Below are 121,896 nucleotides of genomic sequence, written 5' to 3'. Positions count from 1 at the left end.
ATACTCAAAAAGATGTTAACCAGTGTAGTGGAGAAGCACAAGACAATTCTTTGCACCTCATCTCCATCTTCAGACCACTGCCAGAGACTGCTTGCAAAGTCCTGCCTTTTTGCACAGAATGAAAGAGGGAACCTTTCCAGAAGCTCACAACAGTTGTGCACGCTTTCATTGCAGCTCAAAGCCAGGACCTCAAAGGGCAACACATTTAGCGGATAAACCAGAAAAAAAAAATTCACCTGGTTAGAGGCAACTTGCCCGTTTAGAACTTGACTCTAATTAGAATAAGGAGGGGGATAAAAGAGGAACAAAAGTAAGAGAATGAGGGGGAGGAAGAAGAGGAAGGGGAAGAAGAAGAAGAAAAAGAAGAGAAAGAAAATGAAGTTAAAGATGAAGTCAAAGAGAAGGAGGAGGAGAGGGAGAAAGAAAAGGAGGAAGGAAGGAAGAGAAAGAAAATGGGGACTATCTAATCACATGCCCTCAATCAGGCAGCTTTGAGACTGACATTGGCATTTTGTGTGTGTGAAAAACGTCAAGAACTTAGTAAAAATGTACCTTATATATGTATAACCACAAAAGATGTATCCAAAGTATATAAAGAAATTCTAACTATCAACAACAACAAATCTAATATAAAAATTCACCAAAGACATGAGCAAGCATTTCACAAGTTGGAAAACATAAAAAGCCAATTAAACAAACATAAAAAAGATTATCAAACTCATTAATAATCAGGAAAATGCAAAGTAACACTGTAGGCAGATAGGGTAGGAGGGTCCCCAGAGGAAAAGACCATATTTGGCTTCTCTTTTTCTGACATAAAAGAAACCATTTTGGCCTGAGCCATTTAGTGATCTAAGCCTGGCTGCAATGCTTGCCCTTGAAAAGGTCTCGGTAATTAATGATCTCAAGGGAACAAAGGAATTCAGGAACAGAGAAAAGACAGTCAAACAGTAGTGCAGTGATAAAGCAGAGTCCTAGTTCCTCCTCAAGGGATATATATAATAATGTATCTTTGAGTTCTGTAGGAACTAAGGCCCCACCTCCCACCCCGGGGAAGGATGGAATGATGAAGTTGACCCTCCTAACTTCAATCAACGAAAACTTGGACTCTGTCGACTTTTGCCCTAATTCTATGCTGAATTCTCCTCTGCTCCAGCTCCTTCATGACTATGCATTTACCCTTTGCTTAAAACTTCCCCAAGTTTTGGGAGATTGGGATTGACATATATACACCAATATGTATAAAATGGATAACTAATAAGAACTTTCTGTATAAAAAAGTAAATAAAATAAAATTCCAAAAAAAAAACCTTCCCCAATTTTGCTGTTAGGGGAGACACTGCTTTGGGAAAGACCTCGTTACTTTCCGCAAGTAATAATAAATCCTTCCTTCTCCCGATCGTTGGCTTGATTTTGTCTATTGTCTCAACACCCACCAAGAGGCAAACCCAGTTTCCGGCTAACAAACTCACAATGAAATATTTTTTACCCTTGTAAGAGGCAATCCCTTCAGCTATCCTGGATGGCCTGGTGTCTTCCTAGGTATTAGTGTTTGTGACATTGTGAACAGCCCCTTCTAGCCCCTTCTAGTGCTTAGAACAGTGAAGATGACTAAGATTCTACCTACGCTACATCTCATTGAAAATGAAAAGCCTCTGAAAGGCTAAAAGCAGGAAATAAGACATCCTTCAAGCAATGGTCTCCATCACATCTTGAGACAAGTGAGGGAAGATCCAACTGAGGATGTGGAGTTCTCTTAGAGCTCATGCTTGAGTTTTCCTTGTGATGAAGGCAAGAGGAGAGTTCCCCATGGTTTGGAAAATACCCAAGAGCTGCGGAGACAGTGAGGCATTATTCTGTTCAACACTTTATTGGGATGTTAAGAAGGGTTGACATGAATAAAGAAAGTCCAGTGTAAAAAAAAAAATAAAAAAGCAAAAAACCCCTCTATCTTTTAGCTCAAATCCAGCAGCAGAGGCCATCTCCTGGCCATTTACCATCCTGATTCCCAAATTGGGCAGTCGGTGGCGGTGTGGGCAAGCTCAACCTTTAGCAGCTTGAACAAAGCCTGAACTTGTCCTGTTTTGTCCTCAGCTTCTCACTTCACAGAGGCCTAGAGCGGAGTTTTACAGAATGTACTGTCTCTGAAAAAATGTGAGATATTTAAACAACGTAATTATCACAAATTAACAGAAGCGGTTCTAAACTCCACCCACTTCTTTTAGTTCTCTCCACCAAGAGGTTCATGAAACGATGTGGGGACCATATTTAGTTTATCCGCAAAGATGGTTTGTGCACCAAATCAGCTGTCGGCTGCATTAGTACAGATGAGAGTGGAATTTTTTCTTTTTCTTTTAATTTGAGTTTCTTAAAATAAATCCTCCTTTACTCTCAGTCGAGCCAGAGCAGTGGTTCTCAAACCATACTGTACATCAGAGTCACCTGGAAAGCTTGTTACAGCACAAAAGGCTATAGAGTTTCTGATTCAGCAGGACAGGGGTGGGGCCTGAGAACTTGCATTTCTAACAAAAATTTCCAGGTGAGGCTGACACTGCTGGTCCAGGGCCACCCTTTGGGAAGCACTGGCCCTTATCTCCTTTAGTTTCTCAAGCACTTGGCCTGTTTAAGGTTCATTCCAGAATGCTAAATTGCCTCTGCATCAAAATTACTTTAATTGCAAGGTGCTAAAAGTTTTAATAAGTGTCGAAGTTGCAAATAAATGAATATGTGAATAAAAGGTCTTGCTTTAATATGCAACTTTTGAATCAGTTCTCGCAGCAAGTAAGATCTCAGATCAATTTTCATAATGATTTTGTTAACTCTGCGATGGAGTTAATTCTTTTAGAACTCCCTTAACATATTAACAGAATTTCACATTCCAGTAGTATTTTTAGGGTCAATTTAGTTATCACTACCCTGAAGCAAAAAGTAAGCATTTGTGAACTTTAGGAATAAACCTATCTATAATTCAATGCTAATCCTAACAGCGTAAAGCTCTTTGATTAAATTAAAGGGTAGGGGAGTGAGATTGGAAGGGAAGGCAGCCGACACATGGTGGCTTAGCAGCCTACTAACACTTGCGGGCAACTGAAGCCTGCACTGTAGAACACCCACCTATGAGTTAACCCAGAGGAGTGAGGGATTTGGTATTTATATACCAATTCCACTAAACCCTCGGTGGAGGATTATTCCAGGGGACATTGATTCCATAGCACTTTAGCATGCCATGTGGATGGAAAAGCAGGCTCCAAATTTAAAAGAGCATTCTCATAGAGGTGTAGGCAGTTGGAATTCAGCTGCTGGACAGCACGTGAGCAGCTTTAAGTGGGGGCTCCCAGATTGAAAACCAGGTCTAACTGATGTCAAAGCCATTGCTTTCTGAGTCATTTCTTACTAATATGAATCTTCCCCAGGTGTTCAGTCCATGACTGAGTGAAATTTGGATTGAGATCACGTGGTCTTTTGGACTGGCACTTGCTTGCATCCTCTCCAGAGCAAGATAAGATTCTAAGAATTAACTGTAAATTTGGCCTTAATGTTCCTTGTTAAAGCCAAATGTTTATAATCGGCTGAGTTTCATATTGTGTAGACACCCTGCATTTACTGGATGTGTTAGGGAACCACGGACCAAAACCGCCTGCCTTGGCCAGGCATGATGATAAATGGCTTGCGTGAGTTGTCTCAACAGGAGGTCCTGATAAGGAACACAGTGCTGTTGCTGAACACAAACCAGGAGAATTTGAGAGGGGCCAAAAGGAAGGAGGAGACGTCAGCCCATAATATATTCTGCCAAACTCCCTTGCACTGGAAACCTTGCACTGGAATCCATCTTGGCTGAGAGATGCGAGCCAAGAAGGCAAGAGGAGAGTTAAGAAGGATGCTGAGTCAGATCAAATATGGGTACGAGCAAGATGACTGGCCAGAGACTATCTAGAAAGCTAACAAGATTATCATTATCATAAAATGAGACTGCGAGCCACGTGGCAGAGCAGTTCTCCTGGGTTCCCTTACCTTGTTGCTTTCCGCCTGGGCACCTCTTCCCAATAAAGTCTTTTGCTTTGTCAGTATGTGTGTCTCCTCAGACAATTCATTTCCAAGTGTTAGACAAGGGTCCACTCTCGGGCCCTGGAAGGGGTCCCCCTTCCAGTAACAGATGCCCCATTCATTTCATAAGCTCTTTTTCATATATGTGCATGATCCAAATATGGAATGAAAATGAGTGGGCAGCCCATTCCAGTACCTGTTAGGCAGCAAAGTCACATGCCCCGGGGAAGAAGCAGCCTTAGGCAGAACGGAGCCAAGAGCGGCTTTAGGCAAGTACTTCTCTAGGTTTTTAATTTTTACTCATTCTTCTGCCTTTTTCATGTGACAAACACCTAATCCCCTCCTGTTGCCTCCCCAACCCAACTTCTTGTGGCTTAGGTGTACTACCTGTTCTTTGGCAGACAGCTGAAAATAAAATTTCAAAGTCTAAGCATATGTTTGCTCTCTTAATGTACACAACAGACAACTAAATCTGAACTTTGGAAAAAGTCTATTAATAATTGACAAATAACAGAATTGTCAGGATGTAGAAAGTAACACAGGGAAAAAAAAGAAAAACATCCCAGGGTTCGCAACAGGAAAATGTTCACCCGGCTTGTTTGCATCAGTGATTATGAACAACATGCTAAATCCATACTTCCAAAGTCTATATTTGACTATTATAAATCTGGGGCAAATGATCAGGAAACCTTGGCTGATAATATTGCAGCATTTTCCAGGTAAGAATTTTTTAAAATCATATTTAAAAATTACACAAAGACATTCTATCAAAACAAGATCTTTCAGCTTTAATGTTGATGGTATGGAATTATTTGTCTAGATAGTATGCTTAGTAGAGAGGCGATATTCATAGGGCTGTGAGAAATGTTGGGCTTTAAACTTGTTTGAACATATTCCAAGCCTGGGAATCTTGAAAAAAGCTAACCCTAAGTTTCCTCACTTGGAATTATGTGGATACATACATTTTTATACACTTAACTCTGTATAAAAATGGTGATAAATTCTGATAACTCCATTTTCTTTTCCTCTGAGTATGACAGTGATGGTCTATTTTATGGTGTAGGAAACCATTAATATTAAACACAAGATAGCTGTCTTATCTGGTCAAACTAGATCGGATGGTTGCCTCAAATGTTCCCATCCTGCTGGCTTTCCATTATAATTCATTTCGATTACCATTGTCTAAATTTTCACCTTAGATTCCAGTTTGTCCATATAACATTACTCTTTCAACTTTGCTGTTTCATCTCTCCTTCAAAGTGCTTCATCTCTCTTCCCAAATTAGTTTTCCCTTGACTTTCATATTTCAAAGCCCAAGATGGTAGATGTCATGGTTTATGTTTTCTATTTGTAATAAAAACTAGAAACAAAATAACTTTAAAGGAGGAAAACCCTTTTTCTCTCAGCAATTAGGAAATGGTTTATTTGCTGGAGCAGGGGAGGCGAGCCCTCCATATACTATAGTCTTTGGGGCTCATTCATCTTATATTATAGCTTTTAATGAAGCCAGCAAATGTTGCGGGCACTCATGGAAGGTGAAAAATTAAAGAAAACAGGCAAAAAGTACCCAGGGGAAAGAATCTGCCTGCCTTCCTCATTTCTTCTTTAGCCTAGAGCAAAATCAATCAAAATCATTTTTCTATGTGTAAGTTAGGAGAAATGAAATCATTCTAACCAAGGTGGTTCCTGGCAAGCAGCACCGATTCATCTGCAAATCAGTGCAGGAGCCTGAGAGTGGGGTGAAAGGGGGTGCGGGGCTTCCCAAAACTCCTTCAAGCCTTGACTTTGTCTCAGATCTTTTCTGGGACACAAGTGAGATTTAATAAATGCTGGGGGAGCCATGGGAAGGGAAAAGTTGGCAAAGAGTGGAGCGGCTTAAAATTCTGCATGATTTTTTCCAACTGTTATGTAATATGTTGGGGTCCCTTCAACATGTTCTGCTCTTGAAAGATGCCCCTTCTTGGGCCCATCTCAACTCTGTTCACCAGGTGATGTGGTTTGCCTATTAGTAGTCTCCTGAAAGCAACACTTGAACCCAAATAGGTAATTTTAACCAAGGAAATTTCAGGGCCTTGACAGGATGATGGAGTTGGTGTCCCTCACCATTCCTCGGGGCACAATGCTCAGGTGACCACCTACTCCACTTATACACAGCCTTCCTCACCCTTTACCGCCCTTCACCCAATGCTAGCTGATTAATTACCTCACACATTAAGACTCTCAATGGGCTCGATTCAGTACTACATGCTGAGGATAGAGTAGTAAGCCAGATGAAGAAAGTTCTTGTCCACAGGAGCTTACATTCCAGTGGATGCACATTGACCTTGGGCCTCCATAGTGCTGGTGGGTTGAATTGATGCAAACTGGACCCAAAACAATTGGCCCACTGGAGGCCTTTAAGAAGAAGCAAAGGGGTCTAGCAAAGAAGACAGAACACCTCTTCAACCCTAGAAATTCTAGAAACCTGGTGAGACACAGAAGACTGTGGTGACTTCCAAGATGTGGACTGGAAAAGTACCTCACAACTTCTGTGAATTACATGGTTCTGCAGTGAGTATTCTCAGCTTACTCAGCCTAAGTACTGAGTAATTTAGGGTGAAGACACAGATAATGAGAATGAGGTTTCAATGCCACCTTCTCCATGAACCTTGATCATTCAATTTTGTTCAGCTTTAAAGAAGGGAAAAATGTATTAATCAACTTTCTCTGGAGGAGAGAGGATTATTATCAACCATCTGAGGAGTTTTTATTGCAGCACACATTGCCTATCTAACATCCCAGTTCTTCTTTTGCTGTGTAACTTGCTGGGTGACCTTTCAGTCCTCACCCTGTGTCATCAAGCTGACCACGTGGAACTAAAAATAGATGTTCTGCCGAGGTGGTGGTGGCTTTGGCTTGATGGGATGAAGGCAATCAGTCTGAAACCTCTCATTCTGATTCAAATGAAGATGGCAAAATAAACAAACTTCAGATAACCCCTTGTGACACAATGACAGAGTATTTTAAAGACAGTTATGACATTTATACCCCTCCCCATGCCACAAGTGTAGCAAATGGTCATTCACAATGACACCTTTTATCTCTGTACCCAGCTCTGACAACCACGATTTGGAGTTCTGGAGACACGGGCCACTTATGTGACCAAATGGTTGCTTGGAGATATTTCTGGCTAAGACTTGGGGCTCTAATACTACTGTGTCCACTCCCCCACATAAAAAAGGACAAATAAAGTCAAATAGATAGAACCACCCAGAAGAACAGTTTCCTATTGCAGTTATAACAGGAACAGAGAAAAAAGTCAGCTTGCTAGGTTTTGTGGGCCCTGACCTGATTGGAGTTAATTTTCAAAAGAACAGTACTTTGTTTCTCTTACACATTAACTCAGGGTATCTTTCTAAACCGTGATCTGCACATATTTTGTGGCTTCTTGTGAAATTATCATTGGTGGAATATAATTCTCTGATTTGGGTATTTAGAAGTCCTGTAATATTAGAAAAAGAAGCTCTCCTCGTCCCTCGCGGATCACTTAGCGACCCGGAAATTTGTGTGGTTTTCTTTCAAATAACAGATGGTAAAAGTGAAATCATTCCCTCTCTTTAATATTTGAGAAGCAATCTACACTTACCAGTGGCACTGTCAGTGTTCTTCTCATAGGTGTAAATGTCACAGAATCATTCAGCTCATTTGCACAACAGGTAAGTAAGCTGCTTTTTCTCTTGCATTATGAAAAGCAGCTAATTGTCTCTTGTTTTCTGAAGAGTCACATGCTAAGAGATCTCTATCCCAGCTCCACCCTCAGCTCCTTTTTCTCCTCCTCCTCCCTACATGCCTGTTTTTCTTCCCCCTCTTCCCTGCAAACCACTCCCCCTCCCCACTTGGGACCTCAAAGCTGTGGCTTCTTTATCCAGAGAAGTGTTGACAAGCATACACACACACACACACACACACACACACACACACACATACCATTTCAGGAGATTCACAGGCCTTCTGAAACTTAACTACACACGGAGCCTTTCCAAAAATGGCTTGACTATTTAAATATGTTTACCATGCTGTGTTTTCTTCAGGCTTAAATTCCTGCCCTCCTTCTTCCTTTACCAGGGTGCCTCAGAGGTTGATAATAATTCAGTTAAATTTTTTAAAGATCTCTCGATATTACAAATGAATGGTTAAAAGGTATGATTACAAATACTGTGGTATATTTTATATACATATATACACACATTCTGTAGGTTTATACATATATTTTATGTGTTTTTAATGCTTAGAATAATTAATGTGGAGAAATTAAGATGCAATATGATCATCTTACCGGACTTATTAATTCAGTGTGTTGAGTTGGTGGGATTCAATAACAGCACAGGACTTCAAAGTTGGGCGATGAACAGGTGTCTTCTGTCATCAGTGAACCTCCTCTTGAGGACTGTGCATATCACCTGATTTATGATAAATTAAAATCAAGGTCCCTGTTGGATGTGAAAATGTTGCAGGAAGGGGGACCCCTTCCAGGGCCCGAGAGTGGGCTCTTGTCTAACACTTGGAAAAGAATTGTCTGAGGAGACAATCATGCTAACAAAGCAAGAGACTTTATTGGGAAGGGGCGCCCGGACGGAGAGCAGCGGGGTAAAGGAAACCAGGAGGACTTTTCTGCCACGTGGCTCGCAGTCTTGGGTTTTATGGTGATGGAATTAGTTTCCGGGTTGTCTCTGGCCAATCATTCTGACTCAGGGTCCTTCCTGGTGGCGCACGCATCGCTCAGACAAGATGGATTCCAGTGAGGAGGATTCTGGAAAGTTGGTAAGACATATCACTGGAGTCTCCTCTCCTTTCGACTTTTCCTGAATTCTTCTGGTTTGTGGTGACTTGTTAGTTTCGCGTTCCTTACCAAGACCTCCTGTTTAATAAAACTCATGCAAGTGTTTACTATTGGGCCTGGCCAGGGCAGGCTGTTTCAGTCAGTGGTTTCCCTAAAAAAATGGATCCCAACTTTTGCCCCACTTATTTTAACTCAGGAAACCTATGAAAGAGGTTTATTATTCAGTTGACTCGATTCTTTTGTAAATCTTCATAACTTTTTCCAAAGTGGAGGTCCCATAAGAGCAGAGTCCAAGGTTATAGTCAGCTACTGTTTTATGTAAGACTGTGGAAAAACAATCACTTAAATTGGGGGATGGGATTGGGGGGGCTGGCAGAGCTATTGGAATTACTTGACAAGGTTAGTTGTAATTGCTCTTTGGAAAATTTCAAAATATGGAGGACTTTCTAGAGAACCTACATTTCCCACTCCATTGATCTCATCTAATTTGGCCTAGGAATTGCATTTTGTGCATCGGTTGACGGGCGTCTGTAATGCCATTCTCAAGGCGGGAAATAACGTGTGTGGGAAGCAAGAACAGTTATTTAAGTGACTGCGCCACCTCGTGGACAAGCCTAAAGCTACTGCCTGGAGATGGAAGGGTTTTGCCTTGCCTTAAAAAGGGGAACTGGATATTTGAAAATGTTCTTTCTGCCACACACACACACACACACACACACACACACACACACGGCTGATGCCCCGCAGCTCTGTGTGTATGCTTCATAAAAGCTTTCATTGTTTCCTCAGCTCTAAGTAAATATTAATGCCTTCCAAGGCCAGCGTGCCAACGGCTGCTATTAAATCTTTTTTCTCTCATTCTAATAATACACTTAGAGATGATTGGTAGTAAAAAACTCTCTTCAAGGCTTCTTCCTCTCCCCCATCAGAGTGGAGATCAAAGAATTATGCTGTGAGGGTCAGTCGAGAAGAAAAGACTTCCAGCAGCAGAGCATGTGGTGTGACAGAAAATCATGACAATTATGATGTTCAAAGGAATTGCAGAGAAATCACAGTTAAACTTCTTTATTATGCTTGCAAGTGCTGGATGTTTTTACTTTATTATGTGAGGAAGGGTTATATTACAGACCCTTAGCTATTCCTCAAGGCAACACGAAGACAGAATTTCTTCTTCTGCTACAGGAAGTAGGCTTCAATTAAGACTTGGGAGGTTCGATTTATTTTGGTGACTCCCTTACTAAATCACACTTCACTGTATTAATAAAAAAATCTTGATCTATCTGGAAGCAGAGTTAAATCTAGGTCCTGAAAGGTGAGTGCTAGTTAGGTATGTATGTGTGTGTACTCACATGTTTATTGCCTTAGTGCTCATTAGAAATGGGGCTGTATTTTTTTCAGTTTTAATCAGTTACTAATGAGGAGAAAATAATCCTGAACAAATAGGAGATACAAATTTTGCTGAGAGAAAAGAGAACTAGTTTTCCTGTAAAATTTACTAGTTTGATTCTTGGTTTGTTAGTAACTTTCATTGCTACACAAAAGTATAACAGAAAAAGTAATTTAAGATAATGTTCAGGGGTCAAAAATTCAAGCCAAAGACTCCAGTCTTTGCCAAATAACATTGTTGATGAAAATGCTCAATTAAACTAAAATAAAAACTTCCCTTATCATCATACTTCAATGGATGCTGAATTCAGATCAAGGATTTTGAAGAAACCACATCAAATTTTAAAAGTAGTTCCCTGAAGCTACTGTCTGTAAGAAAAAACAAAAACAAAAAACAAAACTGATGAAGTAGACATAGGATATCTTCTTAAACTCTAGTCTAACCTCCATGCCATTCTATACCATCTTGAAAATGGCTTGGAAGAAGTGAAATGAAAGCTATATTCACACAAAAACCTTTAAGTGAATGTTTATAGTGGCATTATTTATAATCACCCCAAGTTGAAAGATTCCGAATGTCTCTTATCTTGAGAATGGATAAACAAACTGTGCTACCTTCTTACAATGGAATACTAGTCATCAACCAAAGAGAACAATTATTGATGCATGCAGCAATATGGGTGAATCTCAGAAGCATTAGGCTAAGTGAAAGAAGCCAGACTCAAAAGTCCACACACTAGGGCTGACCTTTGAAAGTGGGTTTGAACTGAGCAGGTGCACTTATACACAGATTTTTTTTCACTGAATAGGTGCTACACGATCCATGAATCCTTGAATCCGTGAATGTGAAACTGGAGATCTGGAGGGTCCGACTGTAAAGTTATACCCAGATTTTCCACTGCGCAAAGGGCTGACCCTCGTCCCCCACCCCGCCCCCCGCCTTGTTCAAGGGTCGACTATATATAATCCCATTTGTATGATATTCTTGCAAAGTAAAACAATAGGGACAAAAAAAAAATGATCAGTGGTTGTTAGGGGACTGGATGGGGGAGAGTTTCACTACAAAAGGAAATGGGGCAAATTTTCAGGATGACTGAACTGTTCTAGATCTTGATTGTCTGGTTACACAACTTCATGCGTTTCTCAAAGGGCAAAAAACTGTACACTCAAATGGGTTAATTCTATAAAGTGTTAATTATACCTTACTAAGAACAATGGCTTGAGAAGTTTATTATTCATCTTATTGTTAACTTTCCATCTTAGCAACCATTAAAATTTACCGCATTTCCTTGAGCTTTGTAATGGACTTTGCTTGCTGGGAAAAATAGAAGAATATTTTCTCTTTCTAACTCAAATGTAATGTCAAAGCTTTGGTTATGCTTTTGAAATTCTAAAAAACTTTTTTTTTTTTTTTTTCAAAAATTCTAGGTGGAGGCTTTATCCACGAATGCTCCGGAACGTTGCTGAAATAGACCTGTCGACTTCTGTTTTAGGGCAGAGAGTCAGCATGCCAATCTGCGTTGGGGCTACTGCCATGCAGTGCATGGCTCACGTGGATGGGGAGCTTGCAACTGTGCGAGGTAGGAACAAGGTTCTCACTCAAAGGGATAGAAATGGGCTAACATTTAGCGACTCCCTTCTCTGTATGCATCAAGCAAACACTTCCCTGGATGTCTTTATACTCACAAAAGTGAAGCTCATTGACTGGCATCAGAATGCCTGTTCTTGCATGTCCTGCTCTTCTACCTTCTAGCTGTACGACTCTAGCAAGATACTCAGTTTTATCAGCTGTAAAATGGAGATAAAAATAGTACCTACCTCCTTGGGTTACTGTGAGGATTAACTGAGTTCATATATATGAAGTATCTAAAACAGTGCCTGGCACAGAGTAAGTAGTGGCTCAATGACTTTTAGTTGTATTATGAGTATCAATATCAATAACTCAAAATATCAAGGTCTGAGAAATGGCCTCACTCATGGTCACACAGCTAGGCAGTACAGAGATGGACTCAACTTCATGGCTACCTAATTTCAAAGCCCTTGCCACTTCCCCCAAACCACATGATTCTCACCATCAAAGAGCAAATTCAGTGACCTGGTTGGTTGTGTTTTCTGCCACGGTTTTGGACCATGATTCATTTACTGATAGGTTATATTCCCAGTAGAGCATTTCCAACTGCCTTAGGAGGGAATGATGAGAAATTCAAATATGATATGCAGACATTCCTAATTAAGGCTAATTTATTAACTTCCCAGTCCCCTAGCAACTATGAACGTTTGAAAGGATATGTGCAGTGATAAATCTCCCCACATTCTGCTTCAGAAACACATATAAAAGTTGGTAATGAAGTCTACCTGATTTTTTTTTTTTTTTTTTTTGATGCTGAGCAAGGCAGGAAATTCAGGACCAACGAGCAGGAACTAAATACTATTTTTAAACATTTTAATTTTAAGAATTAAGGATCTTGTGGATTCACTTCCCTCCTTGAAATGTCTTCCACAAAATACTGCCTAGACTGTCAGCAGGACACAGTGAGATTGTGCTAGAGAGACTTAGGTCAGAGTCTGGAGTCCCTTTAATTCTAGGACCACACACAGATAAGTGTGGCCCCAGCCATTTGTCTACAGTAATCCTGAAATATGGAGAAGAAGGGAAAAAAGGGAAATGTATCGGTCTATTTAAAGTTAGGATAAGAGAGGACTTTCCAAGAATGTTATAGACAACAACCAGTGAAACAAAAGCAAACAAATCAGCACACACACAAAAATGGAAATTTCCACGCTCTCAAATATCTATAAAAATTTAAAACAAATGGCCAACTAAAAAGAATTGAAAAATGAGACGGCAAAGAGTTAATGTCCTTCCTGTGTAAAGAGCTCTTTTATTTGAATAATAAAATAACATATAATCCAAAAATGGAGGAAAAGATGTAATTGAAAAACGACAAATAAGACATTAACACATGGAGGCATAAAAATAACAAATAAACGTATGAAAAGTATTCAATTTTTATCCCATCCATAATTGTCAAATATAAAATTATTGATAATTTTATTTTCTGAATATCAAATTATTATTTTAAGATTAGATAGGGTGATTAGGTTATATGCATGTTGAAAATGTGCATTTTCAAATACTAGTAGGAAGAGTGAAAAATAGAATAATCTTTTTAGAAAATAATTTGGCACTGTGTATCAAAGCTTTGAAAATATGAATTCCAAGTGATGCTATGAATTCTCTTCTAGGAATGCCAAGGAAATAATTATGATTTTGAAGAATGACATCTTTTCAGGGATTTTCATGCCTGTTATTTTTAATAAGAAAAAAGTCAGGAAAAACACTCGAATGTCCCATATTTGGAGATTGGTTGCAAAAAAATAATATGCATAAATATGGTATAAACATTTAAAAATCATATTATAGAAAGAGTTGAGTGGCATGGAAATATGTTACAACATAATAATTTTTAAAAAGCAGTTACAAACAATAATAAGGTCATATAATATATTTATTTTTGAAGACCAAGAATGTAGACCACATTTTACAAATTTTTATTTATGAGTGATGGGACTATTCCTGACTCTATAGTCTTCTTATTTTTGGTCCATATGTATACAATTTTTTTGGAATTATTTTGCAAGAAGAGACCAATAAAAGCTAAATTTAAAAGAAGAGAGAAAACTGGAGAAGGAACCATGGAGAGAGTGGAAGTGAACAAAAGGAAGTGAAGAAGGCAATAAGCAAAGCTCACTTGGTAAAACTCCCTGGAGCCTGTAAAGTATTTTTACATATATCATTTTATTTGCTATTTGACAGGTGTCACTGTCCCCATTTTATGGGCAAAGAGCTAGTTCCATAGAAAGCAGGTTTTCATAATTAAGTAATTGATAGGACTTATTCTCCAGATCACTTCTGATGGTTCCAAGGTCACTGCTCCTTACTTTTGCTGGGGGTGGGGTGGAAAGAAAAATGAGAAGAAAGTTTACTTAGAAACTATAATTTGACAGCCTAGGCAGGACTATTTTATCTAACATTATTTCCTTCTAGCACTAACCATGAAACATTATTAAATGCCTATTGGAGTCTTATCCCTTTAGATTTATTTATTTATAAAATGATTACCATGTTCCAGGCACTTTTCTAAGCACATTACAAGTATTAAAACATCACATCCTCTGAACAGCCCAAAGAAGTAGGTACTATTATTAAGCCCATTTTATACAGGAGAAACAGAGGCACACGGCAGATGCCCAGGGTCACACAGCTCATAAATGATAGAGATGGGATTCAGACCTAGGCAGTCTGGCTCCAGAGTCTGGGCTCTTAACTGCCTTGTGCTGCTTTTAATTTCCAGAAAATCCCATAAGTATCACAAGGGGAAGCCCATTTATCTGTAAATCACATTCCCTAAAAGTAATTAATTTGTCACTTAAGGTGCATGCAGAGCAGACCCCCCCGGGGGAGTGCAGGAGACTGAAATACTTGATAGACATTAGCATAAGGTAGAACAGGCAGAACAAAGAGGATGTGGTGACACTGAGGACACAGAGGAACTGGCAACGGAAGGTTATACACACCTAGCTTGGAGAAGCCAAGATCCTGAACACATTCCTGTCAGGGCAGTGACATGACTGTTTATGTGTCAGATTTGTGGTAGAATCATCCCTCAAGGATTTCAACATTCTTAAGGTTTTCTTCGACCTTCCAATTACTGTCTATGGATTGATGGTCTTTTTAATATTAAGATTAATCCCCCAAACAGGTGGTGATCAGCTCATAACAAAGAGTATTCCTTGGCTGGTACATTTTGGTGGTGGGATGGATAGGTTACTTGGAAGGAAAGAATGTGTGCCTGGAACAGATGCTATTGGTGCCCAGGATATATTCCCTTATTACTTCCCATTTCTATCAGAACCTGCAACTCTTTGCCTAACATTTTCTCTGGCAGCAGGAGCTGATGAATGGGGGTGGTGGTTGGAAGCAGGTGAGTGGAAGGGCATCCCTCTGGCTGGTGGATAAATACCTCAGCTCTCTCTGATCAGGGTAACTGAAGCATCTTCTAATCCCATCACTCAGGGTTTCCCTAATAAGACTGAGCCCCAGTTGCCTTCAGAAGTTACCTGCCCATTAGCACACCCTTCATTGGCTGCCTCCCATCCCTCTTTCACTTTCCTACTCCGTCAGCTCGCCCTGCCATCATTCTCAAATAAAAGACTCAGGCTCATAGCGTTGTCTCATTGTCAGCTTCTGGAAGAATGCAAACCAAGACAATGACTAACTGAATATTTGTACAGCCACAGGCAAATTTAAGGAAGAGTGGAGGAACCTACGTATTTGGTAGACACTGCTTTCTTTTCTCAAAACTCAGAAAATCAACATGGAATTATGCAGCTGATATTTGATTTACTCTATCATTTCCAAATATGGAAACTCTCTCAAGCTAGCCTGATCCTTGGGGAGACTGTGAGATCTATGGATGCTGTTGTGGAGGATTTTTTTCCCACCTTCCTAATTATCTGGACCCTAATCAAGTTTTCTTTTTTCCAGGGTCTTGGTCCCTAGCTAGAAGGAGAAATTGGGGCCACATTCAGAGGATATGGGTTAGTTAGACGCCATCTCTGGAGAAAGTGTTCCTGTTAGCCTGGTCAGTAAGAGTAGGTGAAATCAAATCCCCAGGGAATGGTCTGGCCTGAATAATTAGAATGAGCATCTAGAAAGTTCTGGAAGTTGCCACGGTACCACGGTCTTGCCTTCCCAGCTGGTTCTCTAGACTTCTTCACAGAGCCTTGCTTCAGGGGTCCTTTGGCCTTTCTCCTCACCACTGTAGGACACGTGCCTGTTTTGAACTAAGCCCAAGAACAGAGCTTTCTTCTTTACGTGACTGTGTGGTCGTAGAGTGACCAATGGAGCTACTCTTTCTTCATTTTCTAAATGGCAACGAGTATAGGGTTGCCAAATAAAATACAGGGAACTAGTTATAGTTGCATTTCAGATAAAAACCAAATCATTTGTAACTGGGTATCCTATGTTTATTTGCTACAGCCGGCAACCCTAGTTAAATAGAGATCTTACCTCTAGAGGCTCTTGTGAGGGTCACATGAGATAAATACTAGGAAAAGCTTCCCAAAATGGGGCTCAATTTTTATTTGCCCCTGAGATTCCAAGTCCCTAAAATATTTCTCTCCCATACATTAAAAACTCACTTTCATGCTCGCGCAGTGGTTGAGAATCTGCCTGCCAATGCAGGGGACACGGGTTCGAGCCCTGGTCTGGGAAGATCCCACATGCCGCGGAGGGACTACGCCCGTGAGCCACAATTACTGAGCCTGCGCGTCTGGAGCCTGTGCTCCGCAACAAGAGAGGCCGCGATAGTGAGAGGCCCGCGCGCCGCGATGAAGAGTGGCCCCCACTTGCCGCAACTAGAGAAAGCCCTCGCACAGAAACGAAGACCCAACACAGCCATAAATAAATAAATAAATAAATAAATAAATAAATAAATAAATAAATAAATAAAATTTTAAAAAACAAAACAAAAAAACTCATTCCATTTAAAAACAAAAAACAACAAAAAAAAAAAACCTCACTTTCAGAAACGTATACTCCGTTTATAATACTTTAGTGGGAGTAAAAAATTGCTCTTTTTACTTTGTTAAAGATGTTTTTGTTTTAAGCTTTATACAGGAACCTCAAAAAATGCCTTTAAGGGCCAGGCTGGTAATGTAAATGTCCAAGGAGGGATGAAGTTAAGAAAACAATAATGCAGGCTCAGTGGTGGAGAGGGTACCAAACCTAGATTGCAGGTTCCATTGAAGGAGGGCAGCCACACCTTGGCACTAGCTAACTGATGCCCCATGGGAGTGAGGATGAGGGGTGGTTGCCAAATCTTCAAAAATTTTAAGAGAAGCCAGAAATCTTGATTTTTATGTGCAATGTCCTGGTTTTTAAATGTTGGCAAATAAATCAAAATTCTTTAAAACACTGTTTGGAGCAACAATGTGTGGGCCAAGGCAAATACTTTTGTGGGCTACAACTGTCCCCTGGGCTGTCCAGCTGGGGCATCTGATTTATGTGGAAATTCACCACTAACTACTTTCACTCTCTAGGATTATGTTTCCTCACTGATAAAGTGAGCTGCTTACATGAGATCAGTGGTTCACTTCCGGTGTCCCAAGGAGGCTGGAGTTGTTTCCAAGGATCTCAAAGAAGTTAAGTGCGTCACTGAGCACGCAGCTACTTGTGTTGCTTGTTGGGACTGAAAAGAACAGCGCTTTAAAGAAAAAGTTCTGCTGCTAAGACCAAAACAAAGAGAATACACAAAAACATAAAACTCCCAACAGGAGTAGATGATCTTTACAATTTTTTTCAGCATATAAATAAATTGTTTTGTGCCCTTTTAAGATGTCATCAAATACAAAAAAAGGGACCAAAGTCAAGACCTGCCCCTCTTGACATTTCTGAAATCCCCCCTCTCTCCCTTACTTTCTACTCTATGCCAGCCCTGGAAGATATAGACTGTGGTGTGAGCATCCACCTACATTGGATTTTCATTTCTCAAAACTGCATTCTTGGGATAGAAGAGAACGATCAGATAATTACTGATCTCTAGATCTTGCTGAAAACAAATAGGTGTTTAATAAATGCTTACATAAATTTTAAAAGTGATACTTCAAAGTCTTGTGGAAAATGATGATAGCGAACATTTATTTAGCAATTAATGTGTGCCAGGCAATTTGAATTTATTAACTCAGCTATCCCTGACCACTGTCTTAAAATGTGTGAGCCCAAAGCCCTGAAGATCTTTCTCTGACTCCTGTGCATGTGGAAACTGAGGCTTGGAGAGATTAAATACCTTGCTTAAGGTTATTAATCACTTACACAATGCTGTCTATAATACCCTGGTCAGTTACTGATATTTCCAAATGTCATTAACTGCAGCAAGACCCCTAAGGCAAGCTGTATGCTATAGTCTTGGAATATTTACTATAAATGTTCTATGTTTTTACAGTTTTATCCTTTTAGTTTTGAGACTATGGAATAAGCCACAGAATATGAAACTTATTAGGAAATAAGAGCCTTGTGCAAAATTCAAGAGCATAAATAAAGGGGATTGAATGTTAAACAAATGAAAATTAAAACTCTCTTAAGATGGAAGGAAAATAACCAGAAAACACTCAGTGGAGAGCAGTTTGCTATGCATTGTTTTATGAATAAGAGATTTATTGCAGTGGATGATTTAGTCAACATTTTAATAATTGACCATTATTATAATATTTAAGCAGTCATATAAATGCCTCTACTTATAATGGCATATCGTTTGAAACTCTACTAGATTGTTTTTTGATTTTTTTTTTTTTTTAAAGATTTATTGATTGATTGATTGATTAATTGACTGATTGATTGCTATGTTGGGTCTTCGTTTCTGTGCTAGGGCTTTCTCTAGTTGCGGCAAGCGGGGGCCACTCTTCATCGCGATGCGCGGGCCTCTCACTATCGTGGCCTCTCTTGTTGCGGAGCACAGGCTCCAGACACGCAGGCTCAGTAGTTGTGGCTCACGGGCCTAGCTGCTCCGCGGCATGTGGGATCCTCCCAGACCAGGGCTCGAACCCGCGTCCCCTGCACTAGCAGGCAGACTCTCAACCACTGCGCCACCAGGGAAGCCCTGTTTTTTGATTTTTTAAGTTTTATCCTTCACATAAGCCTCAGGGATGAATACAGAATCATTTCTCCAAAATATTTAACATATTGAAGAAAATAGCAATAATAAACATAAATGCTAGTAGCACATAAGGGAGGTGGTCTCATTAGGTTAAATTTCCATCTTGCAAAATAAGTAGAACATTTCTGATTTCTCAGAGAACCAATTAACAAAATGCTTACTATAGCATTGAGGCTTTTAGGACATTATGGTGAAAATCTCTCTGGTTTTATGCCCAGTAGCTGTAATAAAATTTTATTTTGTTCTCCGTGGAGGTACACATTAGCTCTTTTGCTCCATTTAATCATGGGAAATCAAAAAGAAAGAGAAAAAAAGAGATTAAATATTTACTTATCCTTTTGCTTCTGACTTGTTATGTGGACAAATGCCACATGAGGGAGTGCTGGGACCTCAAATAGAGAAAGATTAAAACCCACCTAATGCATTCCAGGAATGCTCGGCATATTAGTAAATTCTTATTAAACTGTCAAAAAAAAAAAAAACAAAAAAAAGATTTAAAAAAGAAATTCCTGCCCCTGGATGCAATTAGAGGCTACCACACAGGATTTGATGGGTCATAAAACCATTAAATCTAAACACTTTCTTTTTGAGTCTAAAAAGCCAGAACATTCCAAAGTGAAGTTTTGGGACTCAGCTATGACTTGGCCACCTATTAAGGTGCAGGTGGAACAGATTGCAGAGTAACACAAAGACCCCAAAGAACTGAATTAGGGTGTAGGCAAGAGCTTTAGCTGTTGAATTTTCTGGATTTTCCGAGATTAAGTGATCAACCTTAACACTGAGTGAAAGACCATTCAGCAGGAAAAATTGTCATTTCCTTTGCTCCAGACTCAAACGACGTATTGTTGAAAGCTTTATTGATATATTTATGTGTTGTACTAGGTGATCAAGTAGATATACATTTCAGCATACCTACAAGGAAAATATCACCATTATTCTTAATTTTATCTAAATCCAGGAAAAACACCAGATTTGCTTTAAATGAAATTTTACTCTTTCTGAGGTGAGTGCTTTTTATGCACCAGGTGCTTGGACTTTACATCCCTATTATTAATCCTCGCAATAGACCTGTGAGGTCATTAGTATTTATCATTCTCCTCAGTTGACAGTGGAGGAGAAGGACACCTTTGGCCAATGTCTAGTGTTGGTCAGTGGTTAAGATGAGGTTTGTTGATCTGTTTCACTCCAGAGTTTGACCCAGTTATTTGTCTTCATCCATTATTTTATCACTTTTACTGAGAAGAAACAAAAGTACGGAGGAATAAAGGAGAAAGGATAGTTCACTAAAACTTTGTCCAAATAACATTAGTTAAACATTTGGAAGGGAATATCTCTTTGCATCATTGTAGTAAAAAAAATCAATTCATACCTTTTCTTGCTTTTATTTTCAAACTCTTTTATCTCAATTTTGTGTTCTGGACCTTCTTTTTCAATAATCAAAAGTCAGTGGACAGGCTCTTTCTGTACATACACTCACTCATGTTACATCTACATACACATGCATATATACATATAAATATATATTAATGATTATGGACATCTTATATATGCATATATATAAATGTATAATTCATATATAAAATTTTTCAAAAAGTGATAGATTCAGTGTTGAAATCACTTTACAATGAGACAAACTTCATTAATCCAAACCAGCTAATAAAAAATTAGACTCCAGCTATCTTAAAGACCAACATCAAGTGAAATAATTTCTAGTATTTTGCACCAGAATTTCAACTATTGATCAGCTTTCTCGAGAGCATGAGATTGCTTCTTCTCAAATTATTAGTGTGCCTGATGACATTAAAGATGTGACAGTGAGAAGTCAGGGGCTGACATATATATTCCAATACTGAGGTTGTTAAATTGAGAGAGGTTGATTGAAGTCACCACGTGCAAACCTGATACTCCTTGAAACCATCGCTAAAAGGCATCTCACTGTGGTGTCATCTCCATGCCATCAGCCAGTTATGACAGGACCTGATGACTCAATAAAATGACAGAATAATAACCTGGGAATCATTATAGTAAAGATAATGTTTTTGTCTATTGCAGAATTCTGCCCCAGAGATAAAGTAGGAGCAAGGAAGGGAGGGCTAAGGTGTCATTGGGCTAACTGTTCCTTGAAAATATTTCCATACAATGAAAAAGAGTTCTTGAGGTGTAGTGACATTATGACTGCTCAAGGTTACTGTTCCAAATTCAGACAATGAACCATCATGAAAACACTGGTTTCTTGGCCTTTTGGGGCAGTATTTAAATTGGTTAAATTTTCTAAATGGTACATGAACATTTGTGTGACCACTTCTAAGTATTTCACTCATAATTATAGTAGAAGTTTTGTTTTTCCCTTAGATGACTGACTTCAGAACATTCTTTTTCTGGGTAATCTCAATGATAACTTTAGACATTAAGACAATAATGTTAATTGTGTCTTTAACAAACCTGTGTAATAATAGTTCCTGTGCAAAGAAAGGCTGACCCACTCATTGGCTGGTAGGGTACACTGGTAGTATGAGAACACTTCAGTGTGTCAGACCCTGAGTTTAGAACCACACAACTGCTTGGTACTTTGTCATTGCATATTTTCCCCATTACATAACGACTTCCTGTGCAGAGGACAAAATGCATTTTCTCAACAAAATTTTCAGCACAGCTGTTTTGGTGACCAAGTTTTGCAGGAGCTTTTTAATCAAATGCACCTAAAAAAAACCCCTTTGGGCCCTTTCATCATATTACCCCCTTTCCTTTAAATACGTAATTTTGGAAGCTTAACTCACTTTTCCCATATAGGAGAGTTATTTTCAAAGAAATAATTTGTACCCAAAGTAGCACATTGCTTAGTTGCTCTGCTCTAATCTGAGTATATGATTTATCCCACATGAATTAATGTTCCAAATAACAGACATTGACTCCCATTGATAACTAATAGTTTACATTTTCTCTGTTGTTGTTTGTTTGTTTTTTTGTGGTAGTGAATAAACATCATTCTCAAATGTATTATAATTCTCTTCCTTGTCAAGCCTAGCATGATGAACTTTAGTTTTATTTGATGATTCAGCAGCTTATTTATATGTGTAAGGTTGTTGGTCCTGACATTAAACATTTGGAAGCTATTTTATATTGGTAAATTGTGCATTCTTAACTTTGAGAAACATCTCCTTCTTCTTCCTCATCTTCTGTCATTTTATTTTTATTCTGTTGCTTATTTTTGCCTTGAATTTGAAATCTAGGAAGCTAGGCAAATCCTGGATAAGCAAGGTTATAAAATATGTCTGATAATGGTTAAGTGTGCTGAGAGGTTGTTACTGTAATGCAATTTAGTTCCTTGACTTTAAATCTAGCAAAAGATGAATGCATAAGAAAATGTTGCAAAGGTACCTGTGCCCCTCTCCAGAGGGACAACAATGGAGAAGAAAGATTCAGCAGTATGTGGCTGGCAACTGACAAGACAGGAGCCAGCTGCTACCCCCCGCTAACACCACTGGTCAGTTTCTCCCTCCTGTTTCCTATAAGGTCCTATCACTACTCAGGCCATCAGATATATCCAATTAACTTGCATGAGTCCTTGTGAAAGAAGATATCTACTTCATTCTTCTTAAAGTATAGTCCATGAAACAAGCATCAGCATCACTCGGGAGCTTGTTAGAAATATAGAACCTAAGTCCTATCCCAGACCTACTGGGTCAGAATCTGAATTTTATCAACATCCCCATGTGATTCCTATGCATGTAGAAGCTTGAGAAGCACTGGACAAAGACTTGGAATGAAAGTTTCTGGTGGTTCCCAGCCAAAGGCATAACTTAAATCCTCAAAGATGAAACAGTTTTGGGTGTAGCATGAATACCATTTCCATCCGAAGATCCTCTAAGACCTTCTGAGAGCCTGCTGATTTCGTGATGACTGCCTGCAATGAGCAGGAACTGCAAAGCAGACTCTCAGATACACAAGAGAGACGTGTACAAAGCAGTTTTCAACTAAAGAACTGGGACAGGCAGACTTAGCATCCCCTAAAATTTAAGGCCAAATAGGTTTCCTGTCTTCTCTGCTTCACATCCAGATTACCTGGATTAGAAGTAAATGTTGTCATTAGGCTTGATGTAAAATGAAACCCTGGCAAAATTTAGAAATACAATTGCATTCCTTAGCCACAGGGAGGATTTTGCCAGCTCGTGCTGCTTTGCAAAGCTATTTACCTGTTCTAGCCCAGCCAAATCGCTAAACATCGGAGTTTAGCATTTGCATCAACCCCAGGGGTGGCTGCATTCATATCTAATATGAAGTGATGTAAACCTTGGTAGTTGATTACAGGTTTCATAGTGTAGGAAACTGAGTTATTTCTATTGAATGGTGGTCTGGGGAAGAAGAATTAACTTGATCTTATGCCAGATTATTGCAAACCCTGAAGCATTTCCCCAGCCTAGGGCATGTGATTTAATTCTAATAAGAAACTTCATTTGGACAGGTCTGAGGATAACTTTTATTCTGTTAAACACAATGCACCAACATTTTCCACTAGCCCATAGCTCACTTTGGGGTTGGGGGAGGGATTATAGCTGATGATAAACAATGATACTGATCTCATTATTTCCATATCATTATACTTGCAGTTGTATTGCAAATAAAAGAGGAGAGAAACCAAAAAGTGTAGGGAGAATTTGAAACCATTGCTTCTAGGTATTACTGCTTGATGGCTGGACTTAGCAAAAGCTGACAGCTGCATAGATTTACTACACACTTCTCTCCATGGAAATATGTAGGCAAATAAAGGGTAGGCATGAGGAGTGGGGAAATGCATGTTTTTGTTACACCTCCTAGATTATTTGCTTTTGTTTTGTCCCTGACTTTCCAAAAAGATATACACCCTCGGAATATATTAATGGAAATTATCAGCCCTAGCCCAGAATTCCTTGGCCTGGAGAAGTTTCCTCTCTCCCTTAAGTGCTTTCTTGCTTCGGGTAGTGAGAATTTGACTGTATATTTGCAAGGAGAAATGGGTGCCTTACGCATCAAAACCATTGCAGAGGAAAGCTGTGTGTTGAGAAGATTGTGAATAATGAGGAGAAATCCAGGTCCTCAGCAAAATTCTGAAAATTTAAAAAGCTATCTAGAACTTCTTTTCCCAAATAGTATTAGGCATTCTCTCACTTAACCCTTTACAATTGTTTAGCTTTAGAGTTTACCAGAAAACATCCACAAACATTGTCTCAGTGGACCATCTGACAATACTATGAAATGGGCAGGGCAGCAGCTGTGATTAGACAAACTTTGCAGATGAAATGTGCCTCATGGTTGGCAAGGCTGGGACTGTAGCCCAGGCCTTCTGACTCTCAATACATTGTATCTTGTCTTTCTGAGAGATAGATGTTATCACATAGGTCATTTATAGGGTTTATGTTTGATGTTTCAAGGTCCAAAACCTTACTAGTGTCTCTTTTAGTGGTGTGTGTGTGTGTGTGTGTGTGTGAGTGAGTGATATGCATTTTTTAATAGCAATGGCATAATGTATTACTGTTGCCTCTAAATAAAGAAGAAAAAGAAATGTCAAATATAAACAAAGTCTCAATATATCTAGAGCATTTAAAGTTTAGGTGTCTATCCTTGAAGATATATCTTAGAGATGATGAAACAAAGAAACAAAGAGCTTGTGGAAGTAAGGAAATTCATATGGGATCAATGTTTACTTAATGGTGTAGCCTCTTGGGTACGTTGTTTCTAGGATACCTTCACTATTATGAAAGCCAAGATTTTTAGACTTGGATAAATACTGGGGACCCTCATCATGGGCAAGAGCCAGGCCTTGCCTTTACAGTAATATCACCTCAGAAATGATATCCATTTTGCCAGGAGTTGGGAAAAGGAGAAATGCATTGGAGTTTTCTGTTGCTGCACCACATTTTAGGAATGGAGGTCTATGAAAGTTGACCCCTGCCCTTTGTAAAATGAAATCTGACAGTTGCTACTTTTGAGAGCAGGTGAGAGTTTCATTGTGGAAAATGAATAGGGAGAGAAAATGGACTTCAACAATTTTGTGCTTTTGACGCTAGACTAGGATAACTCGAAATAGAATTTCTCAACAAAATCTGACTATGCTAGGTAGTTTACAAAATTCAAAAGCTTGTAATTTTTGCCCCCCAAAGAACAATATGAGCTGGAAGGACACATGTTTATTTCTGAAGCCAAGGTGATATTTGAAACATTTAGCAACCAGTAGAGCAAAGACTTTGACCAATTGCAAGAGATGCTCAGGTGTTTTTCTCTAGTTCTCTAATGGTGGTCTGGACGTACCCAGCCCTGCCAGGCACCAGCCTTTAAATTGCTGTGTGGGTGTGTGGGGTTTGGGGAATCCAGAGACTCCTTAGTGAGAGAAAAGAGAGATGTCACATTGAAGGGACTCAGGAAGAGGGGTCATTTACTTCGGAGCCATGGTTATTTACAAACAGGAATGGAAGTATTTCAATATTTTAACAAGCTGAATTGTCATGCTGGTATGTACCAAAGGAATCTTAGATCTGTCCTTAGTGGAGGCAGGAAAATTTTCAACTGTCTCTGTGAGTGGTCCTTGCAAATCCCAGGCTCCCTTATCTCCTTCTAACATAAAACTGTGTTGAAAACAGTGGATGTAATTCATCAATGTTTTTTTCTTTTTTTAAACATGTTTATTGGAGTATAGTTGCTTTACAATGTTGTGTTAGTTTCTGCTGTATAACAAAGTGAATCAGCTATATGTATACATATATCCCCATATCCCCTCCCTCTGGCATCTCCCTCCCACCCTCCCTATCCCACCCCTATAGGTGGTCACAAAGCACCGAGCTGATGTCTCTGTGCTATGCAGCTTCCTCCCACTAGCTATCTGTTTTACCTTTTGGTAGTGTATATATGTCCATGTCACTCTCTCACTTCGTCCCAGCTTACCTTTCCCCCTCCCCATGTCCTCAAGTCCATTCTCTTCATCTGCATCTTTATTCCTATCCTGCCCTTAGGTTCTTCAGAACCTTTATTTTTTTAGATTCCATATATATGTGTTAGCATACGGTCTTTGTTTTTCTCTTTCTGACTTCACTCTGTATGACAGACTCTAGGTCCATCCACCTCGCTACAAATAACTCAATTTCATTTCTTTTTATGGCTGAGTAATATTCCATTGTATATATGTGCCACATCTTCTTTAACCATTCATCTGTTGATGGACACTTAGGTTGCTTCCATGTCCTGGCTATTGTAAATAGAGCTGCAATGAACATTGGGATACATGACTCTTTTTGAATTATGGTTTTCTCAGGGTATATGCCCAGTAGTGGGATTGCTGGGTCGTATAGTAGTTCCATTTTTAGTTTTTTAAGGAACCTCCATACTGTTCTCCATAGTGGCTGAAACAATTTACATTCCCACCAACAGTGCAAGAGGGTTCCCTTTTCTCCACACCCTCTCCAGCATTTATTGTTTGTAGATTTTTTGATGATGGCCATTCAGACTGGTGTGAGGTGATACCTCATTGTAGTTTTGATTTGCATTTCTCTAATGATTAGTGATGTTGAGCATCCTTTCATGTGTTTGTTGGCAATCTGTATATCTTATTTGGAGAAATGTCTATTTAGGTCTTCTGCCCTTTTTTGGTTTGGGTTTGTTTTTTTGATATTGAGCTGCATGAGCTGCTTGTAAATTTTGGAGAATAATCCTTTGTCAGTTGCTTCATTTGCAAATATTTTCTCCCATTCTGAGGGTTGTCTTGTTTATGGTTTCCTTTGCTGTGCAAAAGCTTTTACGTTTCATTAGGTCCCTTTTGTTTATTTTTGTTTTTATTTCTATTTCTCTTAGAGGTGGGTCAAAAAGGATCTTGCTGTGATGTATGTCATAGAGTGTTCTGCCTATGTTTTCCTCTAAGAGTTTTATAGTGTCTGACCTTACATTTAGGTCTTTAATCCATTTTGAGTTTATTTTTGTTTATGGTGTTAAGAAGTGTTCTAATTTCAGTTTTTTACATGTAGCTGCCCAGTTTTCCCAGCACCACTTATTGAAGAGGCTGTCTTTTCTCCATTGTATATTCTTGCCTCCTTTGTCAAAGATAAGGTAACCATATGTGCATGGGTTTATCTCTGAGCTTTCTATCCTGTTCCATTGATTTGTATTTCTGTTTTTGTGCCAGTACCATAATGTCTTGATTACTGTAGCTTTGTAGTATGGTCTGAAGTCAGGGAGCCTGATTCCTCCAGCTCTGTTTTTCTTTCTCAGGATTGCTTTGGCTATTTGGAGTAATGTTTTTCCTTATCACAGCAAATAATCACAAGCTAATGGGGATCATAGCACATTGGTAATATATGTTCCAAGAAACATGGAGCCATCTCAGTTTTGCTCCTGTTCTCTCTTGGGAGTAACATCTTAGCCTCAACTCATCATATGTCAACACAGACTCTGGTATTCCCCCTGCATCCAGGAGACTGTCTTGGAGTAAACCTGTTAATTTACCAAATATTTATTGAATGCCTATACCTGAAAACAATGGTAACTTAGAATTTGAGGGGACCCTGATTCAAAATTTCAGTCCTGTATGATTTAATCTTGGAAAATGAACCTCAAGCACCAATAACATCAGGAACCATTAGTATCAAAGCCAGAAGATGCAGGAACCAGATGGCACGGACTGGCCTTACCTTACTCCAGACATGCTTACCCAAGGGAAGTGGGCAAAATGCTTGTTAAGGCTGAAGCCTCCTGCTAGTTTGATAGTTTAAATAAAGTAAATATTATTGGTACATTGGTTTGTAGCATTTTAACAATCTGTGTGGAATGTCTGTAGATATTTCTTATGAATTCAAGGAGATCTGTTTGAGGATTTTTGATCCTTATTAGCAGAGCTGCTGTTGCCTGCATGACGCTTTTGCATAAACTACAAAAAGGTGCCTTATCATTTGCTAGTCCTCTTAGCTGGACCACTTTGTGCAGCCACAGTCTGTACCTGGAAACCAATGGCAGGCCTTACCCACTGGTTTCCAAATTTCCATGCTTTCACAGAACTCTGGCCATGGTATTGTCCCTCAGGCATATGGAAAACTGTGGGTGTTCCTTGGGTGTCATGGTCCTGAAGGATTGGGGGAGTACATTTATCCACATTTGATACCAGGGAAGTCTTCTGGGCATCTGGGAATTCTAGGAAAATCATTGCCCTGCGGGAGTGGTCAGACATGCTGGCTTCTTGTTCCACTCAGCTGCCCATCTCTCTGTGACCTTACTTAGGCCACATCCTCTTCAGGACACATTTTCTTTGTGGTAAATTGATGGTTAGGAGATTCTGATCCCAACAATCAGTGTCCTCTGGTGTTTGTTCCAAACAGCACTGGATGACCTAGAGCTATTTTCCATATTTACAACTCAATGAAAATAACACTATGGTTCAGGATGTTCATACATATTACTACTTATTATTACTTACTTAAAATGTGGTTTTTTTGGACAATATTTTGCAAATCATGAGTCCTTAAGAGAGAAAGTCTCAAAGGAACACTTGGAGGAAACGGATTAGTTACCCATAGATCATATAATCTCCAGCTGAAGTCTTCTTGATCTGACCTGTGACCTGAAAAATAGGGATGAAAAACACCTTCAATGACATAGGAAAAGTAGCATTTATCAAAAACAAAACCCACTTTATTACCAGGTGAACTTAGAGTTTTACTATCAAATGACAATGCTATTTAAATGTGAAAGTGTGGTCCAGGGACCGGCAGCATCAGTACCACCTGGAAGCTGGTTAGAAAGGCAAGTTCTTGGGCCCCATCTCAGAACGACTGAATCCGAAACTCTGGGGGTGTTTTTCACAACCTGTGTTTTCACAAATACTCCAGGGGATTTGGTTGCCTGCTAAAGTTCGAGAAGCATGAAAGCATTTTAACCTCTCAGAGTAGCTTTGTAAACAGCATGTCACTTGATTCTTATCATCACCCTGTAAGTGTCACTTGGATGACTTTTACTCACATTTGATATATGGCAGGGACACAGGTAGGTCGAACGACCCAGGGTCACACAGTCAGTTTTATATATTTACTATTTATCTCTTGGCATGTTTGGCATTTGGCATACAAACATTTTATCAGTTTCTCCTGCACTAAAGCTGACCCCAATTTGACTACCTTTTTTTGGAAAAAAGCCTATCACCCATGTTCTTTCAAGTTCTCTAAGACAATAAGTTACATGATTTTATCTAATTTTTCATTTATTTGCTCATTTTTTGATATCTTGTTTAAAAGATTGTGAGATAACTGATGTCTGTTTGAAATGTCTAACATATGAATTGTTTAAAATTTTAAAAGACAACGTAAATGGTAGATGCACCTTTAACAAAATCTTAAAAGATAAAATTTAAAAAGTTAAAAAGGAAGAAAGATTAAACTCTCCCACCTATCATTAACAATTAGTTGTTTAGGTTCATACACCAATAATCAGATTTGTACAAATCATGTTATATATGTTATTTTGGAGGCTTTTTGCTTTCTTTTTCTTTCTTTCTTTCTTCTTCTTCTGTTTTCTTTTTTCTTTTTTTTTTTTTTTGGCTGTGCCATGTGGATCTTAGTTCCCCAACCAGGGATTGAACCCGGGCCCCAGCAGTGAGAGCACAGAGTACTAACCACTGGACTGCCAGGGAATTCCCTGCTTTCTTAATATACCTTGAAAAACTGTCTATGTCTGTCAATGTCATTCTTTTGTTACTGTCATAGTCAGAAAAAGAAGAGGGGTGAAATGAAAGAGGGATTGTGAGAGAGAGAGATTGATTTAAGGAATTGGCTCATACAATTGTATAGACTGGTAAGTCCAAAATCTATGGCTGGCACGTTAGAGACCCCAGAAAGAGCTGAGCTGGTGTTGAGTCTGGAGACAGTCTGCTGACAGAATTCCCTCTTCCTCAAGAACAGTCAGTCTTTTTCTTAAGGCCTTCAACTTATTAGATGAGGCCCATTCACATTATGGAGAGTAATCTGCTTTACTTAAAGTCCACTGATTTAAATGCTAACCACCTTTAAAAAAATATCTTCACAGCAACATCTGGACATATTTGAGCAAATATCTGGGAACGATTGCTTAGCCAAGCTGACACATAAAATTAACCATCACAAAAATATTACTTTTCATGGGTGTGTATATTTCATTTTATTTATGAACTATAGGTTATCTAATCCCCTAAAGTTGGAGATTCAAGTTGCTCCCAATTTTTTTATCCTAATACATAGCACATCTTTGGCTATTTGAGTCATTTTTGTCTTCAAGATCAGTTCACAGAGTGTGGAAAGGAATGCATATTTCTTACTTTTAAAGACTTAACTTCTTATTTCCAAATTACCCTTGTAGATGGCTTTACCCCTGGAACCACAACTTGAAGACTTTGAAGTAGGTAAAATGCCAGACTGACCTTGATCTTCTCCTTTCTTCCTAAGCTTGCAGGTCACTGGGAACGGGCATGATGCTGAGCTCCTGGGCCACCTCCTCAATTGAAGAAGTGGCAGAAGCTGGTCCTGAGGCACTTCGCTGGCTGCAGCTGTACATCTACAAGGACCGTGAGGTTACCATGCAGCTGGTGCGGCGGGCTGAGTGGATGGGCTACAAGGCCATATTTGTGACGGTGGACACACCTTACCTGGGCAACCGCTTCGATGATGTGCATAACAGGTTCAAACTGCCACCCCAACTCAGGTAACCATGGGTCTCTGATCACTGGGTCCCTGAGCTGGTTTTCTAATTCTCTTTGCTCTTGTCATGATCCAGCTCCAAAGACTTTCTCCAGTTTCTACATGGGTGCCCTGGGGAATTAGATCTTCACAAAATGTTGGTCCCAAAGTATGATTGACTGGGATCTTGTCTAGGGATGATAAGGTCTGGGTTCTAGAGATGGTGCCATTGTCATATATCCACATAATCCTTAGCAAGTCACACCCCTTATATGGGTGTCACGTACTTGAGCTATAAAAACAGAGATAGGAATTGCCATATACTTGTAAAAGTCAAAAAAAATTATGTCTCAGAGTGCATTAAGGGCTTTGAGTAAGATGAATTGCCATATAGACAGAAGATATTTAATTTAACGTAAACAACAGCTTGTTATTGTGATCCTAATACCCTATTTTTTTGTCTGCTGAAATAAAAAAGCCCCCTTTTAATTTTATTTTTATTGTATTTGGAACAACTCTGGCAAGGAAGATTGAAGAAAGCTAAAAGAATGGAGACAAAAGAAGCCACACATTTGCTCCTTCATCTACTACTTCTTTCAGCAATATTCCTCTTTTGTTGTGGTTCACCCATGGATCAAGATTCATTAACTTATTCACTGATTCATTCATTCTTTCATCCATTTACTCATTCATTCATCTTAGTAAAAACAATGTATCTAGTAATCTAAAACTAAATTGTGAGCCCATCCATCAACAGGGAATTGTTGTCCTTTTCCCTGTAAAAGATTAGAATCATCTTGAGTTAAAACTAGAAACTCAATGGAGTTTACTGAGAAAGACCACCAACCTCCTTAAGTCACAGATCTCCCCTCTCCTTCATTTTTACCTTCCCTCAGTTCCCACCAAAGTCTGCCCTTATGTTTTTCATAGGGCTAAAACTATTTGACCAGGAACCCAAATCTTAGTTTTAATGGAGGATGTTTTGATGATGGGATTTCAAAGCATCCATCAGAGTACAGGAAATGAGGGATGCTTTCTTTGGAATCCTAGACCTCACTTCACACGGACTGTTGCTTATTTTGTCTACATATAAAGTTAATCCTTTTAAAAGATCCAAAATCTAAAAGATTCAAAATCAAATCAGCATTCCACATAAGGACAATAAAATTGCTGGAAGCCAGGAATTCCATATGTATTAGAGAATGGGATGTATCTCATCCATCACATAAGTCCATAGTCTTATGTAAGTGTCACATAACTGTCATATAACTCTGGTGTGTGTATACTTATTTAAGTATAAGCTACTGTGCATAAAATCTTGCTGTTAAACCATATGTAAATAAGCTGTGTGATGTTATCTCCGTGACGCTTCCAGGTAGGTTTAAGATATTATTTCTGTATGGGATACCGTCAATGGCCCAGTGACAAAGTGCTCACCCGGCAGCTGTCAATCACCCCGCTCCACGCATCTCAGACACTGAGTTGCCCAAACATCCTGTCTTTCTAAGAGAACAAAAACAAAAACAAACGTCCCTGACATATTCCTACTTCTTGCCAAATTCGTCAGAAAGTAGATGGTTTCAAATTTCCTTAATATGAAATCTGTATCACATTATATCTCTATTTTGGTTGCCTTCATTTTTAGACTTTCTAAAATAATTAGTTTCCCAGTATTTAGGCTTCTGACAGGAAGTGTTCCTCATTGTTTCGCTTTGGCCATTTAGAAAGGAATTTACCATTCCTTTTCCTCCTCCTCTTACCACTTCTACTAGCAACAACAACAATAAATAATACAGTAGGTTTTCTTTAAGCTTAGGAAAGAGTTTCTTGCTCTGGATAACAAAAAATGTTTCAGAGTGGTATCTGCTTAGATGGGGGATGACACGTGTTAATTCTGGCCGGTATCTCTTGCTCCTGGGTGCCAGGGCCATTTAGCCAGGAATGGGAAGGCTGCTTTGCTTTTTCCCCCTTTTTGCTCCCAGGCTCCTGCCCAGATGACATGAGGGACTGGGAGACAAAGGCCCTTTTCAGCTGTCGATGTGCACAGGAGTGGCCAAGGCTCCCCAGCTTGTCACATCTCCCGTCTGAAGATGATCAAATAATGAGCCACACATCCAGGCTACGGGGAACACAGGAAACACCCCTTGCTGGTGCCCTGGCCCCCAGAGCATACACTGGCCCTGTTTGTCCCCTTGGGCTTCGGGGGGGGCAGCACCCTGGGGCCCACATTCAGCAGTGAAGGCAGAGCACATGATGGGAGGCCCAGGCTTCCGCTGGAGGCCACATGCTACCAAAAAGCTCATCTGTTACAGCCTGATACGAAATCAGGTTTCTTTCCTCAACTGACCTGACTCATAGAAGGTGAAGCCGGGCTGTTCAGAATGAGGTTTGGCAGGCAAGGGAGGCAGGAAATCCAGAGGAGAATGAGTCTGTAAAGCGGCGGCTCCTTCCAACCCTCACGGCTTCCTCTGCCTGGAGGGGAGGGGGCGGGACCTGACTCCTGGCGTCTGGGACCAGCCAGAGTTCAGGACTTTGGTAATCTCTGCTTGGTCCATATGCAAAACACACGTATGTGTGCATTATAAGTGGCCCAGAGGTCCCCGAAACTCAGGGGGAGTAAAGCAAATTCTCATCTGCTCTCGGCAGAGGAGAGGATTGAAGCCAATTCACCAGACTGGTTCCTGAGGCTCTGAGGCAGGGACCTTCATCCATCTCCATGCCCCACAGAGGTGGCTCATTTACCCCGGGTTAAGATTTGGCTCTTCAGTGCAGCACCAAGGCAGTTAAAAGAAAAGAAATTTCCAATCATCAACTAAGATCAAGGTAAATCATAACACCCACCCTTTTGATGATTTGCCCAGGGACATGCTTCCTTATGCCCTGAAATGATGTATTCATCACAACAGCCAGAGCACAGCCCACAAAAAGAGATCAGACTTCACTATCTTCCCCGGTCTCTCTGGATAAAAGTGGCCAGTGAGTGTCCCCCTTGTTTCTCTGATCTCATTGCCCAGCACCCTCAACTTCATTAGCTCTTCCTAGAACCTCTGGCTTTCCTACTGTTCTTTCAACATGCCAAACACACCTGCCCCTTAGAGCCTCAGAATTGACTCTTCCCTCTGCCCGTAAAGTTCTTTCCCCAAATCAGTGCATGACTAACTTCACTTCCTTTACATTTTGACATCAGGGGTGACTCTACATGTCTTTATGTTGGGAAACAAAAATAAAAAATAAGCAGTAGAGATCAGAATAGAGACACAATATGTGTGGGGATCTTGGGTTGTGGAGGTGGAGGGGAGAAAAGGATTTGAAGGAGGACTTTGTACATGACCCAACAGCCTCTAAATTATTTGGTTAGGAAAACATTCACAGTATAATTCACAAAATATTAAACAGAATAATGACCTCCCAAAGATGTCCATGTTTTGATCCCTGGAACCTGTGAATATGTTATTAATACTTTACATGGCAAAATGGACTTTGCATGTGTGATTAAGTTAAAGACCTCAAGATGGGATAATTATTCTGGATTATCACAGTAATGAAAAGCATTCTTATAAGAGCAAAGCAGGAGGGTCAGAGTCAGAGAAGGAAATGCGATGACGAGAAGCAGAGATATGAGTGATAGCATCGGGAATCAGGGACTGTAGGTGGTTTCTAGAAGCTAGACAAGGAAAGGAAACGGATTCTCCCCTACAGCTTCTGGAAGGAAAACAGCCCTATCGACACCTTGAGTTTAGTCCAATGAGATACATTTTGGACTTCTGACCTCCAGAACTGTAATATAATAAATTTGTGTCACTTTAAAGCCTCTAGGTGTGTGTGTGTGTTATAGCAGCAACAGGAAACAACTACAATAGCACAGATCTGCCAATTTCCTCTACAAGGTATCTTCTCATTGAGGCCATGTTTACCATATTTAATCTTTCAAGTTAAGCATCTACCAGATCGCATTCCTCTTATTCTGCTCTTCTTTTTTCTTTATTTTGTATAGCACTTATATTCTAACATGCTCCATAAATTACTTATTATGTTCCTTGTTTAGTTTCTGTCTCCCTTGCTAGAATATCAACCCTAGGTGACCAGGCATTTTTGACAATTTTACTAAAACACTGGCACATAGTAGGTGCTAAATAAGTAATGTTGAATCAGTCAATAAAAATGTGCTAAATCATAAGAGATTTACCCAATAAAACAAGACGAGTAAGAAGTTGAACGAGGGTTTGGGCTCATACTTAAAATCCTTGCCCTGAACCTTTCTTCCAACTGCCCAAACACGTTGAAGAAGAAATTAGCAGGGCTACGTAATCAATAGAGATGTTTTCCTAACCACAGAATTAAACTCTAGTGTTCCATGCACCAATTTCTATAATGTATTATGAATGTCTCTCTCTCATATTGTGTTGATACCATGTGTTATACCATTTGTTATTTTATAGTTTGTTTCCCACAGTGGAGACATATGGCTTTATCTTTAATGTCACATTATCAATACTTATAATGCAAAATATTGTATATTTCTCAGTAATAGTCATCTTTATCAATGTTACAATTGGTTATTTAATAAAGTTAACTTTCTTTAGTAGTTGTTACCTTTTTATAATACTAACTTACTAAAAACTAAAATCATTTTAATATTAGATTAAAAAGCATATTTGGGGGCCATTCAAGGCACAATGAGTCTCTTACAAAGAAGAAATCCTATCCCTTGCCTTTGGGTCATTAAACAGATTGGGATTTGGAGAATTAAGTCCCAAGTAATCATGTTATTATTTTGATGTTGCCCTTTTCCTTCCTTATGAAATGGAGTACTTTGGTTATCAGAAGCCGCTTTAAGTGTTTTTCTGTGTATATGTCATAATTCTAATAAAAATAGCATTCATGGAGGTTTCCTTCAGAGCCATGGGTAAAACACTCCATCGTGGGTCTCTGTCAAGATATCTGAAAACTTTTTCTTGGCTTCTGGCTTTGAACAACGTTTTAGAGTAACAACAAGGCTTCATTGTGCCCTGAAATTTCTGTAAGGCAACATTCATTCAAGTGTTGATCTGCATTTCACCATCCAAGAATAACAACAGTTATTTATATAATTTTATCCATGTTTCTGTTTTTTCCTATCCATTTCACCCTTTCACCCCACCCCTGCTGAAACACTGTAGCTTGTTTGGGATGGGGGTGGGGTGCTATGCAGAGAATATACACATACAGATATTATTCTTATTTTTCCTCCCTTGTTTTCCTATGGGATAGACAGACTGGACCTTTTTCTTATTAACAATATTATTTAGAAGTTTAGCATTTAATATCACTTAATATAATTTCTAAGTAATGGATAGGTCTCCATAGTAAGGGTATGTTTATTGATCAGAAGGTTAGGTTAATTAAAGTTAGGATGACAACAGAAGGCCAAAGTCTGTGATAAAATGTACAACCCTAAGTGGTTTGATTTAAAAAAAAATCCCAAGTATTTCAGCTAAAATCCAAACCAAAACTCAGCAAATACATGGATACCAGTATGACTCTCATGGAGTTGGAATTTTCTGTGATATTTAATGGCCACCTGAGTCAATGAAATTACTAGACCAACTATTCAATCCTTATTGAGAAAACATTGCCAGTGGTTGAAAAGAGTTACTTGGGATGTGAATGTTCATGTCCTTATGATAATAGATGTCACCCAAGCTACACAACCAGCTCTTTTAGCTGAAAGCACACTAAAAGCATTAAACCTAATTTTGTATTGAAGTCTTATGATTCACTCTCTTTTTTTTTTTGGCTGCACAGCACAGCATGCGGGATCTTAGTTTCCCAACCAGGGATTGAACCCATGCCCCCTGCAGTGGAAGCATGGAGTCTTAACCGCGGGACCGCCAGGGAAGTCCTGAAGTCTTATGATTCTCTTACAAAAATTAAAAATACTGTGCCTATGTGCTTCTAAGTTTATATAAAAATTGTTATAGCCTTGGCTCCAAGATCCTTTCTATGTTCAGTGGCAGAGCCAGTGGAAGGGAATAAAAACCTATGACTAAGCGCGAGATACAGCTGTACTTTTATGCAAAGAAGACATTGGCTAGCATGGTAATTTATAATGCGCAGAAGAACAAGGTGAGTCCAGATTATTGTCATCATTCAAAGTCAGCCTTTTAGAGAAATGAAGTAGGTAATTGGATTTGGGTCTGTAGGGCAGGTAAGTCACATGGATGGTGCCATTGTGTATCCAGATGGCCATCAATCCAGTTAGTGGTCAGAGGTGCAGGCAGAAAAGACTTTATCCCTAGCTTGGAGAACTGCCAAAATCTAGTCAAGATATCAGGATATTAGACTAAGAGAAAAGACTTCAGGTATAGAGTAAGCCAGTAGCAGAGTCTTACAGGTGAATTAGAAAAATACTGTTCTAAGCTGGGTTAACAAAATTAGACATAGGAGAAGGCAGCAATTCAATGGGGTGTGTCTCAGTTTGGGTTCCTTTAGGAGAAGAGTGAGAGGCACTGTTTTAAGTACAAGCAGTGCTTTTGGAAGATGAAAGGAGTAGGGAAGAGGTGCAAGGGAGGGGAAGTAGTGAACAATGGGCATGTTTCCAAGACAGCTACAGCTATGGGCAACTAAAGTTTAACCCTGCTGGGAAACTCTGGGAGATCTTGTAGAATACTTCTCAGAGTTAGTCTGCCTATGCATGAAGGAGCTGGGGTATTTATATACCAACACCCTTGACAAGTTGTGTCCTCTGCGTAGATGGTGACTCAGGCTCCAAGAGCAAGAAAAAGTCATATGTATTAGTCAGGTTCTCCAGAGAAACAGAACCAATAGGATATCCATGTCTATATATCTGTATCTATATCTATAGAAAGATTTAGTATGAGGGATTGGCTCACACAATTATGGAGGCTAACAAATCCCACAATCTACTATCTACAAGCTGGAGGCCCAGGAAAGCCAGAGTAGTTCAAGTCCAAATCCGAAGACCTGAGAACCAAGGGAGCCAATGGTATAAGTCCCAGTCTGAGTGTGAAGGCCCAAGAACTGGGGGCCCATAGTGTAAGTCCTGGTCCAAGCCAGAAGGTTTGACAACCAATAGCTCCAATGTGCAAGAGCAGGAGATGATGGACGTCTCAGCTCAAACTGAGAGAATGAATTTGTCCTTCCTCCACCTTTTTGTTCTATTTGGGGCCTCAACAGATTGGAAGATGCCCACCCATATCTTTCCTCAATCTACTGATTTAAATGCTAATTTCACAGACACACCCAGAAATAATGTTCTACCCAGTTACCTAGGCATCCCTTAGCCCAGTCAAGCTGACAAAACTAACCATCACATCACAGGCAAAGTAAGGAAGGTCTTGATAATTGGAAAACTCATGTCTTGGTCAGGATTGTCTGGAAGATTGGGGAGTCTGAGTCAGTAGGCAGAGAGCCTCAGAGAAAGCAACTAAATGGTGGAGGGAAAAGCAAGACCTGACAACTCATTTGCTGGGAAACACTTCCCAATTCTCCCTATGCCCACCACCACCACCACCACGCTAATAGCAGGACAGGGAAAAGAGTCTACAGAGACAACAGACAGAAGTTGTTAACACATGTTACTGCAGTTCCAGTCTCCTCTAGAATTTTCCACAAGGACTTTGAAAGATTTCTGAAGTCAAATGCAATTGCCAGAATGCAATTGAGATCTGAGTGAAGAAAATGTAATTAGGAGTCAAGAGACCTAGTTTGAAACACAAATGCTGCCTTAGCTAGTTTTATACTTGGGGGCATCTCATTCTGCAGCTCTGGTTTTATTTTCTACATAAAATAGGAATTATAGAGTATCAATTTTATTTTCCAAAAGCTTTTAAAATTGTGGCTATATGAATGCCCTTTGTAAATTGTGATGCACCAAGCGAGTGTTCATCTTTATGATTAGTATGCATTGCTGGCTGAAAATAGCATCAAACTTATTGTTTATATTCATAAACTGGCTTAAAAAGGTAGAGATATTTAAACTTGGCCAAACATTTCTCCTTTAAACTGATTTATTTTTGTAAATAACCTAAGATGTAAAATAAACTTTAAGTGACCAATTAAGTCCACTTGATTGTCACATTTAGCCTGGAATCCTGCACCAAAACATGGAAAATGTAAATGCAATCAATCTGTAGATGGTTGAAGAGTGAACAGCCCATTGATTTGAAAAGGGAACACTTTTTTTTTTTTTTTGCATTGAATGAGTCATTGTAAAGATATCTTTAACTCTGGGAAATATCTCATTTTATGTAATTCTTTATTTCAGAATGAAAAATTTTGAAACCAATGATTTAGCATTTTCTCCCAAGGAAAATTTTGGAGACAACAGTGGACTTGCTGCATATGTGGCTAATGCAATAGACCCATCTATCAGCTGGGAGGATATTAAGTGGCTGAGAAAACTGACATCCCTGCCCATTGTTGCAAAGGGCATTTTGAGAGGTTTGTTTATTTCTCTACTTGAGTTCACCATGATTTTATGATTCTTTATGGATATGATCATAATACTTTTTCAGGGAAAATAATCAGGAAAAATGAGTATGGAAATAAAGACATCTTATCTCTCAATTCTCCCTTTTGGTGTTAGTGAGTAAATATTTCCTCCTTCTTAGGTAGTATTCTGAAGGAGAACAGGATTCTCATGAATTAAGAAGTTACCTTTTCTAAAGAATTGGGATGCCATTGCCTTATTTTGGAATTGTCATCAAATCACAGAGCTTGGCAAAATCTAGGTAGAAGGTCTTGAGTTCATTGCTTTGGTTGAAAGCTGCCAACAGCTGCTCTCAGACAACAAGAAGCCCCAAGGATGATATTATGACAGCCAGACCTGTTTAAAGAGGCTTTTCTATTTTTCTCCTGTTCCCTCCCAGTACCAATGACTAGAACTGACTTTTTGAGTGTGGTGAATCCCACATCACCTCCCTTTATAGAAAGGCTGACAAGAACGTTAAAATCCTCAAATATCAAGCCGTAGGTATTAAGGAACTTGACCACTTCCCCAGTATCCACATGTATGCAAATCCCACAGGGAGGTGCCAATGACTCTAATAATTTGGAGTGTAAATGTGTTCACCCACAAAAATGTTTTCTTGCCTTTGAAAACATTTCTTAAGTACTGTTATATGAATAACTGCCCAAAGCATATTATTTTAAATGGAAATGTTTAAGTAAGTGGATCTGGGATGAGAGATTCTATTAACTTATCTCAGGGTTAACAACAACATAGAATCAAAACTTTTTCATAGGCTTTACTTGAATATGTATGAGTTCCATAGCCCCTATTTATAAAATTCTGGGCATGCCCTCGACTTTATTTAATATTCTATACACAAAAATAAGCTAATACAAGTAAAAGAATGGGCCTAATGAAGCTTTTAAGTAGTGGAGATATGTTTAAATCCAGATCTGTTTTAATCTGTGATTTTAAAACAAAATTGTCACATTCTTTCCTGTTGACCATTGTCTTAGTTCAAAATTTCTGTGGATTATACTTCATTGAGCATATCCTGATATTACAGACACCTTTAAACAACAGTTTCATTGACCTTGCTTGCATCCATATTGTAGTCCATGATTGTTAGTGCTACTTCCTGTAGCTATATTCAACTGTAGGTACTAAAGTATTAACCTGAAGATCTGCCCCATTTATTCATTCATCCATTCAATTATTCACTCACGCATTCATTTCATAAACATTTATCATGCTTACTGTGTGCTAAAATAAAAAAAAATAAAATAATTTGAGGTCCTTGGCCAAAAGGACACCACATTCTTGTAGGAGATAGGCATAAAAACAAGAATTTGGGTGCAATAAGATGTTAGCAGGTGCTGAGATTGAAATCTATGCAGTATAAGGGTGAGGGTGAAAATAGGGTTTAGACAATTATAAAAGTGAGTTAGGGAAGGTTTCATTCCAGAATGAAAGGTGATCCTTGAGTTTTGCCATGATATCAGGTCAAAAGACTCTTTTTCAGACTTCAATCATGACAAAACACAGCAGTCACAAGTTAACAATGTTAAAACATATAAGCCATATTCGAGAATGTAGACTTTAAGATTGTTGAGGACCACTAAGAATATTGATCAGGGAAGCCACCTCATCAGATTAGCATCGTAGAAAAATCATGCTTTGTGTAATGGACCTTCTCAATGGAGGTGGCAAAACTGTGGTCAGGGAGGCTATTTAGGAAACTGCTGTTGCCCAGAAAAGAGAGGATTATGGCTGACCTACAGTAATGGCAGTGAGGAATCTGAGAGGGTGTAGTTATTTTACAAAATTAGTGCTGTTTCAAGTATTTAATTCACTCTCATCACAGAAGTGGCCCAGGGCAGTTGGCTTAAAAACACCAAGGTCATTTAATTTTTAACCAACTTTGCAATTTTGGATTCCCAGTATATATAATTTTCTACAACTTTGTCCTCTAGGATATGACATGAATCTATTGAATTAGACTTTACTATCATGTGTTATGTTGAAAAATACTTTGGCTTCTAGAACTTCATTCTGTGGTCATTTTACCAAGGACCACCACCACCACCACCATCACCTCTCTTTTTTCTTCTTATCCATATGTATTATTGACTTGCTTGTCATATTTTCATTATGTTTTGCACCCAGTAGACAGTCCAAATGTTTGTTAAGTAAAATCCTCAGGGAAAACTACATGAATGTCTATAATTAGAGAGAGCACAAAAGCAAGAGAAGGAGAGATAGGGCATTTGGCATTTGAAAGGAAATAACTTATCTATACATGTACAGTTTACATTGTCTAGCTTCTCTGTAACTATTTATTTCATTTATTTAACAAACAAGAATCATCACTATGACAACAGCTACATCAGGTGGTACACATGCCCACTCTGGGTGGAGGGAAGACAGGGGTGGCAAGGCCAGTTGTGGGAAATTCAGGTGTTAATATTTCACAGATCTTCATCCAGAAGTCACATGGACTGACTGAGAGTCACCTATCCTCTTTCATTTCCATTTTCCCAGAAAGACACAGATTATGTTTGTAGGAACATGAAATCATGGGCAACTGAGAAGATCTCAGTGAAACATCACCCCTTACCACCATTTTAAGAATTGCATTCTAATGACTGCAAATTGGACTGCAAGATGTAATCTCTTGCTGTGGTTAAACTCTGACTTTGGAAAACTAGCACAAACGCCAAACATGTACTTGAAGCAGGATTAGGTCTTTGCCAGAACTCACGCTAACAAATGGCATTTGAGCAGACATATGCTTTTTAGAGTTGTGTTATTTTTTAATTAAAAAAATTTAAAACTAGGCTGTCTCACTTCTGTAGTGGCTTTTGGTCTCTCAGAAACTTCTCTAACTCATTATTTTCCTATCTACAATTTTTAAAGACATTTTCAAAGAATATTCAGTGTTCCTGGATTGTGTTCAAAGCTGCTGCTATGGAGCTAGGATTTAGTTACTAAACTCCTGTTGAGATAGCACAGAGTCCTGGGTCAGAAACTCCAAGGGCTTGAGGGTAAATCTTGAGTACTTACATTTCACTTTGGTATTTTAGATTAAGTACGGAAATAATATGTCAATAAGATAGCAAATAGTGCTATTCACTATTGACTATTGTGTTTGTCGATCAATTAGTGTATTAACTGGCAAATCAACAAATGTGGAATGGCATACCAGTAAACTCTAGGGATTAATGAAAATATCAAAGATTCATCAACATTTTGCTAAAACCATTTTGACTCTCTCATTAAGGAAACATTTTTCTCTCTGGGTTAAAATAAAATGTAAAACTACGGACAAGATTTCATAAGCAAGTAGTGAAAGGGGCTCGTATCTGGTCCTAAATGATTACTTTCTGTTTTCCCTAGATATTCATGATCCTATCTTCTGAGCAAACCATTCTGTCATTTCTCCCTACATTCCCAGCACTGCCTGGAAGAACACAGAAAACCACTTGAAATGATAGAAGGCAACAAACTATGACTTAAGTAGCACTTACTTCAAAATGAAAGGCTCATAATAACCATAATCCTCGCTAGGATGAAAATTTATTATTATAAACAAAACTCAAACAAACTTGCCAAAAGTATCAAGCAAATGAATCTTCTTCTACCTACTCATCTTCTTAGTTAACACTCCCTGCACCATCAGATGAAAATAATAATAATAATAGTGCATATTCATCTGGGTGCTCAACATGTGTCAGGCACTTTCGAAGCATCCATTCAACTCCTTTAATCCACAAACCACTCTTATGTGAATCTTTATCCCCATTTTGTAATTTAGTACACTGACGCACAAGAAAAAGTTAAATAACTTGCCACTTACATGGCAAGCAAGTAGCAGATACAGGATTGAAATCTAAGTGGTCTTATTACTAAGCCTAAGGTGTAATCTCTTTTTCATACTGGTAGGATCAGTTTATTGACAGTATTCAATATCTCAAAACACAGGTTATAGCTACATGGTGGCAGGTATCTGCATATACATAGGAGGATTTCGTACATCTTCAATCACGGGGTTCATATATAGTTCATATATTTTGATTTTTTAACTTTTGATTTTATGTTTGGTATCATATACACAACTAGATAACCAGGGCAATTCCAAATACATTTTACATTGTTCATTAAGGTTACTTATGGTTATATCTAGACTTTTAGAAAAATACCACACTACATCTCTTTATCAGAGTAGTAAACTCATGCAAACATTAAAGCTGAGCTAGCCAATATGGCAGCCACTAGCCAAGTGTGGCCATTCAAGTTAATTAAAATTAAATAAAGGTAAAATTCCAGTTTCTCACTTACACTGCCACACTTCCATTACTCTATGGCTGCATGTGCTACTTTATGGAACCACACAGATCTGGAACATTTCTATCATCATAGCAAAGTTCTACTGGACTGCACTGTATTAAGGCTGTGTCTTTAGAGAACCGTTTTCCAAACATGTTTTAAATGATGGTATATTGGGCTTTTGGTTCAAAACACTCTTATCAAAACTAAGACCCCACTGAATTTAAAGTATAGAAGTCCAAAAATACATAACACTTATGACAACAAAGCAAAGGAAAATGAGAGGCACAAACAGCAGAGAAACCTCAAGAAATTTATGAAAGAAACAAAATGTAAGAGATCATGTTGACAGGAGGAAAATGAAAAGAAAACTGCCTCTGCAGGTAGTCTTGGTAGGAACCCTGAAGGCAGGAGCAAGTCATATCATGGGTTGCCTCAGGGGGCTCTGGGTGTCTATTGTGTAAGTGTGACAGAGATGGGGGATGAAAAGTGGAAACTGAAAAGCAAGGGGATTAATTGGAGTTCTGTTTGTGAAGCTCACGTACCAGCCAATAATCCTTTCCCCCTCATGCAATAATAGACAACTTGGCATAGTAGCTTGCTCCTTTTTAATGAAATAAATGGGTGCTGGGACAACCTATGGGTGGATGACCTTCACAACATGCCATGATACTGTCCTCATTCTGTCACTGAAGTTCACAGTCCAGTAGCCCCTCAGTTGACTTTCCTTGTCTTGTCCCACATGGAGTTCCAAGAATTTCTTCTCTAGGCAAAGACTTGGCAGGAATAAAATTGATTTGCAAAACAGCTCCAGAAGCCTATATTAGCTCCCTAGTCTTTCTTCTTTGTATATAAGTGAAAAATTTAGCATCACAAGGCATTTCAGAAACACCAAACCATAAAAGACCAAGGTAAATCTGCAGAAAAGCTGATCCCAGAGGAAAGAGATAAAGTAAGAAAAGAACTTTAAAAATTGCAAATGATAGAGAAGTTGAAAATATGCCTAAATAAGAAAAGTCTACCATGAAAAGAAAATCAGAATATAAAAAAGAGCTCCCAAATATTAAAAACATGATTTCTGGAATTAAAAATAAAATTATTGATTAACTGAAGAAGAGAGTCAAAGACATTTCCCAAAATGTAAAACAAAAAGACAAATAGAAAGAAAATATTATTAAATGAAGGAGAAGCTTGAAGACTCTTTAAAATGTCCAATATTCAACTGATAAGAGGAAGGGAAGAAATTATTAAAGAGAGACATTATCTGAATGCTGTAGACATAAATCAGTAGACACGAGAAAACAAGTTGCAGCATATTACATCTCATGAAATTTCAGGAGAAAATGTGTATAAGGAGAGAAAACAAACATAAAACAGGTAATTACAAAGTAATGGGAGTCAAACTGGCCTCAAATTTCTTGTCAACAACAATGGGCACTGGAAGACAATGGAGTCATGTTTTTTTTAGGTTCTAAGGAAAATAATTTTTCAACCTAGAATATTATACCTAATCCAATTATCATTCAAACAAAAGAGAAGGTATTCAAATGCTCTGTAAGTGTACCTCCCATGGATGCTTTTTCAGGAAGTTACAAAGGAATATACTATAAACAAATAAGAACACTTACCAAATGAAAGCATAAACTTGACTAGAAATAGACTCAACCTAGAGAAGTAGGAGAATTCCTATAGAATGAAGAGTAAAGCCTTGAGAGTAACCAGAGCAGGATAGAACAGGAAGGCAGAGGGCTCCAGAGGGTAGACTCCAGAGGGAAGACAAGAGGATTTAAACAGTTTAGATAGAATCATGGAGAGGTTCAAAAATTGAGAATACTCTAAAGTCTCGTGATAAATGGAGGGGGAAAAAAAGGAAAGGTAATTAGAAATCCAGGAAAAGAAAGCTGTGTGATAAAACATGTATGGTCCAAATATGAAGCAACATTAAAATATAAAATATTAATGACTAATGGAGTGAGGGGAAAAGTCATCTTTCAATCCTGAGGCTATAGGGTCTTTTCCTTATGAATGGCTCCGAAATTGCCAATGAGATGCCAACAAGATATAATGCATGCTTGGATTAAAACAGTTACATTGAAACATTGGATTTTATATTTAATAAAAAATAAATTTAGAATATCAATCATATATTTAGTATGTAACAAAATGCCTAACACAAGGTATGCTTACAAGTGGATAGATAGCATACAAAAACAGTTAGTTGGTAAACACTGGCAATTCATATATTAGATGACCTTTCATACTACAGTTGACCCCTGAACAACATAGGTTTGAACTGCTCAGTGGATTTTTGCAGTTGCAAGTACCACAGTACTGTGCTATCCCGGGTTGGTTGAATCTGTGGATGCGGAGCCACAGATGCAGAGGAACTGCATATGCGGAGGACCGACTGTAAGTTATAAGCGGATTTTTGACTGTGTGGAGGTCGGTGCCCCAACCCCTGCATTGTTGTTCAATGGTCAACTGTATTTTATTGAATTTTAGGGTTTGCCATAACATTCCTTATATAATTATGTATACTATATATTCCTTATAGTATATATATATAGTATAGTATATGTTCCATATATATAATAGTCCCTAATAGTGATAATAATAATAACAACATGATGACATGATGTCTTAGTTGGCTCAGGCTGCCAGAGAGACTGTTTAAAAAAAAGAAATTTATTTTCTCAAAATTTTGGAAGCTGGAAGTCTGAGATTAGGTTGCCAACATGGTTGGTTTCTGTGAAGGCTCTTCCCTTGAGTCGCAGATGGCCACCTTGCCACTGTGTACCAACATGACCTCTTCCCTGTGTGCACGGAGAGAGAGAAGAGCAAGCTCTCTGGTGTCTTTTACAAGGGCACAAATACCATCATGAGTGCCCTACCTTCTGGACCTCATCTAACCCTAATTACTTCTCAAAGTATTCATCTGCACATCCTATAAAATTGGGGGTTAAAGATTCAACATGTGATTTTTTTTTGAATTTTATTTTATGTATTTATTTTTATACAGCAGGTTTTTATTAGTTATCTGTTTTATACATATTAGTGTATATATGTCAATCCCAATCTCCCAATTCATCCCATCACCACCCCCACCCCTGCTGCCACTCTACCCCTTGGTGTCCATATGTTTGTTCTCTACATCTGTGTCTCTATTTCTGCCTTGCAAACCGGTTCATCTGCACCATTTTTCTAGACTCCACATATATGAGTTAATATACGATATTTGTTTTTATCTTTCTGACTTACTTCACTCAGTATGACAGTCTCTAGGTCCATCCACGTCTCTACAAATGATCCAATTTCGTTCCTTTTTATGGCTGAGTAATATTCCATTGTATATACGTACCACATCTTCTTTATCTACTTGTCTGTCAATGGGCATTTAGGTTGCTTCCATGACCTGGCTATTGTAAATAGTGCTGCAATGAACATTGGGGTGCATGTGGATTTTTGAATTATGGTTTTCTCTAGGTATATGCTCGGTAGAGGGATTGCTGCGTCATATGGTAATTCTATTTTTAGTTTTTTAAGGAACCTCCATACTGTTCTACATAGTGGTTATATCAATTTACATTCCCATGAACAGTGCAAGAGGGTTCCCTTCTCTCCACACCCTCTCCAGCATTTGTTGTTTGTAGATTTTCTGATGATGCCCATTCTAACTGGTGTGAGGTGATACCACATTGTACTTTTGATATGCATTTCTCTAATAATTAGTGATGTGCAGCACTTTTTAATGTGCTTCTTGGCCATCTGTAGGTCTTCTTTGGAGAAATGTCTATTTAGGTCTTCTGCCCATTTTTGGATTGGGTTGTTTGTTTTTTTAATATTGAGCTGCATGAAATGCTTGTATATTTTGGAGATTAATCTTTGTCCATTAATTTGTTTGCAAATATTTTCTCCCAATCTGAGGGTTGTCTTTTCACCTTGTTTATAGTTTCCTTTGCTGTGCAAAAACTTTTAGGTATCATTAGGTTCCATTTTTTTTTCTCTGTTTTTATTTCCATTACTCTAGGAGGTGGATCAAAAAAGATCTTGCTGTGATTTATGTCAAAGAGAGTTTTCCCTACGTTTTTCTCTAAGAGTTTTATAGTGTCTGGCCTTATATTTAGGTCTTTAATCAATTTTGAGTTTATTTTTGTGTATGGTGTTAGGGAATGTTCTAAGTTCATCCTTTTACATGTGGCTCTCCAGTTTTCCCAGCACCACTTATTGAAGAGACTGTCTTTTCTCCATTGTATATCCTTGCCTCCTTTGTCATACATTAGTTGACCATAGGTGCGTGGGTTTATCTCTGGGCTTTCCATCCTGTTCCATTGATCTATATTTCAGTTTTTGTGCCAGTACCGTATTGTCTTGATGACTGTAGCTTTGTAATTATTTTGGACTCAGGGAGTCTGATTCCTCCAACTCTGTTTTTTCCCCTCAAGATTGCTTTGACTATTTGGGGTCTTTTGTGTCTCCATACAAATTTTAAGAGATTTTGTTCTAGTTCTGTAAAAAATGCCATTGGTAATTTGAGAGGGATTTCATTGAATCTGTAGATTGCTTTGGGTAGTATAGTCATTTTCACAATATTGATTCTTCCAATCCAAGAACATGGTATATCTCCCGATCAGTTTTTTTTTTTTTTTAACATCTTTATTGGAGTATCATTGCTTTACAATGGTGTGTTAGTCTCTGCTTTATAACAAACTGAATCAGCTATACATAAACATATATCCCCACACCTCCTCCCTCTTGCATCTCCCTCCCACCCTCCCTATCCCACCTCTCTAGGGGGACAAAAAGCACCAAGTTGATGTCCCTGTGCTATGCAGCTGCTTCCCACTAGCTACTTATTTTACATTTGGTAGTGTATATATGTCCATGCCACTCTCTCACTTAGTCCCAGCTTACCCTTACCCCTCCCCATGTCCTCAAGTCCATTCTCTACATCTGAGTCTTTATTCTTGTCCTGCCCCTAGGTTCATCAGGAACAATTTTTTTTTTAGATTCCATATATATGTGTTAGCATATGGTATTTGTTTTTCTCTTTCTGACTTACTTCACTCAGTATGACAGAATCTATGTCCATCCACCTCACTACAAATAACTCATTTTCGTTTCCTTTTATGGCCGAGTAATATTCCATTGTATATATGTGCCACATCTTCTTTATCAATTCATCTGTTGATGGACACTTAGGTTGCTTCCATGTCCCGGCTATTGTAAATAGTGCTGCAATGAACATTGGGATACAAGACTCTTTTTGAATTATGGTTTTCTCAGGGTATATGCCCAGTAGTGGGATTGCTGAGTTGTATGGTAGTTCTATTTTTAGTTTCTTAAGGAACCTCCATACTGTTCTCCATAGTGGCTGTACCAATTTACATTCCCATCAACAGTGCAAGAGGGTTTCCTTTTCTCCACACCTCTCCAGAATTTATTGTTTGTAGATTTTTTGATGATGGCCATTCTAACCGGTGTGATGTGATACCTCATCGTAGTTTAGACTTGCATTTCTCTAATGATTAGTGATGTTGAGCATCCTTTCATACGCTTGTTGGCAATCTGTATATCTTCTTTGGAGAATGTCTATTTAGGTCTTCTGCCCATTTTTGGATTGGGTTGTTTGCTTTTTTTGATATTGAGCTGCATGAGCTGTTTGTATATTTTGGAGGTTAATCCTTTGTCAGTCACTTCCTTTTCAAATATTTTCTCCCATTCTGAGTTTTGTCTTTTCATCTTGTTTATGGTTTCCTTTGCTTTGCAAAGCTTTTAAGTTTCATTAGGTCCTATTTGGTTTTTTTTTTGTTTTTACTTCCATTACTCTAGGAGGTGGGTCAAAAAGCATCTTGCTGTGATGTATGTCATACAGTGTTCTGCCTATGTTTTCTTCTAAGAGTTTTATAGTGTCTGGTCTTAAATTTAGGTCTCTAATGCATTTTGAGTTTATTTTTGTGTACAGTGTTGTGGAGTGTTCTAATTTCATTCTTTTACATGTAGCTGTCCAGTTGTCCCAGCATCACTTATTGAAGACCTGTATCTTCTCCATTGTATATTCTTGCCTCCTATATCAAAGATAAGGTGACCATATGTGTGTGGGTTTACCTCTGGGCTTTATATTCTGTTCTACTGATCTATAGTTCTTTTTTTGTGCCAATACCATACTGTCTTGATTACTGTAGCTTTGTAGTATAGTCCGAAGTCCAGGAGCCTGATTCCTCCAGCTCCGTTTTTCTTTCTCAAGATTGCTTTGGCTCTTTGGGGTCTTTTGGGTTTGCATAAAAATTGTGAAATGTTTTGTTCTTGTTCTGTGAAAAATGCCATTGGTAGTTTGATAGGGATTTCATTGAATCTGTAGATTGCTTTGGATAGTATAGTATTTTCACAATATTGAGTCTTCGAATCCAAGAACATGGTATATCTCTCCATCTTTTTGTGTCATCTTTAATTTCTTTCATCAGTGTCTTACAGTTTTCTGCATACAGGTCTTTTGTCTCCTTAGGTAGGTTTATTCCTAGGTATTTTATTCTTTTTGTTGCAATGGTGAAATGGATTGTTTCCTTAATTTCTCTTTCTGATCTTTTGTTGTTAGTGTATAGGAATGCAAGAGATTTCTGTGCATTAATTTTGTATCCTGCAACTTTACCAAATTCATTGATTAGCTCTAGTAGTTTTCTGGTGGCATCTTTAGGATTATCTATGTATAGTATCATGTCATCTGCAAACAGTGACAGTTTTACTTTTTCTTTTCTGATGTGGATTACTTTTATTTCTTTTTCTTTTCTCATTGCCGTGGCTAGGACTTCCAGAACTATGTTGAATGATGGTGTTGAGAATGGACAACTTTGTCTTTTTTCTGATCTTAGAGGAAATGCTTTCAGTTCTTCACCATTGAGAATGATGTTTGCTGTGGGTTTGCCATACATGGCCTTTATTATGTTCAAGTAGGTTCCTTCTATGCGCACTTTCTGGAGAGTTTTTATCATAAATCGGTGTTGAATTTTGTCAGAAGCTTTTCTGCATCTATTGAGATGATCATATGGTTTTTATTCTTCAGTTTGTTAATATGGTGTATCACATTGTTTGATTTGCATATATTGAAGAATCCTTGCATTCCTGCAATAAATCCCACTTGATCATGATGTATGATCCTTTTAATGTATTGTTGGATTCTGTTTGCTGTTATTTTGTTGAGGATTTTTTCATCTATATTCATCAGTGATATTACTCTGTAATTTTCTTTTCTTGTATTATCTTTCTCTGGTTTTGGTGTCAGGGTGATTGTGGCCTCGTAGAATGAATTTGGGAGGGGTCCTCCCTCTGCAACTTTTTGGAAGAGTTTGAGAAGGCTGGGTGTTAACTCTTCTCTAAATTTTGAAAGAATTCACCTGTGAATCCATCTGGTCCTGGACTTCTGTTTGTTGGAAGATTTTTAATCACAGTTTCAATTTCATTACTTGTGATTGGTCTGTTCATATTTTCTGTTTCTTCCTGGTTCAGTCTTGGAAGGTTATATCCTTCTAAGAATTTGTCCATTTCTTCCAGGTTGTCCGTTTTATTGGCATAGAGTTGCTTGCAGTAGTCTCTTATGATGCTTTGTATTTCTGTGGTGTCGGTCGTAACTTCTTTTTCTAATTTTATTGATTTGAGTCCTCTCCCTCTTTTTCTTGCTGAGTCTTGTTAGAGGTTTATCAATTTTGTTTATCTTCTCAAAGAACGAGCTTTCAGTTTTATTGATCTTTGCTATTATTTTCTTTGTTTCTATTTCATTTATTTCTGCTCTGATCTTTGTGATTTCTTTCCTTCTAATAACTTTGGGTTTTGCTTGATCTTCTTTCTGTAGTTCCTTTAGCTGTAAAGTTTGATTGTTTATTTGAGATTTTTCTTGTTTCTTGAGGTAGGATTGTATTGCTATAAACTTCCCTCTTAGAACCACTTTTGCTGCACCCCATAGGTTTGAATCATCTTGTTTTCATTGTCATTTGTCTCTAGGTATTTTTTGATTTCCTCTTTGATTTCTTCAGTGATCCATTGGTTATTTAGTAATGTATTGTTTAACCTCCATGTGTTTGTGTTTTTTACGTTTTTTAACCTGTAATTTATTTCTAATCTCATAGCGTTGTGGTCGGAAAAGATGCTTGATATGATTTCAATTTTCTTAAATTTACCAAGGCTTGATTTATGACCCAAGATGTGATCTATCCTGGAGAATGTTCCATGTGCATTTGAGAAGAAATTGTATTTTGCAGTTTTCAGATGGTACGTCCTATAAATATCAATTAAATCTATCTGATATATTGTGTCATTTAAAGCTGTGTTTCCTTATTAATTTTATGTCTGAAAGATCTGTCCATTGGTGTAAGTGAGGTGTTAACGTCCCCCACTATTATTGTGTTACTGCTGATTTCCTCTTTTATAGTTGTTAGCAGTTGCCTTATGTAGTGTGGTGCTCCTATGTTGGGTGCATATATATTTATAATTGTTATAACTTCTTCTTGGATTGATCCCTTAATCATTATGTAGTGTCCTTCCCTGTCTCTTGTAACATTCTTTATTTTAAAGTCTATTTTATATGTTATGAGTATTGCTACTCCAGCTTTGTTTTGATTTCCATTTACATGGAATATCTTTTACCATCCTCTCACTTTCAGTCTGTATGTGTCCCTAGGTCTGAAGTGGGTCTTTTGTAGACAGCATATATATGTGTCTTGTTTTTGTATCCATTCAGCAAGCCTGTGTCTTTTGGTTGGAGCATTTAATCCATTCACTTTTAAGTAATTATCGATATGTATGTCCCTATTACCATTTTCGTAATTGTTTTGGGTTTGTTTTTGTAGGTCCTTTTCTTCTCCTGTGTTTCCCACTTAGAGAAGTTCCTTTAGCCTTTGTTGTAGAGCTGGGTTTGTGGTGCTGAATTCTCTTAGCTTTTGCTTGTCTGTAAAGCTTTTGATTTTTCTGTCGAATCGCAATGAGATCCTTGCTGGGTAGAGTAATGCAGGTTGTAGATTCTTCCCTTTCATCACTTTAAATATATTGTGCCACTTCCTTCTGGCTTGTAGAGTTTTTGCTGAGAAATCAGCTGTTAACCTTATGGGAGTTCCCTTGTATTTTGTTTGTCGTTTTTCACTTGTTGCCTTTAATAATTTTTCTTTGTCTTTAATTTTTGTCAATTTGATTACTATGTGTCTCAGTGTGTTTCTCCTTGTGTTTATCCTGCCTGGGACCCTCTACACCTCCTGGACTTGGGTGACTCTTTCCTTTCCCATGTTAGGGAAGTTGTCAACTACAATCTCTTCAAATATTTTCTTGGGTCCTTTCTCTCTCTCTTCTGCATCTTGGACCCCTATAATGTGAATGTTGGTTTGTTTAATGCTGTCCCAGAGGTCTCTTAGGCTGTCTTCATTTCTTTTCATTCTTTTTTCTTTATTCTGTTCTATGGCAGTGATTTCCACCATTCTGTCTTCCAGACCACTTATCCGTTCTTCTGCCTCAGTTATTCTGCTATTGATTCCTTCTAGTGTATTTTTCATTTCAGTTATTGTATTGCTCCTCTCTGTTTGTTTGTTCTTTAATTCTTCTAGGTCTTTGTTTTTTTTATTCTTCTAGGTCTTTGTTAAACATTTCTGGCATCTTCTGAATCTTTGCCTTCATTCTTTTTCCAAGGTTTTGGATCACCTTCACTATCATTATTCTCAATTCTTTTTCTGGAAGGTTGCCTATCTCCACTTCGTTTAGTTTTTTTTCTGGAGTTTTATCTTGTTCCTTCATGTGGTACACAGTCCTCTGCCTTTTCATTTTGTCTGTCTTTCTGTAAATGTGGTTTTTGTTCCACAGGCTGCAGGATTGTAGTTCTTCTTGCTTCTGCTGTCTGATCTCTAGTGGATGAGGCTATCTAAGTGGCTTGTGCCAGCTTCCTGATGGAAGGAACTGGTGGTGGGTTCAGCTGGGCATTGCTCTTGTGGGCAGAGCTCAATAAAACTTTAATCTGCTGGTCTGCTGATGGGTGGGGCTGAGTTCCCCCCCGTTGGTTGTTCGGTCTGAGATGACCCAGCACTGGAGCCTACAGGCCCTTTGGTGGGGTTAATGGTGGACTCTGGGAGGGCTCACACCACGGAGTACTTCCCAGTACTTCTGCTGCCAGTGTCCTTGTCCCCACGGTGAGCCACAGCCACCCCCCGCCTCTGCAGGAGACCCTCCAACACAAGTAGGTAGGTCTGGTTCAGTCTCCTATGGGGTCAGTGCTCCTTCCCCCTGTGTCCTGATGTGCACACTACTTTGTGTGTGCCCTCCAAGAGTAGAGTCTCTGTTTCCCCCAGACCTGTCAAAGTACTGCCATCAAATCACACTAGACTTCAAAGCCTGTTTCTCTGGGAATTCCTCCTCCCATGGTTGGGTAGCCTGACATGGGGCTCAGAACCTTCACTCCTGTGGGTGGACTTCTATGGTATAATTGTTTTTCTGTTTGTGAGTCAACCACCCAGAAGTTATGGGATTTGATTTTATTGTGATTGCACCCTTCCTACCATCTTGTTGTGGCTTCTCCTTTGTCCTTGCATGTGGGGTATCTTTTTTGGTGAGTTCCAGTGTCTTCCTGTCAATGATTGTTCAGCAGTTAGTTGTGATTCTGGTGCTCTCGCAAAGGGGAGTGAATGCACATCCTTCTACTCTGCTATCTTGGACCAATCTAGAACATGTGAATTTTTTTTTTTAACTTTTTTTTAATTTTATTTTTAAAAATTTATTTATTTATTTATTTATGGCTGTGTTGGGTCTTCGTTTCTGTGCTAGGGCTTTCTCTAGTTGTGGCAATCAGGGGCCACTCTTCATCGCGGTGCACGGGCCTCTCACTATCGTGGCCTCTCTTGTTGCGGAGCACAGGCTCCAGGCGCGCAGGCTCAGTAATTGTGGCTCACTGGCCCAGTTGCTCTGCGGCATGTGGGATCTTCCTGGACCAGGGCTCGAACCCGTGTCCCCTGCCTTGGCAGGTAGACTCTCAACCACTGCGCCACCAGGGAAGCCCGAATATGTGAATTTTTAAGGACACAAACATTCAGTCTATACCACATGGGTTTAACATTTCCATGTACTTATAATTTTAGAAGAAAAATATTTCTAACATTATTTTGAAAAATGGGAATATTTAAAAAGCAGTATTCCATGAAACACAGTTTGGAAGATGGTGATTTAGCATAAAACTTTCAAACAATCAGAATTATAAACTCTCTTGTGAATCTTTTTTTATTATTCTTGTCAGGTCTGCTCTTGATCTCCATTGCTGAATTTATAAATATATACAATGTTCTGTATCTATCTGCTTAAGTTTCCAAAACCTGATTTCACTATAACCTTGGGCTATCTTTGAGTGTTAAATTGGAGAACCAGTGTTATTTTCATAATTCTGTTAGAAAATGGTTTTTATTGGGAGACTTTTGAAAATAATAGTTAAAATATAAAGTATAAAAAAAGTTGGAAACCGATTTAAGGAAATGTTAATCTACTATTTAAAACTGTATTTTCAGAAACCAATATATTTTGAAGCATGATTAGAGGTTTAGCATGATTAGAAGCATGATTAGAGGTGTAGCATATAATTTTCATATTACATTTTTGTATATTTCAATGGGCAAAATACGTTTAATTATAGAACACTATTACTTAAAATAATTACTGAAGTTATATCTTTATATTAAGGAATGTTTTTGAAATAGACTTGTTCATCACCTGTTGTACTGAAAGTGCTTGCTACTTGTATGTTCTTTTATGTTATCCAAATTGTAGAGGAATAATTATATTAAATGATAAATAATATCTTGTTAATAAAAAAATTACTTAGCAAGAGTATTTAATTTTGAGGATAAATACATTTTAACTGCATGTCAATTTGCTATCTATTGATAATTTTATTTCATCATTAAATTGTTTTAAGTGTTAACCTTTTTTGGCCAAAGAAGCCATCACTATAATTCCAGATTTAACCCTTGGGCGTATTTCTGTGTTAAAATTTCCAAGCAAGATACGTATGTATGAGGTCAGGCTCCCTTTGACTGGGATGCTTTAGCCTCAAAACTCAAGCCTTTATTAAGTTGCTTTTTCCATACAATGGTTGTCTTTCTCTTTCTAGGTGATGATGCCAGGGAGGCAGTTAAACATGGTTTGGATGGGATCTTGGTGTCAAATCATGGGGGTCGACAGCTTGATGGGGTGCCAGCCACTGTGAGTTTTGGCAAATGCCTCAACTGGAATTCTCATTTCTATCCCACTTTTGGCTATCTCTATGACTGCCTTTCATTGTGTATATATTTTTGTGTGAACACTCAAGGTAAAATATGTATGAGTATAGGTAAGAACTCAGATTTTAAGTTTAGTGGCAAGTAACTACCTAAATTAGATAATTATTCAGTCTATTTAGTTGTAAACTTATAAAAGCCTGTGTTAAATACGCAGTCATTTGTGGGCAGGGATTATTCCTGTATTCATAAATATACCAACAGGTATATTATAAATTGGAGTATGAAAGAAAAGATTATGCCATGAGTTTCCTGAAGGTGGGGGTTGAAGAACTGCAGAGTGAGGGCAGGTGGGGAAAGGAAGTAGAAATCCTGTGGTCCAGGTAAGGAGATGTCTGCTGCAAACAAGCTACTCTGTTGGAGCTGTGAACTACCTTGGCTGCATATTGGAATCACCTGGGAAACTGTAAAGACTCCTAATTCCTAAGCTGCACCCTAGATCCATCCATCAGAATCTTGCAGGACCAGGGGAGGCAGAGGCACTAGTATTTTTGACAGCTACCCAGGAGATCCAATGTGAATCTATGTTTTGTATACACTGTACACACTGTGCTAGGCAAATCAGAGTCCAGAATCCAGATATAAAAGTAAACTAAACTGGCTGGAATGATGTGGGATGGAGTCAAAACTGTAAAGGAGAGCAATTAGCTCCAAAAAGGCAAAGAGCCAAGGAGCCCAAACAGCGGTAGATTTTAAGATCAAGGATTGGTGGGCCCAGAAATGGATCAAAAGTCATGGAGGCAGACACATATCTAGGGGTGGATTTCATGGATCCGTGATCTAGAATGGAGGCCAGGAGCTGTAGGTGGAGTGGACATGCTGTCCACTTGTGGGAACATGACCAAGATTCTTTTAGATGAGGCAATGGGATTGCAGTTGCCTTTCACCTCTGCTCTGTTCCCATGTGGACCCCTGTTTTACGAGTGTGAGTCTAAAAGTGGAATGGGAAAGAGTGAGATGTGTTTGGGGAATACCAAGGAATCCATTTCGTTTGCATTACCTGGTGGGAGTCGGGAGTCCTGGGAAATACACGTGCTCGGAGAGGTCTGGGATGAGGTCCTTTAATATTATGAGTCATTGAATATGCAATAGCAAAGCCCTGAGTTAGCAGCAATGAGTATCACAAATTGGACTGTGGCATTACAGGGGGCAAGAAGATCAATGAGGTGGCCCACATAATTATGAGAGCCAAGGAAAGAGAGAAGGGCCTGACCTGCTATGGAGCAGAAGGACTCAATAACCCCTCCAAATTTCAGCTTTTTCATCTTTTAAAGTTTAAAAATCAATTAGATTACTTCTTTGGTGCCTTTAAACTTTAGTGTTCTATAATCTCAATTATCGTAGGCAGAGTAAGCTAGCATCATGTAACAAAATTTAAATAAATATGTATCTACAAAATAATGTGGATGGACTTCCTAGGCCATCATTTCTGAGCTGGATCATCATATGCATTTCCCCCTTTTGTCAGAACCATTTAGTCATAGTTAATACGGGATGGCTTTAATTGGGATGAATATTTGAATTTATTCAAATAATTTAGTAAAGTAGTAGTGGATTACTGTTGCATTAAACTAGCAGGCTGATTTAGCTAAAGCCATGGATGCTGTGTAGGTTAGGGCAGATTTAATGATGACAGGGGACTATTGGGTATACGCATTTGCACTCAGACTTTTTCGTGAAGCACTAATGGGCTAATGATAGGAATGAATCAAGTCTTTGCATGCAGTCAATAATTAAAATTAAAATTAAAACAACTTCATAAAATTGAAAGTTGTCAGCTCTTTCCAATTCAGCATTACTTATAAAAACCCATCGTTTTAGGTGATATTAAACATTGCCTGCAGTGGAGAGTGAAGAGCTCCTTTGGGCAGGGAGAAGTTGGTCACAGTTCAAGGCTTTTCCGCTGATTTATGACTCTCTTTTGTATGAAGATGTAGACTTAGTGTGCAGGCCAAATTCAGTTTGTTTTCTAAAAATAAAATTTAAATCTACTGAAATCAAATCTAACTAGATTTTAAGGGAAAAATATCTAAATGGTGTGATTTATTTCCTTCTGGCTGAGGGGATATGGAAACTTATCTAAAAGGGCTTTGTGAGTTGTGGTCTCAGAGACTATTTTAAGAAAAACAATTATCTTCCTCTTCGCATGATGTGTGCATGAGATGAGATGCTTGCTTGAGTTTTGCCTCCGACTTTAGAGCAAATTTAAGGTGCATGACAATGAGAGGAATGTGAAACAGGATTGAGGTTATAGTGAAGGTGTTTTTCTCTCAGTGTGGTGGTTTTGAGGCGTGTGGCAAAAGGCCTGGAGGATGCTGTGGTGTAGAACTTTTCAGTAGATGCACAGAAGGACTTGTTGTCCTGTACATTCTGTGACATCATAAGTCAGAGTCAAAGAGGCAACATGATTTCACTGGCAGAGCATTGAAATGAACCCAGAGTTTTGGGTTCAAGTCCTTGGCTTGCCTCCTCTGAGGGGTGAGAGCTGAGTGAGCAAGTTGCTCAAACTTTTCAGCCTTAGCCTCTTCATAATGTTGTGTTGGTTGCAAAAATAAAACATCTGGATTATATGATTTCTACATTTCTATAAATCACAGAGTTTCTTTGTATGGAGAAATACTTATCACTAAGAGTCCTAGAACAGGAGTTTGACTTAGATCCATCTTAATGCAATGCTACCAAGAACCACTGCCAGACCCCTGCTACAGCAAAGAGTTTAAAAATAAGTTCATGTTAAGATCCTTACCCTGAAGGTAATAATGTGGCCAAGACTTGTCTTGGAGTAATTAGAGAATGATATGGCAGAATCAAATCGATTTCCAAAATCCACAGTACTGGAACATCTCAAACTGGGGTCTAAAGACAGATTCTCTGGAGTCTGAACCCTAGGAGAATTTTTTTTTCATTTTTTCATCTTTGTTTTGATGCTAACTGGACCCAAACTACCTTAAACTTAAATATATGACATTCTTTTCTAGTGAAAATTCTCAACTGTAAAACCTTTTCAGAAAATAAACTTTGGGTTGTTAAATCAGTGTTTCTAAAATTGAGTCCTTGGGCATATTCTATGAGATCTTTCATTTTTCCTTCTGAAAGGGGTTCATGAAATTCTACCTTTGAGAAACACTTGATATATCAGTTAGCTTTTGCTGTGTAACAAACCACTCTGAAATTTACTGGCTAAAATCCAACAGCCATTTATTCATGTCACAACTTTGTGTGTTGGCAATTTGAGCTGATGTCTACTGGGAGGTTTTTCTGGTCCTGGCTGGGCTCACTCATATGCGTATGTGGTCAATTGCTGGGTCTACTAGGGCAGACTAGTGTAGGATGACATCAGCAAGGATGACTCTGCATCGTCTCACATCTAGCACATTAGGTGGCCTGGTTTCCTAGAGAGCAAGTGGAAATATGCAAAACTTCTTGAGCGCTAGGCTTAGAACAGGCACACTGTCACTTCTCTCTTGTTCTATTGGTGAAAGCAGGTCACAAGCCTAGTTCAGATTCAAGGGGTGAGGAAACAGACTCTTCTGGCCCCATTTCTCCCTCTTGATGGGAGAAGCGGAAATGTCACATTGCAAGGAAATGGAGATAGGGAAGGAAATAGCTGTAGCCATTTTTACAGTTGCAAACAATCGCCAGACCTATATGGACCAGTGATTTTCTAAACGTGTTTAGTAGAACTCACACCCCCATCCCCAGCCAGGGCTGCCTGGTGAAGCGTGATGGGTAGAGAGTCAGAGGAGGACTTGTGGGCAGTGGCCTGGAATCTGTCTCCTTCACTGTTAACTAAAGCACCTCTGGCTTTATCTGCTTTTGTTTGTGCTCAACTGCTTTGGTTTGGAAATCAAACCAGTATAGGACTGGATGCTATAAGAAAGTAGAAAGATGGAAGCCCTCTGTGAGTGGAAGTTTTGTGGGACAGGGAGGACCTGGAAGTGCGTACCTTGAGCAGGAACAGGAAAGAGGGGGGTTCTTTGGGAGTCAGATCCCTGTGGGATTCATTTTGGATTCCTTAAACTGCCTGGCATAGTGCCTGGAATCTGCCAGGTAATCAATAAAGTGTTTGATAAATCAATGAATGGGATATATGTATATGTATAGCTGATTCACTTCATTATAAAGCAGAAAATAATACACCATTGTAAAGCAATTATACTCCAATAAAGATGTTAAAAAAAAATCAATGAATGGATGGATGAGTGAGTAGTAGTACATTGGAATCTTACCGTATTTTCCTGTAGATTAACTGTGCTGGAGATAAGCCTGAAATTAGTTGTCTAAAGAACCTTTAAGGAAAGAAAAGCTGAAATGAATCGTCTCTTAGATGTGTAGCAAGCTGAAAAAAAAGGAAACAGAACAGTCTTAAAATAGTGGATTTGCCTACTACATTTACTTATTTAATCTGTTCTGATCAGAATTATTCTGCATAATATATACACAGTAAAACTACAGCTCCAGAAAGAAGAAAGGGAGGATAGAAATGCTCAGCTATGGATAGAACATCCTTGTCCAAGGACACAAGAAACACCAATCTGGACTTCATTTTATAACCCAGGATTCACATTTTAAGTATCCTTATTAGTTTATTTTTTAGGCCAGTTTGGGCATTGGAAATATCCTAAACAGACTTGATTTGCGTGACTGTGAAAATGTGTATTGAACCCAAACTAGCTAATATTTTTCTTTGGTTTTGGTTTCAAATGGGGAAATATGCTTAATTATAGCTTGCATCATCACTTGGAAATTGTAGCATTTATATGTTGATGTAACTTGCCTGACTAAAAAGAGGACTATGTATAGGTAAAGGGACGTATGTAAATGGATCCAAAGCATGTTTGGCCAGGCAGAAAAGCCAAAAGGAAAAGGGGAAAATCACACTACCTGCCAAACGTTTTAGGGGCCCTGCTCCAACTGTTGCCTTCACTTCCTCCAAATCTGTAGTCAGGTTTGGTCTTCAACCTTTTACACAAAACTCTCTTTAAGTTGAGCCTCTAAAATTTTAGGGGAGAAGTGGGAAAGCTTTTGAGTGATTTCAGCACAATTATTTCTAGAAAAACTGCACTTGAATGTATGGACTTAATTTTATATTTAAATACTTGGGGATGAAAGTGGATAATTTCTACAGATTTTGATCTACAGGTCACCTTGAGGATTGTTTCCACCCTCAAGTGCAAAGATTCACATCAAAGTAGCCAATTGTGTCATTACTAGCTATTAAAAATATTGGCTATTAGCCAACTTTATGAGCTAGAAAACAAGATTCCAAACTCAGTGATTTAAATCAACAGTCTTTATTCCCATGAATCTTTGTGTCAACTGGGGGTCTGCTGATCTAGATTTGGTACTGGTTAGATGGCCGTGCTCCAAGTTTCAGGTCCAGCTGGGCTTGGATGGGACAGCTCTGCTTGCTGAATATTTTCTCTGGGTCTCAGCTAAAGGGGAAGCACTGCCCGGGGGATTCTCCTCTCATGCAAGGTGCAGGAGAAAATTGAAATGCATGAGGTCTCTTAAGGCCTATGCCCAGAAACGGCACTCTGCCACCTCTGATCAAGTGTCATTGACCAGAGTAGGTTGCAAGGCCAAGGCCACTGTCGAGGAGTGGCAAGTGCACTCTGTTTCTTTTAGTAGGAAAAACTGCCAAGTGGCCTTGGAAAAAGTGGGTTCAGAGTGGTGTGAAGAATTAAGAACAATAGTGCAATCTACCAGATTGACCTCAATGAGGATCTTATATTCTCTAGTGCTGATATAAGCCTATCATCAATTGCCAATCAAGATGAGGATCTTCAAGGTTCATGTGGTCATTTTCCTTAAAAGCAAGAAAAATGTTTTCAGGGAGAGTTCTCTAATGTATAGCTGGATGTTTGCTACATTATTATATATATTTGCTATATTATTGTACATATTCCTGTATTTTGGATGGGAAAATCAGAGACTAAGATTTTCTGTGACTGGTGGTGTCTGCATTTTTATATACCATTGCTTCTACCACAATCTGAGTATGAATTTTAACAACTGATTTTTCAATGAGTAAATAATGTTCAGAATAATTTATATGAGCAAGATAATTCATTTATATTTATGTGTTTAATGAAAAAACAGCTCTGTATCTTTATGATCATTACGTGCTTTTAAATTGTGTTTTTATATTTTTTGGATCATGATATTTGAACTTGAATACCAGGAATAGAATAAAACCCTTGGACTTTGATAGAAAAATAAGTCACTCAGTTCCAAATTTAGTCGGTTTTTTGTTACTAGCATTTGCACCTCTTTTATTTTAGGAGGGAATAGTTTTACTGTTGATTCTAAACCTAGCCTCTTTCACTCTAAGCCCTAGTCAGATGGTTGGTTGCCTGAGGAAGCTGAATTGGAGAACAATTCAGCATGCATAGTATCACTTTACTGACCTTTTCTCTACACAGATTGATGTTCTGCCAGAAATTGTGGAGGCTGTGGAAGGGAAGGTGGAAGTCTTCCTGGATGGGGGTGTACGGAAGGGGACCGACGTTCTGAAAGCTCTGGCCCTGGGAGCCAAGGCTGTGTTTGTGGGGAGACCGATCATTTGGGGCTTGGCTTCACAGGTAATGGGAGGACAAAGCAATAAATATATAAAACAGGATGACTCAACTGTGAAATAAATCTGTGAAACCATTCAGACTGACTTACTCAAAAGATCTGTGTCTTCTATTTGCTTAGGGAGAGAAAGGCGTTCAGGATGTCCTTGAGATACTGAAGGAAGAATTCTGGTTGGCCATGGCTCTGAGTGGTAAGACTTGGTGCTCTCATTTAAAACTTCTTTTCTTCTGGGTGTCTTTAGGCCAGGCTCCTTGGTGGAGAGAAGTGAATTTGAAGGGGAAGAGGATGGAATCATTTGGAGTGTAATTCAATTTAACGTTGGCTGCATACTCACAGCTCTAGTGCAGAGTGCCCTCTGGACGGAGAAACTCCACAGTGTGTGCTGTCTGTAGTGGTCACTTAGCATTTGACAGTCTTCTCAGGGATATTTTGGTGAGTCTTATTAGTACCTTAAGGGTGAACACTACATCGAACACTTCCTCCTCTCTTAACACATGAATGAGAAATCTAACTGGCTAGTCAACAGCTCCATCTGGATGTCTAAGGGGCATCTCAAAGTCTACCAGTCCAAAACTAAACTGCCAACTTTCCCCATTAAACCTGCTCTAACTGCCAACTCTCCAGTCTCAGTTCATGTTAATACTATTGTCTCAGTTGCTCAGATAAAAAATCTTAAGTCACTCTTGACTCCTTTTCTCTCTCATACCCTCACATTCACAGAGGTGCTTTCTGTAAAAGAGACCTACTCACCACCTCCTCTGCCACCAGCCTGTCTGGAGCCTTCATGATCTTTCTTCATCTTGGATATTGTGATGGTCTTCCTGTGTATCCTTCCCATCGTTGTTTCTCTTTCCTAGGGAATTTTGGGTCAGCCTGTCTATCGTTGCTTCCATCCCTGTCCCAGTCTATTCTGATCACAGCATCAGGACCATTCTTTTAAACATGAACTCAGGTCACATCACTCTTCTGATCAGAACCCTCCAATGGCTCTCAATTTATTCAGAGTAAATGCTGAAGTCTTTATGATGGTCTACGAGGTCTTATGTGGTTGACCTCTGTCACCTCTCTGACTTCAGCTCCTCCCACTCTCACTCTTGCTTATTCCACCCAGGCCACATTTGCCTCCTTGATTATCCTTGACCATGTCAGACATATTTCAGCCTTAGGGTTTTGGCCTTGGCCACACCTCCTACCTGGACGCTCTTTCCCCAGATATGTACATGGCTAACTCTCCCATGTCCTTCAAGTCACACTTACATCCTACTTTCTCACAGAGTCCCATCCAGACCACCATATTTAAAATGGCAATTTGTCCTCCACCCACTCAACTTCCAGTTTTTATCCCTGTTATTATTTCATTATTTTTCCATAACACCTAACACCTTCTATAGATAATCTATCACATAATTTATTTTTTAATTACACGTATTATGTATTTTCTGTTTCCTCTCTGGAAGTAAGAACCCAGAGGCAGGGATCTTTGTTATCTTTACTGCAGTATCCCCAGTGTCTAGAGCAGTGCATAGCACATAAATAATAAGTATTTGCTGAAGGAACGAACAAGTAAACAATCACTATTATTCCTAGTGACTGGATTTGACTCAGAATGGACCTCTAGATACAAAGAATCACCTTGAGTCAATTATCTCCTCCCCCACTTTTGAAAATAATGAGGGCTTCCTTTTCTGTGATTCGTATCCCTCAGATTGTCCCCACAGATAGAATTCTGGAGATCAGTAGTCTACACACTCCTGAGCTGAGGCTGTGTGGACACAGCATCAGTGAGAAGAACGCCATTCTCTGAATCCTCACTCTGCATTTTAATTTGCTACAGACATATCCTAAAAGAGAGCTTTCAGTCACTGCCTCTCTATTAAATGTGGCAGAAAAGAATATACTCTTTGTGTTAATAAAAATATGTGCCAGTCATTTTGTGTTAAGGACTGTTTAGGTAATAAAAATGGTCTCATGCCACATAAGATTTGGCAAGCCTACCTTGAATCATAAACCTTACATTTGTCAAGTTTTACATTCCTTGGGAAAACGATTACCTGCCTGATTATTATTGCATTCATTTCATATTAAATGTATGCGTTATTTTTTCAGGGTGCCAGAATGTGAAAGTCATCGACAAGACATTGGTGAGGAAAAATCTTTTGGCCGTTTCCAAGATCTGACAGTGCACAATATTTTCCCATCTGTATTATTATTATTATTTTTTTTTTTGGCGTGTATTACTTGACAAAGAGACACTGTGCAGAGGGTGACCACAGTCTGTAATTCCCCACTTCGATACAAAGGGTGTCGTTCTTCTCCAACAAAATAGAAATCCCTTGCTATTTTAAGTTCATTGCTTTTGACTTTTCAATGAGTGTCCTAGGAACCTTTTAGAAAGAAATGGACTTGCATCCTGGAAATATATTAACTGTTAAAAAGAAAACATTGAAAATGGATTTAGACAACGTCATCCCCTGGCAGCCTCACGTGCTACAAAACAAAAGATATCCTTGGGTGAAATTGGAGGTAGCTAGTGCAGAGGTAAAAAGATAATGATCTCCCTGTTTATTAACCTGCATTGTGTGTGGATATCCCTAAAACCGTGTTCTTAAAATCTAAGCGCAGGTTGAGAAGGCTGGATGTGCCTGGAGAAACAGGAGATTTGAATTCACAACACTAAGGAGATAGCATTTGAGAGAATTTGGATAAGTTGGTGGTAATTTGTGATTTTTCTAGATACTTTTTAACACCCTGGGCTATTCTACTTCTTTGAATGTAGATTTCCATTCACATCCTTAGTATCAGAATATATGTGAGTATTTTATGATATAGATTGCTTCTTATTCAGAGAGAAATAAAGCGTTTTTTGAAAAGAAGATATCTGGTCAATTTGTAACTGTGGAATTCAACAATTTTAATCTCTGAACCCGAGCTACCTCTCTGTTCCCTGTGAATACCCATTCATTCTATTATACCTCCTAGTTCCTCTTCTTTACTCGTTTGCTTCTTTCCACTCACAGTCACGTGCCGGGCCAGCTACATGCTTTGTGAGGGCCATGCCAAGTGAAGATGTGGACCCCCTGTTCAAAAAAGCAGGAAAAAGGCCTTTTCCTTTCTTTCAAGGTTTTTCTCTTAACCTGTCAAGGTCTCTTTTCTTTGCTATTTAATGTCATGTTTCCTTGGGGACGGGGATCCTCACGGGTGCCTGAACACCACCCTGTGATCTGTCCCAACTCCTCTGTGCCCAGGACCCTGCTGGGGGTGGATGGCGACACTGCCACTGGGCCGGTGGTTCAGCCAGCAGCCAAGGACTCATTCAGGAAACGTGGGGAGGTGGTGGCAGTGTGGTTGGGTGAGGAGTGGGTGGGATAATGTGTGATTCTAGACTCCCAGGCCCCAGCACGTGTTCCATGGTCCCGTCATCCTTTACTTATAAAACGCAAACTCAAAGATAAGATTATTAAGAATTTCAAGCCAACAACAGAACATTAAACTTACGCTTGAGACCTCCTTTGGAGCCTGGAGTCCTGTGTGACTGTATTGGCGGACTGTCCGGGAAGCCCTTGTCATGTGACTTTTACATTTATTCTCCAGCCAGGTATTTGACAGATTATAGGTAAACTTGGTAACCAAAGTGAGTCTGAAATTGTCTTTTCACCATCTCTCTGGTTGTTCATTTAGTGTGAAGTACTGAATGAAACAATTGAGAGAATCACTACCTTGAAATATGACCATGATATTATGTCTTCTTGTTTTATTATACTGTTTGATTATTCTCAGATCTCTCTCTTTGTCTCTCTCTCTGTGTCTGTCGCTTTCTCCTTTCTTCCCTCCTTCTCTCTTTTCCTTTAAATGCTAAGATATTTGTAAATACTATGATGGACACAAACATATATCTTTCTTTTTGAAATTATATCTAGGTCTGATAAACAAGAACCATTTAGCAACTTCCCTGGTGGTCCAGTGGTTAAGATTCCATGCTTTCACTGCAGGGGCCACGGGTTCGATCCCTGGTTGGGGAACTAAGATTCCACATGCTGCATGGCACTGTCAAAAATATAAAAAATAAAATAAAATAAAAATTTAAAAAATAAATAAAAAATAAAAGTTAAAAAAAGAATCATTTGATCTGATAAAAAGAAATTAAATTTTTCTCCAAATACTAAGAAAGAATATGACTGTCATATCACGTAATTGTTTTGTACTTTTCCAATTAATATTGATCAGTTAATAGGTCTATAATAAGCACTTCTTTGATCCCACCAACTGATTCAGAAGTGCCTTTGCTGTTTGCAAAGAATGTCCACTTTGGCTACATTATAGTTTGTGGCTGCTAAAATCTTGATAGCTTTCTCAGCAAATGGAGATCTTCACATGGCATTTTAAGTGAGTCTTATGAGAATGGTGATGAATGGTCTTAATTTGTGAATTTCTAGACTATTTTATGACCCCCAGATCCACACTACCTCCTTGAACGTAGATATCCATTTTTTCTTCAGAGTCATAATACAACTGAATGCTTCATGATGTGTGTTGTTTCCATAATCAGGAAGATATAAAGCTGTTTTTACATTGTTTTGAGAGTGTCTCCAGTCCAGTTGTAACAACGTTAAAACCAAATCTGTCTGATGTCTGAGACAAAAAGGGGGGCATGTTTGTTGCACATCCATTGCTGGGGATTTTCTCACTTGAACTTGAAAGAAGTTCTTTGAGGAAGACAACTGATTTTTCTGTTCCTGAGTTCCTTAAAATATGTTGAGGGAGGGGATAATAGAGAACAGATAGTTTAATATAGGCCAAGTCTGCTTTTCTTGTGCGTTTAATGTATATGGTGCCCTAAAGAAGTGCTTCTCAAACTGGAGAGTGTATTATAATCAGCTGGAGGGCTTGTTAAAACAGATTGCTGGGGCCACACTCATAGATTCTGATTCAGCAGGTCTGGGGTGTGGCCTGGGAATCTGCATTTTGAACATGCTCCCAGGTGAGGCTGATACCGCTCTTGTAGGCACACACTTTGAGAACCACCGGTCTCGTCTAGAGCAAGAAACATCAATTCCGATTTGCCAAGCAGATCATGTAATGAGCCAGCTGTTGCATATGGATGACACCCCACCTAAAAAGGCCACCTTTTCTTCAGCCAATTGATTCTTCTTGTTGAAATTTATTTCTTATAGAGGCACAAAGTACTTACAGTGTTTTGTGTTAAGTGCTCAAATTTGTCAGAGGTGTACATATTTTACGCATACACTCATGTGACCATCAGCACCCAGATCAAGATGTGGAACTTTTCCGTCATCCCCAAATGACCCCCTCTACAAGAAGTAAACTTATCTTAACTTCCATTGCCATTGGTTAGTTCTGGCTGTTCTTGAACTTCGTATGTGGGATCATACAGTATGTACTATTGTTTTTGTTTTGTATGTGAGGTCCATTCATGTTGTTGAGTCTATCAGTAATTAGTTCTGTTTATCCAATGCATGAACATGCCACAATTTATTGATTCATTCTCCTATTGTTACATGTTTGGGTTGTTTGCAGTTTTTTCTGCTGGAAGCTCATTCCCACTGATTTTAGCGAAAATGCACGTTCAGTGTTATTTTCTGATTTTTCAAGAAAAGCTAGATATCAACATTGTTATGTGAAGATTTTAAGGCTGGCAAATATTTAACAATCTAAACATGGAGCGGGTCATGTTAAACATGGGCATGGCCCATGTCTGGTGCGTGAGGCATGGGTTCTCAATTCTTGTAACATCTTGGCCTCACAGATCTTTCCCTCATGGCTAAAATCACTCTATGCCCCTACACAGAATCATGCCTGAGATATGTAGCAGTAATGGGTGCCTGCTAACAGAATTAATCAGAATCTCTTTTGTTTAAGCTTGCTTATATTCTGCTATGTGGAAGAATGTGGGTGCGAAATAAACTTCCTTGTCTCCACCACGCTTGGGGAGCCCAGAATCCCAGGCCTGTAGGAATAAATCAAGTAGTATGGATGCTTCTTAGCCTGCAGTTTGCAAACTGCATCTGTGTCATTGCTGTGTTATTCATTCGTTTATCTTGCTAAAACATTAACATTTGTGAAACAGCTTTAGAGGGCTGTGGTGGATTAGTATAGCATGAAAGGAAGTGGTGGCTTGTTCTCAAATAAGGAGAAAAGATCTTTCATTGTAAAATCCATAATTTATTTATTGTCTGATAAACTGTATTGCATATCCATTGCATAGCAACAAAATAAAGTTTGTCTGTTTAGGAAAGACTGAAGATTTCTTATAACATAAAGGTAGAGGATGCTTTCTGAACTCATATTTGCTTCAATGTGTGCTCTGTCACATGCCAGTTATAGAAGAACATCAGGATGAGAGTTTATTTTAGGTAATACAAATGTTAACACAAATGACAGAAGGGTATTATTATATGTTTGTGTGATGGGAAATCTTATCTATTTAAAAAGATGTAATTTCCTGTCCTTATCCAAATCTAACTTGAGCAATCAGTATCTTCTTTCCTCACTAATAGTTGTTTGGGGGAAATAAGAAAGTTTATTTTTATCCAATTATCTGTTTGTTTTTCTACTGATATTTTCCTGAATATCATTTTAGATAATGAACATAGGTTCAACTGAAAATTTTCCAGGATCTTCTGAAAACCAAGAATTGTGTTATCCTGAATAATGTCAATACAAAGGGCTGGAATTCGAGTGAGCAATAAATTTGATTTTGTTTGTTCATTTGATTCAGCCTCATTGGGGAAAAGACTCTGGCTCAGTTTCCTACCTGTGTCCTCTGGTTAGATCATCTATCTTTAAATCTGATTTGTTTTCCATTATAGTCAAACTCCTGAGTCTAACAATATGGGGATCTTCTTATTGATGGAGTAGTTTATAGCAATATACTTTTCATTATATATTAAAGCTTTATTACCAACTTCACTAAATGAAGTTGAAAGCCAACCCACCCCAAAGCACTGGGTTAGGATCCTGAAGATCTGAGTAACTAGCCATGTCAAACATTATTTAACCTTAGCACCCTCAGATTCTCAGCTGTGAAATGAGAACACAGCATGGTGAAATATGTGAGAATGTATCATGAATTATAAGTTGAGATTCAAAGTCTTATTCATAATAATTATTATCAGGAGAGATAGGTTCAAATACGTATTTTGTTTTTATATTACTTATATCAAAAATTTGACTTTTTGTGAAAATGTTAAGTATTTCAAGCAATTCAACAGAGTAAAAAAAAAAAAATCACATATTTTACCACATAGAGATAATTGTCATTTATATTAGATGAATACCATTTCAGACATTGCTATATATATATAATAAATAGCAGCTGGATACATAGATAGAAATGGTTTTGCTGAAATAGAACTACACAATAAATGTTACATTTAAGTAAAATATTCAATTTAGTGTTACTTGAATTTAGTAGAAGGGAAAGAGAAATTGAAGGAATTCTTAAAATTAAGGTAAATGATCGTCCAAAAAGAAATATAGCATATAAGTTCTTGTTCATTACATTTTGAAAGTTAATTAAAACTTAAGAGGTTGGAGTAATTTGTTATTTCTGGCATATACATATTTCAATTTCAGACAGTATCAATTAACTCATCACTTATAAAAAATGAAGAAATTAGCCTCTTACAACTAGTCTCTTTTCTTTTTTCTCCCTTTCTCTCCCAATTTTCTTAACATAACATTTGTCTACTATTAAAGTATAAAGCATCTTCCTCTGTAACAATAATTTCCAAAATTATTTAATATTAGTTTTCATTGAAATAGGTTTAGTACTTACAATAGTCTTCAGAGCTTCTCTATTCCCTGGTTCTTAACTTTGGTTTCATTGGTAAATTATATTTTCAAAATTAACTGTATTCCTTGAGTTTCTGCGTGTTTGAAAATTGGCCTGATGCTTTTATATTTGAATGGTAGCTGAGATGAGTATAATACTTTGGGGTCACACTTGCATTTGGCAGACATTTTGCATGGTCATCTGGCATCTGGCAAAATCCAGACTGGCGTGCTTTCCTCCCCTTGCTAGCACCACCCACCAAAAAAACAAAAACAAATACAAAAATCTGATGCCTGAAAAATGACTTGTTTCTCTCTGAATTTCAACACCTTCAGCTGAGGTAATGCTAAATGTCCCATGACTCACAATTTAAAAACAGGACTATGCTTAGCACATTGCTTTATTTTAATTTAAATATGAAAAAAGTCCCAAATTAACTAGCATATGTCTCGTATGAATTATTATATATTATTAACATTGTCCTCTATTTTCTACGTTAGCCTTACTAACAATGTTATAACAATAGTAACATCAGTGGTTATTATAAATCTTGGGACATTTGTTCTGTTAAAACAAACATTTAAAGATTCTTATTATCTAGACCAGCACTACCCCATGAATGTTTTGTGATGATGAAAATGTTGTATTTCTGTGCCATCTGATATAGTAGCCACTACTTACATATGGCTATTGGGCACTTGAAATATGCCCAGTATTGAATGCTTCACTTCATTTAATTCTAATTATTCTAAATTTAAGTAGTTGCATGTGGCCACTTGGTATAGTCCTGGGTAACCCAGATGTAGACATGCAGAACAGTCTTAGGCCAAGAAGAAACTTTATTTAATAGACTCAAGACCAACCTTGCTACATGGTTACCCTGGGCAAGTGACATAAAGTCTTTTCAATGTAGTCCAATTTAAAGAATAAAATGTTATAGCAGCTCTTATCTGTATTGTAGGCACTTTAATTACAGTAGTAAATGTAATAATGTTTGCAATTATTTGGAAGAAAAATACTATATTGATCTAAAGCAGCTTTGGTTTTTGTTTGTGTTTCTTGTTAATCTTTTCATTTATGGTTTACTAGGAAGATCCCAGAAATTTTGTCTGAAGTCTTGAGTTCATGGCTCAGACTAGCCATGGACTGAACACAACATCGTGAAAAAATAATCTTGAACATAAATTTTCATCCTTTAGGTGGAATAGTCATATCACTATTCAGTAGTATGTACTAATGAATAGTGATGCTCTTTTAAACTAAGAAATGATGCATGCATAAGCTATTATATAAATACTTGTAATAAAAATATTCGGCATGTAGTGTAATGAATGACATCTTGGAAATCTGAAAAGAATAAGCAAAGTTTGTTAGACAAAGTGAAATAATGTCCTTTTGAGTAGATAAAATCCTGTATCCTAAATAGCCAACTGGCACCAATAAGGAGCCTTTCTCTAAGGAACTTTGGCATGTCTTTGATCCAGGAGCACAGATTTCTTTACCAAATGAACACGTAGCATTGCCCAAGTCAAGAACACAGTTTTGGTTGAGATTTTCCTTTATTGTTGATACCATGTTATCTGGTTTTAATATTAATGAACACACCTCTCAGATTTTTAAAAAGTTTCTGAATAATAGTAGACAATAGTTTTGCCCTAAGTCAAGAATATATTTTTGGTTTGAATATTAGTTGTTATAACCATGCTATCTAGTTGAAATATTAAAGAGCAATATGACTCTAAATTTTTGGAGAATTTATGAATAACAGTAATTTAATATAATATGTGTTATGACATGAACATTTCTGTCTTAAGTAGTGATTTTTAAAAAAGAATCCACTAAAAAGTAGTCAGGAAGAAACTCTTTTAAACAATTCTTCAATAAACTAACTGAATAAAGTTAAAATTCACTGTTTCCAACACTCCCAATCATATAGCTATGAAAAAAAAAATGCAACAATGAAACAAACCAACAAAAATATTTGAAGATTGAGACTTTAGTAAACTGTTAATCTACCCAAAAAAAGAAAAAAATTAATTTATGCAACTGTTAAATATTCATGATTATGGGCATGGAAGTGTATATGAAAGGCAGAATCCATAAATTTGAAAATGCAATCATTGGATCAACTGGTGGTTTTGTCTACAAAACTGCATAAACAATTTGCCTACTTTCCACTAACTTGACCAGATGCTTTGTTGTCATGTAAACACAATCTAAATGAAATCCACAGATTTCCCCCCAAACCTTATTTTAGTTAAATGCTTCTTGGCTAATCTTATTCCAGGTCTGTTAACAATTTATCCAGATGATTTGATTGGCTTTCAACTATTTTGCCATTTCTTGCCCATCCTTTATTGGGCAGGCAAGTGATGGAGAAAATGATGCAAGGGCAAGCAAATAAACATAGAAAGAAAGGTGTTTGGAAAGCAAGACACTCCCCACAGTTGTTGGATCTTTCTCAGGAAGGGAGTGGTTAAGAGGGCACAGGAGGTTAATGCCCGAACTGCCTCCCCATCTGAGATGCTTCCTCCCAGGAGTTCAAGAAAGAAAAGCTCTTCCCCCTCTACCAAATACCCTCCCTGTTAACACTTGTACTTCCAAAGTTCTTCAAAGGCTTCAGGTACGTTAAAAAAAAAGTTAATTTGAAAAGATATATGATGACAATTAAAAATGTTCATCTGTAATAACTTTTATAAAAATTTCCATTTTTGTTGCTTATCCAAAACTTCCTGATGATGAAGGTTCATGTGGTCCTCCAAATTTTTTACCTTTCCCAATAGAAGGAAATGAGAGATGATAGATAAGACTCACATCTTGCAAGAATCCATCTTTTCCTATCCATTTCAGTTTATTTCATGGACTGCTGACCTTTTGGAGTTTTTGCCACTCATTCAGAAACAAAACATAAATTAGGTATTCTAAGTATTCCAATCCGGTGTAAGAGCCAAGGTGATTTCCTAGTCTAGATTCATTTTAGTTTTGCTTCCACCAAACGAAGGGTTAATAATGAAACTGAGAAATATCAGACCCTGTTGGAAAATGTTCATAATCAGCCCTTGTCTGCACTACTGAAGCAGCTCAGTAATGAATAATTACATTTGTCACCAGCTATCACATAGTAACACATCGGTTACTAAAACAATACACTGGTCTTTAAAAATTCTACCAGTTTCATGTGGAGAGTGCAAAGGAATAGGGGAGTGACACTTTTGTGGACATAGCCTCTAATTTCCTAGAGGATGCCTCAAAGCCATTAGATATTTCTCTGTGCATTGAGGTCATGCCAAGATGGATATTGGAGAAAGGTATGCCATCCAGATCTTTGGGCTCTGGACAGAGACCTCTTTCTGTCATGGCACACTGCTTCCTGCACTGCTGCTTGGTGCTTTCAATATCTCAGAGAGGGCAGAGTTCTATTATCATCAACTGTAATGTTTATCAGTCCTTTAGTATGTTAAGAGAAATGTAGTGTCAAGAACAACAGAAAGCCTCCCTCAACTGTGTTCCATCTACTCATGTAGCATTGCTTCCAGCTCTGGCCATTCTGAGTACACTCATGGGAGAGCACACAACACGGTAAAGATGTCTGGAAATCCAGTCATGCTCCTAGAATGTACCACAGTCTTAAAGTTGACAAGTGATGACTTTTACTTTCTTACAAGCTGTTAAGTAAATATATGGGTAAACTTACATCATCTTGTCCTAAGAACAAAACAAACACCATTAAGGGCAAATTATGAGGGCAGAGAGCTAGAAGCTGGATTGTCATGTCCATGAAGGCAAAGAATCTCTCCTGTTTTTTGCTGTATTACCAGCACCTTACATGAAAAATTGTAGTGATTCCATAAATATTTGTTAAATTAGTTGATGAAAATTTGTCAGGGATATTATAGAAAATTTTAAGAATCAACTCTAACATTCTATGCTTGGCATCAAAATATAGCAAATACTTAAAGCATTCCATTAAAAAAAAATTTAAATCACAATATCTGATGGAAAATTCTAAGAACACTGATTTTTAAAATTTTTATTTATTTTTTAATTTTTTAACATCTTTATTGGAGTATCATTGCTTTACAATGGTGTGTTAATCTCTGCTTTACAACAAAGTGAATCAGCTATACATATACATATACCCCCATATCTCTTCCCTCTTGCTTTTCCCTCCCACCCTAACTATCCCACCTCTCTAGGTGGTCACAAAGCACCGAGCTGATCTCCCTGTGCTATGTGGCTGCTTCCCACTAGCTATCTATTTTACATTTGGTAGTATATATAAGTCCATGTCATTCATCCTTTGTCAGTTGCTTCATTTGCAAATATTTTCTCCCATTCTGAGGGTTGTCTTGTTTATGGTTTCCTTTGCTGTGCAAAAGCTTTTAAGTTTCATTAGGTCCCTTTTGTTTATTTTTGTTTTTATTTCTATTTATCTTGGAGGTGGATCAAAAAGGATCTTGCTGTGATGTATGTCATAGAGTGTTCTGTCTATGTTTTCCTCTAAGAATTTTATAGTGTCTGGCCTTACATTTAGGTTTTTAATACATTTTGAGTTTATTTTTGTGTATGGTGTTAGGGAGTGTTCTAATTTCATTCTTTTACATGCAGCTGTCCAATATTCCCAGCACCGCTTATTGAAGAGGCTATCTTTTCTCCATTGTATATTCTTGCCTCCTTTATCAAAGATAAAGTGACCATATATGTGTGGGTTTATCTCTGGGCTTCCTATCCTGTTCCATTGATCTATATTTCTGTTTTTGGGCCAGTATCATACTGTCTTGATTACTGTAGCTTTGTAGTATAGTCTGAAGTCCAGGAGCCTGATTCCTCCAGCTCTGTTTTTATTTCTCAAGATTGCTTTGACAATTCAGGGTCTTTTGAGAACACTGACTTTACACATGAGTATTTTATGATCATAAATTGCTATTGTGAAATGGTTTGATTTTCAAAACAGAAATGAAAAGGGGAATTATTAAAGTATTAAGAAGTATAATTTTCTCATGGATAGATTTTGTCATATAAAAATTTCTTTTTTGTGAGTTACAAAGTTTATTTTAATATGATTAATTATAGAAACTATAAAATAGGCCTTGGTTATCAATATTTTTTAATTTTTATTTTATATTGGAGTATAGTTGATTAACAATTTTGTGTTCATTTCAGGTGTACAGCAAAGTGATTCGATTATACATATTTATTCTTTTTTGAATTCTTTTTTCATTTGGGGTATTACAGAATATTGAGCAGAGTTACCTGTGCTATACAGTAGGTCATTACTGGTTATCTATTTTAAATATAGCTGAGGAGGAACCAAGATGGTGGAGTAGAAGGATGTGCTCTCACTCCCTCTTGTGAGAACACCAGAATCACAACTAGCTGCTGGACAATCATTGACAGGAAGACACTGAAACCCACCAAAAAAGATACCCCACATCCAAAGACAAAGGAGAAGCCACAATGAGATGGTTGGAGGGGCAAAATCACAGTAAAATCAAATCCCATAACTGGTGGGTGGGTGACTCACAGACTGGTGAACACTTATACCACAGAAGTCCACCCACAGGAGTGAAGGTTCTGAGCCCCAAGTCAGGCTTCCCAATCTGGGGGTCCGGCAACGGGAGGAGGAATTCCTAGAGAATCAGATTTTGAAGCCTAGTGGGAATTGATTGCAGGACTTCGACAGGACTGGGAGAAACAGAGACTCCAATCTTGGAGGACACACACAAAGTAGTGTGTGCATCGGGACCCAGGGGAAGGAGCAGTGACCCCAGGGGAGACTGAACCAGACCTACCTGCTGTTGTTGGAGGGTCTCCTGCTGAGGCGGGGGTGGGGGGCTATGGCTCACTGTGGGGACAAGGACACTGGCAGCAGAATTTCTGGGAAGTACTCCTTGGTGTGAGCCATCCCAGAGTCTGTTGTTAGCCCAATCAAAGAGCCCAGGTAGGCTCCAGTGTTAGGTTGCCTCAGGCTAAACAACCAACAGGGAGGGAACCCAGCCCCACTCATCAACAGTCAAGTGGATTAAAGTTTAACTGAGCTCTGCCCACCAGACCACCAGTCAGCTCTACCCACCACCAGTCCCTCCCATCAAGCCTCTTAGATAGCCTCATCCACCAGAGGGCAGACAGCAGAAGAAAGAAGAACTACAATCCTGCAGCCTGTGGAACAAAAACCACATTCACAGAAAGACAGACAAGATGAAAAGGCAGAGGGCTATATACCAGATGAAGGAAAAAGATAAAACCCCAGAAAAACAACTAAATGAAGAGGAGATAGGCAACTTTCCAGAAAAAGAATTCAGAATAATGATAGTGAAGATGATCCAGGACCTCGGAAAAAGAATGGAGGCAAAGATCGAGAACATGTAAGAAATGTTTAACAAAGACCTAGAAGAATTAAAGAACAAACAAACAGAGATGAATAATACAATAACTGAAATGAAAACTACACTAGAAGGAATCAATAGCAGAATAACTGAAGCAGAAGAATGGATAAGTGACCTGGAAGACAGAATGGTGGAATTCACTGCTGCAGAACAGACTGAAAAAACAAGAATGAAAACAATTGAAGACAGCCTAAGAGACCTCTGGGACAACATTAAACGCAACAACATTCACATTATAGGGGTCCAAGCAGGAGAAGAGAGAGAGAAAGGACCCGAGAAAATATTTGAAGAGATTATAGTCAAAAACTTCCCTAACATGGTAAAGGAAATAGCCACCCAAGTCCAGGAAGCACAGCAAGTTCCAGGCAGGATAAACCCAAGGAGAAACATGTTGAGACACATAGTAATCAAATTGGCAAAAATTAAAGACAAAGAAAAATTATTGAAAGCAGCAAGGGAAAAATGAAAAATAACATACGAGGGAACTCCCATAAGGTTAAGAGCTGATTTCTCAGCAGAAACTCTACAAGCCAGAAGGGAGTGGCAGGATATACTTAAAGTGATGAAAGGGAAGAACCTACAACAAATATTACTCTACCCAGCAAGGATCTCATTCAGATTTGATGGGGAAATCAAAAGGTTTACAGGCAAGCAAAAGCTAAGAGAATTCAGCACCACCAAACCAGCTCTACAACAAATGCTAAAGGAATTTCTCTAAGTGGGAAACACAAGAGAAGAAAAGGAGCTACAAAAACAAACCCAAAACAATTAAGAAAATGGTCATAGGAACATACATATCGATAATTACCTTAAACGTGAATGGATTAAATGCTCCAACCAAAAGACACAGGCTTGCTGAATGGATACAAAAACAAGACACATATATATGCTGTCTACAAGAGACCCACTTCAAACCTAGGGACACATACAGACTGAAAGTGAAGGGATTAAAAAAGATATTCCATGCAAATGGAAATCGAAAGAAAGCTGGAGTAGCTATACTCATATCAGATAAAATAGATTTTAAAATAAAGTATATTACAAGAGACAAAGAAGGACACTACATAATGATTAAGGGATCAATCCAAGAAGAAGATATAACAATTATAAATATATATGCACCCAACATAGGAGCACCTTAATACATAAGGCAACTGCTAACAGCTATAAAAAAGGAAATCGACAGTAACACAATAATAGTGGGGGACTTTAACACCGCACTTACACCAATGGACAGATCATGTAAAATGAAAATAAATAAGGAAACAGAAGCTTTAAATGACACAATAGATCAGATAGATTTAATTGATATTTATAGGACATTCCATCCAAAAACAGCAGATTACACTTTCTTCTCAAGTGTGCAAGGAATATTCTCCAGGATAGATCACATCTTGGTTCACAAAACGAGCCTCAGTAAATTTAAGAAAATTGAAATCATATCAAGCATCTTTTCTGACCACAATGCTATGAGATTAGAAATGAATTACAGGGAAAAAAAAGTAAAAAACACAAACACACGGAGGTTAAGCAATACGTTAGTAAATAACCAAGAGATCACTGAAGAAATCAAAGAGGAAATCAAAAAGTACCTAGAGACAAATGACAATGAAAACAAGATGATCCAAAACCTATGGGATGCAGCAAAAGCAGTTCTAAGAGGGAAGTTTATAGCTATATAAGCCTACCTCAAGAAACAAGAAAAATTTCAAGTAAACAATCTAACCTTACACCTAAAGGAACTAGAGAAAGAAGAACAAACAAAACCCAAAGTTAGCAGAAAGAAAGAAATAATAAAGATCAGAGCAGGAATAAATGAAACAGAAACAAAGAAAACAATAACAAAGATCAATAAAACTAAAAGCTGGTTCTTTGAGAAGATAAACAAAATTGATAAACCATTAGCCAGACTCATCAAGAAAAAGAGGGAGAGGACTCAAATCAATAAAATTAGAAATGAGAAAGGAGAAGTTACAACAGACACCACAGAAATACAAAGCATCCTAAGAGACTACTACAAGCAACTCTATGCCAATAAAACGGACAACCTGGAAGAAATGGACAAATTCTTAGAAAAGTTTAACCTTCCAAAACTGAACCAGGAAGAAACAGAAAATATGAACAGACCAATCACAAGTAATGAAGTTGAAACTGTGATTAAAAATCTTCCAACAAACAGAAGTCCAGGACAGATGGCTTCACAGGTGAATTCTATCAAACATTTAGAGAAGAGCTATCACCCATCCTTCCCAAACTCTTCCAAAAAATTGCAGAGGAAGTAAGACTCCCAAACTCATTCTATGAGGCCACCATCACCCTGATACCAAAACCAGACAAAGATACTACAAAAAAAGAAAATTACAGACCACTATCACTGATGAATATAGATGCAAAAATCTTCAACAAAATACTAACAAATAGAGTCCAACAACACATTAAAAGAATCATACACCACGATCAAGTGGGATTTATCCCAGGGATGCAAGGATTCTTCAATATATGCAAATCAATCAACGTGATACACCATATTAACAAATTGAAGAGTAAAAAACATATGACCATCTCAATAGATGCAGAAAAAGCTTTTGACAAAATTCATCACCCATTTATGATAAAAGGTCTCCAGAAAGTGGGCATAGAGGGAACCTACCTCAACATAATAAAGGCCATATATGACAAACCCACAGCAAACATCATTCTCAAAGGTGAAAAACTGAAAGCATTTCCTCTAAGATCAGGAGCGAGACAAGGATGTCCACTCTCACCACTATTATTCAACATAGTTTTGGAAGTCCTAGCCATGGCAATCAGAGAAAAAAAGAAATAAAAGGAATCCAAATTGGAAAAGAAGAAGTAAAACTGTCCCTGGTTGCAGATGACATGATACTATACATAGAGAATCCTAAAAATGACACCAGAAAACTACTAGAGCTAATCAATGAATTTGGTAAAGTTGCAGGATACAAAATTAATGCACAGAAATCTCTTGCATTCCTATACACTAATGATGAAAAATCTGAAAGAGAATGTATGGAAACACTCCCATTTACCACTGCAACAAAAAGAATAAAATACCTAGGAATAAACCTACCTAAGGAGACAAAAGACCTGTATGCAGAAAACTATAAGACACTGATGAAAGAAATTAAAGAGGATACCAATGGATGGAGAGATATACCATGTTCTTGGAGTGGAAGAATGAATACTGTGAAAATGACTATACTACCAAAAGCAATCTACAGATTCAATGCAATCCCTATCAAATTACCAATGGCATTTTTTATGGAACTAGAACAAATCATCTTAAAATTTGTATGGAGAGACAAAAGACCCCGAATAGCCAAAGCAGTCTTGAGGGACGAAAACGGAGCTGGAGGAATGAGACTCCCTGACTTCAGACTATACTACAAAGCTACAGTAATCAAGACAATATGGTACTGGCACAAAAACAGAAACATAGATCAATGGAACAGGATAGAAAGCCCAGAGATAAACACACATTCCTATGGTCAACTAATCTATGACAAAGGAGGCAAGGATATACAATGGAGAAAAGACAGTCTGTTCAATAAGTGGTGCTGGGAAAACTGGACAGCTACATGGAAAAGAATGAAATTAGAGCACTCCCTAACACCATATACAAAAATAAACTCAAAATGGATTCGAGACCTAAATGTAAGACCGGACACTATAAAACTCTTAGAGGAAAACATAGGAAGAACACTCTCTGACATCAATCACAGCAAGATATTTTTTGATCCACCTCCTAGAGTAATGGAAATAAAAACAAAAATAAACAAGTGGGACCTAATGAAACTTCAAAGTTTTGCACAGCAAAGGAAGCCATAAACAAGACGAAAAGACAACCCTCAGAATAGGAGAAAATATTTACAAACAAATCAACGGACAAAGGATTAATCTCCAAAATATATACACAGCTCATGCAGCTCAATATTAAAGAAACAAACAACCTAATCCAAAAATGGGCAGAAGACCTAAATAGACATTTCTCCAAAGAAGACATACAGATGGGCGAGAAGCCCATGAAAAGCTGCTCAACATCACTAATTATTAGAGAAATGTAAATCAAAACTACAATGAAGTATCACCTCACACCCGTTAGAATGGGCATCATCAGAAAATCAACAAACAACAAATGCTGGAGAGAGTGTGGAGAAAAGGGAACCCTCTTACACTTTTGGTGGTAATGTAAATTGATACAGCCACTATGGAGAACAGTATGGAGGTTCCTTAAAAAACTAAAAATAGAATTACCATATGATCCAGCAATCCCACTACTGGGCATATACCCAGGGAAAACCATAATTCAAAAAGACACATGCACCCCAATGTTCATTGCAGCACTATTGACAATAGCCAGGTCGTGGAAGCAACCTAAATGCCCATCTACAGACGAATGGATAAAGAAGAAGTGGTACATATATACAATAGAATATTACTCAGCCATAAAAATGACCGAAATTGAGTCATTTTGTAGAGATGTGGATGGATCTAGAGACTGTCATACTGAGTGAAGTAAGTCAGAAAGAGAAAAACAAATATCATATATTAACGCATGTAGGTGGAACCTAGAAAAATGGTACAGATGAACTGGTTTGCAGGGCAGAAGTTGAGACACAGATGTAGAGAACAAACGTATGGACACCAAGGGGGGAAAACTGCCATGGGGTGGGGATGGTGGTGTGCTGAATTGGGCGATTGGGATTGACATGTATACACTAATGTGTATAAAATTGATGACTAATAAGAACCTGCAGTATAAACAAACAAAGAAACAAACAAACAAAAAAACAACTAATACTAAACTTTCATTGGGTTATTTGTATGGAAATATGTTAATATAAATGTTTCAGAGATTACATGGAATTTCTAAAAAATAAATAAATAAAAAATAAAAAGATCCTAAAATAAATAAATAAATAAATAAATAATATAACTGTGTTTACTTGTCAATCCCAAACTCCCAGTCTATCCCTCCCCCAACCCTTCCCCCTGTAACCATAAGTTTGTTCTCTAAGAATGTGAGTCTGTTTTTGTTTTGTAAGTTCATTTGTATCTTTTTTTTTTTTTTTAGATTCAGCATATAAGTGATATCGTATGATATTTGTCTTTGTCTGACTTACTTCACTTAGTACGATAATCTCCAGGTCCATCCATGTTGCTGCAAATGGCATTATTTCATTCCTTTTAATGGCTGAGTAATATTCCATGGTATATATGTACCACATCTTCTTTATCCATTCATCTGTCGATGGACATTTAGGTTGCTTCCATGTCTTGGCTATTTGTAAACAGCGCTGTTTCTTTGATTATGTTTTTGTAGCAAATAACTACCAAGTTGAGTAAGAGAAATTGTTGAAATGTCACCAAGTCATAGAATTTTAGAGTTGCTTGGAATAATTTAGACCATGTGGCCAAATCACATGTGTACTATGGGCAAGCCCTATGATCCACTCCCTGCATAATCGGTCTTGGCCACACAAGTTGGGTGTTGTGGGTATGCCACATCTCAATTACACAATAGTTCATCCCTAAAAATGGTAATTAATATTTCTTTAGCCTTTTTGAGAAAATTAATTTATGCTTAAGTGTCCTAAACAATGTCCCATTGAGATTTTATAGCTCATGACGCTTTGTTGGAAAGAAACACAATTTGAATTAAGTCAAGCAATAGGAGGGGTTTTTAAGTATCTCACTAAATCACAGGAAGCATTGAACTGCCAAGCCTCAGGAAGAATATGAATGCAGTTGGGACTTAGGAAACTTGGTTCCAGGGATTTAAAAGTTCCAAGGACTTGTTTTGCTTTTTTCTCCCTTTGGTTCTCCCAGAATGTTGGCTTTACTACTTTCTCACTGCAGATGGGCAACTTCATCTTGGTAGGTCACATGGCTACCGGCAGCCCCTTGGATTCACATCCCCTGGCTCTGCCACCAAGAATTCATGTTCCAGCTCCAGTTCAAGATTATCGGAAAACAGAATGCTAACTTGTGCACCCCTTGATCAACTGAACACAGTCAGGGAGAAAAGGTACAATATGAATATGGGGCTACTGTGAATCCTAAATATGGTAGTATGGAAAAGAGGGAAGGGAAAGAGTGCTGCTGCTTCCAGAGTAAGAAATTTTCAGGAATTTTGGTGGCTAACAAAACAATAGGTGTTCCCTGTAGAAAGAACAAATGCATTTGTTGTTGTTGTTGTTGTTACTATAAGTATACCCCATACATTTGGGACATACTTATCCTAAAAAATAATGTGTTCTTTATCTGATATTCAAATTTAACTTGGCATTCTATATTTGTTTTGTATGTGTGTGTGCTATTTTGTGGGCCTCCTTACAAATTAACTAATGTTTTCTGGAGATATTTTTACTAAAAAAGAAACTTAGGAAACGTATGAGTTCTTTGACCTTAATCTTATAACACCTGAAGGGTACAGCATCACTTGGCAACTGGGAAATTTGAAACTGGCCAGGGAATTGCCTTGAATCCCACTGTGAGTTGTGTCTTACTTTCTTTGCTTGACCACACATCAGTGATCCAGAAACATACTGTCAGTTTCAGACCACAGAATGTTTGATGGAAGTTTAACATGTTATTACAAGGCTAGTGTGTTCATTCTTGCAAATTTAACTTCTTGATTGCTTTATTATTTAAGTGCATAAATTAATCATAGTAATTTAAAGTTGTCTTGTGGTTTGATAAGACACATCTGCTTATTAATGTATCTCAAATCTTATATTAAAGAAATCTACTTACCTTTGTTAAATCAGGTATTTTCCATAAATACTTCGTGTATGTCTACAATTAATATAATATGGAACTAAAGTTCTATGGAATGCAATGTAAGAAATGCTAAAAATCCAACTTTTTCATCTTTAGTTTAGGAAACAGACCGAGAAGGTTATGACTTACCCAAGTCCAGTCAACTAATAGTGGCAGACCTGGAGATAATTGATAAAGTTTTAATAACAAAATAAATCAAACTTTAATGGTAAGAAATTAAAAAAAAAACTTGTTTAATGCAAATTCTTGTCAGAATACTCCTCATCCATTTAAATAGCATCTGTAGACTTCAGGTAATTATTACTTCAAAAAAGTATGAGCTTTGAAGTGGTGCAATTTTATTTTCCATATTGCATACTGAAGGAACTTTATGAAGCAAAAGAGGTACAGTGGTTCATCACGATCACCCAAGAGTAAAAGGAATTCACCACAGAGGAGCTGGAAATCAGCAGGCATCATGAAGCCCTTCAGCCAAAACCAATGTGTTGAAGTTGCTGTTCCTCCAAGGTGCTCTTCTCTAACATCCGTGGACACTGAGCCCATGGAAGTAGTCTGATGCCCCTTTGTACATTAATTATCTCTATCCTACAATTAGGAGCTGAGGGTACTTCAGTGTAGAGAACCAACAGTTGGCTATCCAGTATCCACCAAGTAATCTCTCAGAAACAAGAGAAATCAGCAATCTAATCTTATTTTTCTTGGGATAGTACTCATCCTACATACAGACAGGTGCACAGTTGTTTAAGGGATATGCTCTAGAAATAATTAAAACCATCAACGGAAAGAAAGAAGGAAGATGACATCTCCCAAAGCAACTTCAATAGGATGTAGGTTGAGTAAGGTATACCAGTGATAATTTGGTATAGCAGCCAAATAAAGTGACAATAAATCTCCTAATAGGAAAACAAATCATTATCCAGAGAACAAAAGTGGAAACTGAAGCTAAAAGTAGAGAGAAGCAACCAGAAGTCACCATGTATAGGGTGATTATATGCTCCTGTTTGCCCACAGCAGTCCCAGTTTTATATTCATTCTCCCAGTGTAAATGCCCCCATTTACTCCCAAATTCTCCCAATTTGCAGTATAAATTACATGGGCCACTCTGATGAAACAATATGGACTGTTGAAGGCACTTTGATGTGCCTTGACTAACCTGAAATTGTCTTGTACTGTTGAAAATTCTAAGTATGTACTTAAACAGATGAGGTATTGGTGGGGAAAATGCAGTGTTCCTGGAGAGGCCAGGGAGCAGAAAGAAAAGCTAGAACTCAGGAAGCAGCCTTTAACATGTAAATAGTCCTTTAAAACCAAAGAAAAATAATCGAGCAAATATGTCTGGTTGCTTGTGCCCAAGATCAAAATATAGAGTCACTTGTACACAAGATTTTACAGGCTATTGTTGTATAAGGGTATTTTCTTCTGTGATAAGACAAGAGTAACAAGTTTCTAATTGGAATTCTTTCTGACATTGCAATCCAATGTGCTTTGAAAAAGAGTTTCATAGAGAGGGATCAACATCTAATTGTCCCTTCTGCTACTTCAGACTGCTCAGTACTGGGAAGGGATGAGAGGGAGAAGAAATGCTTTTTTGCCTGCTCTAACTCATCTGGCCTCCCAAATGTCTCTGCTCATGTATGACAATCCATCGTTCCTGTCTACTGTCTAGTTTTTCCTGCAGAAGGTCATTGCCTTTGATTCTCTCCAATAGCTCTTCATCAGGTCTTATTCTGGTGAGGGCTGAAGCCAGGGAGAATACAGTTGTGCACTTGCCTCTGGCTCCCATTCTAGTCCTGGCAAGGCTGGACTCCAGGATGAAGATGGAGATGGGAATCCAGTCATGAATATCTGTTCCAGTCAGATTTCTTGCCAGGCGGGGATCTGGTCCTTATTGGAACACCTGAGTTCCTGCTCTTCTATCTTCCATCTCTATGGTTTTGTGGTTTAGACAATTATTTCCACTGTCAAGAATATCATCTTATCCTAGATGGCTGAACCTGGAAACCTACAGAACAGTGATGGTAGGAGATTTTGATCTGCAATTGTTATTTAACATTCAGAAATACAGTACATTCCCAAGTAGATTCTTCCAAGTATGGCTCTTGGAGTAATACTTCTTAAAAATGATCCTCATGTCCTAGAATTACCCAGCTAACTCATACATGTAGGGAACATTTCTACAGAGACAAGGACAGACCAAATGTTGGGTTTTTAATAAAACACTCTGGTAAGCAAAATCAAAAAGATAATATTGAACATCAACATCATTTATCCTATACCTATAAAAAACATGTTTTACTTATGTTTATTAGCCATTGGGGATTGATTCATCAATTGGCTCTTTGCTATCACACAGTCTCTTGTTCCTATTTACAACTCTCTTTCTACTTAGGTTTTTTTTGAGTGAGAGGCCCTGGAAAATTAAAAAAAAAAAAAATCCAGATTCTAAAGGGCTGATTTGTGGGAAATCTGGATTACAAGAAGATCAGCTCCATTCTGGGCTGTATGACAGGCACAGGTTTTATATTTTTATGTCTCAACATCAAGGACCTATTTGAAGTTGTCTTATTCAAAAGTGTTTTCCAACATCTCTCTCCAACACCTGCCCAGGTGACTAACAAAGCAACAGAAACAGATCAAAGCTGTGATTATTTTCCCTGTTCGTCACGCAATAAATGTCTCAGCTACCTGTCTGGCATTTAATATAAAAAGAAAACTTGCAACCATCATAACCATTGATATATGCCACCAATATTTTGAGCTATTAACACATTTGCCTGTTATGTCAAGGCATCTGAAAGTTTAAAACTTGGCAAAGTAGTGTTTTTCTTTTTCTTCTTCTATAATCCCAGGGTAAATATTAAGCAGACAGCATTTCTGCTTTGAGCATTAAAGAAAAAAAAAAAAAAAAAAAAAGACTGAATTTGAAAAGCCTACTAGTACACTTTGGGGATTTCGGAAAGTGTCCTTTGGCTGGAAGCTGAGTGGAGAAGCTGCCATTCTGTAGATGGGACAAGAGGGAAGCCGCATGGCCTCATTCATAACTTCACAGCTACTGCAAATATCAGCTGATGAATATTTATGTTATCCCTGGCTTAGACCCGAAAGACAAACAGGGGAAAAAAAAACGAAAGTTAGGAAAAGGTCGTCTGAACTCTGTGGGATTTTTTACCAGCACTTTCCATGCACGAGCAGTAGCCCTGAATGAAGTCATTCTGTTCAGGGGCCCGGCACAGGAAAACAGAGTCTGTTCATTAGCGCCCCGCACTTTGTTTGAACCTTGTCCATTCATAGGCTCCTGAAAGGGAAACGCTTTTCCTTAAATCAAACACACAGGATATAGAGCTACCTTATTATTCTTTTTTATTTATTTATTTTTTTGGGGTAAATTATTGCAAATTGCTCCTCATCGTATAGTAACTTCAATGGTTCAAAGAAAGAGCAGGTCAGAGACCAAGAGCTTTTAAACACAAAAACAGATAGTGCCAGGCCAGGTTAATATTTTATTGAGTTACAGTTTCAGAAAAATATCTGTAAGTATACATAAATGATAGAATTACGTAACTCTACTAATATCCTAGTAGAGAAAATTATTTTCTTACAATGTGCTAGAGGTTTTAGTTTTATTTCAGAAAAAATGCCCCTTGAGCCCCATTAAATAATAAATAATCAAATTAATCAATTGGAGTTGATTATTTAAATTCCGTCTCTCTCCTTTTAACTGTTTCTTTGCCCATCAGAGCCACCTTTATCCTCTGCTGCCATTTCTGCCATCTTTACCACTTTCGAGTTGACCACAGTTGTGGAAACAAGAAAAGGAAACTCACCAAGATGAGATAAGCTTTCCACCTGCTCATAATTCTATTATCAATTTTAATTAAGGAGAAGAAGCTCAAACATTTGGCTGAAGTCAAATTTGTGACCGCCTTGTGGATTTCAACAACAGATACATCCTGTGATTTTCTCACACTCACAGAAAGGCAGGTGACTTCAGTGGGGATATCCAGAAGTGCTTCACTGAGATGAGGATGGGGTACAAATGATTTATGAAGGAAGTGCTTCTAGGAGACATGGGGAAGTGACAGAGGGAAGACAAGATACAGAAGGGAAGATGCCAAGTAAGGGAAATTTTAGCCTCAGCTGTATCTTGCAAGGAGCTCTGGAACATAATTGTACCTGAATGTTTGTCCCAACTTGAGACAAGGGAATTGGGCTTTCATACTCCTGCATTAGTCAGAATATTAACTAAGGATTGCCTGCTAGTGGTGATGGGGTGTTTTGGGTGACCAACCATTTCAGCTTGCCTGGGACTGTCCTGCTTTTAGCACTGAAAATCCCACATCTTGGGAAACACTTCAGTATCCAGCAAACTGGGCTGGTTGGACACCGTTGGAAGATGCAAATTCCCAGGTACTTCTGGCTCTCGGGGCAGCAAAGTGGCTCCAGTAGTCCAAGGTCAGCCTTCTGAAGGAAGTCACAGGTGCAGACTGTAGGAATCAAGGCACACCAAAGCTTGTGGATGGGCACATAGACAGGACATAGGGAATTCAAGGGCCTCTGGATGGAGCTCAGCTGTGTCCCCTACAGCAGCCACTTCCTATAACCAGTTCTCTAAGGAATAACTAGGTGTTGGTAGAGATTATTTTAGATGTGAGATTGAGGACTGGAATTTCAAGTAAGGTATTTATTTCATCCTCCTTATAAAGCTCTTAGTTGTAGTGAGACTTCAGGGTTATGGCATGTAGGTTCAGCACTAGTGAAGACTTACAAGCAGATTTTATGAAGAGAGTACTAACACTTGAATGAAATCAGGTACCAACCCATGTGTTAGACATTAACAGAGGGAATTTGAACAAAATATCTGCAGATACCATGTGGGTAGGGAACAATAAGCAATTACCCTTTGTCAGTTAGTTTCCTTCAACATGTTGCTTCCAATGATGCTGTGACATCTAATTCTGAAAGTGCATCGCATGTACGAGGTGAAGACAAACTGAATATTCTCCAGCACTGCCCAAGATTGATGGAATCCTGTATTTCTTTTTATTTAACTTCTAAGAGTTAATAATGACTGCCCAAAAGTAATAGCAAATGATCTGAAAAATTCACTTTTTTCCTTTCTTGGGTTAAAAAATAAAAGTGAGAATTTTTTTCTTGTGTTCCTCTCTTGGTTTCTAAAAATAAAAAAGGGTGAGTGAGAAGTTGGTCGATTTACCAAGCATACCTTGGGCAGGTGTGTGCTTTTAACTCAGTGTGTTGTCAGTGACAATGGCCTCAAATTTCACACTTGGTTCTTTGCTTGTTTTTCTCCGCTTTTCAAGACCCTTATAAAGCAGTCCCACCCAGAGGATTTATTATAGGAGTGCTTCCCTCTGCCTGCAGCAATACCATATCCACATGAAAGCATGTCTTAGACAGTACACCTTGTATCACTGCTTAGGAGAAATGGGGATTCAAAGAAATATTTTCCAGTTAAATAGCTGAAAAAGTATCTCGCAGACTATTATAGGGGTATGTGAAGAAGAGCAATCTTCTTCCATTGCTCAGTTCATTGAGAAAACCATCGAAGTGCTGGCTTCTTTGTTATTCTTAAACTCTTTCTAAGTTGATATGTAAACACTGCTGTATAAAATAGGTAACCATCAAGGACCTACTGTGTAGCACAGGGAACTCTGCTCAATATTCTGTAATAACCTAAATGGGAAAATAATTTGAAAAAGAATAGATACATGTATATGTATAACTGAATCACTTTTGCTGTATAGCTGAAACTAACACAACATTGTTAATCAACTATGCTCCAATATATATATATATATATATATATAAAAAGTCAGCCAGGTTGCTGTTTGGTCTTAAGTTTCAACTATCATGGCCCCCTTCAAAATTATTACCTTTTGCTAAGTTACCACCACAATTAAACATCAGAATGCTCTTTGGATAATGGGGATAGAATGAGACCTAAAATAAAGAAGAGGGAAAAATCCAGGAAAACTAAGGGACTGCTATTTCTGAATTATTTATTATGAATATTTTGGGAAGGTAAAGACTGATGGTTGAGTATGGACAAATTCACTAAAACTGAGAACGATAAAACTATGACCAAGCTTTTTAAGCTATAGAGAAGTGAATTTATGGCATGCTAAAACAATAATGTTTATTGAAACTCTATACTAAAAAATGGTACAGATCAAAAATATGGCTAGGTTTGTGACATGTTAGCCCTCATTTTACTATTGGTTTTGAGGTTTGAGGGAGAGTTTACCGAAGCATTTACGCTACTGGTTAAATAATTTTATGTGTATTTTCAGACATATATGACCGATGTGAACTCAAGTGCATAATACAAATGAGGATTCTCGGTCACGACATATTGTGGGCACCAGATAAAGATTTGTTGGATTGAATGAACATTTTCTCTATGAATGATAAGCTTCTATGCAAAGAAATAGTAAAAGTAAATGTGCAAGACATTTGTGTTGCAGGAAATGCATAAAAATTAAGAGATTACTACCTATTTCTAAAATGAAATCTATCAGAAATCAGTCTGGTCACAGTCTACCTCCAAGTGCACAGAGTTTCAGAACTAGAAAGGGTTAGGCTGACTAATACACTTTGCTTTTTTATGCAACTGAGAATGTTCTATGAGAATTTGGTCGTCTAGCATAAGCCACACTAATGCCAAAATGTTTTCCCCACTTAAAGACAAATTAATGATATTATTTGGGGATGGAATTTTCTCTAGATTAGATTTGCTCCCTCTGTTTCCACTTAGCATCAGTTGGGTTACTTCAATTAGATATCTACAAATCAATTAAGGAGAAGTTTGTGTTTTTTTTACAGTTTTATTGAGTCTTTATATTTTCTAAGCGTATTTTTTCATGTGGTAAAACTTTAATTACATGATTATATAAAGTTATAGACTTGTACGCCTTTAGAGCTTTGCTGTGATTGTCTCCTCTTACTGCTTATATTCCCCAATCCACCTGGTTAATAGTCGTCAAATAGGTTAATGTTCCTGACCTCATAATGTTTTTCATTACTAACTATGCCTCCCTGGTTTGGACCCCTGCTTTGAGGCATTTGCCTTCCTCCCCTGTACTCCTCAGATTCCATGACAACTCTGATCCTACTGTGCCATCATTTCTGACTTAATGCATCTACATCCTCCCAAAGATGGTGACCTGTCTTAGGACAGGTCCTTTGTCTTTCTGTTGGCTACCATATCCCAAGTTTGTTTCTGGCACCTACGAGAAATAATTGTTATCAGATCTAAGAGAAATAATTGTTAAATAAATAAATTTTGTATAGCCCCAAAATCATGTAAGTGGACGAAACATCCAAAGAGCAGTGATCAAACCACTGATGAAGTGAATATTAGTTTGACAAAATGGCCTTCGATGTTGTGAGAGTTTTAGTGTTTTTTCTCCCTCCTCCCCTTCCTCCTTTGGTTGACCCTTACTTTTGGCAGCATAAATCCTATACAATAAATGTTCTGCCTATAGATGGCTACCTTTGAACTCTTCTCTTTGGGGCTGAGAAGTCACCTGGGTTGTAAGAACAAAAATACAACTCCAGGAAAGCTGATAAGATATAATCCGGAGCTTGAAAAGAAAGGGACAGCTTTCAGAACTATGTAGTGATTTCTTTGTATAATGTAAGCTACCAGAAAGAATTTCTGAAGGAAAAACATTCAGGTTAAAAGTGTAGTCAAAAATTGCATTAAATGCCAGTATAATCCACTCTCTATAATACATTTAGATCATTAAAAGTAGATGATGTAACTGTTCATGTTACACTAAAAACTTACCAATTCATATTCTATTATTTTTAAATGTAAGGTATTTTAGACAGGAGCCAGGATTAGTTTTTGTTTAGCAAGTGCTTTCTTTTAAGAATAAATTAATGAGTTTAAACAAATAATGTATGAGAGTAGAAAATACTTTTAATTCCATCTTTTTTTTTCAATATAAGTTACATATTAGACTAAGGTTAATTACTTTTTACATTTTTATTAAGGTATCATTTACATACAGTAGAATCCACTCTTTCTATTTTACAATTCTGAGAGTTTTGACAAATAAGTACAGTAGTGTAATCATCAGCTCAATCAATATATAAAATAGTTTCTTCACCCCCAAATTCCTCTATGCCCTTCGTAGTCACTCTCTCTTCCTACCCCAGCAACCACAGATATATTTTCTGGCCATAGAGTTTTCACTATTCCAGAATGCCACTAAATGAAATAATGCAGTAGGTAGTCCTTTGAGACTGGCTTATTTCACTTAACATAATGCATTTGAGATTCATACATGTTATTAGGTAAATCAGTACTTCCTTCATTGTTTTTCTCCCCCAGTGCTATCCCATGTTGTGAATAATTATGTAAGATTTTTCTTCTAGTATTTTTAAAAGACTTAATTTTCAGAGAACTTTTAGGTTCATACCAAAGTTAATAGGAAGGCACAGAGATATCCCATATACCCCATGCCCAACACATGCATAGCCTCCCCAACTATCAACATCACCACTAGAGTGGTTCATTTGTTATAACTGATGAACCTACACTGACACATCATAATCATCCAAAGTCCATAGTTTACATTTTGGTTCTCCCTTGGTGTTGTATAGTCTGTGGGCTTTGACAAATGTAGAATGACATATATCCATCACTATGGTACCATACAGAGTATTTTTACTGCCCTAAAAATCCTTTCTGCTCAGCTATTCATCCTCCCCACCTAATCCCTTGGCAACCACTGATCTTTTACTGTCGGCATAGTTTTTCCTTTTCCATAATGCCATATAGTTGGAATCACACAGTGTGTAGCCTTTTCAGATTGGCTCCTTTCACCTAGTAATGTACATTAAAGTTCTTCCATGTCTTTTGATGGCTTACTTGATCATTTCTTTTTACTACTAAGTAAAATCCAATTGTCTGGATGTACCCCAGTTTATTTATTCATTCACCTTCTGAACGACATTTTGGTTGCTTTCAAGTTTTGGCACTTAAGAATAAAGCTGCTATAAACTTCCATGTACAAGGTTTTGAGTGGACATAAGTTTTATCAACTTCTTTGTGTTAATACCAAGGAACATGATGGCTGTATCATATGGTAAGAATATGTTTATTGTCTTTTGTAAAAATCTGTTAAGATATCTTCCAAAATGGCTGTACCATTTTTCTTTCCCACCATCAATGAATGAGAATTCCTGTTGCTTCACATCTTTGTCAGCATATGGTGTCATCCGGGTTTCAGATTTTGACATTCTATTAGGTATGTAGTGGTATCTTGTTGTTTTAATTTGTTTTTCTGTGGTGACATATGGTGTGGACCATCTTTTCATATGCCTTTTGCCATATGTATTCTTCTTTGGTGAGGCATCTGTTAAGGTATTTGGCCCACTTTTTAATATAGTTGTTCATGTTCTTCTTATTTATTTATTTATTTGGTTGTTAATTTTCTTATAGTTGAATTTGAAGACTCTTTGTATATTTTGGATAAGAATTCTTTATCGGATGTGTCTTTTGCAAATATATTTTCCCAATCCATATCTTGTCTTCTCATTTTCTGGACATTGTCTTTTGGAAGTCAGATGTTTTTAATTTTAAGGAAGCCTAACTTAGTAATCACTTCTTCCATGGATTGTGCCTTTGATATTTTATCTAAAAAGTCATCACCATTCCCAAAGTCATTTAGATTTTTCTCTTATATTATCTTTTCAGAATTTCATAGCTCTGCTTTTTATATTTATGTCTGTGGTTCATTATGAGTTAATTTTTGTAAAGGATGTAAGAGTTGTTTCTAGATTTTTTAAAAAAAATTTAATATCGAAGTTCAGCATTGCTTTGCACCTTTGTCAAAGATCAGTCAACTATATTTGTGAGTCTACTTTTGGGCTTTCTATTTTGTTCCATTGATCTATTTCTCTGTTCTTTCACCAACACCATGCTGTCTTGATTATTGTTACTTTATAGTAATTTTGAAGTCTCGTAGTGTCAATCCTCCAACTTTGTTCTCCTTCAATATTATGTTGGCTATTCTGAGTCTTTTGCCTCTCCATATAGACTTTAGAATCAGTTTGTCAATATCTATAAAGTCAACTTGCTGGCATTTGGATTGCAATTGAATTAAATCTGTAGATCAAGTTTGGAAGAATGGACATTGTGACAATACGGAGTCTTCCTACCCATGAACATGGAATGCCTCCCCATTTATTCAGTTCTACTTTGATTTTGTTCATCAGAGTTTTATAATTTTCTTCATGTAGACTTGTACAAATTTTGTTATATTTTTACCTAAGTATTTCATTTTTGAGGTGCTAATGTAAATGGTATTGTGTTTTTAATTTCAAATTCTACTCTGATGGTATGTAGAAAAGTAGTTGACTTTTGTATATTAACCTTGTATGCTTCAGTCTTGCCATATTTGCTTATTAGTTCCAGAAGTTTTTTATTGATTCCTTAAGATTTTCTACATAGATGATCATTTCACCTACAAACAATGTTTTATTTCTTTTTTCCCAATCTGTATAGTTTTTTGTTTCCTTTTCTTATATTATTACGTTAGTTAGAACTCCCAGTATGATGTTGAAAATGAGTGGTGAGAGAGGACATCCTTAACTTGTTCCTGGCCATAGTGGAAAAGCTTTCTGCTTTATCACCATCAAGTATGATGTTAGCTGTAGGTTTTTGTAGATATTCTTTATCAAGTTGAGGAAGTTCCTCTCTATTCCTAGTTTACTGAGAGTTTTTTTTTTTTTTATCATAAAAGAGTGTTGGATTTTGTAAATGCTTTTCCTATATCTATTGATATGATGGTGTAGCTTTTCTTTTTTAGTCTGTTGATGTGATGTATTACACTAGATGATTATCAATGTTTAACTGGCCTTTCATACCTGGGATAAATTCTGGGTATGAAAGGTTAGTCTAACATTTGAAAATGTTTTATTTAGACTTATAATCCATATTTAGTTAATTTTTATATAAGGTGCTAGGTATGGGTTGAGGTTGCCCATGTTTTGTATAATTGTTTCAGCACAATTTGTTGAAAAGACTCGCATTTCTCCATTGAATTGTCTTTGCACCTTTGTAGAAAAATAATAGACTCAATGTGTGAGTTTACTTCTGGATTCTTTATTCTATTCGAGTTATATATGTATTAATTTGCCAATACCACACCAAGCTAATTATTTTTTAAAACTTGAAGATGTGAAAATGATTTTTCTTATAAACAGACAACCTGAGAGTCTTTTACACCCTTGGTGAATTCAGCTAAACTTTCTGAGGTCAGTTTCTGTACATATGGAATGAAGATTTGCATTAGTGGATTAGCAGAAATCCAAAGTCCTTTTTCTTCTTTCGCTTCTCTTCCCTTACTTTTCCTCCTTTTTCTCTTCTTCTTCTTTCCCCTTTTCCCTTCCTCTCTAGCCTTCTCATTCTTTCTCACCCCCTTTCTGTGCCCCTGTCTCTTCTTGTCTTCTTTTTCTCTCTCCTATGTTCTTTCCCTATCTGGTCAGTAGATGGTGCTGTGCTGCAACACATGTATTTGCTGATTTCCTAAAACTTGTAAATATCATATGATGTCATCTGTTAATTCTACGCCTTCACTTTGAGAACTGATTGCTAAATTGTTAATGGAAAAATGATGTTCACACTCCTCTGCCTTTGAGAAATGAAACCCCGGGCATGGATCAGATCATTTAAACTGGTCACTGGAAAAGTTGTCAGGAGATAAAAGCTTTTGATTAAGAAGAATATTTTTAAAAAAGCAGTAGTGGGTAGTGGCCCTGAAAACCCACAATATGGCTCAGCCTTGTGTGACATTTGAGTGGGTGTTTGTTTATCCAAGAGCAAAAATATGGATGGCCACTAAGAACATAGGATAGGAAGCCCCTTTGCTCAAAATAAAATCCCAAGGTTAATTTGTTTGTGAATCACAGAGCCAGCTGGCTGCCTTGGCCCAGCTATGACTTTTGTGGTGACAGCTGTTTCTACCAAGATTTGATGGGTGGGGGCAAGGGCAGAGCTGGTGGTTGCAAGATGGGATGGAAGTGGGAGATGGATTGAAAGAATGGACTATGTTTCTTTAGAAAGGAAATCCATGGGTTTCAGATATTCTAGATTGAACTCATATTGCCTCTAGCTGTACATAAGAAGAGGTGGGGGTGGATGGTCAGTTGTTACTTCAGGTCCCCTTAGGTTATGATTTAATGGTGGGTGTTTAATTTTCCAAAAGTTTAGCTAACTGTGAAGGTTTCCAGAAAAGGCACTGTATTTGCTTGCAAATAACCCAGCTTGTACTTCTCTGGCCCCACAACCCTGAGGGGCTATGGACTCTTGCGTGTTTCCTAAAGCCTGCTTTTCCAAAGGCCAAATAAAAGGCCCTTTTTGGGGCTGATGGCATCTTCCTGGAGTTTCCACATATAAACTGTAATAACTTACACCTTACAGTAGTTAATGGTTTCACAAAGCAATTTTACCCACATATGTAATTATCCCTTTTCTTAGAAAATAGAGGTTCGGATTAGGGCATTGGAGGCCCAAGCCAGAGAGATCGGTGAGGAAGAAATGTATTGGTTAATAATGACCTCTAACCTCATTTAGTTCTCCATTTGGGTGTTTCAGCTTAACAGAGCCAAAACTGAGCTTCTGATATCCATCCCCCATCTGCTTAATTTCCTGTCTTCTCTGTCTTGGTGAAATTTCAGTTCTCAGCTTCAAACTTTGGAGTCGCTCTTGACTCCCTCTTTCTTACCCTACACCTGATCTACAAGCAAAACCTGTTGACTCTACCTTTAAAGTATGTTCAGAATCTGCCTTCATCTCACCACCTCCCTTACTACATACACCCTGGCCTGACCCACCATCATCTCTTGTGTGAATTAGGACGTCAGTTTTCTAACAGGTTTCGCTGTTTCAACTCTTGTCCCTACTTCAGTGTAATCTCAGCACAGTAGCCATAGTGGGGCTATTAAAAGGCAAGTCAGACCTTTGCCTAGAACCCCCTCACCCATGGAGGAGGAGACCTTTTCCCAGACTCCATCACCCATCATCCATGCATGGCTCCCATCACCCATAGAGGAGGGGCAAACACCTTACAGTGACCTGCAAAGTGATGTGGCCCTTTCTAACCTCTGGGACCCTGTTTTGTGTCACTTACCCTCTCACTCACCCATTGCCTCCTGCCTGTTTCTCAAACCTGACAGGAATGCTCCTGCCTTGGGGTCTGTTCACTTCCTCTTTTCCTTGAAAACTCCTTGCCCAGATACCATTCTTAATCTCTTGTCCTTCAGATCTTTACTCAGTGTCACCTTCTCACTGTGGTCTTCCCTGGTAATGCTATTTAAAATTGAACTCCTCTATAACCACTTCCTATTCCTTTCCTGATTTAATTTTTTTCAACACTTATTAGAAACATATTACAATCTGTACTTACATATCATGCTTATCATCACCCCCTAATTTCCTAGAATATAAGCTCTATGAGGGCAGGGATCCTTATCTGTTCTATTCTCTACAGTATCCCCAAAGCCTAGACTAGTGTTGACACATAGGGGACCCTCAATAACTGTGACTAAAGGAATGAATGCATGAATGATGTTCTCCAACTCACTTCCATGGTCTCAGGCCCTGGCAGAACCACCAAAAGAAAGTACTACAGCTCGACTAGTTTCCTGGGATTGGAAGATTTCCTGGTTAGAAGGACTGGAGCATGGAAATCAATGCCCCACAATCACCTTGTGAAAAATACAGTTTCATGGTCTTACTCCTGGATACTCTGATTCAATAGGTCTGAGAATACATATTTTTATGTGTTCCCCAAGTGATTTTAATTCTTAAACAGATTTGGAAACTCACTGTCCTAGAGAACAGTTTCCCATTAATTCAACAAATCTTAATTGAGCATATTCTATATCCCAGAAATTATACCAGGGAGTGGCCCCAGGCTGACATCTGGTAGGAGAGATAGGAGTTTAAAATGATACTTGAAGTGTAATTAATGCTTTCCTGAGGCATTTATTATTTTCAGGGGTTGCAGAAGACAAAAGAAAGACACATGAGGAGTGGCCAGGGAAGAATTACCAGAGGAAATGACTCCTGGTGAAGAGAAGGTGAAAAGGTAGGTGAAGGGCAAGGATGCCGTGGACAAGAATACAGTTTGGCCTCTGAGTTCAAGGCAATTGAGGTTTCTGATACCTGTTTCTGATACCTGTTTAGATTATATCAGAGTCCAGAGCTGCACCTTACTCAGCAAAGGGGGCAAAGTTATGTGGCTTTCCATTTTTTCCAAGAAGTACCTACATTTCTTTTTATAGTCCTCTCTTCCAGGTATCTAGGATTCTAATTGTTTCTGAGATCATAAAAATATACTTCTGGCTTGCTTATATAGTTTTCTTTTTTAAAAGGTATAATAATGTCCTTCTTAATATGGAGTAACTGATGTTTTATGTTTTTAATTTATTTTTGGCTGTGTTGGGTCTTCATTTCTGTGCGAAGGCTTTCTCTAGTTGCGGCAAGGGGGAGCCACTCTTCATCGCGGTGCGCGGGCCTCTCACTATCACGGCCTCTCTTGTTGCAGAGCACAGGCTCCAGACGCGCAGGCTCAGTAGCTGTGGCTCACGGGCCCGGTTGCTCCGCGGCATGTGGGATCTTCCCAGACTAGAGCTCGAACCCTTGTCCCCTGCATTGGCAGGCAGATTCTCAACCACTGCGCCACCAAGGAAGCCCTAACTGATGATTTTTGATGTACTCTTTTCTGGAATGTTTGCACTGAAACAAAAGTGAGGCAGCCTTTAATAATAATAGCAACAACAACAAAAAATCAGGCAGGCTTTAGTGACAAGCCAGAAGGGAAATACTCTTTTGGACTTGACACTCCAATTTTCCTCAAGTCATGTTACCTGAGGAAGACCTTAAGATTGGTACTAGAATCGGTTTCCAGTGGTTTTCTGCCAATTCATCTCATCGCAATACAGGGGGAAATGGTAACCACTCTTGTCTCTTCCAAGCTTTGATATAGGCCTTGTACCAATGCCTTAATTTTTCTGTGCTGCAGTTACTCAAATTTGTATTATCATGTTTGTACTATCTTTTTCCCATTTATATTAACCAAGGTAAGTAGTGTTCGCTGCTGTGACAAATAAGCCCCTGGTCACCGTATCTTAACATACTAATTTTTAAATTTTTTACCCATCTCATAATCCAGTGTGGGCTGGAGTGGAGGTGGGCTGGTTGTCTGGACATAGGCCTCAGTTCCATACAGTCATTCAGGGACACACATTTTTTCATGATGAGTCTCTGCAAAGTGCAATCATGGCTTCAAAATCATCTTGATAACTTCTAGACAGCAAACAAGGAGAAGAGAGAGTGGAATAGGCACTCAACTTTAAGATGCCTTAAACCAAAGGTTGGCATCCTTTTTCTGTAAAGGGACAGATAGTACATATTTTAGGTTCTGGGAGACACATATCCCCTATTACAACTACTCAATTCTGCTGTTACAATGTGAAAACAGCCATAGACAGTATGTAAATGAATGGAGGTGGCTGAGTTCCAAAGACAGGTGGCAAGCCAAATTTGGCCTGTAAGCTATAGTTTGCTGACCCCTACATTCCACCAAAAGGGATGTCTTCCCTTCACATTCCATTGGCAAGAACCAGTCCCATGTATTTTGTTTGTGTGCCCAGGAAGAGGAAACACTTTGATGAGCAACTAGACAGTCTCTGACAGATCACATATCAGGGGTGGAGTGCTCATTGGTTTTTTGAGACAGTGGACACACTGCTGTCTAGTCCTGACTTCATCAAGGTCAATTATGTTCCTTTGTAAAACATCACCTCACAAGTTCTAGGTGGGGATACTTTGCTTAAGCTTGTTCTGGGAGGTCCTACATTGATCAGGTGGGAAGCTTTCCTTCCAGGTAAAGATAAGTACTCTCCCAACCAGACGACTGAAGTAGCACATGCTCCCCGGACATGATAAGTGGTCATTATTGGATGGCAAGGATAAGGACTGCTCTGTGTAACTCAGTTTTCAAACATCAACTGGGATCTGAAGCTCTTCTGTCAATTGATTTCCTTCCTTCTCTCCTTCCAAAGTCCCCAGAGATGGGTGAAAATCTTGCCCTGCAAGTGTGCACCCAAAGATCTAATTATACCAGCAGCAGCTCAGTTTGTGGTATAGTATTTGTTTCTTTGTGCCCCCCCAAATCCTCTCCTTTAATTTACTGTGGAATCAGAAACAGCAGGTTCTTTCAACAGCTCTGTGAATTAAACAGAGCAAACATTTAGCTAAAAATAAATTTAGGGATGGCTTCCTATATAGGAGTTACAAACAATCTCACAATCCCAGGCCTTAAACCTCGTACTCTATGTTTGGATGATAGATTTAGTGCAGTAATGGCTCCAATTCTCTGCTCCTCCCTTTGCATCAGGGCTGGCCTTATGACTTGTTTTGGTCAACAGAATGTGGTGGAGACCTGTGTGCTCCACATTCTCTCAAAACTCTGCTGCTGCCATCTACAAAAGTCTGAGACAGGCAGGTGGAGGGTGGAAGAGAACATGAAGCAGAGAACAGCTGTCCTAGCTGAGGCCTTCCCAGAGTAGCCGGCCTGCCAGTGCCTCCAGATGCTTAAAAGAGCCCAGCCCAGAAGAAGGGTATTTGCCAAGGTAATAAAGCTAGAGCTTGATTGAGCAGGACTCAATGGCACATCTTCAGATTTGTAGTCCAGCATCTTACCACAGCTTGCAAAAATAGAGGCAATTCCTATGATCTCAGAATTTCCTGTGCATATCCCCTTTTTGGCTTTTATCACATTGAAATCTTTACTAAAGTGTAGATCTGAAGGCCATATTGTTATTAGTTGATGAACTTGCACACATTACTTAACCTTTTGGCCTTAGTCTCCCCCAAAATACCGCTAACAGCATCACTCAGGTATCCAGAAAAATACCTCTAGTTCACCCTATGTGAGATTTCCCACTTCAGATAAGTTGCAGAAGTCTTTTCATTTCACATCAATAATATCTCACATTTATCCCACTGATATCAGCCAGTTTTAAGCTTCCATTACCTCTCAAAGGTCTAGAGTGATAACTTAAATGTGTACCTGTTTCCTTGGGGCTCCTCAAATCCGTCCTGCATCTAAATTCGGTAGGTACTTTATAAAGCTCAGTTCAGCCAGGCATTGTCTAGCTTAAGACCCTCTGGCTCCTCACCGCTTCTCTAAGTACAAAAGCCTGAAAATGACTGCAGACACCTTTGTCACTTTTGCTTTAGGGAAACCCCACATCCACCTTTGCTTGGGATTGTCTCACTTTAAGTCTCTTGCCTTAGTGCTCAGTTCAGTTTAGCATTTGTCCTGCCCTTTTTCACTCTCAAAATTGAACCAGTTTGGATGGTAAACTACATGATCATCCTTTGCACCTTTAACTGTTTTCTTTTTGTGGACTTTCTCACGGTCTGAAAGTCCCGATCTATTTCATTGAACGACTAATGCATGACATTTTCCTCAATGCCTGTGCATCTCTCTTGTAAGATTTAAGTGAAAATGAAAGGTGTGTGTTTGCATGTGGAGAGAGGGGCAGGAGAGGTGTTCACCAGAAAGCAGGGAACAATTTTCAACTTTGACCCCACTGAGAAAGACAGGACACTACCTTCTTTCTTATTTAAACTCTGTGAATGTTCCGATGTGTGCCGTTTTCACCCCACATTACTCCTATTGTTGTTAGATGTAAAGAAAGGCTTTGCGGTTCTTGGCCAAAGGAAGATTGGCAATTTTCTCACTTCTTCTGGGGGTTGAAAAAGGAGACAAATTTATAGAAGTGGTGGGAAAGGAAAACCGGTCCTGGGCCCTCTTGTGCGGCAGGTGCAGGCTTGCTCTGCAAATTCACCTGAGAGATTTGCACTAACATGAACCCTGTTTCTCATCCCTGGAGAGACAGATCTGCTTGAACATCTGTCTCAACGAGCATGAAGAGCACCCAAGGAGAAGAGTCTCAGGACCCTGAGACATTAGAACCCTGACCATCTCTCCCCAAGTATGCTTGTTGTTACACGTGTGCTTGTGCATGTATTAATAACCCCCCAATTTCTTCAGCAATATTAGAGATCATGGAAGGCTAACTATGTTTTATCATTATACAAAACATAGAATGCATTCCCAGTTCCAAATAACTGAGTAGTGTCTATTCAAGCACTGGGGTGAGGGAACTTCAGGCAAAGATGTGACGGTCTCCAAGAGAAGTCTATTTTTGCAGAGGAGGTGGTACACCCCCATCCCCTACAGTTAAACTGGAGACATTTAAAAATTACTACTATAGGATGTATTACCAGGAAAAATCAGAATCATACCTGGCATTGGAGGTCATCCTAGATTAGAAAATTGAGATCCAATGTAAGAAAACTAAAAATAAATAAGTTGTGGTCATTATCTGATAAGAAATCCCTGCTTTTTCCTACTCTTGGCATCTTTTCTTTCTTTCTTTCTTTCTTTCTTCGTTCTTTCTTTCTCTTTCTCTCTCACTCCCTCTCTCTGTCTCTTTCTTTCTTTCTTTCTCTCTTTCTTTCTTTCTTTCTTTCTTTCTTTCTTTCTTTCTTTCTTTCTTTCTCTCCTTCTCTCCTCTCTTTCTTTCTCTCTCTTTCTCCCTTCCTTCCTCCCTTCCTTCCTTCCTTCCTTCCTTCCTTCCTTCCTTCCTCCCTTCCTTCCTTTCTTCCTTCCTTCCTTCCTTTCTTTCTTTCTTTCTTTCTTTCTTTCTTTCTTTCTTTCTTTCTTTCTTTCTTTCTTTCTTTCTTTCTCTCTTTCTCTCTTCCTTCCTCCTTCTTTTCCTTCTTTCTTTCTCTTTCTTTCTTTCTTTCTTTCTTTCTTTCTTTCTTTCTTTCTTTCTTTCTTTCTTTCTTTCTTTTCTTTTCTTTCTTTCTTTCATGAAAGTGAAAGGACTCAGAACTGCCGGAAAACAGATATGTAGGAAAGGGGATTTACCAAAGGGAGCAGATGTTTTTCTAATTTTGAAAACGTATAAGGTTGAAACATGCCTTTCAAAGCTAGAGATAGGCACAGATTACCACCCTGTATGGGTTATGGGCGTTTGGGGATTTCTTGTTCATTTAATATTTTTTGAAGTTTAATATCTCAGCAGTGAAAGGAAACAGAAGCGGCTAATTCTGAACCTAAGCGTTCTTTCCTGACCCCTTGGTACCTAGGCACAATAGGGTGAGTTCAGGACTGAGAAAGGTCTTAACTCCCTGTTTCCTGTCTTTTGTTAGTTTTAATCTGACGCTTAAACATACTTCAATGTGGATTTTTGTGTGGGAATGCCTTTGATTTCTTTTTTCCACTCGTGAGGAATGCTAGCTAAGAGAGGGAGAAAAATAGAATAAAGTTCTAATCATATGTAATATATATCTTAAGAAGTGATGTGGTGCTTTCTTTTTTTTTTTTTTTAAACCTGAGAAGTAGACTGGAGACATTATAATGATCTTTTCTTATAAAGAATCTGAACTTCAGTCTTAGGAAGAGGGTGTACTCCTCCTATTCCTTTCAAGTGTGCATATCTCCATGAGAAATTCGCACTGCAAGGCTCTTGGTACCACATCTTGTGTTTGTAGTTGGAGGCTGAAGCTGGGGTACTTGCCTTTGGGAAAGTGAGAGCTGTTCCCATTTTAGGGAATGATGTAGTCAGCCTTACCAAATGCACACGTCTTCTGGTTATGTGTTTGGGGATGGGGTGAGGAAGGGCTCCTTGATGAACCAATGAAATGCTTCCTTGGCTTCATAAATTATTCCCTTGAGCTAGCTGACCCAGTTACCTGGTCAGTCATTTCGGTGGATCATCAGTTGACTATGACTAATGGGCCATTAGCTTTGGAACTTTTGCTTAATGTGATCTGCTCAGCTGCCTTTATGGAGGAACACTCCTATTTCTACTTGAGTAAGTGGGACCATGTCTGTGGGGGAATGATACATATGCTTTAGTTAGGGAGAATGATGGAAAAGCAAATAACAGGCAAGGGTGAGTAATAATGATTAAGCAACACAGTTAACATTGTGCCCTTATGACCACATTTTTAATAGAGTGTGATACATACTTGTGATAAAGAAACCTACAAACTGAGAATTACTGTATGGAAAACATATTGGCTACAATATATTGGTGACATTTTAACATATGTATATGAATATGTGTATATTAATATGTATATATACCAGGCTATCATCTGCTTTAAAGGGTTCTGTTGTATTATTCTGTTGATGTTTTCATTTAGTATTATTATTTTAACAGGTATAGTAATTTCACTTTCATATTACCTTGCAATTATTGTATTAGGCTGTTCAATAGAAGACATTCTCTATATTCTATTAACACCTACTCAACTTACACTAAACTATTTGGTAGTTTATGTGCAGACACAGTAAATAAAGATATTCAGTTATAGTGTCAAAGCATAATTTTCAAAAAGGTAAAATCATGACTCATGAAAATATAAAATGAGTGCATGTAAAAGATTTTGTTTAACTCAATAAATGAGGGAACCAGTAAGATGTTAAAACATGTCCACATGAGAATTTGGCTTACTGGAACTTATATAATTCATTTGTGATTTTGTGAGCAGTAATCATTCATATTTCTTATCATTTTCTACAAATTAGCAGTCACCCCTACAGAATATAATCTTTAAAAAATACATTTCCAAGTCTTGGATAATTTTCCCTGACAAGAGTTTTTAGTCCTTCACTTACTAATTCAAGTATTTTTGAGAGTCTAGTATGAGCATTTATTAGAGACTGTTATACACAGATGAACAGAAGAAGGTGTCTGTTTTTTAGGAGCTCAATATTTAGAGGGAGGAGAAGGGTAGACTCAGATAACTATAGTTCATTTGATAAAAGCCAGTAGAATCTTAGTGAACATTCTGGGCACTACTGGAAGAAAGGTTGTTTGAGCAGAATCTCACTGGTTGAAAAGCTCACCAGCAAGAAAAAGAGGTGTGATGTTTGGGGGTCGAGAGGCAGGCTTTCCATTCTACCTGGAGGGGACAGAATGCAAAAAGGCTCATGGGTGTGAAAAAGCAAGGCATATTTATGGGAAGTGCAAGTATTGATAAAAAAATCCAGGACTGGGGAGTGGTGTGGCTGGAGGTGAGACCCCTGAGACAGAAAAGGCAGAAGGAATTGATAAACCACATTATGCCAAAGGAGGCAAAAGACTAATCCTGAATTTTAAGCAGGACTAAAACTGTATTAAGACTATATTAAGAAGTAATAACTTTAGCATTGCAGATCTCACTCTGAAACAATGTAAAGTTGTATGAGGAAAATCAGTTAAAATACTGTGACGGTGGACCTGGGGGGAGAGGATCAGAATTCAACCCGCTCCCACCCCCAAACATTCTAACACTTTGAGTGGACAAATTGGATTCGTTTGTTTGTTTTTGGAGTAGGCAATTGCCTGACATACTTCTTTCTGCCACTTTTTTTTTTAATCTCTGATCCTTTCGTTTTCTCTCACCGCCCCTTGCTCCACGTTTCCTTTCCTCTCTCTTTTCTCTCTCTCTCTTTGTGCCTGTGTCCCCGCAGATTAGCACTCTAGGAAACACCTGCCACATGTCTAAGTACTGTGATCGCTCCTGAAGAATCAGTGACGCTGGGAGGTGTTCTGATTTTCAAGGCAATTCTGGACAAACACTGACACATTCCTACTCTCTGATTCTTATTTGTAAATAAACTGCAAAAGCACCATGACATCATCCTAAGCAAGGTAAAATGCAACTGCTGTCTTCTGCTTTATAATTATCACACACCAGTCTGGGTTTCCTGATCCATCTCAGGACTGGAATCCCTTCACTCCCATCAAAAAGCATTTACAGGTCACCTCCCAGGATGGGTTATTTCCACAGATGGCTAATTTGGTCCATTTGCTTTGACTCATGGTAATTTCCTCTCTAGGGGGTGAGATTTTTCTGACAATATTAATTTCTTTTAAAAAGCAGTAGTAGTGAGGGAAGATGGAGGAGGGAGCAAGAAGAGGATCCCTATGTAACCTCCAATGTTCTAAATTTATCACAGTCCCATCAGAACTCCCAGCGAATTCAGTGAAAGTGATTTTACCCAAATGTCTTGATAAATTTAACCTGATTAAGACAATTCACATTTAAGTGTGAAATGATCAATAACCAACCCATCTAAGCTTGATGTTCATTTTAAAAGAGATTATTAACCAGAAGGAATTTCAATATGAGTCAATTTGGAGTATTAAGTAGAAGGAAAGAACTTAAAGCAGCTTAACAGGAAGATGTTTGATCAATTAATATTGACCACTTCCAAAAATAAAATCATTATTCACCCTATGACAAGATAAGAATAACTCTGGGCAAGTCTGAAACAATAACATCCTGGGTTTCTTTGTTTGTTTGTTTTGTGGCCAGGGCTTGCTGCATCTCAGTTCCCCAACCAGGGATGGAACCCGGGCACCCTGCAGTGGAAGCACAGAGTCCTAACCACTGGACCACCAGGGAATTCCCTAACCTCCTGGTTCTAATTGCTGTGAAATGGTTGACTGGGTCATACCTATCCTGGGCTCAGTTTGTACATCCCTGAAGTGAGGGGCTCCAATAGAATAGGGATAAAAGTAAGCCATGAAAAATTAGAACACTCTTTTATTATTCCTTTTCAAATATGACAATTAAAAAAGAAAGGAAAGAAAAGAAATCTAGCTGAAAAAAAGTCTGCAAGTAACACATGCTCATCGTGTGAAAATGAACGTCCTAAATCCAACTAAAGCAAACCAGAATGACACAACATTCAATTGTACAGTGTCATAAGGTGATAATGGAAGTTCCCCTCTGTACCTTCAGGATCCTCACTCCCATTCATTTTTCAGAGATAATTAGTGTTAATTTCTTGTATATCTTTCCAAAAATGCACTTAGGGCATTGCATTAGTTAAGGTTCTTTTGGTTTCAGGCCACAAAAATAAATTCCAGTTGAGTTAAGCCACAAAAAAGAATTTACTGGAAGGATGCTGGGGTATTTTGCGGAACTGAAGCAGAATTAAACCCCTAAATCTTTGGAAAGGGTAGACTAAAGGAAGGTTACGAGACTTCCCAGCACCATATGTCAGAGGATTGCTGTTAATGTGACTTGGCTACAAAGATTCTCAGCCTCTGATACTTCTGTTTTAAATTTCAAATCTGATTGGTCAAACTACATTAAGCAAGTGAGCTGTAACGTGGCTGGGTGTGGGGGGGCAGAAGAGTTAGGAAATGGGCAAATCTCAAAGTGTAGGTAGCTGGGGAAGCTTTCTGAACAAGTTAAATGGTAATTTGCAAGACCGTTACCATGAAGAATCTCTTGAACATAAGTTTGTTTACATTTACTCACATATAAATCACACACTCGCACTGTATATATTTGATTCTAAGACATATATCTTTCACATTTTAATTAGCTATGAAGTCAGAGTTGTATAATTGATACTACTTAGCGTTAGAGGATAGTTTTATACAGGGCATTTTTTCCTTTCTCTGTGGAATATAAAATAGTGAAATCTTTCCACTTTGACATTTTAGTAACTTCTGCGCAAGTGGAAAAAATACTGTTTGTTCCTGAGCCAGGTGTCACTTATAAGTATATTGGAATTGCATAGCTGGCACTATTTTTAGGAATCCCTACATTTAAAACCAGTGCCTAAAATTACCATCATAGAAAAGCCTTTTGGCCATTACAATTAAATTAAACTTCATATAAACACTATAGAGCTTATTTTAGGAGCAAAGTACAAAGCTAGGTACTGTGAGTTAAAATAAAATGTGACTGTATTTTAACTCTCAAGATAATTGCAAATTGACACCTTGATTTTGAAATTCTAGCCTCCAGAACTGTGAGAGAAAAAATTTCTGTTCTTCTAAGACATCATGTTTATGATAACTTGTTATAGCAGCCCTAGGGAACCTAAAATATGCTGAGAGAGATCATACAGTGTTTTAAAAGTACAAAGCATAATGAGGTATACTGGATCTTTTTTGAGATCTGGTTTTTGTGGCAGAAGAGACATTATGAGTCTGAAGCTGTGGATCTTTAGTAATTTAATTCACCAAATGCAGTCTGAGTTTCTGTTTAATTTATAGCTGGTGGGACCTCTCCTTCTGGCTAAAAGGGAATAATTTTATTTGCCTGTTTACTGAAATAATAACAACAAGAATAAGACCAAAAATATGAAAAGATGAGTTTTTAAGACATTAGTCATCAGGCAAAGCAGGACAGTGATACCTGAGAGACAGAAAACAAGTGTGGTGAGTACTGTGATTGTCCCAAGTTTACTGCCTTGAAAGAGGCATGGAGGGAGAACCCAGGAAGAGCTTGGTAGATAATCTGACTAGGGGAGACAGAGAAGAAAGTCAAGGTATTAAAAGGACATAGTACTGGAGGGGAAAGGAATATATATGCATGAGAAACACACAAACTGATACATATAGCTCTAGTGAATTAATTTTCATCAAATGTTCTATAGTCTGTTTCGATGTACAACTGGTCACAGTAATTCATCAACGTTTAGGACTTCTATCTGGAAGAGGCTTTGGCATACACTATATGTGCTTCATCTGATATCTACTTAAGAGCACACATAGCCATCATGTAATGGATAAGAACCATTCCGCTAAGTCATGTTCAGTCTCACACATACGTGCTGAACAGGACTCTGGCTCCTTCAGTTCTGCCATCTTAGGAGGGTCTGAACAGTCCTTCTGGCATTTGTGATGGAGGACCAGAGCGTGACAGGAGGACCAGGACCTGAATGCTGAGAGGAGGAGGGAAAGGATTAGCAAAAATCAATCAGTCAACTATTATATTAACATGATGAAGCAGTGAAGGGGGGAAGAGGGATTGAATGTACGGAGGTTCAGAGGGGAATATGCTCTTGCTCTTTTGAAGAAAGTGCCTTGGTGGCCTCCATTTAAGTCAGTGGATGAGAGCAGAAAATGAGTTCTTTTCTTAAAATATTACTGGAGACTGTCTTCTTCAAGGAATTTTTAAAAATGCAAATAAAGAATTTAGGTTATTTGAGAGTTCTTATTTTTGCATGAACTGTGTCCATTTGACTATTTTCTTAGCCTGAATTCAGAGAGATAACATAGAATAGTGTATTATAGGACTTCAGAAAACATTGAGTCCTCACGGTTTAATTGGGACTATGTTATAGTTCCCATAATTATGGGACTTTAGAAAATATTTAATTCTGCTTCACGTGACCCATCTCGGAGGCAGAATTATAAGAATCTAGAGTCTCAGGAGGGTCTCATCTATCTCTTTCTTCTGTAAGTCATACTTCACAACTCTTTGAATGAATGAAGTTTTCTTGAACTATCTTCTATTTCCTTATTTCCAGATTTTCTTAATAAGTTGTTTGCTGCGTGATTGATTGCTTCCACCCCTTTAGATTCCTAAACCAAAGCTGTCAGATAAGGTCTATAATGCTCACATACTGAACCATGAGTTCTTTTGTTTGGTGTGTTACTCTAGGGTAGATCTGTCTACAGGAAGGTTGGCATTCAGATGTTCAGAATGGACAGAGGGAAAGACTGAAGGGCACATCTCATTGGAACCAACTGGAAAGGGAAAAATGAACTTACTTGAGCCCATTGGTCATGAGTGTGCCCTCTTCTAGGAAAATTTGGTCCTGAAAGTCATTTTCTACTAGGTATGGAGGTTATTTTCCAAGACCCTTTACACATACAGGTGGGGCAGTATGAACACATTATTTATGTTAATAATTCAGTTATCTCTCATAACTAATATGCTGCAAATATTGAGCTGACGAGCAGCTGTGTAGCTACTCATATCTGAAATAAACAGAGAGCTAGTGTCTGAAAAGAAAGAGCCCAATTCATAACAAAATTGTATATATTTCTAATATAGGAAATATAGCTGCTTTGCAAAGTTCTCTCTAGGACAGTGGGAGATACTATTTTACACACTCAGCATTCACCAGTTTTAACTTTCCAAACAGAACCTATTTCAAATATTTTAGAGATTTTTGTCGTTGTTTTTCTGTTTTGTTTTTCTTTCCTTAAGTTGGATGGTAGAAGACTGCCTTCTGGAGGTCAAAGTACGTGACTGACAGCTGAGTGCGGAGCTCTGGTCTGAGCAATCAGAAGGCATCAGGCAATGGTGCAGACAGGAAGAAACAGAGGAACATCAGGTAGGAACAGGCCAGAGGCCTGGGTCTGGGAGTCTTGCCACATGTCAGAAGTAAGGTTTGAGGAGGCTGAAGATGAGGTGAATGGAAGTCAGAGAAAGACAAATGATGGTGGGAGGTTTTGAGGGACACAGAGGGAGGTGGGAAAGGGACACATGGAATGTTGGAACTCTGTGGGTCAAGACAGACATTTTCTGTTGGGGTCTACAGGCAGAAAGCCTGCTAAGGCTCAGTCTTAAACTGAAGCAATCAGGCTGATTGAAGGAAAAGCTATAAAGGTGGTAAAGTTTGTTTCCAACATTCTGCCATTACTTTTCAACACCCTGAAGCTCTTTTGGCAGGTTCTCTCCACCCAGGTGTTCAGACCACTACCCTCCCTTCTTCTGAACTCCAGCACACAGGGTCACCCACATTATAGTAATCATTGAACAACCTTCTTATTCCAAACTTTTCTTCCCAGTTTTTCTGCTTCCCCCAAATCTGATTCCCTCTGTGCTCATGCCCTTGATCCCTGCTGGAGCTACTTTGACAACGGATTGGAGTCAGTGGTGTCAATGATGACTGATGCTGTCTCCATGTTTCTTCCCTCTCTGATCCCATTCATACTCTTCCTCACTCAGTAAAGAGGGAATCCCAGTAGAATTAAGCAGGAAATAGGCCTTTCCTTGATTCCTTCAGATTACAACTTATTGCTTTGTCCATGAGTGAGGACCAACCCTGAGAGTGTGAGCTTAGCTGTGGTTTAGGAGAAATAGAAGGAAGGATGGAGATTGCTGGTGGAAGAGCCAATGAGGAGCTTGATGGAGAAGAAATACCTGTGGGGTCAGGTCAGGGCCTGGTTAGAGTCTCCACAGACCAGCTTGGGGGAATAAACAAAATATTCAAAGGACTTGGTGAGCGACTGAGGTAATTCCATAAACTATTCTTTTTTTAAACCATAGCTTGAGCTAATGGATTTCTCCAGGATGCTTTCTCTTTTCTACTACTCTGTGAGTGTAGCCCAGCCTTCTGTTCTGCTAATGTTCATTGGTTCTATTACTGAGTCTGGGATGAAAAAGGTTGCTTAGGTGTCAGCCAAGACACTCCCTCTCTTTGGGGGAGAGGGAGCTGCCAGCCCGACTATCCACTTCCTGCCAGCTTAAGGAGCTTATGACTCAGATTCAAGCAAAACACTGAGCTGAAGCAAAAAGAGAGGGAGGGAGTCTCAACTCAGAGGGAGGCTCCAGTGCCAAACTGCATCACCGAAACATTCAACTCAGGAGAACTCATCACACCAGAAAGCTAGGTGATTGTGTGTTCATTCCCTGCTTTGAACACACACACATATGCTCACACAAGTTTCCTTTGTTTCACACTCTCACAGACACATTTCTCTCTAAACAGGAATTCTGAGGCTATTGTACCTTCCTGTAAAAAAAAAAAAAAAAAGCTACTTTTGGAAGCTGGAATGATTATTAAGCATCTCTCATGTTCCATGATAGCAGAAAATTCCCCACCAGATGGTATGATTCAGCTGGTGTTTCCAGTTGTCCCTTCTTGCAGTGTGTCACCCTACTTACCATTCCTCATAGAGGGAGGTGTGGGTGGGGGGAAGGGTACAGACATTTCTTGGGAATAACACTGAAACCTAGATGCATGTGTTTCAAAGTCCTCTAGTCCCAGTAGTTTCCTGAATATTCTCTGGTGGCTGTGCGGCTGCCACTGTTGACTTGCTGGTCATTTGGAAGGTGAACTCTACCCTGGGGAAACGTAGCAGATGAATTAGAGACATCTCCATTCTTTCTTTTCCTTCCTCCTTCCATTACTCATGGACAGGTCCACACCCCTCTCCACCAGTTGTCTCTTTGTGAGTTAGTCATTTCCCTCCAAGGGTCTTACCTCCATGTACTGATGATAAATGTGTGATCTTTGAAGTTCAAAGTACCAACTATATACTTTCTTGTTAAATATAGTTTATAGTGTGACTACTTCGTGTATGATTATATATATGGCATGTACAACGTTCTTAATATTCAACTTTTTTTTATGTTACTATCTTTCAAGGAACCCTGAAAACTCTCATAGTCAACTCCATAGGACCAGATGTCTTAATGCCTTTTCGAAATCTTCCTGATCTGGATCCAGCTTCAGTTTCTAGTCTCTTCTTACCTGGCATTACTGTTCCTCTTTAAACTGGCTAGAATGGTGGACTTAATCCCCCAACCCAATCTAATCACTCCTCTCTTTGAAATTCCCTCTTCTAACCTCTGTCTAATCTCAACCATTCTTAAAACTCAGACCCACGTCCGTCCATTATCTTTATTGGAGGAGAAGGAAGAGGATAAGAATAAGGAGGACAGAGAGAAAGAATCCATGCAGTAAAGTCTGAGGGGAAAGTAACCTGGTTGTGGTGGGTGGTGTTCCTTGGGAAAGTCTGTCGTTAGCCTAAGGAATGCATTATAGGTGCCCCCCTCCTCCCGCCAATGTTTTAAGAAGCTCAGAAAATGGGATTTTTCAATACAGCAGGAGTTTTCAATCCCAGTCAGAAAAACATATTACCTTCATTCTGGGACCAAATTTTTCATGTCTAACAGTGACAGATATGTGGGAAGAAGTCAAAAGGTAGTTTAGTAGACATGGCTATAGTGAAAGAGGAAGTAGTTGGAAGAACTAAATGCTGGTTACAACTTAGCCCGAGAGTTATATCTCTTCTATTCTTGAGGACCTCTCTTTTTCTTTTTTTTTCAGTAAGGCAAACACTACTAATTTTATAGTATACTCTTTTTATTGAAGTATAGTTGATTTGCAATGTTGTGTTAGTTTCAGATGTACACGAAAGTGATTCAGTTGTATATCTCTATATATGTGTATAGCTCTTCTTTTTCAGATTATTTTTGATTATAGGTTATTATAAGATATTGTGTATAGTTCCCCATGCTATACAGTAGGTCCTTGTTGTTTCTCTTGAAAACCTCTTAAAGGGTGCTTGTAGATCTGAATTGTCCTAGAGACAGGTTCTCAAGGTTATACGTTTGAACTTCTAAGGCTGACCCATGCTGTTCAGACACATTTCTTTTTCAAGTATACTAACACTGTCCATCTGGTTACTATCCAGATGGAGGGCTCTTCTACCTCTTTAAGAGGACTCTACCTATCTCTGTTTTGATTGTTACTTGAGGGCTTCGCTTTAATTATATTCCCAGGTACAGGGAAGACCACCAACCACTTGCCCCATAGTTGGTTCTCAATAGGGCTCCAATACTAATCAGCTTTACTTAGCACTTTGTCTCTAGTGGCTTTTCAGTGAATATTTGTTGGCGTATTATCAGTCTGCTACTTTTGTAGGCTATAGTATATTCCTTTGTCTGGGATGGGTAGCCAGGTGCTTAAATAGTGATTTAGATTTAGTGGCTGAAATTTTCCGAGAAGCTTCAGTGTTTAGGTCAACTTCTTGTTTCACTTATAAAATAGAATTAGACTAATAATTTATACTGTTATTGATGAACGGCACTTCAGAGATATCTTAATAAACCACTTCTTGTTTTATAGATAAACAAAGTAATGCTCAGTTAGATTGACTGTCCTATTCAAACAACTGGTCAGTAATGAAGCAGGACAGGAATGCACATCTTCTAAATTCTAAGCAAATGGAAATGATGTGATTGTAGAGTAGTTTAGTTATGGAGTCTAATCGAGGACATAGTTACTTGGTCTTTATATTTCACTGTGGTCTCCCAGGAGCCGACAGAACAACAGTCACCAGAGTTAGGCAATTTTATTATTGCTGTCAAATATGTATGCCCAAAGTTCTTTATGTTCATTATGAAAGCTAGTAACGAAATAAACATTGCTATGGTTACCATGGAGTTAGACTAAGATTTCAACAAATGCTGTTTGAAGGGATTGATCCAGCCACTTCAGATGTAGTTTCCAAGGTAAAGATTGTGGTGAGGATGACTCCTCTGAAGGAGTCAGCTATTGTGAATGTTGGGCTTCCAAGTTGCAATGTCATCTCGTGCATTTATTCTTTCTGGTTTAGGCAGTGTTCAGAAATACTGTATAATTAGACTGGTTGATACCATGGACGCAAGTAAACATTCTTTTTTACTTCCAGAATGATATAATATACAACAAACTATCTTTATAGCTATTTGGGGGTAAATTTTCTCTTTGTGCCTAAATGTGAATCAATTAAAGAGATATTCATTGGAAAGAGTTTGGAGTAAGGCTAAAATAGTAGTTTCAATAACAGTAGAATTCATTTGATACCGAGTCATACTTAGTACCCTTTTTACAGTTAAAAGAATTTTGTGATAAAAGTAAGATTTTTAAAAAACTGAGCTTGATTGTAGTGAGTAGCCAGGATTACAAAGACACATTCTTTGTCCTTTGAGTTGTTTTCAATATTTTATTCTTTCTTTTTACAGTGGACATTTTCTCTATAATTATTAAAGACAAAAGGGAGCCATAATCTTATTCACTCTCTTGTTATTAACCCAGGGAAATGACTATTCGAAGTATGTTAGTAATTTTAACCTTGAACTGGCATTATTTTATAGAAGGTGAAGAAGATCTTTTAATCAGCTTTATCACTGAAGATAACACATCGGAATGGCCAAGGGTTCATTTGTCAAAGAAATAGTAGAACAATGAGGATAATTATTCTAAGTGACCATAGCTAATTAGACTACATAGAGATTTTTTTCTCCCAAAGTTAAGAAGTACTATGTTTCCAATAAATATATTTTTTTCCCCTAAAGACCTGAATAGTAGATTGGCTAATATGGTAAAGTAAAAATAGAAAAAAAAAATTACAGTTCAATGAACTTTCGACTAACATGTAACCACAATACCACCGGGCATGAGTCATTTTGGTATTGTAAGTATTATGTCCTGTGTGTTTTATGATAACAATTCTAAGAGAACACATATTTGTGCAATATTTAGTCTGGGTGGTAAAGTAGATTTAATTATATTTTGTGGGACTTTTTTTTTCCTTCTTGAAGAAGAAAGAGAAAGGACTTGGGGTTGGTATGGGTAACTGCACAATAAGTATAGTGATGCTTGTTAGAAACAGAGTAAGTTTTATATGATACAAATTTGTTTCCTATCAGTTCTTCTTTCACAAAATGATCTATAATCGTATAATACAAGATGTTTAGAAGACTTTTTTCCATATAAAAAGCAGATGAAATTGAAAATATAAGAATAATAGAATTCTCTGAACATTATAGAATATGCCCATAAAAAATAAACGTGAGATAAAACTATTTCAGTCCTTCAGAGAAGCATGAGATCAAAGGGAGAGATGAAAATGCTTTGCAGTCATTACTCTTATTTTTCTGTAATATCTACATCCCTGATACTCATTATGTGGCCGTAAACTGTCAACATCCACATCTCCTAGGAACTTGTTAGAAGTAAGTGCAGAATCTCAGTCCCCACCATAGATTCAGAATTGCAGTTTAACAAGATCCCCAGGTAATTCATATGCATGCTAAAATTTCAGACTTGCTGAGATATAGAGCTGCTTTTTTTTTTTCTGTAACTATCTATGGAGGTAAACATATGGAGTTTGCTTGATGATGTGGTAAAGTGAGACATGACTCTCCTTCCTATAGGAGGAGAGACAGAGAGACTAAAATCATCATGGTAGCACTGGTAGCACCGGAGTCCTTCTCTACTATCGTGGAGGCTTTTGTAACATAAGCTACATCTTGAAGGGGTCAGATGTGCCATTAACACCATCGTGCTGAGGTTAATTAATTATTTATTTTCACAAGCTGCAGAATCAAGGTCACGTTCATAGGAGGCACTAGTTTTTTCATGGTCGATTAGACTGTGTTGTTTCTGGTAAATACTAATTTTCCCTTTGACAACGAGTGCTTTCATCTTAGGTAATTAGTGAGGAAATCAATGGCAGGCATCCACAGTCAAGAGCTGGAAGTGGATTCACACATTCTCCTTCCTCCCCTGGTCCTGAGACTAGAGCCCATTCCTACCCTTTAGGGGTGTGTAAGGGCCATCATCTTGGGCTTAGTGGCATGAAGCAGACCCTGAAAGGGACTAAGACATTCTCCCAACTTTTGTGGGAAGAGGTGAGTTCTTTTCAGGGATTGGGTTGAGAAACAAGGAGCCTGAGTTTTAAAATAATGGTTGTGAGAGCAGGATAGAGAGATTAAGGGAGGAGAGAGATCATGAGAGAGAACATTCAGAAGGATCTTCCTCTATTTGGTTTTCAACTTTTGCTGCATGCTAGAATCACTGGGAAGCTATAAAAATGTCTGCTTTGGGGGCTGCACCCAGACCAATAACATTAGAATCTCTAGTGGGACCTAGGTATCAGTTTTTGTTTCCTTCCTCCCTCCCTCCCTCCCTCCTTTCTTCCTTCCTTCCTTCCTTCCTTTCTTTCTTTCTTTCTTTCTTTCTTTCTTTCTTTCTTTCTTTCTTTCTTTCTTTCTTTCTTTCTTTCTTTCTTTCTTTCTTTCTTTCTTTCTTTCTTTCTTTCTTTCTTTCTTTCTTTCTCTTTCTTTTTCTTTCTTTCTTTTAAGATCTCCAGATCATCCTATTTTGTGATTAAGGTTCAGAACCATTGAAGGTCTAAATTTCTAGAGTTTCCTTCACTTATGTGTTAAATATGTTTTGTGTGGGGAAATCTAGTAGGCAGGAAGAGTTCCAGCATCTTGAATATTGGCGGAAAGATCAAGGAACAAATGAGACATGAAGCTTCTTTTGGAGACCACTGAGTAAATCTATGCTCAGGCTCTGGAAACAGTGTGACTAAATTCCTCTTGGGAAAATCTGTTCTCTGCTTCCTTTTCTCAATCCTTACAATCTACCAAGAAACACTCACTGCTGGCTGAGTGTGGTAGCCAGCCTCTAAGATGGTCCACTGATCCTTGTCTCCTAATAGTCATGCTCTTGTGTGGTCCCCTCTCACACTGAATCACTCAAGGCTAACCTGTGTGACCAACAGAAAACGGTAGAAGTGGTGGTGTGAGACATCCAAGGCTGGGTCGTAAAATGTATTACAGCTTTTGCTTTAGTATCTTGGACCTCTAGCTCTACTAAAAGCCAGCTGCCATGTTCTGAGGACACTAAAGTGGTCCCATGGAGATGAACCAACTTGCCAGCTACTTGACTGAGTTGCCTTAGAAATGGATCAGCCAACACAATGAGCCTTCAGATTACTGCAGCCCCAGCTGACATTTGACTGCAACATCATGCGAGACCCTGAGCCAGAACTGCATCATTTGGCTCCTCCCCAAATCCTGGTCTACAGAAACCATGAAAGATAAAAAGTGATTATTGTTTTTTAGGCTACTAAATCTTGGAATAATTTATTATACAGCAATAAATAATTAACACAGCAGGGCTCATCCAAACCTTGGTTACCCAGTAAAGGAGTCAGTTTGGGCACATATTTGTAGATCATTCTAGAGCACAGCAACAGAGTTGAATATTTTAGCAACAAGTTGTATTCGATTCTACTTTAAATTAAACTGACTACTTTATATGTAAGCCAAATATTAAAGTTTGTGGCAAAACTAGTGATATCATCAAAGCCTTAGCTTTTCATTAGGTCTTAACAAATAGTGAGACAGAATTTGATATACAGTCAGCATTGTTGAATAAAACTTTCTACAATTATGGAAATGTTCTATACCTGCACTGTCCAATATGCTACAGTTGGCTATTGAGCACTTGATGTCAGACTACTGCAACTGAGGGGTTGAATCTTAAATTTTATTTAATTTTAACTTGTGGCTACCATATTGACAGAGAATTCTATATAATTTCTGGGCAGAATATAGAGATCACAAAAATATTCTGCCATAGTTTGTAAGTTGTGAATTGAGAATAGGTGGAAGACCCAGTAAGGGAAGCAGTTTATCTGTGGTATATTCAATTAATATGCTTTTTTTTTTTTCCTTTTAACCCCTAAGTATGTGTCTCTTGGAGTAAATGATGACAAACCACAAAGAAGCAGATCATAAGGGATTGTGTATATCCAAGTTGTAATTGATGAAGGAGCTTATACTGGAATTTGAGGGGAATTTTGAGATTTTGTCAAAGAGTTTTCTGCATGGTGCCTGCTGAACTGCTTTCTAGAAAGGTACTGGCCCTGGCCAGCTGCCATCTTATTTCTTTTGCTGAATCTTATTGGGTGACTACACACTACAAGGCAAGCTCAAGAAGATTTCCAAGCAGTGTAAGGTCAACACAATCTATTTATAGTTTCTAATATCTAGAGATTTTGTTGTTTATTTATGATAGTGTGATGATGATGACTGTTATGATTATTAACTACTAATGATTAGTTTTGGATCAAATTAATTTATTAAGTTTACCTAGTATCCTGTATTTTTTTTTTTTTTTTGTATTCAATCGGAGAACCAGAGATAAATTAATAGAAATTCCTAGCACCTTTTTGGTTCTCTGCTTTATCCAAGATTTTTAAACATGTTATACATGGAAAACTATGGGTAGACTAAATTTTGCAACCTGAATTTTATTTAAAATACCTATGAAATTGTTCTATTTTATGATCATCTAATTATGTTCTAACAGAAAAAAATGATGAAAACTTATTTTTGAAGTAATCAGTGGTCGATGACATGCTCTTTGATAAAGTAAGGATTTTTTTTTGTCATATAGGTATCTATGAATTATATATTTAATTTATCTGCTTTCTGATTTTGGATATTCGTTTATATCAGTTACCAAATTTTTTTTGCTTGGCTATTATTACAAAATTAAAAGGTGATTTTATTTTTGAAAAAGAAAATCAGACATATAGGTAATTAAATAAAGAAACAAAAACACCCCAAATCCTACCACTTATACCACTCTGAATTGTTTATACATATACACACACATTTTTATAGAAACACGCTCTGAATTATATTTATATACACATATTTTTACAAAAATGAGTTCATATTATATGTACTGCTGTGATATTGCTTTTCATTTTACAATAAGGAATAGCATAGTTTCATGACATTATATGTCTTATAGTTACTGAAATGGGTAGTTATATGAATAATTATCAAGTTTTTTAAAGAGTCTTTGATATACATTTGTGTGTATATTAACATCCTATTTTTAATACAGTAATTCCAGAATCATATCTACTACTTCTTCAACAAATCATGAGGCAAAATGGGACAAATAATAGATGTAAAAATCAGATATATGCAGACTTTCCATTTAAATCTATGTCAACCTGCTGCCATGTCTGGGGAAAGTCAGTCTTCCCCAGAGTGCTAAAGGACAGGGCAGGATTTTATTTGAAAAGTGGGGAAAATGCTTGAAATATGAAGTTACTGAAACACTGTTACTCCACTGAACTTTTGAGGTCTAGCTGAATGACTGCTCCAATCGTTCCTTTGCCTCTCTTACTTCCCCAGCTTCCCTCCCAGGGTTTCATGGTGTCACCTTCAAAATAAACTGCTTGCATTGGAATGTTGCTTCGTGAAGAACCTAAATTAAATCACTTTTTTTCTTATAAAATTTATTTTCAATATTCAACCTTAAGTCTAAAAATTTTAATTCGTTTATTAATTTCTAAGAATTTTTAACTCTATTACTTTGTTTTTTCTACTGACTCAGTCATGTCATCCATACATAACAGTTTTATTTCTTCCTTCAAATTCTTATTTTATTCTTTTGTAAAACAGTTTTGAAAGAATATTGGCAGAAGAATAAGAATAAATTTGATGTTTCTTAAAAATACACTTACAAGTGACAGTGAAAAAATGACCTTCGATTGTATATCATCTTCTTCTTTGAGGAAAAGGTTTTTCTAACTGAGAGGAGTAGACTGAATATTGTAATAGTGAGTATGTACATCACTGAATTTGAGAACTAAGGCCACAATTGATACAATCTTATTCCTTCATTCACCACGTCTATATGTAGTGGGTGTATTGTGCCTTGGGCCCTATTTTATTTTACTTTATTATATTTTTAAAAAATCTTTATTGGAGTATAATTGCTTTACAGTGGTGTGTTCATTTCTGTTGTATAACAAAGTGAATCAGCTATACATAAACATATATCCCCATATCTCCTCCATCTTGTGTCTCCCTCCCACCCTCCCTATCCCACCCCTCTAGGTGGACACAAAGAACCGAGCTGATCTCCCTGTTCTATGTGGCTGCTTCCCACTAGCTATCTATTTTACATTTGGTAGTGAATATATGTCCATGCCACTCTCTCACTTTGTCCCAGCTTGCCATTCCCCCTCCCCGTGTCCTCAAGTCTGCATCTTTATTCCTGTCCTGCCACTAGGTTCTTCAGAACCTTATTTTTATTTTTTATTTTTAGAGTCCATATATATGTGTTAACATACAGTATTTGTTTTTCTCTTTCTGACTTACTTCAAACTGTATGACACACTCTAGGTCCATCCACCTCACTACCAATAACTCAATTTTGTTTATTTTTATGGCTGAGTAATATTCCATTGTATATTTGTGCCACATTTTCTTTATGCATTCATCTGTTGATGGACTCTTAGGTTGCTTCCATGTCCTGGCTATTGGAAATAGAGCTACAATGAACATTGTGGTACATGACTCTTTTTGAATTATAGTTTTCTCAGGGTATATGCCCAGTAGTGGGATTGCTGGGTCGTATGGTAGTTCTATTTTTACTTTTTAAGGAACCTCCATACTGTTCTCCATAGTGGCTGTATCAATTTACACTCCCACCAACAGTGCAAGAAGGTTCCCTTTTCTCCACACCTTCTCCAGCATTCATTGTTTGTAGATTTTTTGATGGTGGCCATTCTGACTGGTATGAGGTGATACCACATTGTAGTTTTGATTTGCATTGCTCTAACCATTAGTGATATTGAGCATCCTTTCATGTGTTTGTTGGCAACCTGTCTATCTTCTTTGGAGAAATGTCTATTTGGATCTTCTACCCATTTTTGGATTGGTTTGTTTTTTTGATATTGAGTTGCATGAACTGCCTGTATATTTTGGAGATTAATCCTTTGTCAGTTGCTTCATTTGCAACTATTTTCTCCCATTCTGTGGGTTGTCTTTTGGTCTTGTTTATGGTTTCCTTTGCTGTGCAAAAGATTTTAAATTTCACTAGGTCCCATTTGTTTATTTTTATTTTTATTTCTATTTCTCTAGGAGGTGGGTCAAAAAGGATCTTGCTGTGATGTATGTCATAGAGTGTTTTGCCTATGTTTTCCTCTAAGAGTTTTATAGTGTCTGGCCTTATATTTAGGTCTTTAATCCATTTTGAGTTTATTGTTGTGTATGGTGTTAGGGAGTGTTCTAATTTCATTCTTTTACATGTAGCTGTCCAGTTTCCCAGCACCACTTATTGAAGAGGCTGTTTTTTCTCCATTGTATATTCTTGTCTCCTTTATCAAAGATAAGGTGACCGTATGTGTGTGGGTTTATCTCTGGGCTTTCTATCCTCTTCCATTGATCTAGATTTCTGTTTTTGTGCCAGTACCATAATGCCTTGATTAGTGTAGCTTTGTAGTATAGTCTGAAGTCAGGGAGCTGATTTCTCCAGCTCCATTTTTCGTTCTCAAGATTGCTTTGTCTATTCGGGGTCTTTTGTGTTTCCATACAAATTGTGAAATTTTTTGTTCTACTTCTGTGAAAAATGCCAGTGGTAGTTTGATAGGGATTGCATTGAATCTGTAGATTGTTTTGGGTAGTATACTCATTTTCATAATGTTGATTCTTCCAATCCAAGAACATGGTATATCTCTCCATCTGTTTGTATCATCTTTAATTTCTTTCATCAGTGTCTTACAGTTTTCTGCATACAGATCTTTTGTCTCCTTAGGTAGGTTTCTTCCTAGGTATTTTATTCATTTTGTTGCAATGGTAAATGAGAGTGTTTCCTTAATTTCTCTTTCAGATTTTTCATCATTAGTGTATAGGAATGCAAGAGATTTCTGTGTATTCATTTCATATCCTGCTACTATACCAAATTCATTGATTAGCTCTGGTAGTTTTCTGGTAGCATCTTTGGGATTCTCTATGTATAATATCATGTCATCTGCAAACAGTGACAGATTTACTTCTTCTTTTCCAATTTGGATTCCTTTTATTTCTTTTTCTTCTCTGATTGCTGTGACTAAAACTTCCAAAAGTATGTTGAATAATAGTGTTGAGAGTGGGTAAGCTTGTCTGGTTCCTGATTTTTGTGGAAATGTTTTCAGTTTTTCACTATTGAGAACGATGTTGGCTTTGGGTTTGTCATATGTGGTCTTTAATATGTTGAGGTAGGTTCCCTCTATGCCCACTTTCTGGAGAGTTTTTATCATAATTCAGTGTTGAATTTTGTCAAAAGCTTTTTCTGCATCTATTGAGATGATCATATGGCTATTATCTTTCAATTTGTTGATATGGTTTATCACATTGATTCATTTGCATATATTGAAGAATTCTTGCATTCCTGGGACAAAAGCCACTTGATCATGGTGTATGATCCTT

General features: G+C 38.1%; 1 protein-coding gene across 2 annotated transcripts; it reads left to right on the top strand.

Annotated features, from left to right (window-relative positions):
* The first annotated feature begins 4,613 nt into the window (after positions 1-4,613).
* Positions 4,614-65,122, top strand: HAO1 (hydroxyacid oxidase 1). 2 transcript variants are annotated; one of them, XM_068524673.1, is made up of 9 exons: positions 4,614-4,763; positions 11,678-11,829; positions 30,393-30,648; positions 38,890-39,065; positions 51,574-51,660; positions 55,523-55,614; positions 62,114-62,272; positions 62,388-62,457; positions 64,374-65,122. In XM_068524673.1, exons 1-9 carry the CDS (start codon positions 4,627-4,629, stop codon positions 64,442-64,444), a joined length of 1,200 nt encoding a protein of 399 aa, XP_068380774.1. In that variant the 5' UTR covers positions 4,614-4,626; the 3' UTR covers positions 64,445-65,122. The 2 variants fall into 2 exon arrangements, with proteins under 2 accessions (XP_068380774.1, XP_068380775.1); XM_068524674.1 differs by lacking the exon at positions 51,574-51,660.
* The last annotated feature ends 56,774 nt before the right edge of the window (positions 65,123-121,896 follow it).

The sequence above is a fragment of the Eschrichtius robustus genome, chromosome 16 (assembly GCF_028021215.1).
Source record: "Eschrichtius robustus isolate mEscRob2 chromosome 16, mEscRob2.pri, whole genome shotgun sequence".
NCBI lineage: Eukaryota > Metazoa > Chordata > Mammalia > Artiodactyla > Eschrichtiidae > Eschrichtius > Eschrichtius robustus.
This window is presented reverse-complemented; position numbering and strand designations above follow the sequence as displayed.

Excerpts from the sequence above, each read along its gene's own strand:
- HAO1 (XM_068524673.1), top strand. The coding sequence starts at position 4,627 with ATGTTCACCCGGCTTGTTTGCATCAGTGATTATGAACAACATGCTAAA. Across the intron at positions 62,273-62,387 it reads TTTGGGGCTTGGCTTCACAG|GGAGAGAAAGGCGTTCAGGA; the intron begins GTAATGGGAGGA and ends CTATTTGCTTAG. Across the intron at positions 62,458-64,373 it reads GTTGGCCATGGCTCTGAGTG|GGTGCCAGAATGTGAAAGTC; the intron begins GTAAGACTTGGT and ends TTATTTTTTCAG.